A 144,179-nucleotide genomic window follows, 5' to 3' on the forward strand; every position below is an offset into this window, starting at 1 on the left:
CGCCAGGGGGCTCCTTGCCCTGTGGCGGGGTCCCGGACAAGAGGAAAAGGCCGGGGATTTATTTTGGTGGAAACTGGCTGACCCTGGAACAAGGAGGCAGTCATTGGGGCTCTGGGCTGGCGGGAGAGGGGGCTGTCCTGCTGGTGGCCCTGGACTCTCCGGCCCTACCCTAGTAGCCGGTGCTTGGATGAAGCAACATGATTCCTCATATGGAAGTAATGGTAAGGGTATAGGTTGTGTCCTGCTGGTACAACACCCCTCAAGAGTGATCTAGAGATGACGAATTGTAAATACATGGTAACCGGGGGGCGCATATGTACTGCGACTCCTTATGTGGAAGTAATGGTAAGGGGTTGGGTTGTGTCCTGCTGGTACAACACCACCCCTCAAGAATGGATATAGAGATGACGAATTGTAACTACATGGTAACCTGGGGGTGCATATGTATACTGCGACTCCTTATGTTCAGTAATGGGAGTATGTTATGGTTAATTAAACTGGTCAAAATGGAAGGTTTATCAACAAATAAAAATGGTGTTATTTGACAAGTAATAAAAGCTACGCAGTGAACACCAACCACTTGTAAAGTGTCTTTGTGGTGGGGTGGTGAACGAATGGCACGTGATATCCCCACTATGAGAGGCACCCCCCGCGAGTAGGGAAGGGGTGCCTTTAGTGGGATTTAGTGCCAGAGGGAACGGTTTCGTTTCCCTGGAAATGGGCAAGGGGAGGGTCGCAAAGGAATGCGAGGAATGAGGGAGGCGCATGGCGGTATCGCCCTGTAGGCGATAAAACTCCTGGCTCGAGGGTGTAGCCCTCTTTGTCCTCTCGCCTCTGGGGATTGCTGAAAGGCGCAGCGGGAGCAGTTGCCCACCCACCCATCCCTAAGTTTGAAGTAGAGTTGGCGGGGTCCCGGACAAGAGGAAAAGGCCGGGGATTTATTATGGCGGAAACTGGCTGACCCTGGAACAAGGAGGCAGTCATTGGGGCTCTGGGCTGGCGGGAGAGGGGGCTGTCCTGCTGGTGGCCCTGGACTCTCCGGCCCTACCCTAGTAGCCGGTGCCTGGATGAAGCAACATGATTCCTCATATGGAAGTAATGGTAAGGGTATAGGTTGTGTCCTGCTGGTACAACACCCCTCAAGAGTGATCTAGAGATGACGAATTGTAAATACATGGTAACCGGGGGGCGCATATGTACTGCGACTCCTTATGTGGAAGTAATGGTAAGGGGTTGGGTTGTGTCCTGCTGGTACAACACCACCCCTCAAGAATGGATATAGAGATGACGAATTGTAACTACATGGTAACCTGGGGGTGCATATGTATACTGCGACTCCTTATGTTCAGTAATGGGAGTATGTTATGGTTAATTAAACTGGTCAAAATGGAAGGTTTATCAACAAATAAAAATGGTGTTATTTGACAAGTAATAAAAGCTACGCAGTGATCACCAACCACTTGTAAAGTGTCTTTGTGGTGGGGTGGTGATCGAATGGCACGTGATATCCCCACTATGTTCTCCACCGGGCTGTATTGTACAGCCGGGTGGAAAACATGCCCTGCCTCCCATTCCCTGGCTGAGCAACGAACAACGGTGCTCAGACCTATCACAACGCTGTATTGCAGCGTTGTTATTGGTGAAAGGAATTGGGAGCCTGGGTGCTTCCTGGTTTGCCAACCTGAAGAGGATGAGAACAGAGGAAAGCGGCTGCCAGCAAGGTAAGTGTTTTTTTTGTTTACTTTGCCTTTTCCCCTTTTTTCTTCTATTTTTACCCCCCACTCCCTCCCCACCCCACGACTACTGCCCAGTAGCAGACGCAACTGTTGCAGTATGTTGGAGAGTTTGCTGCTTGTCAGGTATAGTGTCATTACGTTTGCACACAGTTGCCATAACAGGTGAGGGAAGAGTCAATAGTCAATAGGAGTGGAACAAGCAGATGGTGTACTAAAGGTATCCACAGAATATCTCTTATTCTGTTAGTCACATAAGATAGAGCAACAGGGGGACTATCAAGTCAAACCTAAAAAAGAATAGTGCAAATCATGAAAAGAAAATATACTGGACCCGATTCAGGCAAAAATATAAAAGTACAGGTGAACTTTCTTTTACATTCTTTTCAGTTCTCAAACATTCAAAAAAAACATTTGCAGTGGACTCCTATCCCTCCTGTGCGAGTATTTGCATAGTATAGATTTCTGCACAGGGAAAATAAAGATCACTTTACTAAAGCATTTTTTTAATCAACGGGGATTTTGTTTCCTGCACCCCACCACATGTGGGGGTGATTAATTCCCTTTCCTATCTTGGAAGCAGTGTTTTCAACCATTTCCAGGGTGGGCAAAGATCGTTTCGCAGTTTGTGAATGAACATACACCCGTACATGAGGCAATTTTTGAGCCAGTATAAAAGTCGCGGCCGGCATGACTCGCGCTGTGGGGGTCAGGGGGAGCAGCCAGTGTGGGGGTGGGGGTCCCGGTCCGCATCCTCTCCTCCACACAGGAAGCAGGCAGCCTCCCTCCCTTCCCTTAAGCCGACGCCGACTGCACAGGCATCTACGGGGAGGCCATTTGTTCCATGTAGGCTGCATGCAAGAGTGCTAGAACCCTTTCCAGACTTTCACACTTTCTCCAAGTGTTTTATGTTAGTTTTCTTTTCTGTGAGAACATGCCAAAGCACCATTGTTCACTCCTGAAACCTATAAGCAAATTCTGGACTTGACATGTGAGATGACACGCGGACATTGTGGCCAGTTACGACTTATGTTCTAAGTATAACATATCAGTAGGTGGGTGGGTGGACAGAACACACCAACATGCTGTTAGATAAAAGACAGTCTGCAGGTAAGTGGAATCAGCCTCGCTTTCAAAGGGATTATTAGTAGTATAGAGAGTGAGAATGTTGTTGGTAGTGGGTCAGAGGTCTCCACTGCTGGTCCAGGAGGGCGAGATCCATGGCAAACATTTGGGATATCTATAAAGGACAAATTTGCATGCAATTAACCAAAAGGGACATCATTTTAATACACTGTGTCTATCTGGAGAAACTGGTCTGGATTTGTCCAACCCAAACCTACGTTCCTCACCACTGCTTTTTATGGTTGGGTACAGGTGTTTAAAGGGCAGTCAGCCAGTGTAATTTTAAGGATCATGAAGGCCCCTGGGTAAAACATACCATAGGAGTCCCTGTCTGGAACAGATTTGCATGTATTGCCCATTTTCTGCTAATCGAAGCCCCATGAAGACAAATAATATTGAACATTACTTTATACTGAGATAGAGAGAACATTCACTTTCCTAGGGTGGCCTTTGGAAGGTGAGGGCCCTGGGCAAATACCCACTTAGCCCATGCCTTAAAATGTCTCTGCAGCCAGGTTGCATAGTCAGGCTCCTCCTTCCAGTATTTCTCAGACACGGAGTACTCAGTTCAAAATGTTAAATTTCAAGCTTTCATGTGTTACCTTCCCACGTATAAAAGCAGTTTTTCATAAAAACACAAAACACATAACTTAAACAGTTAAGAAATCTAGGGACTGATTTATTGTAAAGATCATCACAAAATAACTACTTTTGAACCGCACATGAATTCGTATAATGAAGAAGGGTAAATGACCCAAAAATATATGTTCTGTACACAGTTGCTGCTAAAGTTTAAAATTCTCATACTACAGCTTTGTTACATGGATATGTTAATGAATACCTCTATATAAAAAAGATTAGCATTTGGCTGGGCAAAAGTCATACTCTATAAATACTGCCCTTTCTTGGCCTGATATTGAATTGAGTAGAAAATCATATTTCTGGAGGCTGGGTTCAATTTGCAAAAGAATCCACTGGTGAAATCACTTCCATATACTATCCATTTGGTGGAGGACATGTGATTAAAGGAGCCACCAGGTGAATGACGTTACAATATGCCTCACAATCCAAACGGCAGCTTCCAACAAAGTAGCACTCTAGAATGCTTCTGGTTGGTGACTGTTAGTGATGCACGACTGGGTAAGTAGAACAGTTTTTTCTATTCACTCGCTAGCACCTTTAAGAACTATTTGAGGTTCTACCCATCGCTAATTCATGCCCCTTGTCTCCCATTGCAAATTTTCTAAATCCCTTCCAGATGTGTGCCATCTGATTCTGCGGTATCAAGCGCTCCGTCCATGAGTTTAGGCTTGGTTGTGTCCATGCCGGCTAGGAGAGTCATGAAATCCACCACTGTGTCAATGTTTTGGTCAGCAGAGGCAGTGTCCTTCAAGGTACACAATACCGTCAAGCGGCTAAAAGACTTGAGTTCTGAAATATTGGCACGGAGAAAAAGAAGGATGATATTCAGGTCGTTGACAGGACAGCCAAGCATTTGCTTACTGAGCAGGTCAAAGGCTGGTAGCATCTCATAGACCCACAAGAAGCGCTTGTCCCATGTACAGAGTCGAACCAAGTTGTAGATTATTACAGGCGCTAGCAGGACATAGACAACGCCGGTGGCTATGCTGATTATCTGGAATATGGACAGTGAAACTAGCTTGCAATTGATTAAGTCTGGCACCTCCGTTTCATCCTTAAGTAGTCCAGTTTTTATGAAGCAGGCAAATTCATCTTGGTAAAAAATGGTCATATGGAAGTGTCCCAGGTAGAGACAGGTAACAACAGTGAAAAGCAGCAAAGAAAGGTTCCTCACAAAATAGCAAGCCACGAGGTAATGGGTGCGCTGTTTACAGGTCAGGTATCTCTCCAGCAGAGGAAATTCAAAGTACCTTTCGCTGCGTGCCCTGAAAGAGAAAAATAAATGGTAGATGTATTAAGAATGCACACCAGCCGCTTTTTCAGAGGGGTAAACCACCAGAATATCACCTAGAAAAACATTGTGGTGCCAAAATATCCAGCACCGAAATATTACGAAGGTAAGTAAATATAGTTTTACTACTCTTAATTGTACATACACGTACTTCGATTAAATATTTAACTTCAATGTACTTCAAGGCAGTAGACATGCAACATTTAAAGGCGTTCTAGTTTAAGATATATTTACTATAATCATCCTCTAGTTTTGAGGTTTTGCACCACAGGTCCCTTGAACCATGGAAACTCTGTAACAGATTATCAAAAATAAAAACAGATAACAATGCCCTGAAATGTGGTAAAACGTGTGTTACTGGCTGTTCCACTTGCTATGCCTCACAGTGTAACCCTAAATCCACAGATCAACATTAAGCTGCATGTTTATTACTGAATCTGCATATTTTTTCAGAGAATTTAAAGCAGCACTTTAAAGATTCCTGCCAGGAGGAGTTTATTTGTATTTTTTTTTCAAAATCTACTATCTACTATCTACAAATGTGTAAATGTACAAAACAATATAAGCAAGCATGAATCATAACAGCGAACCATGCATTTAGGTCCAACTTAACCATTTAAGGTTTCTGGTGATAACTTGAAGTGCTTTAATCAAAATCAAATTAAAATAACCTTTATTCGATTTAAACAATTAAATCATAAAAGCACAATACATAAAAGTAGACATCATATCTTACACGTCCGTAAGCATGCTAAATCTGAAGATACAGCCATACTGGATAAAAATAAGCATCATAGATTAAAATTACATTGTTTTACTGCTTCTGATCACGCCCTTCATGTTTGTAGTTAAATGAGGAATAAATACTTCATAAAAAAGGCAGGACGCCATTGTCTCAGGCCTAACTTCTTTAATATTGGCAGAATCCATCTTTTCCGAAGTAAGATATAAAATTTGCAGAAATACTGGGAATGTATAGTTGACTGGGTCCATATGTCATCACATGGACAGGAGCATAAAAAACGAGACCAGTCATTCATATTTGGAAACAATATCAATCTATAAAAATTGCCTATGCGAAATCTAGTCAACAACATCCTGTCATAGCCTCCCTTAGCGATTGTTAAATATGGTCGCACCCCTGACTGTATTAATAGCAATTGGTTCGCTCTAACAGATGGTTTGATTATGTTAGTAGAGAGTCTAATAGTCTCCAGATGGTCTATACAAGCAAGCTTTAGGGATTTCCGGATTTCCTTGAAATTAAAGTAATGCAGGCTGGGTTGGAAAAGTATTCTAGGGTATCCTAGGTCGGCCATAGCGTTTTTTGTGTAATTAAGCCATGGAATACGAGTCACCCGTTGCAACTTGACAGTCATTTATTACATCGTGGTTAAAACCGGTAGTTGAGCCAGACCATATCTTATGCCATAGTAGGACCGGCTGAATTCTAATTAAATCTGGTATATACAGAAGTCTGAGTTCCGCATGACACATATATGTTGCTGTACTGTTGGGGACCGCTAATAGTTATCTCAAAAAACATTCTTGACTAACTGTAAAGATTGTACATCAGCGTAGCCCCAGATTCCGGCTCCATACATGGCTGTAGAGATACATTTGGCTTTATATATTTTTATCAAACCAATAATAGGTAGTTTTCCCAGTTTTCTGGCGAAATTCACCAATGCTGCCGTAGCTTTTGCAAATAGCAGTTCTCTTGATGTTATGGCGTTCGCCCAAGAGACCCTTTTTTTCGAAGACAATTCCCAAATATGAGACGCAATTGGTAAATTCGACCTTATTATTGTTGATAAAAATATCCTGGCATTTTACAATCTTATTACCACACTTTATAACATATGTTTTAGTAATATTTACATTTAGCGCTAGATTTTGATATAAAAGTTACAGAGCTAGAAACAACTCTCTTCAATCCTTTTTGTGTGCAAGATAATAAGACCGCCGAATCAAAGGAGAGAGTGAGGACTAGGTAAGCTAGTCCGAATCCCCAGGATTATATGTCAATATCAAAAAGGTCTAGCTATTTTAGGGGGAGAGGGGGAGACTCAATGAAGTACGCGTGCCAGCAAACCCATTGGTTTGTTCATGAAGCCCTCACCCACCAACCTAGTTGGTGGCATGCTTCATCATCGGGCCCACCACAGTGACACCGAATGTGTCCCGGGTGTACTTCATTGAGTCTCCCCCCCTCCCCCTAAAAAAGCTAGTCCAAGATAGTAAGACGGCATCGTCCGCGTATAATAATGCTGCAATATGACGATTGCCAATGCGGGGGGAATCCTGACATTCCCTAGACAGTACTGTGCCTAGACTATTTATATACAGTGTAAAAAGGAAAGCGGCTAGCACACACTAGCCTTACCCCCTTCCTGACAGGGAATTTGTAACTACGCTCACCTGTGTTTCCATATATGACACTGGCCTGTGCATCTTAATTTAATTGCCTTAGGAAATTGACAAGTTGGTTTTCCACACCCAGGGCCTCTATGATGTTCCAGAGTTTAATATGGCTAATGCAATTGAATGCCAAACTCAGATCGACATATGCTAGAAAAGGTTTCCGCTTTTCGCTTTCGTGCATTTGCCCCAAATTAGATTCAAATTTAGACCTTGTTCAATACTACCTAATACTTGACGGAATCCGTATTGCAGTTCTGTGATTACACCCAGATCCCCAGCCTATGTCTGCAATCTATTTAATACAATTCGCCCAGCCACTTTCACAAAAGAATCCAAATGTAAAATTGGTCTGTAGCATACCGGATGGTTACGATCACCCTTTTGGAAAATAGGTACGAGAATTGACTCAGACCATGTGGGAATAAAACCCTGCTTACAGCATATTTTTAAAACAGACATCAGTAGTGGACCCCAGAGGGAGGGAATGGATTGATATAAATCCACAGGGACTCTGTCAGGGCCAGGGGCTTTACCTCTCGCACTTGCTTTCATTTCAATATGACTTCATCCACAGTAAAATCGATGTCAATTTGGAGACAATTTCCTGGCTGAGCTCCTGGGTCATTACAAGAAGTATCTTTATCACTTTCACTATATAATTTTGAGCAACGAGTCACCATTGATCTTCACTAATACTTATCTCAATACTGGGTTGGTTATTGTGAGCCAGGAAAGTGGCATTTACAGCTTTCCAAAAGCCTGTGATATCCTTTAATTTAGAGGCTATTTGAATGGCTCACCATGCTTCTGATCTAATAGCCTCCTTACGCACTTTAAGTGCGGATCTATATGCCTTTCTGGCCATCTTGATTTCAGATTCATCTCTAGCTGGTTTCTTTAATGCATTTTTCAGTGCTGCATGGGCTTTGGAACAGTTGGTATCAAACCAGACCGTCTTCTTACTATATGGTTTGTTGTGTTCTACTAATAGATTCCTCTTTATCTCTAATGATATAGTCAAAAAGGAATTAAAAATGTTGTGGACTGTAGCAGTCTCATCAAGACAAATTGCGAAATCAAGTTCGCAGTGGGTTAGGAGAGTCATAGTTAGTGCCAGGTGGTCTGTTCTGGTCCACTTAATTGAATATCCATTACGTTTTTTCAGGGCGATGTCCTGCACTGGGTGTTCGGAATGTTTTTTTTTTATATTTAACACATTAGAAGGAAGATCTACAATGACACTAATAGGGAAATGGTCACTAAAGGCGACAGTGTGAGCTTTAAAATTATGTATTCTGCTTGCATATCTATTGGATACTAATATGTAGTCAATAATAGAATGCATCCCTCGTCCGCTAAAGGTACAGCTAAACGATATTGGGGCGAACGTAGTTCGTTAGCAAAACCCAAATCAGCGGAGCATTTAATAGTGTTTAATTGGTCCCCAAATGGAGAATGTAAGAAGTGGGTACCATCTGTCTCATCATCAGACATTAGACCACAAATACCTCTATCAGCATGAGGATACAATACAGAGTTAAAATCCCCTCACCAGATTACACAGATATCCGTATGTATCTCCATCTGCATAATGTTAATTTCCTTCTGTAGGTGTCTCCAAACCCCCTCTGCCTGATCTTTTGGAAAGTTGTTATAACAGTTCAGAAGAGGGGTACAGTGTGTGCTGTCGATATATAATTTCAGTACCTGGTAGAAAGTTTAAGTAGTAAGTAAGTTTGAGACCGCAAAATCTAATGTTATGCCATTCACCCTTTGAGAAACAAATACATAGACCTCCCTTCTTCCTCCCATGACTGGATGATGACGCTGGTGTGTGAAATGTTTTATAACCATTAAAATGTGCAGCATGTCTTCTACACAGGTTTCCTGAAAACATAATAAATCAAAAGTTTCTACAAAGTCTATGCATGCGGGGTTATAAAGTTTAGCGTGCAAGCCTGCCGCATTCCAAAATAATACTTCCCTGACCTTGATTGTTAGACTCAGTGCTAAGTTTACCAGTATCTGAACTAGTGTGGTGATCTTTAAGTGGCCTAGGTTTGTAGCAGGGAACGGGGATGTTTGTGTTGTTTATTATGTTTGTATCGGCAGGAGGGAGTTCCATCAAGACATGTAGGGTCAATTCAGATGTAATATTGTGCATCACCTCCCCCTATTTGGAAGTGTGCAATTACCCTGGATATCAAGTCAATCAATATCCTCTAGAGTGAACAATATATGTCAAATCTATTCTGCGTGGAAATACCAAATGTGTATATTGGGAAACCGTAAGGACCTCTCGGCCGGGGGTACATCTGCATCCGGCTTGAGCTGTAATACATTAATGTCCCTGGTCGAAATGCAATCATTGTCAAGTCTGGACCGAATCTCTTGCGTCAGTTGTGGCGTTCTGAATGTCAGAACTATGCAATCTCCAGGGAATGTTTTTTCCCTTCTCCCTTCCCACCCAACTCTTCTAGCCATCTTAAAGTCTCCAAGCCGAAAGAGAGCCTTGTTTCTCAATGCTTCTCATATTTCGGTCGCCTGTGGCGGTATATGAGGTATATGAGGGACATTGGCCAGGACTATAGTATAGGGAGTTACCGCGGGTCGCAGGTCCAACCTGGTGCCTTCCTTGTCTGGAAGAATTAAACTGGAAGAGCCAATAGACGGATTGGGCCCAGTATCAGAAAGGGCCTGGGTCCCTATTGAAATATGGCTGTGCCCATTCTTATTGCTTGCAAATAAATTCAGAGAATTTCGACCAGTGACAGTTTGGTTGTTCATATGAGGCTCTGGTAATCCTTGCTTAATATGCGGCACAATATGGTAAACCCTCTTTGGAGAATGGTCAGCATGGAGAAGCGGTGCTTCATTATCTTGTCCATCTGCCTTGTTCAGTGTATTAGTCATGGAGTTATTAGGGAGATCCCCTATGCATCTCTTCAAAGTGTCTTCAATGGCTATTACCCTTGTTATTAAATTCTTTAGGGCAACAACAAATGTTGTTTGCAGACTGTCTATTTTGAAACAAATTTTGTCATAATCCTCGGTATGGCTAATTTTGCATGTGGTAGAAGTTGATGACCCTTTTCCCCCCAGTATCAAGTTTAGATTTATTATTCGTTTTATTTCGCTTTTTAGCTACTGTATTGGGTCTAGTTATAAGTTATAAGGAACCTCTGGGTTCCTGGGGCGCTTAGATGGTGGTTGTGTCTCGCATTCCTGATCAGATACATATATGTGATCAGACGCGTCCTTAACGCACCCGTTCGTAATATTTGGGTTGTTTTGGTTAACTATAGTATCAGCGTGTGAGGTACTTAGAGGAATGCTCTGAGTTTAAAGGTCCTGTGAGTCCCTCTCCCGCCATGATACCTTGATTAAGCATTACTTCCACTGACTGGATTTGTTTTGCTATGGCTCCCCTTGTACCCATAAATACTTCATTAAGGAGTTCTGAGTACTTTCGGCCTTACTTTTACCCATTTTCGCCCGCACAAACAATTTGGCTTGACCTCCTGTAAAAAGAAGCACGTAGGTAATATTTCTGGCAAACAAATACTGTAAAGTTCCGGAAAGACCAAACATGTAATTAACAGTCAGTGGTAATGCGTGGCAGTACGTATTACGTTAGTTTTAATAATCTCAGGCTCAGACAGAAGGAAATGATGTACCCCAGATGCATCAAGCACCCACTCTGCGAATTCTAAATAGCGAAAAATACCAAATCACTATCTAGAATTCGCAGAATGGGATGCATCATCAAAATCGCTAATCAAGTGCGATTCTCAATCGCCCGCAATCGCTGTATGCGAATTTCCCAAAATCGATATTAAATCGCAGAATCGGCTGTTTCCCAACCCCAAATTGCGATTTCGCAAATACCGAAATCGCAAATAGCGATCTCGCCAATTGCGAGATCGCAAAAACGGGAAGTCGCATTTTGAGCACAATGATGACATCACAACCAGGAAGTAGGCAGCTCCATGACTCATTTGGAACACAGAGCTGGATAGAGGAGGAGGCACAGCACTGAGCTCCAGGAGACACACCCTGCAGTCCCAAGACAGGACACACATTGAAACCACAATGTCCCAGGATGCAGCAGGATCCAGTGAAACTGGCAGGAAGCGGAAAATCAAGTTCTCCGAACAAGAGCTGGAGTACTTGATCGAGGGATTCAGCAGGGACCATGACATGCTCTTCGGAAAGCTTTCCCGGAAGTTGCCCGAGGCTGCAAAAGGCGCATCTGGCTGCGCATCAGGGCAAAGGTCAACGCCGTAGGAGTGACACAGCGGGCAATTGATAACCTCAAGAAGAGGTGGTACGACCTCAGAGGCCATGCCAAGGAGCGCATTGCAGAGAGGCTGGGGGAGAGACAGGCCTCGGAAGGAGGAGAGTCCACAGTTCCCGCAAACACACCTCTGGAGGACTTGGTGGAAGACACCATCAACCCTGCAGCCTACGTGGGGGTCACTCAGCTGGACACCTCCCGTGCCACACACCAATCACAAGGTAAGAGCCATGCAACTGCGACCCCGTCCCCTAACAATGCCCATGCCCCCAGAGCAAGCCATATTGGTAACCCCAGTAATGCAGTCCCTGCCCATCCCAAATGCCCAATTGCATTGCGGGACCTGCAGTGTGACAATGTGCCCTGATAGCCACACACAGCCAGAACAGTCAAGTGAAACATACCCCTAAAGCTAGTCAGGGAATGCTAGCCTGCATGCATGTTGCTACATCCCAGGTGCCTGAATCATATCATTAATCACGCACTCATTCACATCACAGGTACTGCAGATGCTGAGAACTCAGATAGCGAGGCACTCCATATCGTGGAGACTCCAGATGAAATGGAGGGAGAGAGCCAAACAGCCCCAGCACCTGGACCGTCACATGCACCTGCACCTGCACCAGTACCTGGACAAGCACCTTCCCAAACGCACAGGGCCACCCCTGCAGCCATAGGAGGAGTTCAACCACCCCAGGCATCACGCATGGCAGTGGATGAGACCCCACCACCACCCAGGAGGCAGACACGCCGCACAGCCACTGTGCGGTTCCAGGCAAGCGGCCGGTTGAGGCAGCAGCGCTCTGAGGCCACACGGCCAGACATGGAGCAACAGGCCCAAAATCTAGGGCTAGAAATTGAAGCCCGGATGCTTGCTGTGCACCGCAAGCAGGCACAGCACATGGCAGCCATGCAGCTGCAGCTGTACAAAACTGCACGCAATATCAACCAACTGACTGAATTTGTGCAGGAGCTAATCGCTGCTGTGAAAGAGAACAACCAACTGATGGTGGCGCAGCAGGACATCACCCGCCGACGCCACCCCCAGCTGCTGACCCGGCTATCTGCCTATACCCGGTAGAACCACCTCATTGGGAACGCCACTTCTCAACTGTCGCGCAGGTCACTGGCCATGCAGCTAAAGATGGTACAATGCTGCCAAGATGTAGCAAGGGCCCTGGAGCAGGTTACCACCGCAGTTGAGAATCAACAGGTGTGCGACCATGGCCATGCAAGGGGGGGTGATGATGCCAGTGAGGGCACATCGAGCCTAAGCAGCCTGTCTGTGACGGTGCTACCAGAAAGGCGCCGCAGTTCCAGGCCCAGTGCTGCATCATGGCCGGACACTCCCAACGTGGAGTTGGAGAGGCGACAGGGTGCGTCCGGGAGGAGGCGCCAGTGACTGACTAAACATTACCGGCAGTGCCATGGTGATGTAACCACGCACGCCTGCTCTGGATACAAGAGCCTGTATGACTCAATACAGTTGTAATATTTGTTGATGATTCAAAGCACATCTAGAGCTTGTTGAACATAAAAATAAGAATTTATTTTGAACACAAATCTTCCTCATGTCATTAATTCATGTGGCATGCATGAGTGCAGTGTTGTGTGAGGGGTATGGGTGCACTAGAAATAGTTCAGTGTGATGTTGTTGCGGTGCCTGTGTCCTTCAGCAGGATTCTCCCCGCGTGCATGATGCACATGTGCAGGTGGCAGGTTGTCCCCCTCCGACTCACTACCAGACACCTCCACAGGTATCCACCGCTTGGTGGCAATATTGTGAAGTATGGCACACACGGCCACGATGCGGCAGCAGACCTCAGGCTGGTATTTGAGGGCCCGCCAGTCTTGTGGAGGATGCGGAATCGACTCTTTAACATGCCAACTGTCCGCTCAATGACATTTCTTGTGTGTATGTGCGCAGCATTGTAATGCTGTTCCTGTGGTGTAGCAGGGTTGAGGTATGGGGTGAGGAGGTATTCACGGAGGCCATAGGTGCTGTCACCTGAAGGATAGGAGCAGAGGGTCAGTGCATGTTATGCCCAGCTACATGGTCTTGACATACTGTATGTGGGCATGTGTACTTACCTAGGAGATGTCCTTCGCCAAAGTCACCCCTGGCCAAGCGGGTGTGTATGCCGCTGCGCCGGAAGATGAACGAATCATGCGTGCTCCCCGGGTATTGTGCCACAATGTCTGTGATGATGGTTTTCGCATTGCAGACCATCTGGATGTTGAGGGAGTGGTATGACTTGCGGTTCCGGTACATGTATTCGGTCTCAGCGGGTGGACAGATGTGAATGTGGGTGCAGTCAATGCAGCCAATTACATGGGGGAAATGGGCAGTGTGAAAGAAGTCTAGTTTAGTTTGCGTTAAGTCCTGTTGGGTTGTTGGGAAGGTGATGTAGTGGTAGATCCGGCTCAGCATGGCGTCCAGGAAACTCTGTAGCCAGCGTGACAGGGTACTCTGTGATATACCCCCTGCATATGCAACTATCCCCTGGAAGCTTTCGGAGGCCAGAAGGTGCAGGCAGCACAGGACCTGGACATGGGTGGGCACTGCATTGGTCCTTCGTGTTGGGTGCTGCATCAGGGGGTCAAGGTCTCTGATGAGCTTCTTTATCATTGACCCATTGAGCCTGTATTTTGAGTAGATCTCCTCTTCAGTCTGTCCCAGGAGTGTAATCTGCAGCCGGAAGATGCGCTCTTGGATCCTGCGTCGGTTCTGGGCTGCAGCCTGGAGCCTCAACCGCCTTGCCACGATGTAGAGACCTGGCATTGTGACTTTCCTCATGCTCCTACTGAGTCTCCTTAAGTGTGTTTGGTTTACCCTACACCTGTTTCTTGTTTGCATTTTTTTCTTCCCAATTGAACTTCATGGTTACCACCTGGTTTAGCTTCTCCTTAAATTGCGACTCGTTTTTTGCGAATTTGGGTGTTTTCGCAAATTGCGATGTATGATGAATTTGATTTGCGATTTGATTTGCGAATTCACAATATATTTAGCAGAAAATGTGGATAATCGCTGTTAAAGAATCGCAATGTGGGTTGACAAATGGTTTTGCGATTGTTTGTTTTGCGAATTCGCTATTTGCTGCTTTTGTGGTTGATGAATTGCGGGAGCGGAAATTGCAATCGCTGTTTCGCAGCTTTGCAATCGCTATTTCGCTTGACGAATCTATGCCGTAGTGTCTTCACAGTCCCCTTACAAATCGCTGATTTCAGCTCACTTTTTACGATCAACATGTGATCCGGACTGGAGATCGGATGAATTGGGTTTCGATTTAGACAGCAGACTGGATAGCATCCTGTGATATACAACAGGAGGTTTTGTAAACTAACCCTCGGTTGACCCCTGGAGCAGACCTCAAAGATGTGGCTCAGCCCAGCCTCGTCCGGTCTACAACTGGCCCAGGCAGGCCCCACTCGAGTCCCACAATGCAGGAAGCGTTAGCGTCTTTTAAAGCGCTCCTGCGCTCGTTCCCAGGTGATGCTGTTGCACTCGGGCCCTCCCTCATGGCCAGGTACCAGGGGGCAGCTCTAAAGTGCAAAATACTGCATTCCGAAAACAAGGGCAGTAGGTTAAGGTACGAAGCAGTCCAGATTTAAAGTTAAATGAAAGTGCTTTAATAAGATTGTGGGTACTGTAATAGATTGGGGTTCTCGTAATATTGCGGTTGTGAAGCATTTTGATCCTTAAGGATAGCCTTGCCATTAAAACCTCTACTTGATCACATAATAGACTAGATCTAGCCTCTTGGTGAAATTTAGAGGGCCCAATTCACAATGAAAGTAATAAATCAACACTCGTAGATTTACACCTACATGCCAGTTTAGATTTAATACATTTTAAAAGTCACAAACTTTCCCAGGAAAAGACATGAAAAACCGCACCAGGTGCAAGTATCCATGCATAGACAAGGAGGATCATGAGACACTACCAGCGGAACATCGTTTCATACTGTGTAGGTTTCTTTCCTTCGGAGAACGCCACAGAGGGCAAATGGGATTCCTCGGAAAACAATCTTTTTTATCTTGGTGAGGACACATTTTCTGACAGAGATCCTCATTTCCTACACCGCCGCCAAATCTGGGGTGATCCAAGCCCATTCCCACACTGACAGGAGAGTTATGCCAGCCGTTGACTGTAGTGAAAATTCAACCCTTTCCAGAGTGTATAGGGAAACAATAGTAATTTGTGAATACTGACAAGCATCCACGTTTGTGGGCATTCACAAACTAACAAGGCTAACTACGCGTAGGATCAACCACCTCATCACCGCTTAAGTGTGATTTAGTGATTTATGGGTGTGGGGAATCTGTACCAGTGGAAGACATCTCAGCACACTTAAATGGATTTACACCTGAGAGCAATGTATTTGTGAATTCAGGCAGCTGTAGAAATACTAAATTCAATTGTAAAGTTACATTGTTGACTGAATTTACCTTTGTCAGTAGGGCACTCGTATTCTAAATAATAAAAGCACAGCACTTGTAGTACCTTGTAATTAACTTGACATATACATATCTTAATCTTCTCCCCTTTCTGTTTACAATTTTTGAAGAATCCTGGTGTAAAAAATAAATTTTTCCAAAGTGTAATTTCAAAATATATAGTGGCTTAGCATATTGACATGAGATAGTGACTTATTATCACGCTTTAAGATTTCTGCATCCATGTGAAATTTCAAAACAGAATGCTCAGCCATATGTTCACTTATGCACTGGAGGTGACTGGGACCATTTACAAAGCAATAAATGTTTCCCGTCGTAAGATTAATTCAACTAAAGCATTACTCCAAGACCATGGGATATAGCTCTGTAAGACAATACATATTCTAAAAATAGAACCCAAACAAGCTTTTTTACTGTTATTTAAGAATTTGGTAAGAATCAATTCACCTCAGTTTAATAATATTTCAAACGAATATATTGGCTGCCGTTTGATTTGCTTTCATAAATTTGCAGGGCAGCAAAATCTATCACATTCAATCCAACTTCTACATTCTCCTACAACATCAAAACAAATTAATTGTGATATGAAATTCTTATATACTTACTTTTCAAACTCATCCCAGAATATCTGTGGGTCTGGGCATGACTGCTGAATTTTCATGATATGCTGTACCAATCTAATGGATCGATTGTAGGATTTGTCCAATTCGTCAATTATAAAGAGAAGATCTGAGTTTAACGATGGAGCAGCAATATATCTCCAAATCAATGTAGGCAAGTACATTGCTACTGCAAGCACGAGTAATGAGTATGGAAAAACCTGCACAAATTTAGAAAAATCTTTTAGGGTACAGCATGAAGATACTGATCGGACAATCAGTGAGTTTATTTTTTAGGTGCAACATAATCAAAATAATTCACAAATACATTTACAATATTTACAAGATCGATATCAGGTGGGGTTTGCAATGTATCTCGAATTGCTCTATATCGCTGGCACAAGAGGGCTCCAAACACCAACATTTAGAAAGTAAGATCACCTAGCTTCAAGTGGGAACATCAATGATATTTGAGCACTTATTGATTCTATTAGTTTAGTGGCCCAGGATTTCTTACAATTAGATAATGTGCAAGCAATGAAGTCTGTTACTTCAGTTAGTTTTATTAGAGTGTAATGACCAAGTAGAATTGAACGAAGAATCTTCCATTGGTGAACAATGCTGACTGTAACAAAGTTTCTTCTAAGTTTGGTGTTAAACCACAATACCATTATTTCCTGTCTATTCTATTAGATATCATAGATGTAGCTGAATCTGTTAACATCTAAATTAATAACAAGGACCAAACACATGCACAGTTCTACCATGGGCCTTTCCACCTCTGTATCCCCACTACCAAACCCTTAGATTACATGTCATACATTGATGGAGATGTTTCTGGACCTTTGCTAGTATATATATATATATATATATATATATATATATATATATATATATATATATATATATATATATATATATATATATATATATATATATATATATATATATATATATATATATATATATATTACTGAAAAAACCATAGGTTATAGACCATATATAGTTAGGAATTAGCATTTAAAAAACCTTATTTTACTCACACAAAACCATTGAAATTCCATATATAGTTAGTTGCACTAACTATATATCGCGCACCCGCAATCCACTGCTGATGATGTCACATATTACATCATTCATGACATGGTCAGTGACATCACTGATGACATCACTGATGACATCTCAAATGACATCACTGATGGCATCACTGATGACAACATCCAGTGACTGTATGTTTCTGTAAAGTTAAAATATGTCTTACATATTGAAGAATGAGTGGATGTATAAGTGTCTGGACGAAGGATTTAGTAGGTGCATGACTGAATGTATGAGTGAGTGATTAAATGTGTCTCACTGAGTGCATGGGTTAGTGACTAAACTGTCTTAATTTGTGCATCAATATGTATGTTGGTCTGTAAACTGCTGCATGTGTTGATCAGTAGCTATATGAGTAACTATATGGGTTATTGATTGATTGCCCAAGTATTTGTATGGGAGACTGAGTGTGTGTGTGGCTGGCTGGGAGGTGTGTGACTGTGCAGATCAATGTGTACTTGTATCAATGATTGTATAAGAGAGTAAGTATGTGTTAGTATATGTTTGAAAATGTAAGGTGCTCTGTGTTTAACTGTATAGATTAGAAAATGGAAGTGTGATTGATTCTTTACAGGACTGACTAGGTGTGTGAGTAACTCCATGGATGAGTGGCAGAGTGTGAGTGTCTGTATAGGTGTATGAGTGCATATGATAGTGTTGTAAAGATGAGTGATTGTATGTATGAATGATTGTATGGGTGAATGAGTGAATGTGTGTGTAGACGTAGGAATCAGTGAGTGCGTATGTAGTAACTAGTATTGGTGTATCAATGGTTTCAAAAATTATACTCTGTATTTAACACTGGGTGTAACAGAGGTTATATTAAAATGTGAGGAGATGCATTGTATTGTCACATGAATGATATCATCAGTGATGTGGTCATTGATGTCAAATGAGATGTCATCAGTGATGTCATTTGAGATGTCATCAGTGATGTCATCAGTGATGTCACTGACCATGTCATGAATGATGTAATATGTGACATCATCAGCAGTGGATTGCGGGTGCGCGATATATAGTTAGTGCAACTAACTATATATGGAATTTCAATGGTTTTGTGTGAGTAAAATAAGGTTTTTTAAATGCTAATTCCTAACTATATATGGTCTATAACCTATGGTTTTTTCAGTGAATTTTCAAGGTTTTGTAAATGCTAATTCCTAACTATATATAGTCTATAACCTATGGTTTTTTCAGTGAATTTCAATGGTTTTTGGAATCGAGCAAAATCAGTAGGACCCCTCATGAGAAATATGAAACTAGTGAGAGGAACCGAGCTCGACGCCATGATGTCTGCAAGACAGCTCGGCTCCGCCGCCCACCCCACCCAAAATAACGACAAACCCTATGCAAATATTTTAAATATATACAACACACCAGCAAAGTAACAGGGTAAAACGTTTTATTAAATAACTATTTACATGGCAGCCTGCTGCAACATCGATCCAAATGCATGACGCTGTTCCTGTCCCTCCTTGTGCAGCAGGTCCGCGGCTACGCCCATCCGGAAGACGAGGCCCCCGGCACGTATAGGGCGGGGCCTTGCTGGCAGCCATCGGCCGAAGAGGTCGTTGGGTGGATGGCCCGGAAGCACCACGGCCACGATGTTGTTGTTCTGGCCTTCCCATTCGTGCACCCTGAGGTGGCATCCAGCGAGCCACGGGTGGGGGGGGTGAATGCCTTGCTGATGACCCCCCCCTCTTATTGCCTGGTCCGACCATCACATATACCTGCGCCAGGAGACGGCGTGGGGTGCACTGGGAGGGAGAGGCGGCGCGAACGAGCCTCCCCCACCTCCCCAGGTGGAGGTTCCTCAGCTGCACCCCAGCGCTTCACTCGGCCAGCTGAGTTGCGCCCGCTCTTGCGGCACAGTGCCTCGCTCGGCCAGCTGAGTCTCACCCGCTCTTGCGGCACAGTGCCTCACTCGGCCGGTTGAGTTTCGCCTGCTCTTGCGGCTACAGCGTCTCACCCGCCATCCGGCTGAATTGCACCCACTCTTGCGGTACAGCGAAAGGCGGCTGCCACGGAGCTCACGAAATGGCGGTCGGCTCCACAGACTTGGGCCTGGCCTGCAAGGATGGCTCTGGGCAACCCTGGAACTCGGACGCTTGACTGCTAGGGCATGGGCCCCATTCCCGAAAGCGTCCCCTCAGCCTTGAAGATTCTACAAGAGTCACCGGGGCCCCCGACTCCCGCAGGCTTCCGGTGGGGAGCGACTGCCATGATTGCTCGCGGAATGGCCACGACGTAGCCACGGGATGGTGGTGCTCTCATGCTGACGCCAGCTTCAGTCTGAAATATCCAGAAACACTGTAGACTACCAATTCGATCAGTTCCGGTGGAGCCCCAACGTGACCCGGTAGGGAAGAACTTGCCCTCCCCTCTTTGACTGATGGTTCTTGTTGCCTGTCCCTTCTGTTGTCATTTAACGGAACTTTTTGGACTGCTGAAAGGGGTTCTGGTCCGACCGCTGGTTGGTGGAGACATTTTGACTATATTCTGGACCTGCCCGGCCTCGCCCAAAATGGCGCGGCTTCACACAAAGCTGACTTAAGTGTTGCTGCTGATGCTATGCAGACAAAAACTGGTTTTCAGTTTGTACATTCTTCAGGATTTTTCCATCCAAGGCTGGTTGAGAGTTTGTAGAACGATGGCTTCAGATTTTCAACATACTACTCTTCAACATTCTTCATAAATGTAAGAATGTGAGACTCACTAGGAGAATGGCCGTTTATCTTTCCTTTCAAAATGCTGCCAACAATATTTTCTGTATGGAAGACACCATCTTGTAGCATAAAGGGCTGCGTCAAGGGTGGTATTGCCCAGAATGTCTTGTTTTCAAGTGCTCGTAATGACGAAGCCAGGACTGTGGCAGAGCGTCCAAAATCTACAAAAAACACCACTGCCAACTCTTCAATTACTTCCATCACCCAGCACCGCATTTCCAAAGAAACAGCATAGCAAGCTTTCGTGGCCTTTAGAGTTTTCGGAAGCAGTTTCCCAAGACCATCACTGCAGCCATTGCAATCCAACAGGGGAACTTTTTCCAAGATCGGCATATTAACAGGGCTGCTGGTGTAATCGGGGCTCTTGCAGCCATTCAACTTAATTGAAGCTTTCACAATGACAGAACGCCCACTGAACTTCGTGCCATGACATTTACTTATAACATTCTGCTGGGTCTTCGCCGAACTGAAGTCTACAAATGCAAAGCATTTCATTCCGCTTTGACATTTCTTGACATGTAGTGGGTTGAAGTCTTTAAAGAGGTCCACAATTTGCTCCTCAGTCACATCACTTGAAAGATTCCCCAAGCCAGGCAGGTCCCACACCACTTGAAAGGACCTGCCTGGCCTCGACCAAAATGGCGCCAGTATGGGAGCGACTTGCAACTCCTTATGACGTTCTAGTTACTTAGCCTTGACGTTATGGGGGATGTATGCGGTCTTTGTGCACATGGCGGGCGGGGAAGGGTACTGACTGGGCATACGGACAACCCTATTGATGTCGGTTTTTCATTATTGATTATTGTATTATTAAAGCTTCGAAGTAATGTTACCCATGATACTCGCCCTTGGTGTGCGTATGGACGATTTTATTGTAACTGATCCTGTTATACTTTCCAAATAAAAAATCAACCTTCACTGATCCTGCAACCGTTTGTCATGTTTATTTTTTTCAATTAAATGGCTCGCTTGTTACATACTCCTATACCCCTGGCTTTTGACCCTTTCCTACGCGCGGTCTGTACTACCGCCCTCGGGCGATCTATGTAATGAACAGACTACATTTGCCGAGACACAAGGGAATGCATCTCAGAGAGATAAGTCAATTACGTGGTAGATAAAAACATTTTCGTGTTTATGCATGCTGATGTGCTTTGAACGCTGCCCCCCCCCTCTTTTCTTTTTCTGCAGGTTACATTGGAATTTCAGCTAAAGTATGGAGAAGACCTAAACTGCACCGTGTTCCACGCGAGGAAAAATAGGCTAGCTCTGTGAGACGGTACATTATATGTACGAGCTATCTCTGGGAGCGTGAAAGATTGTATGGTATGAATGTGCGCAAGGGCCCTGATTTGTACGGTATGAATGCGTATGTGTGGCGCACGACTGGGTCAATAAAAGAATGCTTTTTGTATGACTGAGGCGTTGATCGAACGGTTAATGGAATGAGAAAAATAAGCCCGAACATGGTATCCGCATGTGAAGGACGAAAAAGAATATAGCACTTTCCTTACTTAGGAACGACTCTCTCTGGAGCTAGTGAATGGGAGAGTAGCCTACACCAGAAACTTGAAGGGTTATTTCAGTACGACGAACCCGACCCCAACCGATATTCCAAATGTACACCCAAAATAATGCGCACCAGTAAGTCAATTTATGTGCTGACTAAATAAAAGAAGTTAGCTTGGCTCCGCCGCCCACCCCGCCCAAAATAACGACAAACCCTATGCAAATATTATAAATATATACAACACACCAGCAAAGTAACAGGGTAAAACGTTTTATTAAATAACTATTTACATGGCAGCCTGCTGCAACATCGATCCAAATGCATGACGCTGTTCCTGTCGAGGTAGCATAGGTGGCGGCCTAGGGATGGAGGGATACGCCTGCTGTCCCGCTCTCCGGAAGTGGCCACAACATTGTCACAGGATGGTAGTGCTCTCATGCTGATGCCAGTTTTTGTCCGAATTACTAAGAGACACTGTAGACTGCCAACTTGATCAGCTCCGGTGGGACCTCAGCGTGACCCGGTAGGGAAGATTTTGCCTCCCTCGCCTTTGAGTCATGGTTCATGCTGCCTGTTCTTTCTGTTGGCGCTAACAAACTTTTTGAACTGCCGAAAGGGATTCTGGTCCTGCCGCTACTTATTGGAGACATTGAACTATACTCTGGACCTGCTTGGCCTCGACCAAAATGGCGGCAGTATGGGAGCGACTTGCAACTCCTTATGACGTTCTAGTTACTTAGCCTTGACGTTATGGGGGGATGTATGCGGTCTTTGTGCACATGGCGGGCGGGGAAGGGTACTGACTGGGCATACGGACAACCCTATTGATGTCGATTTTTCATTATTGATTATTGTATTAATAAAGCTTCGAAGTAATGTTACCCATGAAACTCGCCCATGGTGTGCGTATGGACGATTTTATTGTAACTGATCCTGTTATACTTTCAATTATAAAATCAACCTTCACTGATCCTGCAACCGTTTGTCACGTTTAGTTTTTTCAATTAAATGGCTCGCTTGTTACATACTCCTATACCCCTGGCTTTTGACCCTTTCCTACGCGCGGTCTGTACTACCGCCCTCGGGCGATCTATGTAATGAACAGACTACCATTGCCGAAACACAAGGGAATGCATCTCAGAGAGATAAGTCAAGTACGTGGTAGATAAAAACATTTTCGTGTTTATGCACGCGGATGTGCTTTGAACGCTGCCCCCCCCCCCTCATCATTTAGATTACCACCGCCCATTGCACAAAAGCGTACCGGGCGCTCCCCACGCAAAAAAAAACAAATTTTTTTTGTTGCCCCGCAGGGCCCTTTTAAAGCCTCCACATCAAACCTAGGGGGTCAGGGAGGATCTACTATGCCCCCTTATGGTCATTTCCCCCTTTGTTTTGGCCTCCTCTTATCTCTCGATCCTACCGAGAGACAAGATGGCGGCCGCTCCGGACTGTTTAGAATGTTGACAGACACCGAAGAGCCAATCAGCTTCGCTTCGCGAAGTTCCGTTACGCGTCATGTACGCGAACCGGAGCGCTACCCGGAGCGCTGTTACAGATATATATATTTTTTTGAACGTTCATTTATCAAAATCCACTGGAGCACATATATTGAGACCTAGCAAAGGCACATCGGGCTAACAGTCCCTACAATTTTGCCAAGTTTCATTCAAATCCATTCAGCCGTTCGGGCTAAAAGTGAGGCCAACCGCCCTATGGAAATTAACATGGGAAAAACGCGTTTTGGGACCCCCCTTTTTTCTCAGCCCCCCCTTGATGACCCCCCCCAAATTTTCAGGGGCTGCTCAGAAACAAAATGTTCAATTTTCCTGAAAATTTCAGCCAATTCCGTCCACAAACGCCAAAGTTATTAGACATAGAATTTTCAAAAATCCCATAGAGAAAAAATCCTAACTATATATACCTACTGGCGACCGCCAGTAGGTAATATATATATATATATATATATATATATATATATATATATATATATATATATATATATATATATATATATATATATATATATATATATATATATATATATATATATATATATATATATATATATATATATATAATTTACAGAGTGTGAATCCTGCAGAAATCAAATATGTCAGTGCTGGAAATGACCCTCTCTGCAGAGTCACCCCCAAACAGGCATATTTAATTTACTTATATAAGTTCATAGTGAAGTGGTATATCACATACCCAGGGAACTGTTTTTTAATAGCCCAACCCCTAAATTTCCTATGCTTGAGAGCGGGTAAGCACCAGTGAGGGAGCGTTCCAATAAAATAAGGAGAAAAAGAAACCTCAATACGTAAAATTACGTTGCTAGCCTTGGCTGGCCTGCCACAAAGGATGTCAGAACAGGAAGCACTTTCATATTCAGAGGACCATATTCGGAGATCAATCGAAACTCCTTCACCTTTTACCTCAATCACTTTAAGTACAGAAAAATTAATAAGACTGAGAAAGAAACAGATACGAAACAAATTTCATTGATATTTTCTATTGGAGCATCTAAAAACAGGAACAATCCCTTTGAGACTAAAAGTCAAGAACACACCAATAATTTTTACCAAAGACCCTGTGTACAAAAAAGGTTTTAGTTACATTTGTACAAAATATAGTAGCGATTTGATTGTACACTCAATTGAAACCACATAAAAAATCTGTTAAAAGCTATTTGATGAGATTTTGGCTCTGGAACAAGCCATAAGAGACAGTCAGACAGTAGCAGAAGCCAAAACATTCCTGGAAACAATTGAGAAATAAATACATGCATTCAAGGACATTATTATAAATCTCAAAAATAATAAAATTGAAAAAGACAAAGAAAGCTCAAGTTCGAGACAGTATACTCATATTTAAGAGAATATTTTTATTCAAGACCAGAGTCATGAAGAGTATTACCAGACTATCAAGGGAGTTAAAAAACTAGACTCCTTACTATTTCATAAACGTCATCATCCCAATCTACCGGAGTATCGTACTCTGGAGCAGACCCCTCAAATCAAAACATACAAAGACAGGGTTCTTTTTTAGCCAGAGGCCAACAAAAAAACTGAGGATGATACAAAATACAACCATGGAAAATGCACACAAGATGCCAATGTTATAACAATTCAAAAAAACTTTAATAGTCAATTTATCATCTAAAGTTTAAACAAAAGAAAAATAATCTATTCTTGAATTGGGTCTTTCATTTGTGCCTTCCAAACATACAGAGCTGGCAGTGATGTTCATGGGATTATTTGAGGATAAATTCATTTATAACAACAATCCCTACAGTAATTGCATATCAAATTATATGCGATACATTGACGACGTGTTCCTTATTTGGACAGGAGGACACGATGAACTCAATGCATTCGTAGGTTGGCTTGACTCAAGGTCCAGTGACATCAAGTTCACGTGCACGGCCTCCAATAAATCTATAACATTTCTAGATGGCAAACTTAAGCCCCATGAAGGAGGCTTAAGCACCACCTTATTCCGTAAACCGACAGACAAGAATAAAGTCTTACACTTCACCAGCAACCACCCACGTTGCCTGAGACAGAACCTACCGTTCGGACAATTTCTTAGGATTCGCCGAAATTGTTCAGGAAAAGAGGAGTATTTTGAACACGCTGGCTATCTAAAAGATCGGCTCATAAAAAGAGGATACCCCAAAAAACTGCTAAAAAACTCTCTCAAAAGAGCTTGGTGGACACCACGAGAGACACTGCTGGAAAAGAAAATCAAACCAGATGTTTAAAGATTGGTGTGTGCCACCACCTTTTGCCCAGCAGCAAGCCAACACAAAAAATTAATTTAGTCGAACTGGCATTTACTGAAAGATCTTCATGAAGACTTTACAGCACCACCACTGTTTGCCTATAAAAAAGAAAAAAGCGTGGCAAACCACATTGTGAGGGCTGCCCTCCCAATCACAAAAGCCCCAACATTGAGGAGCTTGTTCGGATTACCTCCAACCAAAGGACATCACAAGTGCGGAACTTGTTCATGTTGTGATGAAACATTAGAAGAGTCATTGTTTACATTTAACAACATCCATTGGAAACACGAAACGTTCACCAATTGTAAGACCAAAAACGTGGTCTATGCGATCGTCTGCCCTTGTCCAATGGTATACATAGGGAAAACTACGCAGGAAGTGAGACACCGAATTACCCAGCATAAATCCAGAATTCGGAGAGGAGTTGAAAATGCCCCATTGGTCAACCACTGGACGAGTAAAAAGCATGAGCAAACCGACCTAAGATGGACAGTACTTTCCAAAATAGAGAATGACCCACGAGGAGGGGATTTAGACGCAACGTTATGCCAGCGAGAGGCTATGTTAATCATGAAATTTAACACGGCTTTGAGGGGACTCAATGAAATTTCTGAAATATATAAACCTAGCAGCTAGATTGTAAATATCAGCATTCATCCCTTTCAGACGTTTCCACATTTTAAGAAGGAAAATAGGTTGAAGCACAGCATTTTCACATATTGACAACGTTAGGAGCGGCCACTCTGAAACTCATTTCCCTCCCCACATTTCTAACTGCATCTATCTGAGAAAACTCCGCTGTTCCAGCTCCACGTTTTGCCTAAACCATAGTGCTGAATTCTACTCCATTAGCGGAACTCCAACTCCCAGAAACATCTTGGGGGAGTTGTCATCATACCAGGAAGTGACTGTCCAGACACTCACCACATTCGAGCGAGCGAAGGGGAATCACCCAGCCTTCTCGTTTTGGAGTGCAAAATCGGCAGAAAACGGTATGGCACGCCCTGTGAGCACCGACTCAGACAGGGCATAGATTACATGCGCATTTTTTACCGAAGCCTGACACGCAACTTTTGTTCTTTTCAAACAGCGGCGGAACCACTTCTAGGCGCTCGAGCCACCCCCAAATCATAAGAATGAACAGACTATAGATTTCCCGGTGACAGAGATGCCGCAACTCGAGTAGGTAAGCCCCACCACTTAGGTATTAGATATATGGTTGGTTGAAAGTGGGTGAATGAAACGAATAAATGCAGCGCTTTGTTGTTGTCTCACCCTTTCTCAGCTCCTGCGTGCACTTCCATTGGAGATACATACCTTACTGAAAATGACTCTGGATTTTTGAGCAAGGAACCAAGGTAGGACAAGGATGCCAGGGCCTAGCATAGGGGTCTAGTTTCGTAGTACAGGTCACCATTCTAAAGTTGTGTCTCTTTTTTATTGTTGCAGTGTCATTATTGGTCCTGAGGAGAACCCCCACACTTGGCGGGGTTTGAAACGCGTAGACCACATTGGCCTCGGGTCATGTAAAACTTTTTGTGTTAAACGACTGTTAGTGAATAGCAAGAGGCTTGAAAACTCTATTTGATTTGTTTTCTGCAAATATTCCAACATTGGAAAACGAAGAGGACTACTTCTCTGAGTGTACAACCCAAGTTCTTTTTGACACCAAGACCTATTATTGTTTGTTTGTTTGAGTGAATGATTTCTGTTGAATGACTGGCCAAGAATGTTTGAAGCGTGCAAGTGTTAAAATTTACAGTATTATTTGTCTTTGTATATATTGTGTATAAAATATTTTTGTATTTCCATGCACAAAAAATTGTGGTTAAAAAGTGGAGAAACCTAAAAAAGAATTATTAAAAGTCAAATGTTGCAATTCTTCAAGCAAGTTGATTATGTTATATTCATAACAACCTTTTCTTTACAGTTTGTCAGTTTCTAACTGAAGTTCTCAGCACTGGCGTTTATTTTGTTTAACTATGATTAAAATCTGAAGCACTGGAATTCCTCAGAAAAATAAGACTCAAGACCTACTTTGCTAACAAAGAAGATTGTCGCACCGAGGAGCCAACTGCCCTAAGTAAGAAGTCAACCTTCTGCCCACCCTCAGATACTGTGCCAAAAGAAATTATCGCATTCCAGCAAGTGGTATTTTCAGCTTTAAAACACCTTGAAAAAAATAAGTATCTTTGTAAAAATTACTTAACAAAAAACAAGTTAATGCCATTCAAGAACTACAAAATAACAGTACAGCAGTCATAAAACAAGCCGATAAAGGTGGAGTGGTAGTCCTATGGGACAAAGACCAATATCTAATGGAAGGAAGAAGTCAAATTTATATTCAGGATTTCTATTGTCTAACTCCAACTGATCCAACGGAAGAAATTCAAAATGAAATTTCTAAAATCTTGCAAGAAGGATTCGACAATGATTTTTGTAGGTCTAAGGAATTTCAGTTCTTAAAGAAATCAAACCCAAGGATCCCTCTTATTTACGTTTTGCCTAAAATTCATGGCGATGGAAATAATCCTCCAGGATGACTGATAGTCTCCTAATGTGATTCCATTCCGGAACCTATTTCCCAATATATGGATGTATTTTTAAAACCTTTCCTCATGGAAGTTCCATCTTACTTGAGAGAAACAATGCCTTTTATCAATAAAGTGTAAGGGCAACAATTCACCTCAAATAAGCTTTGGATAGCCACTTTTGATGTAATGTCATTGTATATGCAAATTCCTCAAGATAAAGCATTAGAGGAGATGGAATTATACCTGGAAACAAGATCCAATCTCATAGAGTATCAACACAATTCATTTTAAAAATGGCAGCCATAGACCTAAAAAAGAACTACTTAAAATTTGAAGATGAATTTTTCTTCTAATTTAAGTGGACTGCCATGGGTTGGTTGTTCTTTTGCGCTGGAAATGGTAGTACTGTTCATGGCACTATTTGAGGATAAATTTATTTTTAACAACAATCCTTACTCTATCTATATTACGAAATAACTCAGGTATATAGACATCATTTGGTGCCAATGGCTTGGTGATGAAGAAAGTTTGTCAGCCTTCCATGAGTGACTTAACAACAAAAGGCCCAACTGTAAAATTCAGTATGTCAAAAAGTTGAAGTCAATGTTACAGACAAAACGTATGTAACAACGTTCCACCGTAAACCAACTGGTAGGAACAATGCATTACACTACACAAGTTTTCACCCTTGAAACATGCAGGACAACTTGACCAATGGACAATATTTGAGAATCAGAAGAAAATACACCAACAAAGAAGATATTTGTGCAAAAGCAGCTATTCTATATTGAAAGACAAAGGTATCCACATAAACTCCTGGAACACTTATTTAAAAAGCTTGGTAAACACCAAGAGAGTGCCTTTTAGTCCAAATACTATAAAAAAAGTGTTTGAAAAATCGGTATGTGTGTATACATACTGTCCACAAACAAACAATTTAAAAAAGATAATTAGCAATAATTTACATTTGATAAAGAATTCTGAATGTGCACTTGAGTGTCCACTTTTTGCCATGAAAAAGAATGCGAGTCTAGGAAATCATCTTATAGGAGCGTGCAGCACCCAGAAAACAAGAAAAGGTGCTCTGAGAACTCAGTGGAATTTGAAACCTTTGGAAAGCCAACATAAATGTGGTAACTGCGTAGCCCACAGTCAAACAATTGAGAGGGAAGTGTTCCAAAAAGATCAAATCAAATTGAAGCATACCTGCTTTTCAAACTGCAGAACTGAAAATTTAGTGTACGCAATCATCTGACCATGCTTAAAAATGTACATTGGTAAAATGATTCAGGAAATAAGACAGCAAATAGTACAGCATAAGTCACGCATCAGAGCAAAAACAATGACAGCCCCTCTAGTTAACCATTTTATCTCAAAAGGCCATACCGAAAAAGACTTTCAATGGGCAGTATTAAGTGTACTGTTATCAAACCCAAGGGGGAACCTGGAAGCAAATCTTATGAAAAAGAAAGCTTATTTAATTTTGATATTCAATACAGTAACTAACGGTCTCAATGAAATTTCTTAACTACATAGATTTTGAGTGAAAGCTAGTTCATGGTGCATCTATCAAGGTGGGATACAACTATTTCATTAGTTCAAGAAATTTCAAAACACTGGAATAATTAGCAATAAAATGAATACAGAACACAATAAAGAAAATGTTTACTTTGGATGACCTTTCCATCAAAAACGAGTAACTGAGTGAATTAGAATTCATGATTCACCAATAAAGATTTTATCAGGCCAAGACATCTTAAGCAAAACCAATGCTGGGTGAAAAAACTGCATAAATGAAAAATATGTAATGTTAGAATCAAGCGCCAGTTTAATCAGTGTAATTATGAAAATAAATGTGAGGGAACCACACACTAGGTGCACAGACATACATCAAAGGCTTGGCCCGTATCAAGATACCAAAGCATCCCGCAATATATTGATTTGCAAAAATAAGAATAGGTACTGCATCAACCAGCATGCAAAGCGACACTGGAGGAGTGTTCTACTACTTAGGTCTGACAGTTCACATTTTACGTCAGCAATCAGAAACTCCGAAAGCCATGAGAGACGCTAAACCTGATTAAAAGAAGCAAGCAAATAACGTTTTTAACTTCATAACAATTTAGATAGTGTTTCAACAATGAGAAAAGAGTGATATAAAGGATTGGAGCTGCCAGTGCGTCTACACTGAAACTATAAATTCACCAATGAGACTAGCTACGAACATTCAACGGTACAGCCAGCCAAGATGAAAGCAATATAAAGTAGTGAACGCATCCTGCTTTTTTATCTAAATAATACGTTGGAAGATGCAATGTTAGCTTTTGAAATGTTTAGCAGCTGCAGTAATTAATAGCCTGACCAACACAGTTGGAAAAGTTAACCTCAGCGGGTCTAAAACATGGTATGTTGACTAAGAGTGCAGCATTCCCAATAATGTTGAAGAAATACGGGCTAAAAGCCCTTTCGAGGGTGCAGCTAAAGATGAAATTGATACAAATGGCCTTATTTAAGAAGGCCTTGCGCCGCCGGTGCGTCACTTTTTCCCATTTTAAAAGTGACGCACCGGCGGCGCAAGGCCTTCATAAATAAGGCCCAAAGTCTTTATCTAAATAACAAGTCAGAAGAAGCAATGTAAGTTTATCAATGTTGTTGAAGTGTTATGCAGCTGCCGTTAATGATGGCTTGAACGAGACAGACAGAGAGGGTCACTGTAGCGGGTTTAACACGTGGGCTGATCACTGCAAAAAAGACTCAGCTCCATGTAATTTTTATAAAAACGAAAATTTCTTAATCATCAAATATCCTAGTGTGCGACAGCCTCTCACAAAATGGATATGTAAATACATTGAACGCTTGGTTTATTTCTATATACTAGCAATTAAATCCTTCTTCTAGAAGGAAAATCAAGACAGAAGCAGTTAATAATTTTAAGAAGATTACTCAAGACAAGCCACAAACAAGGTGAACTAGAAGAAAAATGATGAGGTAAATTCAAAAGACAGAGGAAGTGACATTCAATAACTTTTTTGTAGAAAAACAAATAATAAAAAGGAATGTTGTTTGTTTCACAGAGGCTAAACCAGTCAGGGCACTGAGAAGAAACTGTAAACAAAGAAGGGGTTCGAAACGCGTCGATGAATAAACGTGGCGAGAGCACACTTGTTTAAAAAATCTTTCTGTGTGCAAAGTGGAAAACATGAGAGCCTACTTATATAGAGTGATTTCTTAACCCCCCAAGAGACATTGAAAGAAAGAGGTTCATTTTTGGAAGTCAAAACAACGATGGTTACCTATGCATAATGTATTTTTAACATATAATATAAGACTGGTATAAATAAGCAGGCTTGATATTTTGTGGTCATTTTGAGGTTTAAATATACAGTGTCTTAAGTTTTGTAAAGTAATTCATGAGTATTTAATGTTACATGTTTTCGATTTTTGAAATGTGGCCTAAAAATATGTTTAAATGTTTATCAAGCATCTAAATGACATGATAAATCTATGTAAATAAATGCATGTTCCAAGACAATTCATTTTCCTGACTTAGATGCTAAAAGTGCCAGTTTAAATAATTACAGTTTGGGTAAATTGTTCATTTGTATACCTTTAGAAAGTTGGCATTTTCCTGTCATTTGCAATTTGATGCCTGCAGCTTGTCCTAGATCACATGACTGGGTGTAGTTGGCAGTTGACCTTTGTGGATGCCCCCCAAACATTCACACAATAGAGGGATTGGGTGTACCTGAATGGGTAATTTGCTGGCTGGATGGGGGGCGCAGCTGGGTACAAATCCATTTGCAACTAAATAGGCTGTACTCTTCCTTTGTACAAAGGACTTGTCACCATCACATTGTCTCTGCAGCCAGCTTGGGGCCAAGGCTGTGGAATCAGGTAATTACAAGTGCTTCAAAAGAAACTGTTCTATAAACTTCTACTTCAAGGAAGGCACAAGGTGTAAAAAAGAGAACCCCAGCCCCACCCTGCAGTTCACTTTCTGGACCTGCTCGAATACTCTCAGAGGACTGCCTGCTGCTGTGGTCTGCTGTGTACTCCACAAGACTGCTTTGCTGCACCTCAGAGGACTGTTTTGCTGCCTGGAGCCTACTTTGAATCCTCAGAGACCAGTCCTGATGTTTTAGCCCTGCTTCATTACCTCAACCCAGCACTACCAGAGTGATTCCAAGAGGTAGTTTGCTGGCCTCCTGTACAGAGCTGCAGGGACATAAAAGACTCCCTTCATCTAGAACCCGCACTTAGACCCAGTCTGAGAGAGTCTTACCCCGCCCCCAAGTGGTGCCCGTCCAGTCCTGAACCCCTGATGATGGTGCTAAATCGTCAAAATCACAAACTTGTGTCTTTGAAACTTTTTTGCTAAAAACTGCTCTGAGAACAGAGGAAAGACCATGACTAACTTGCTCGTCGATCTGCCCAAGGTGCATTGCCAGGTGCCCTGACATGGTGGTAGCTCCTATAACATTCTCTCTGAAGCAGCAAATCCTCTTCAGCTTTGCCTCAGTGAAGCGGTATTCAGTCTCTTGGAACTCTCGTCAGCTGCAGCCTCCAGCTTAATCAACTGAAGATTTTTTACTTTCAAAAAGAGATTGAGGCGAAATGTAGAAATCTTCACCTTGGCCTCGTCCAGCAATTCGCCAACAACAACGCTCTCTGAACATTTTCTTAAAACCGTCTTCTAAGTCTGTAGGTAAGCGCTGACTGGGCCCAATCCATATCTTGTTTCCGACCTGTGCTCATTTGTGGCCGGATGTATTTCTGGACTTGACCCAGTCTCGTATGACTAGATGTCTGAGGTTGGTGCTTTGATCTTTTAGGGGCTAGTTCTTAATAAAAAACTTTAAAAAAATGAATAACTCCGGTTCTACTGAATATATTTTTGTCATTTTAGTGTCAAATAGCTTATTAAAATGTAATCGATTTTTCTAAATTGGTGTGGGATTTTTCTTGTGTTGTTTATTCACTTTATCACTGTTTGTGTGCCTCATAAATACTTTACCCCTTGCCTCTGAGATAAGCCTGACCAAGTTTTGTGCCAAGTTACCAGAGGGTTAGCCTCAGGTTAGTTTAGAGACTTTTGTGGTTCACCCTGACAGTGATTTTGGCTTCTGTTTGATCAGGTTTGGCACTGCAGTAAACCAACAACCCAATTTCTCACAGTGACATCATAAAAAATGTATCCCTTGCCTGGGACACCTGCACTACATGTTAACTGGTTGCCATAAAAACTCTCAAAACAAATGAACCAGCAAACGGTATGGGAGAGAATTTTTACCACCTATTGCTAATGATTCTCTCACCTTTGGATTCTAAAAGCAATGTATAGTTTTTCGGTTGGTAGCTCTCCTCAATATTCTCCAGTATATGAAATAGAGTCATGTCTTCTGTTTTGAGTCCTTCTCTATATAGAATGGTAAGTAAATCTTTGCCCCAATCGGCACAATAGAATTTCCCTCTTGTTCCCGATGACTTCTTCACATAGCCGTTGTCCTGGGATATCTGGGGTCCCCAGCATGGGCATGAGTAGTATGTAACTTAGTTTAACTGTATCCTAGCTATGTAGAAGCACAACTCAAGCCATCTTCTAACAATATGATCTTCCCAAAAGGGTTCTAAAATGAAGGTCATAATCATAGATATTTCCTACTTGCCAAAGTGCCATCTATTTTATAACAACTCCATACGGGCAACTCCTATCCCATCTCAGAGACCTGACTGCACTTCCAGTAGGAGGAGTGGGAAAAATGATAATTAATTAACAAACATAAAAGAACACAGATCTCTATCTTGTACAGCACCCTCCTTGTCAATACTGGGACTTCTCTCCTCTGAGGGAAAGGTTCAGCTGATATCTGATCTCACATTCTTTTCCATCTTCCTGTTATTGCTTCTAAATCCGGTCACCAACTCTACAATGTTCTTCAACCACTTCTGCCACTTATCATCTTTTCACACACTCCCTGAATTCTCTTGCAATCCCTAGTAAACATGTCACTATGCCCCTTTGCATCTGCTCCTCACCAACACCACTGCTTTGTCCGAGGCCTTTTTCTTGTCCCCTTCCTTCTAGATTCCCTTGAGTATTTATGCAGGAGAATTACACATTTCTATTTCTGATGCTGAAGCCTGCCTTGTTCTGTAGCATTCACCCATACATAGGCAGGTATATTAGGAAAATAGAAATCTTGGTTCAGTGTGTTGGTGATTAATGGGGGATGTCTAATGCTGTTCTATGAAGAAGGAGGAGGAACCACTGGTGAGTGAAGACAGTCAAGTTTGCAGCTAATGTGCCATCTGCCCATTCATTGCATCCAGCACCATTTCAGGGTAATACAATTTATTTGACACACTAAAATTAATATTAAGACAATTCTTAGCACTCTTCGAGGTGAAATTCCTCTTTTGGGATTTCTCAGAAGAGAATATCAATTTTCTTGGTGCCCAACTCTCCCTGTTGTGCTTTGTGGCATAGTCAACAGGTTTGTTCAATGTGCTTTTTGGAATTTTGATAAGCACAAGAAGATAATCTTAATCTGTAATTGGAATGTTTAATGGCTCAGTCACAAGTAAGAAGACAACTTACTGTGTCCGTCTAGAACCAAGGATGCGCTTGCAAAAGTCAGGAACATCACAGGAGGAGGTGATAAATTTCAGCTATCCAGGCCCACTATCAAACTTCATGTTCAGATACCAACAAATGAAAGTACAATAGTAGAGAATACCAAGGAACTCCAATCAGGTTTGTCCTCAGCAAACATTTTAATTTCTGACTCAAGGCCCAATCCACCACAGGAGTACACCACAGGACGATCGGGGAGGCACTTAGAGACTCACAGAGTATCAGGCAGAGTCCAAACTGCTGGGTACAGTGCAGGTCCAGCTGCCAATGGTCAGCTGGGGAGTTGCAGGAAAAGCCCTTTTGTAGCTTACTATGTCCTTATATGTTAAACAGGAGGTCAGCCTTAAGACCCTTGGAGTCCACTTCTTTGTCCTTAGTACAAGAGAGAGAGCAGGTCCAGTCCTCCAGGGTTCTTTTCAGGTTGCAGGTTATATCCTCTTTTGATCTTCCTCAGGTCCAGGAATGTTCTGGAGTGGGTGCCTGGAAATGCCACATTATTGCCTTGCACAGTTAGTGGGTAGGTATTATCCCTGTGAATGTCCTAATTAATGAGATAAAGAATCTTCGGTCTAACTCTATCCACTTTGGGTATTTTCAAAATGTGTTAAGTCCTCGGCCACACTAAACTTAGGCTGTGAATTCTGGGGTTTTGTGTGGGGAGTGTAGTTAGGTAATCCTTTTGTCCGTACACATTCATCACAAAAATCCGTGGTTAGGCAGTCCTTGTAACTCCAACAAACTACAGAAGTCTGGTAGAACAAATCTGTTTTTTCAGCAATTGAACAGTAGATGCACACAAATTGTGTTGCCATTCCTTTTTCCTCATTTGAAGAGTGCCCCAAATGTGAAACCCTCTATAATTGTCAAACAGTCTTTGACGCTGCAATGACTAAAAGAGGCCCACTGTGATAGAGGCCTGATTGGCTGGGGAACAAAAGATGGGCCTTGTCCAAGTGTCAACTAACGTTTGCTTGTGACAGGGGAGACCTCTTTGAACTGTGCCCCAAGTGCTATATGAAAAACTCAAGCAGACATTCAATCAGGTCTTGACACTCCAGCAGGATCTGACATAGTGATATCAACAAGGGGCTCTCTGTTATGGGGAAGGTCTTGCTGGGGGTGGCAAAAGAAGGACGCAGGCCCGAGTGTTAGCCACATCTGCTTGTGGCAGGCTAGGCTGCTTTGAAGCTAATTGAGTGCTTGTGTCCAGCCCACATGCCATCTTGCCAATGGCGCAATAACACCTCTCCACATCCAAGGCATTTTGTCCCTGTCCTGGGAGCACCTACTGAAATGCTAATTCCTGGATGTATAGCAAACGACAGAGAACAAAATACAAATTTAGTTTCCTGGGACATTAGGCAGGGCAAAGGTCACTTTCTAAAAGTTCCATTTCCAAAATAGTTATCGAAAATCCAACTTCACCTGTGAATTGGGCTTGTAACAAATATTTTAAAGGGTAAAAAAAATAAATATGTAGCTGTTTCCTAAATGGAGATAACATTTATACCACTTAATATTGCATCCCAGTGCATTCCTATGGAGCAGTCAGCCCTGCTACAGTGAAAATAGTTGTTAGGGCATTTTCAATGCAAGGACATGTTTAACATTAAAATTGTATGTGTCCTACTTTTAATTACCATATAGCCTAACATATGGGAAATATGGCCTACTTAGGGATAACTTAGTAATATTTAAAAGGAAGGTTAAGTCTGTCAAAACTGAGTTATTTTGACAGGTTTCATTTGCAGTTTAAAATGGCACTGCCAGGTTACAATGGTAGGCTTGGAGACATGCAATATAGTACCACTGCAAACGCTGGCATGAATGCAGCAGTCCAGGTGTGGCATTTAATTTACATGCTCTGGGTAGACTTGGTATCATATACTAGGGACTTATAGGCAAATGAAATAAACTTATTAGGTGTAAACCAATTTTTCCAGGTTGAAAGGATGAGCACAATCACTCTACCACTGGTTAGTAGGGGTACAGTGCACAGAGTTGTATATCCAGCAGAAACAGGATATAGCAAGAAGGTAAATGACCTGGAGTGATCCTCCTAAAAGGTCAAAACATTTTCTACTCAAATACACCACAATTCTGCATAAAGTCCTTTTTGGTGAGACTGTAGAGATGTACAGTTATCCATTGTCTTTCCTTACAAATTGAAGAAATGGAGCAATGCAGCGTACAGGTCCATTACATTTGGGTCTGTCCTACAGGCTTTTTTTTTCCATTCTGCCCCTTTTCCGGTGGGCGGCAGAGTAGGGAGCTCTTTTCAGAGCTTGATGGCTTGCCATTACACAGCTATTTAAAATCCCATGACTCAATACTATGTATATTCCATTGTCACATGACGTTTGGAACTGGCTTGAGCATTTTGCCAAAGCTGGTTTCAAGTCAAACCTTGCTTGCCATTATGAGCTGGGATGTAGAATTCACAAAATACATAACACCAAACTGCTGATACGAATTTGGGCTTCCAAATTCTTAAAGGCACATTATCTGCTCCCCAAAGCATTTAATCTTGCAGACCAGCAGCCATGAGATTGATGACAGATGTCCTTCAACAGGTTATACAGTGCAGGGTGGTCAGCCAATATCCTGCCTCACAACTGTTTTACACTGACAGGTGAATAGTTCACAGGGTAAACAATGTTTATAACGAAACGTTATCCCCGCGGAGAATCACAACGCGGTCATTATCACGATCACGTTGTGATTCCAAAAACCATTACTCCGCAAGTCGGAACAACGACTTGCAGAGGAGGGGGGGAGGTGTTGGATTTAAAATCCAACACCTGTCCTAGTGTCCGCATAGACTGGAGTTGGAATAGTAAATTATACTATTCCAACTTCCAGGGCCCCCCTCCGCAAGTCATTGTTACGACTTGCGGAGTAAAGGTATGCGGAATCACAACGCGGTCGTGATAACGACCGCGTTGTGATTCCCCGCGGAGAAAAAGGCTGCGGGATTAGATCATACATTCCATTCACAGTGTTGCTTAGCTTAGCTTTTCATAGTTTGAGTCACTTATGACCACTGACCCCTAAACTGCATACTAGAATTAGCAAGGCTATCAAGAGATAAGGGTGATAGCTGACAGTAGCCTAGGCAGAGGATATCCCAGAATATTAGGTAGGAATATCAGTGATTCCTAAGAAAGAAACAATGAAGCTGAGATTCATTCCATCCCTTACAAATACTTTGGGCCCCATTAGGATATCGGACTGATCGCCACCGCCCGCATGGCGGTGGCGATCCGCCCGACATCCATCCCCGCCCGCCCCCCATTTCCCCCGCCATATTATTATGGCGGGGGGGACCACGGCAGATGGAAAGACCGCCCGTCGCTTTTTCGCCCGGTCGACAAATCGACTGGGCAGAAAAGAGTTTAATATGGTGGCGGTGTCTGCTAGACACCACCATCCATATTATGATGGGAACGGACACATGCTTTCCGTGGCAGCGTTGCCGCCACGGAAAGGCATGCAGGAATCTCTTGCGGGTCCCCAGGGATTCTGGGGGGTGGGGGTTGCACATGGAGGGGTACCTATGGTACTCCCCTGCATGTCAACATACAATGTGGCAGGCACCGCGCTGTGCCTGTCACGTTGTGCATTGAAATGCATGACGTGCATTTTTAGCATTGCGACAGGCGGTGCTTTCTTCACTGCCCGCCGCAATGTTAAAAATGCGGGATTTGCCCATCAGTGTGGCGGGTGCATCCTAATGGCGTCCACGGGAGTCCCTTTTTACATCGGGATGGCGGGCAGACAAAGTCCACCCGCCATCCTAATGACCCCCATAGTGTGAGGACGCATTTGACAGGTAGGGAACAGAGCTATTTTTATTAGCACTGGATTCAGGTTAACCGGTAGTTTATGTCAGTCAAACATTTTGTTTTTAAGCTGCCCATTTGAATGTTCCTCGTCTGCTTCTTGTGTTTTGGGATATATTACTGTCTGACAATGCAAGAGAATTTCTTTAGGGACTTTGGTAGTATTGTACGTACATGTTTTCGGGCCTGTTATACTATCATTTAGGGATTTAGTGCACTCGATTGTATGAATTTCATGATGGGCACTCTAGTCCAGATACAACTGTTCAGTCAAGAGTGAGCATATCTGCATGTTAGATATCCAGTTCATGGTGGGTGTACAATACTCTTAGTACACATTTATTTTCCATTGGTTTAAATTCAACATTAATAGGTCACAATAAACATGCTTGAATATGACAGTGGGTTGTTGGATCTATTGCTATGATATTTTTGTTTTGCGTTTCTTCTATGGGAAACCTCCATTGTTTACACCAGATTCTTAATCTGATAACTCACTGTTATGACGTAGCACCAGTAGATAACAAAACCTATTACCCACTGTTGCTACATCGTAAAGTGCTTCCAGGCCTCGCTACCAGGCTCTCTGAGAGCCTTTCGGCACAGAGCTGCTTGTCTGCCAGAGAGGGAAGGAAGGCAGGGAAGGTGGTGGGGGTTGGTTAAGGATGGCAGGTAAGGTATGTTTTTTCCCATTTGGCTCCCCCATTACTCCTTTGCCCTACCGTAGCAATTGAAGGTACGTACAGATGATTGTTAAGCCATACTTAACATAAAATAGATGCATAAAAAGGTTATTATGGGGATGTTTTTCACTTCGTGGTTCTTAGTGACATCATAGATATATCATAGACAAATTGCTCTTGTTGCCTATTTGATGTCACTCAGAATCCCTCTGTGAAAAACCTCCCCATAATTCACTGTTACCCATCTATAAATCTATATATAATCTGAAGATCTTTGGACCAAACCAGACGGGCCCCTCAGCTTCTTATTCTTCCACGGTCGAGAACATAAGCCTCTTTGTGAATTGAGTTCCAGTAACAATTCAGATTTTTAGTGCAGGTCCACAGAGTGTGTACTGCTAATTTGGCTGCTATGACAACTACTACTGCTGTGACTGTTGCTATTAATAACAATAATTATTCATTCAATATGATGAAAAATGACAGCTAAATTAAATTATTCAAATTATAATCTATATTATTATTGCTGTTATTACTAACAGTAATCATCAAAATAACTATATGTGCTATCGGCAGTCCTCCTCTGGCCAAAGAAGGTACATCTGCTCTTTTTGGAAAAAATCTATGACAGACCTGGTATCATTGGCGTGAGTCTCCCTTCCATTTTTTACGGATTGCCTCCTCTGTTTTTGATCTGTTTTGCTGGTTTAAATGCTTTGGGCACTGCACCACTGCTATTCAGTGCCACAGTGCAAGTGCTCCCTATGTTAAATTGATGTATTGATTAGTGACTCCCTGATTGGGTTATTTGATCTACTTGTCAGACCCTAGTACAGTACACCCAGTGTGCCCAGGGCCTGTAAATCAAATACTGCTGGTGGGCTTGCAACACTGAATGTGCCACCCACAAAAGCAGCTTCTAAAATTGTGTCTCAGGCCTGCCACTGCAGAGCATGTGGGCAGTCTAGTACTACCATGTCGACTTGGTAAGTGCACCCACTTGCCAGTCCCTAAACCTTCCCTCTTCTCAAATCAGACACCCTAAGGTAGGCCCAAGGGCAGGGTGCATTGTAAGTATAAGGTAGGACATGTCCTGGTGTGTGTCTGGCATGTCCTAATAGTGAATTACAGCCCTTTTTGTTTTTCACTATTGCAAGGCTACCTGTTCCCATAGATCAGAATGGGAAGTTTGATTATAACATTTTAAAATCCTAACTGACCCAGGGAGCATGGGAGAAAATCGAATTTAGTATGCCTGAACTCAGAATGATAAAATACATCTTTTAGTAAAGTTGGTTTTACCATTCTGTATTTGAAAATACCACTTTTAGAAAGTAGGTATTTTCTTGCCTAACCATCCAGCCTGCCTCTGCTAGCTTGTGTAATGTGTGTCTGGTTTTGTGAGTGACAGGGGTTGGGGGATTCCAGGAGACAGGGTGGGTCAGCACAAGGGTGAATAGACCTATCTGCATGCAGATGGGTGGGAGGAGTAGCAATTGGGTCTGAATAGGGCTGTGCCTGCCTTCCACAATGCTGGCTCCTCCTCCTGTGGTGTTTCTGACGACCCTGGCCCACCCTGCCAAAGGAAAGCAGGAGTCATGTAAACAAGGTGCTCCAAGACTGCACTAAACTGGTTTGGACTGGGTACAGGGCCCTCTGCCTTCAGAGGACAAAGGATTTGCTAGTATAAGTATGGGAACCCAGACCCCACGACTTTGGATCACTTCTAGAACAAAAAGACGAACCTCTGCCTAGGAGAAGAACCAAGGAAGCTGTAGGAGTTGTACTGCCCCCATGCCAGTGTGCTGTGTTGCTGGGTTGCCCTACAGAATATTACTCCAAGGTCTTGATTTGAGCTTGCCTCCTGACCGAAGTCTCAGGGATACCAGACTTCACCCCTTCTGTTTGCCTGCCTCTGGAACTTGCTGTTCTAGTTGCTACAGAAGGAGTTCTGCAACACCGACGCCGACGAGTGACACGTCATCTGCATTGAAGCCGTGAGCGCTGCTCCAACTTGCAATGCCGGCCCGAAGCCTGCTGCTGTACCGCATCGACTCCGAAGCCGACACCATTGCGGAGTGGATCATCGATGTGGGTGGTCAAGAATCCATCAACATCGTACGGAACCATGGTTTTGGTGTCATCGTGACGTCACCTCCTCTCCGGTCAGGAACCAACACCTCCCCTGCCTGTGCAAGCATCCAGGACACTGACGCATCATCTCCCCCAAAGTAAGAACCCGACGCCGCAACGCACCCACGATGTCGCACTTCCCCGAAGCCAGGAGCTGTCTTTGTTTTCACGTTTCCCAGGAACTGTTCTCTATGGGTCTGTTTTGACTCCTGGCCCGGTGCTGCGCACCTCGCGGTCGGTGCCGTACTTTGGGATTTCTTTGACCTTGACGTCGCGATAACTCTCGTTGGGGTTATCTGTTGCTAGAGACTGCTTGTAAGTAATTAACCTATTTTTGAACTATTTCTACCATCTTGAAGATTTATTATTGATTACATTATTGTGGATTTTTGTTGTTTATGATCTTGTGATAAGTCTATATAAAGAATATTTATTTTTATAAAAACCTGTGTTGTGTCCCTCTGTAGTGTTTTCACTGTATTACTGTATGTGTTCACAAATGCTTAACACACTGCCTCTGAGATAAGCCTGTCTGCTCGTGCTAAGCTACCAAGGGGGTGAGCAGGGGTTATCCAGTAGTGTAATCCCCTTTCCCTGACTTAGAAGCACGGGTCCCTATTTGGTCAAAGGTGTATACCATTGCCAACTAGAGACCCCAGTTCTAACAATCTAGAGGACTTTTGAACTTACTTCTTGCACAGCCTGCCCTGGTACAGGGCATTTTTGCATTGGGGCAGCAGCTCTCAATCGCAAGTCTCCACTCTCTCAGTCACCAATTACTAGATCCAAAGGGCGATCCAAAGGGCGATCCATAGGGCGGTAAACACAAAACAATGCCACCATGCCAATCTCCACAGCAGGCACGAGCCTTGAAGGTCAGTGTGTGCAGAGCTGTCTGATCATCACCCAGGCTGGTTCATACTGTGAGAGCTGATCTCCTTCTGCATGCTTTTGATGCCACAGGAAAAGCTGAGGTCGAGGTGCTTTCAGTTTCACCCATGAACTAAGTTGTATCAGAAAATTAAACCCCATAAGAACAAGTTTTCTATTGATCCATCCCTTCATCCAGTTACCCTTCATCTGACCCTTGAGGAAAACATGCACAAAGCGTTTCCTACAAGATCTTGAGGTAACATATTACCATTACTAGTCTCTATTAAAAATTCTGATGGGATGCCATTTTATGCTATGCACAGAGACAAGGGCATTGATAAAAAGAAAAAAGACTATCTGTTCCATAGGAAGATCTTCAAGCTGAAGACTATTGTTCTGGCACTGAACAAATGTATGGCAGCCAGGGTACCCAACGCTGCACCACCTGAAGTGATCACTGTATCTACAATTCCCGTTTCCCACCTCAAATTGCCAGCTGGCCATTAACTATTTATCAAACAAGTTTTTTTTACATGAATTTGAGAGTCAGCAAATGCATTTATGTTCATTGACCATCAGTATTAGAAGTAACTCTTAGATCTTTGCTGTAGGTGTAGAATTTTCTTTATTGTGGTTTTCAAACAGCACAGCCAACACGTTTCACCTTACAAAGGCTTCATCAGGGCAATAAACGCAATCCACTGGTATTATCAAGGATCCTTAACATAGAGCACAAATAAACAAAGTCCAATGTTGCAGTAATTTTAACTTTAAATCTTCGCAGCAGTTAAGCACTCAAACTCCAGTGGGTACATTCCTCCACGTGACAGCATTAGTGTTGCATAGTCAAAGTGTTGCAATGAACCACAGTCCCATTGGTCCAAACCTTGGCCAAAACTCATTGACTTTGTCCAGAGTGCGTTTCCCAACTAACACAACCTGCAACAGTAGAAGTATGCGCCTTACTCTGCGGCTCCAGAAGTTATCTAATCATGCCATGTAAGGCACTAAACAGGGGTTGGGTCCTATCTCTTTCGGTGTCGTCAATCAGACTATTGTTCTGGCCCTAATGCCACTCTCACTCGAGAAGGATAGGAAAGCAACCTGGAACAGGATTGCTGTATTCTACTTAAAAAACAGAGACTGATCCCAGTTTCTCCAAACCAATTCTGATTACCACCATACTGTGAAACTGCCAAGAGTCACAATAGCTCCTCGACCACTATCTATTCGTTAGGAGTCCAGGGTGTGGAAGGATAAAGGCTCATCAATCTTTACAATGCCCATGGACACATGGATTGGAGCTAACATAAGGTGATGTATTCGAATTTCAAGCAACAGAAGTGCATAGGTTTTTGGTTTGCAAACAAAGCAGTTTGTAACCGAAGAGAGGTTTTAAGAAGCGAAGGCAGTTAAGAATAGTCTTTAAATATCAGCGTGCTCTGTTTGTACCTGGATGTGCTCTTGTTCATTTAAAAAATAAATTAAGAAGTAGAAGGAAGTTTGTGGTTCTCTGTGGACTTTCAAAAGTAAAAATCCCCTTAAGATATTGGTATATAACTTGATGGCTGTGCCGGTTGTTCCAGCTTAAAGCAAGCAAGCTTTGAACAAGCAATTCTGTAATTCAGAAAGGAGGTGAAGATTCAACTCTTCAGAGAACACAACATCTCAACACAATATAATTCACAGCCCACAAACACCCTGCTGCATAGACAACTATTCAGAATCGCAAATTAGTGCTTGGAGGTTTGTCCAAGCCTCTGTTGCTCTATACCTCTGTTTATGCGCCCCAAAGAGCTACATATGCAATGACTTGCATATAAACCAGTACTGAATTTTAGTACACCATTGTGACATCACTGATATTCATGATTTTCTGCAAAAAGATCTAATAATTGTCACCGAACTTCCATTGCCATAATTCTACTCTCATCGTTGACTTTTCTCTCTAGAAGCAGTTACTGGACTCCTTCCATCAATGCGTGGCAGGGCACACCGATCAGAAGTAATGGGATCAAGAAAATAAAACTGCATAATACTCCTGAACCTTCCAATATTGAATTACAAGTAAGCTTAAGTGCTCAGTTTGTTGGCAAGTTTGCAAACTGAAACTTGCATTGCAGTCTACTTCAGGGCCACTTACAATCACGAGGACGTAACACAGAACGGACATGGGGCTGGGGCACATGAACTCAGGCTAATTACATTTTACAAGCTCAATCAGTAGAACATCACTTTACTAACAAGAATTTGGATCATCCTATAAAGTGGCCCACAGCATGGACTTGTATGCTTGGGTCCATCGTTAGAGGAGTCAAAGTGCAAGTTTCCTAGAAAATAATTGGTGTCATTTACAACACATATATCAGCACAGAGTTATCATTAAGAGGAACTGAAAACAGAGCCCTGAAGAAGTCCATGAGGAAGGAACGAGTTGGCTAATTCTTTTAAAGAAATTAATAAAAAGAAGAAGAATATGAACAAAGAATTATCGTCTAAATATTTATTGAAGACTCTGAATCATATGTACTTTGTGTATCAAATGCTAAAAGAAGTATGCTGGACTTTCAAGAATATGAAGAATAAGGGTGCTTTGAGACTGGGCTCCGGTCCGCACATTTGCTGAGCCTCCCTTTAGCGAGCTCGTGCCTCAGTGATTCTGGTGCCTCGAGCTCACTCTTGGATGGGCACTAGCTCCGTCGCACCGCCATTCCCGCAGACTAAGTGGACCCTCGGAGTGAGGTTCTCCGAGGGTGCCAGTATTGTATTGTCCCCATTTGCGCGCCTCCGAAATTGAACATCGTAACAGCGCTTTAACACTGGCAGCGCTGCTGGGGCGAACACATCGATTTCGCCGTGATGAGCCTTTTTTGCCGAATCCCCGAGGCTGGAGATGTGGCCTCACTCTGCTCAGCCATCTCTCTCTTCCTCCCCTTTCTATGAGTCCTGCTCCTTCCTCATTGCCCTTCCTGACTTCCTCCTCACCGCCCCCTATCGCAACTCCGCCATTGCCTTCTAAATCTATCTCTTAAGATGATGGCTGAAGAAACCGGGTTGACGCTCCCCCACTGCTTTTCCCACTGCCATCCCGCCCAGCTTGCCTCCCGCAAGACAGCTAGGACTACTTGGAGGTTCCGGGCAGAGGTAAGAATCTACTACTTTGAACTTTGGAACTATGTCGCTCTTGCACCCCACCATTTTGTGACCATCTCTGAAGGTCAACCCTGTCCCGCTCCGCCATCTTGTGACCTGGTCCGTACCTCCGACCCCTCCGACCCCACCGGGACTACTTTTTGATTTTCGTTCCTCTCCACTGAACTACGCATCGCCTAAGAATATTACTGATACCTATGCTCTCCTCTCTCTTCTTATGTCATGTCATGTATGCTCCCCCCACTCTTCTTATGTCAAGTCCAATCCCCCTCCGATTATCCACATGTTTAATACTATGATGCATATTGGGCAAAACTGCATCTTTCTTTTGTGTACTCTGTTTAATTTGTTTCTTATCAATACCCTTGTTAGCACGCTGACTCCCCTGGGTCTTTCCAGCACCCACGCTGACCGTTCCTGTTGAGATTGCCTGTACCTTCCTTGACCTTAATATGGCGGCCAAACTTTCGCCCCGGGCCACAGCTTCCCTTTCCCTCCGCAATCATTTGTTTCTAATGCTTCTGCGATCTCCTTATTCTGCCTACGCTCTTTCACTCTTGTAACTTGCTTTTTACTGCTAAACCTCCCATTTTAGAACTTTAAGGTATCTGATTTTGATTTAGATACGTTCTATTTGGCAGATTACACCTATTATTTTCTTGGCTTTTTCCCACTTCCTCTACGTTAGCTGCCCTAGGATGGTAGGTGTCTGTACCAGCGTACCTACTCTCATTTCCCCCTTTCTGCTCAATAGGTCCTCCGCCCTACAGTCCGTCAATGGCCTCCATGAATGTGCCCCTTGCCAAAGCACTCCTCTCCCCTTGTTGGGCAGGGATCCAGCATTCCTGCCCTGGAGTCGCAGATTCCCCTCTGAGAGAGTCCACAGTGTTTAGGGATTCACACATAGCGGAATAGGCCTTAATCGGCCTCCCTTGAACGTGCCCCGTGCAAAGTACTCCTCTCCCCATTGTTGGGGAGGGATCCAGCATTTCTGACCTGGAGTCTCAGATTCCCCTCTGAGAGAGTCCACAGTGTTTAGGGATTCACACGTAGCAGAATAGGCTTTAATCGGCCTCCCTTGAATGTGCCCTTTTCCAAAGCACTCCCCTCCCCTTGTTGGGGAGGGATCTAGCATTCCTGCCCTGGAGTCTCAGATTCCCCTCCGAGAGAGTCCATAGTGTTTAGGGATTAACACATAGCGGAATAGGCCTTAATCGGCTTCCCTTGAATGTGTCCCTTGCCAAAGCACTCCTCTCTCCTTGTTGGGGAGGGATCCAGCATTCCTGCCCTTAGAGTCTCAGATTCCCCTCTGAGAAAGTCGACAGTGTTTATGGATTCCCACATAGTGGAGGTTTTAGAAACGTTCCCATTATTGCTGGGTACCCAGCACCTCACACCTTGATAGGCGCTCTCTGAAATCTATTGATGATCTCCTCTAGGCGGATACCTTAACCCTCTGATGTACTTCGCCGCCCGAGCTAATCTCTGGCCAATGACCTGTGGAGTTGCCCTATGCAGCCACTGAGGAGTTTGGCTCTGGTTCCCCCTTTTGGCCGTCACCTACCCATCCGATCATCAGACACTGTGTCTTTTCTTGTCGCTCCTTTGTGTTTCCTACCTCCTCCCTCTCCTCTTTCCGCCTTCACCCTTCTTCCTCCTTTTCTACTCTCTTCCTCTCTTCCCCGAACCTCCCTCCAGTGCCTGCTTTTCCTTCCCCTTACCTAGGCCATACCTTTGTAATTCTTGTTTCTCCAGTTACTATGTACCTGAAAATGTTGTAACTATGTAACTATGTTTTCGAATCAATGGTACCTCCTCATGTAAAGCACTCTGATGCCTCTGGGTTTAGCCAGCGCTATGTAAAACTTTTTCAAATAAATAAAAATAAATAAAGGGTGCTGAACTATCAAAATGTGTTTATGTTTGGAGTTTTCTCCACTGGAAGTTGTAAGGGGTCAAACTTCTAGTTCTGTGCACCATTCAAACTGTGTTAAACCTTGTCCACTGTAGTGGTAGGTGCGGTAGCATATTGCCTCAACTGCTTCTGTATCTTTTTGCCACTGGAACTATGTGGAGACCAAATTATGCAACAGGGTTGACTAAAGTATGTGGCAAGAAAAGGTAAACTTTGTGGCTTAATGCACCACATTTTGTGATAGATTTACTTTATTATTTTGTCATTTCATTTTTACTTATGGTAACACTATCTGGTCAAAGCTTTCACCTCATTACTGCTCATTTAACTACCAAATACAGCAATAAGCAACTGAAAAATGGCTAGTCAACTTTTGCGAACGGCCTTCCATTGCTGGTAAACACATCAACACGTTTTAATAACTTTTGATCCATTTGATTAAGAATATGAAGATAATGCAGCATAGGATTGATTATGCGAACAATTATGCAAATCCATCATCGTACGGAAAACATAGCAATCACAGAACCGCATCATTCTAGTGTTCCAAATATACTTTCGTTTTTATGTCAGTACTGAGAACTTTGTAATCCTCATTTATTTTTGTGTGTATGCCATGTCCTGCATGCACACTTCTTTGCAGCTTTACAATATAACAAGCAACTTTTCCAAAACAGTTTTGTGTACAACATGGTACTGTTGCATGCACTTTGTGGTAAAAACATTTTTTAATGGTAAAATGTTTATGTTTTGTTAGATACACTGATTCAAACTAAGAACCAAAAGGAAGAAAAATGATTTTGCTAAGTCCTGAAGAAGGTGGTATTATCGATTTGGTCCCACCGAAATGCGTTGACGCATAAAGCTTGTTAAATTTGAACTGGAACAAGAAGCAGAGAGGCCAGAATTTATTGTTCCTTGCCTTGTTCACAATACTTTCAAATGAACTTTGTAAAGGCATAGATTGTTTGCCTCATCCTTGATCCTTCCATGTAGCATTTGATTTTTGTCGGAATTATGAGTTTCTCTATGTAGAATTTATGTATTTTGATTATGCTTTTTGATTGCAAGAGGGCACTGTGTGATTCCAAAATGTTTTTATTATGCATTCAACTTGATGATTTGACACTGTGATTTTTAATCTAGAATTTTCATTAAATGTATATTTTTTTAACAAATAACTTTTCTGTATTCCTTATGGAGGTGTTCCAAGTATGAAAGGTAACATTGAGTGACAGCATAGATATTGAATGGAGTGATGTGAAGCCTTTTAGTCCAAAGGGAATTTTTGAACTTGTTTGTTAACTTTGGTGCTCTGTCTCTTTGGACTCTTTGAGCCCCTCTCTTTGTTTTTAAGACACTATGGGCCCCATTAGGATGTCGGGCGGATTGCCACCGCCATGCGGGCGGTGGCGATCCGCCCGACATCCTTCCCCACCCGCCACACATTTCCCCCCACCATTTTACTATGGCGGTGGGGACTGCAGCGGACGGAAAGACCGTCTGCCGCTTTTCCGCCCGGTCAAGGAGTTGACCCGGCGGAGAAGGGTTTCATATGGTGGCGGTGTCTGTTAGACACCGCCATCCATATTAGGGTGTATGCGGGGACATGCTTTTCCGTGGCGGCATGCGAGAATGTCTTGTGGGGGCCCGTTGCGGGCCCCCAGGGACTCCGGGGGGGAGTGGGGGCTGCACATTGGGGGTACCTATGGTACCCCCCAGCACTTCAATGTACAACAAGGCAGGCACCACGCGGTGCCTGTCACATTGTGCTTTGAAGTGCACAATGTGCATTTTTAGCATTGTGGCGGAAAGCACCGCCCGCCGCAATGTTAAAAATGCAGGATGCGCCCGCAGTGTGGTGGGCGCATCCTAATGGCCCCCATGGGACCGCCGCCCTTATGGCGGGCGGTCCCATTTAACGTCGGGATGGCGGGCGGCCTAATGGCCCCTTATGTGTGCTGCCACCTGAGGCACTAAACTACTGATTGTGCCTTCATTACAGCACTTAAAACGGTGGTGGCAGAATACTGTGTTTTGTAAATTTGTAGTGTGACTAGACATTTTCCTCTGTATTAGTGGTGTAGTATGTTTATCTAGGGACCTGTATCGATAGTCCTATTCCTGACCCTTGTCCGGTTATAAATCACTAATATCCATACAACGGCACAGAAACCCGTTTCATAAATTAGTCATAGCGCATGCTGTCACATTAAGCAAGCACTATCCTCCAGCCCCCTAGAAAGCACACTGAGTTCTTAAACAAATCCAAGCCTCGAGCAACCTGGGAAATCCCCGCCTGTAAAGCACTGCAAGAACGATCAGTTCTTAGTGACATCTTTATTGACGTCTTATGTCCATCCTTACGTCAAACCCAGCACCTCTCAGGTATAAATATACCAACGCTGCCCTAAGCAGACACACGGTGGTGATGAACCTGGAGCAGTGACTACTTGCCGGAGAGCCCAGCTGATGCGAGAGCCCACGGACGCTGCCCCTCCCCTTTTGACGCGCTGAGGAAGACGCTGTCTTTTCTCTTGCCGAGAAATCCAGCTTCCAGCGTTTCCAGCCCACCTTCGCGGGTGACTGGGATACCGAGTCCTGAGAAAGAGATACCAGCCCTCCAGCCTTCTAAATCCCAGGTACTGAACTGACTAAACCCTTGCAGAGAATTATTGAGTCAGATTCTTGGCAAAACAAACTTAACTTAAACTGCTACTTACTTACTCCCTCCCATGTATTAGGCTTAGGTCAGGTACACCGGGGTAGGCGTAGTTAGAAGCACCAGTTGAGTACGATTAGTCAATGTATATATGTATGTATATCTTTTATCCATTTTAAAGTATCATATGGCTAAGAAACCATATCAATGCTTTTACAGTATTATTTTATAATCCTGCTTTTACTATATGCATTCTACTTAACCCTAAGTATTGCAATTGTAGCGATTCATTTCTCTTGTATGAGAAAAGAGACTGATCAATAAATAACACCTTTTATTGAAAACGCCCGTCTCTTCTTTTCTCTACAATCTGGTGAAACTAAGTATGCACGTATTGACTGAGTAAAATAGCTGTCTTTTGTTTTCACACGACTCTAGAGATATACTCTTGATCAGGGAGAGCAAAGTTGTCATGTTCTATGGTTGTCAGAAACTAAATCCCTTCTTGTCTATCCAGGGAGGTTAAACTCCTCCTCGCCTATTCGAGAAAGTTTCTAGTGAACTCTGAGCTAGCTGGCACACAAAACGTAAGTCTAATATAGTCAGTAGAAGACCTAGTTAACCTCTGTCCTACGTCTATACTATTGAAGATATTATTCCAATGCGCAGAGCCTATTGAGAATATAGGAACTACACTACATGGCGCCGAACGGTTTGGTAAGGCGATAAATCTAACGCAAGGCATTAGAGTAACTCAGTCGTGCTTTTTCACACAGACCCTTTCTCCCGTAAATACTCCAAAGACGTCTGGAGTGGGTCAAAGGTTAAAATCCACCAAACTTAGTAGGAGGAGACTCCTATGTATGGTTTTTGGTTTATTCAACGTTGAAGGATACAGTGTTCCAAAATATTGTGCACCTAATCTTTGTTTCCGTGGAAACCTGATCTGCAACAAAAAACCTTCCTGTCAATAAAATGTCAGACAACGAAGGAGAAAGGGAGGCAGCTAGAATAGCAGCTCAACTCCTAGCGGATGACACAAGTCTCCTGCAGACTGACCCGGCCGCAATACTCATCCCGGTCAACATAAGAAAAACTATAACACTTAAACTTATAGAAAATGGACTAACACCAAGAGGTGGTACAGTCATGTTCGTAATTGAGGCACATGAATATCGGCAGACAGAGGTATTCTATTCATGGATAAACTTTCCAGCAGCAAACGCTGTCACAAAAGAATTCCACTATTATAAAATAGAGGAACCCCCGGATGCGTACACTCCTTTCGAGGAGGTGGAAATCCCATTAAAATACCAAGAGCATCTGCTCTGGTTTAAAGGCGCCCTAAAACATAATGATCACATCACCAGGCTCGGTCCACTAGGTAGACCAGGAGCAACGTGGCCGGTTCTAGCCAGCTACACACCACATCCAGACATTGAAAAAATGTCTATACCAGAACTTTTAACACAGCTTAAAATACTGATTAAAATACATAGACAACTAGTCCAATATGTAATGCGGACTTCAACAGTCCACCCAGCTATTAACATTCCACAGCTGACCCCTCATCAGGGAAACACAAATAAAATCACACCACAGAACATACAGTCCTGTCTAGGTAAAGTACCCGCAAAACGGGAACAAATTCCATTCTGGTTAGCACAAAAAATCACTCAAATAGAGGCGGTATTTCCGGATACTACCCCTGTTGAGAAACACAGAATTCTGACTATCTGTCTTCCAATGGGGATCGCACCACATGAGGAGGACTGTGACACTTGGGGCACAGTCTTTGCTTCCATTTACACAAAAACACATGGTGTTCCGTCCATGGCGGTAATACCAGATGTACTAAGACAGATTCAAAATGAATACGGTCCAGAACCTGCTTTAACTCTGGGTATGAAATTATTGAAAGACTTCAAGCAGGTCTCGGCTATATTACTAGCCAACATAAAAGGGGAAGCAGCATCTGTAGCGATCCGCCAGAAGTTGAAAGAAACAGATATAGCAGAACAGCCATTTGAACTTGCCAGAATCATACAAAAATCCTATGAAGAACTAGGAAGAGATAGTTTGGGTGGGAAACCAGTGAAACCCCAACTAACTGAAAATCCTGAAAAGGTATTTATTAAAAATAATCTAAACACTCCAAAAAAGAGCTGGGATGGAAATAAACAATCCACTCCCAAAGAAAAAAGATTCCAGTCCAGAGGAAGGTCTCCTCGACGGAGAGAAAGATCACCGGACCAAGGACACAAGTCTCCCCAGAGGGAGCCCTCTGAGAAAAAATACAACCTTAGAAATAGGGATAATTTGAAGAAACCTGATAGATATCAAGATATTGATACACGTCCCTCTCGATCTTTTCAGACTTCCTCGCAGAAATCGGAAAGAAGAGGACGGTCAGAACAAAGGGAAGAGCACTTCAAGTCCAAAGACAAGGAACCTGCTCATCAAAGTAAAAAGTTACAATTTCCAAAGAAGAAGGTAGCCAGTATTAAAGTAATCAAACATGCCGAGGATACTGAGGACACAGCTGAAAAACGGAGAGTGGGCTCAGACAATGCTAGACAGCGCAGCAGAAGTGAGCATAGCTCGCAAGATCCTGATGAATCATCTGGAGACAGTGGACACGAATGAATACATTCAGGTGGAAACTGCAGATACCAGAGTTAGCAAACCTCATAAAATATACGAAATAACATTACGTATAGAGGGAGATAAGACTAGGAAAATAAGGGGTCTATTTTGGGATAACCTCTCCAAAGGCTATGACATCCTTTTAGCTGAAAAAGACTGGCCACCGGAGTTTGTCAGGGAGTGCCCTCATGGCGAAGAAATGATTATGCCTGCCTTCTCAAATCACATTCCAATACATAAAAAATATACACTTGCAAGAAAATGGGCAGTAGCCCAAGCTCCTGCATTATATAAAAACCATGTAGGATGGGATGAGGACTCACCTCCTCACAAAATCCAGTTAAAATCTCAACCAACTGCACAGAGGCAGTACCCAATTAAGCAAGAAGCTAAAAAACAGGTCAGGGAGATCTTAGATCAACTTGAATACCAGGGGGTGATTGAAACTTGCACCTCACAAATGAACAATCCTTTGTTTCCTGTCTCCAAGCCAGACGATTCATATCATCTAGTTTTGGACTACAGACACCTAAACTCATGTTGCAAAACTTTTGCAGTACAAAACTCACACAGTGCAGCACTAATGAATAGCATAGTGTGCAAAAAATACAAAACAACATTTGACATTTCTAATGGATTCTTTTGTCAAAATATAGCACCTGAAAGCAGATATTTGACCGCGTTCTCAATAAATGGCTCGCAGCAAAATTTCTGTCGTTTGCCACAGGGGTTCAAGAACAGCCCAGGATTATTCTCAGCAAGAGTAACAGAGTTACTACAAATGTATGATGATGAGGCATTATCTTATGTCGATGACATCTATCTAACAGATGATGACTTGGATACTCACTTGAAAAGAGTGAACACCATAATACTTGGGTTCGCAGCAGAGGGTTACAAATTCAACTTCAAAAAGTCAAGAATTGCCCATCTAACTGTCCTGTTTTTAGGATATGAATTATCAAGTGAAGGCAAAAGCCTGGCAGACAATTTCCTAGAGAAATGCGCTGTAATCCAAGCACCAAGAATGCTGAAAAACTTACAATCAATTCTAGGTTTCCTGAATTTCGGAAGAACTTACATTATAAATTATGCATAGAGGGTTAAACCTCTCTATGACCTAATAAGACCAGATTTTAAAACAATCAATTGGACTCAAAAACACACAGAAATTTTGAGATCATTACAAACAGACATGTTAGCTAAAACAAAACTGCAAACACGCGATAACACACGCAACCTTGTGATTCGAGTCATCCCAGGAAGATGCGGATTCACATACCTAACCTCTAATGAGGGAGAAACGGTACTAGCATACAAATCACATTTGTACACAAAAGCTGAAATGAAATTTAGCCCAACGGAAAAAATTCTAACCGCGGTCCAGACTGCTGTAGCGAAAGAAAGAGCCCTAGCACAAGGTAAACGAATAATCATCGTTACACCAATACCAGCCCTAGAGGCCGTAACAAAGGCAAGCATTCCAAATGCTAAAGCACTACATCCGAGATGGATACAGTGGGTCAATTCTCTTGCTGCAAAAGACGTGGTATACAAATTTGATCCTAATTTAAAAACACAAGAATTTCTCCAATATAAATTTGAATGTCCTCTGCCGACCGAAATCCTGCCTCTAGAACACTACGGCTGTATAATATATATGGACGGATCAGCACAGCCCGCAGTTGGGGGTAAACAAGCTTACAGTGCTGCGTGCGCGATTGTTAAAGGTCGCTGGCACGGAGGAAAATTTAGACCACTTGTCACTAAAACGCAATCTCTAGGAGATTGTACAGCTCAGCGAGCAGAACTACTAGCAATTAAGATGGCGCTTGAGAATACCAATCGCAAATTCCCCACACTCATAGTGTGCGATTCATATTATTGCGTTCAGTCTTACAATGAATACTTGCAGATCTGGGTTCAGAACGGTTTTAAAGATGCAAAAGGTGGCACAATCAAGCATAAAACGCTTTGGGAACAAGTAGTTCTTTTACAAAAGGAACTACAAAAGACTCATGTGATTCATACACTGAGTCATCAGCGTGATGGCGTTCACGTTGCAGGGAATTCATTGGCTGATGAGGCAGCGAAGGCAGCTGTCCAAACGGCTTCCGTAGCCGCTATCACCCGGTCAAAAACAAAAATGGACAGCGAAATATTACAAGCTGTCAGCGCTACAGTAAAAGATGCGATAGAAACACTCCCGAAAGGCTTTCCAGTAAAGTACTCATACATAACTTATGCGAATAATGTTCCATTTGCTTAAATCCCTGGAGTGGGGGATAGAGCAATTCCAAACATGGAATATAGGTTAGGACTTATTATAGCATCACACGAAGGGCTCGCTTCTGCACATGCTGGTGTTTCAGCCACAGTATCGTTATTAAAACAGAGATACTGGTGGCCACACATGAGACGACAAACAAGGAACTATGTCCTAGAATGTGAAATATGCCAAAGAATGAAGGTATCAACCGTGAAACGACAAGCACAGACGCCCCTTCTAATCTCAGATAAACCATTAGCATGTGTTTACCTGGACCACTGCGGTCCCTTACAAAGGGACGGCAACTATAAATATATCATGGTCGCAGTGGATTCATGCACAAGATTCATTTGGATGTGGCCCCAGCGCTCGGCTGACGCCAGAACTGTTATAAAAGATTTGTGAGTCTTTATCGGCACATGCGCAATTGGCATGCTACATTCTGACCAGAGTCCTGCTTTTAGCTCTCGAGCTTATAGGGAGGCCATGACCAGCATGGGCATTGCATTGCGGTACTCTTGTCCCTTCCATCCTGAGGGAAACGGGATTGTGGAAAGAAAAAACCGTGACATAAAGCAATCTATAACGGCAAAGGTATTAGGTTCGGGGGCTAGGTGGGTCAAACATTTAATAAGTGTCCAACGTAGTCTTAACAATCTGCCAAGAAATTCTCTGAAAGGTCTCAGTCCGTATGAACTATTGTTCGGGACTAGAATGCTAATCCAGGACCTCGATAGTCAAACTTCAGTGGTGAAAGAAAAATGCTTTGATATCAAAGATCGTTTGGCTATTTTACAGGACTTACACGAAAAAAGAAAAGACCTGAGCAACATAAAGTTGAAACAACAGCCAACAACCACTGATGAGAAACCACCTTTCCCAGCAAGGCCTGTCTGGATTCCAAAAATCGGGGATCTGGTCAGAGAAAAAGGAATTTGGGCCTTCTTACAGAAAAGCAGTACCTGTCTTGGCTATCAACGGGACAAGATCAGTTGTATTACCGCCCCTTGCTGGTAAAAAGGAGAACCGAGTTGTATCCATCGACCTGGTTAAACCACAATCATGTGGCCGATAATAAGTAGTAGGCCAAGTGGACTCCCAAAAAGTAGCAGAACACCAAAGTTTGCTACAAACACAGAGGTTCAAACTGAGAGACTAATCACATTTGATAAACCTACAGTGAATCAACAAGGACTATGCAACAAATCCATGGAACTTAAGCCTCTTGAAACCCGAATTGCAATAATGCATCAAGAAACACCAATCTACAATGATGTAACCACAGACTATGCTAATGCAACACAGAAAATTCCAGGCGCAATTGAAACAATTGACAGAACTGCATCAGGCTACTTCATCAACTTTGATGATTTTTCTGAGGATCCGAGCGAACCTGAGGAACAGCCAACAACATCAAAGACTTTTAAAAACAAAGCAAAAGAACTCTTTCATCAACTACAAGAAACCTATCTGATTTCTCCATGGATTGAATTTTGGGTGGCACAAGGTGTTTTTGTCCTCATACTTTGGCTCATCATGGTACTATGCTTGGGACATTTCATTGAGGGAAAATATGTTACAATGGACACAGCAAGTCAGAATATCAACTTGGTCCTGAAACCACACGAGTCTTCACACATCGAGAAAAGAGAAACTTTCTTCAGTAAACTTCACAGCCATTCCTATACCCGGTGGGGTAGCATGGGACAAAACTGATTTTGACATATATGGTCCGGTCGAACTCTTGAAGTATCCTCATCAATTTAAGGTTTCATTAAGTGACTTTGTAAAACGGAGCACATTCTCTGATGATTGGGACTTTGAAAGTATTAATGATATGATGTCAGACCTAGTGATGTCAACTAAATTTACAGAACAGGATTATTTACAAGGTTCATCTAATTATGACCAGATGTACTGTTACAACCACTATGGTAACCATTATCTGCATAAATCTGCTCAACCTAGAAATGTTTTTAATTATAATCAATGGGAACATTGTGCAACTCCACTGAAAGGCAGTTCAAAAACATTTTATGATAAATGTTCATACTTCTCAGGGTTTAACACAAGTAATGCAGAAACATTTTATTTTAGAATGTTAAATAAGACAGGAATGAAAACCATGCTTACAAATACAAAATTAATCTATTCAGAAACATTTTTTGAAAAAATGAATACATTCGGTTTTGATTTTTGGAACAATAATATTGAAACAAAAACAATCTGGGGTACAAAAGATTGGCAGGTCCAAGGTATAGAATCATTATTTAGAGCCTGCATGATCCCGGAACAAATTATATTTTTGAATGACACAATTAAACAGACAACATGTCTAGGCCTAACCAAAATTAAAGATTTAAACAAACCGTCTATTCCAAAGCCAACACATGAAAGTAATAGCACTACAGATGTTGAGATAGACGTATCCCATATTTTAAACCAAAACAGAACACATCCTGATTGGAAGAAATGGTTGATCTGGCCCACAGACACAAATAACTGTCAAGATAGATTCCTGAACAAAATACAGGGGTTCAAATTGACCAGGCCAGACCCTAGATACTCCCAGAGACAACATCCAGGGATTGTAACAACATACAGTGTAGGAAAACTCTGCCTCGAATGGCTACAGACATCCACACTGGCAGAAATTAAGCAACACTTGACTTTACTTAAAGAAGGTGCTGACTTGCGTGATTTCATTATGGGACCACGCAAACAGCGTCAAAACCGTTTCATAGCGGCCTCTATATATGCAGCTTACAACGAAGCTTGGAAAGAAACTCAAATTGAGACAGCAGAGAAAATACGGGAAATTGACCGTGTTAATTTGGAAAAATCACTTTCTGTTGTGGACAATGGGTTAATGACTCTGTCTTCCAGAATATATTCACTGGACAGTATTGTATCATATGCAATCGATATAATAGAGCAAGACTTACTGATGTTGCAACACGGTCAGTCCCAATTGCGTTCTATTGTACAGCTTGGCTGGACGTTACAAAATCTGCGTTCAGGCTACGTGCCTTGGCGTTTAATCAACACAACGTCATTATTCACTATCTTTAACCTTACTGATACACAAATCAGCTTGGCACAGAAGGGTGCAGAGTATACAATTCTGAGTATTGAAAAACTTGAGAGATTACCATTGACAATGTCAGAACGACCTGTCATTGAATGGATAATACACGGGATCATAACTATTCCGATAACAACTTTCCAATTTCGATACTGCCAAAAATATATACAGGCAGGCCAGTATGAAAGGTTGGGTAAAGGATACATTAAGTCAACATGGAACCTACCTTATACACATACATGTTATAGTAAAAAAGGACAGAGTGTATTTCTTAGTGGTAATAATTGTGAAAAATCACTAAGTGGTATGCTTCTGTGTCAGGGTATAAGTTTACATGGGGCCTGTGAGGGGACTTCAAATAACCTTTCATGTCACCAGCTCGGCACACCTGCAACTCGAATAGAGCCATTCTTTAGACGGCTTTCTAACGGGAGCTACATTCTAATTGTGGATCACAGATGTTGTGGCTTGCTGCCAGGAAAACCTTATCTAGTAACTGTGAGTTCCATGGTCACTTGCTGGGAGCGAGTATTGTTTCCAAATGACACTCCAGACAGGGAGGGAAAAATTTGGCCAAGTTTGAAAATCTCTTCTATTCGAATTGATACTTTAAGCAGAATGAAGACTGTGCTTCTACAGACGCCAGTACACTTGACGTCATCAAAAGAAACGTATGATCTCCAAGTTGCAAGGACAACAGCAGAGATACATGCATTGTTATCAACAAATTGCCCCTACACTTCGCAGAAATGCTAAACGAAATCTTAAACATTTCTGATACGAATGGTATCGCGAGTGTATTTAAGACTGTTTTTTCGGGACTGTTAACACCATTCAAAGCAGTCCTGGGTATTTTTCCTAATTTTGTCCATTCTGTCTTTGGCGGACTTCCACTCCTGTTGGGACTCGTAGCAGACATCTTATTTTTGCTACTCCTGCTTCGTTATGGCAAAGCCATGTCACAGGCAAGACTCCAGCAACAATGGAAGAAACGATCCTAGCTATACGCTATCGGGACCGCATAACTAAAGTCCTTGGATTAGCCCGGGCTAAGAGATCTGAATATGACCTGGTTTCTTTCATTCAGACCCATATGGCAGACTTGTGTCTTACCTGTGTTAAGATGTATGCTATGCGGTGAAGAATGCGTGTTGGACACCTGTCTTACACTACAATCAGAAGTACAATTGGATACAGATACTTTGTTGGGTCCAGTAAAGGCTCATGCATCGTGTTGTCCCCAGCGGTTACCTATCCTGATGACGGCATTCGTGGAAACTTCACCACTGCGATTAAAGGGTAGTGAAGTACAAGATGAGAGCAGCATCAACCAGGTACGACCTTCTGTAAGCAATACTGATCGAAACATCATTGAAAGCGATCATGCGCACGACTGCATGGTAGCGACATTCTCCAACTTGGTGGAACTTTCACCTGAGGCAGTGGACTGTTTTTTTGAAAGTCTGTCTGAAATGATGTTTTCCCCAGAACAAAAGGAATAACTTTAAGCAAACGAGCACACAGCGTTCCCTGAACTCTGGATTTGGCCTTCAGCTTTGAAAAACAAAGCTACTGGGAATATTTGGATTTTTTTTCTATTTCCCTTGAAAACGAACACTATTTTTTCGATTCCAAAATATTGACCTTTTTTGGCACTTATCTTCTGCTTAAAGTAGAACTATTCTTAGAGAACAGAGCTTCTATTTTTAGGAACTCTAGAGACAATACATTACCTCAGCCTCTAGCATATTTACAAATGACTGTATTTATATGTGATGGAGTGGTCTCGCACTTTTTTTTCTGTATTAAGAGCCATTTCATGTGTTATTTTCGCAAGTCATTCATGCTGATATAAATGTGCATCTTTTCCTGAATGATTACACTGCTTGAATGCATACAGTATCTATACTAATTTTCGTGTATTTCACCTATGCCATTTTTCAAATGCAAAAAATGTATTTTGGGGTGGTTCGGTATACACATGCACTATTAGTTATCTTTACTATTGCTTAGGTTAGTAACTATGGACATGAATGCGTGGAGTGGGTGTAGTATGTTTATCTAGGGACCTGTATCGATACTCCGATTCCTGACCCTTGTCCGGTTATAAATCACTAATATCCATACAACGGCACAGAAACCCGTTTCATAAATTAGTCATAGCGCATGCTGTCACATTAAGCAAGCACTATCCTCCAGCCCCCTAGAAAGCACACCGAGTTCTTAAACAAATCCAAGCCTCGAGCAACCTGGGAAATCCCCGCCTGCTATGTTTTGATTTAGTCAGAGAACTCCTGTAAAGCACTGCAAGAACGATCAGTTCTTAGTGACATCTTTATTGACGTCTTATGTCCATCCTTACGTCAAACCCAGCACCTCTCAGGTATAAATATACCAACGCTGCCCTAAGCAGACACACGGTGGTGATGAACCTGGAGCGGTGACTACTGGCCGGAGAGCCCAGCTGATGCGAGAGCCCACGGACGCTGCCCCTCCCCTTTTGACGCGCTGAGGAAGACGCTGTCTTTTCTCTTGCCGAGAAATCCAGCTTCCAGCGTTTCCAGCCCACCTTCGCGGGTGACTGGGATACCGAGTCCTGAGAAAGAGATACCAGCCCTCCAGCCTTCTAAATCCCAGGTACTGAACTGACTAAACCCTTGCAGAGAATTATTGAGTCAGATTCTTGGCAAAACAAACTTAACTTAAACTGCTACTTACTTACTCCCTCCCATGTATTAGGCTTAGGTCAGGTACACCGGGGTAGGCGTAGTTAGAAGCACCAGTTGAGTACGATTAGTCAATGTATATATGTATGTATATCTTTTATCCATTTTAAAGTATCATATGGCTAAGAAACCATATCAATGCTTTTACAGTATTATTTTATAATCCTGCTTTTACTATATGCATTCTACTTAACCCTAAGTATTGCAATTGTAGCGATTCATTTCTCTTGTATGAGAAAAGAGACTGATCAATAAATAACACCTTTTATTGAAAACGCCCGTCTCTTCCTTTCTCTACAATCTGGTGAAACTAAGTATGCACGTATTGACTGAGTAAAATAGCTGTCTTTTGTTTTCACACGACTCTAGAGATATACTCTTGATCAGGGAGAGCAAAGTTGTCATGTTCTACGGTTGTCAGAAACTAAATCCCTTCTTGTCTATCCAGGGAGGTTAAACTCCTCCTCGCCTATTCGAGAAAGTTTCTAGTGAACTCTGAGCTAGCTGGCACACAAAACGTAAGTCTAATATAGTCAGTAGAAGACCTAGTTAACCTCTGTCCTACGTATATACTTTTGAAGATATTATTCCAATGCGCAGAGCCTATTGGGAATATAGGAACTACACTACAGTGGTTTAGTTACTCACCCCTTTCGCGTGAAGTACCGTTGTTATGTGAAACTTGCACTGACATCTGGTGTGCATGTCGAGTGTGTGTGCAAATCCAATGCATGAGTAGCACATGTGTGTTAAGAGTCTGAGTAGGGGGGCAGTGGGATCTATTCTGGATGCCCACGGTTTGGAATGCAACAAGATGGAAGATGAGGACAGCTTTCATTAGTGAGTGGAAAGGTTTTGTCTCCATTCCTGTGGCTGGACGTTAGAGACCTAGACACTGAAGTGTGGAGGGTGGAGACAGGGCTCGATTTACAATGTTCATGAAGTGTCTGTAAGCAAAAGACTTACACAAAAAACAAACTTTCCTTTTTCCTTTTGTTATAGATGGAAAAGATCAGTATCTTCAAACCCAATTGTCTACACAACATATGTTATCTTATAAACAAACTTTTACAAGGTCTAATCTAACCATCCCGATACTAAGGAGGAACTGATCAATGAATGGCTGGAAAACAACACGATGTGCTCTTTGAACATGATGCGCATCCTTATAAAACATGCCAAAATGGACATTGATGATATCACTACAAAAATAAAGGAGCTAGAGGAACTTCTCTCCAAAGAAACCAATCAAGAAGACATCACTAAAATGCGAAAAGAAATGAAAGCTAGACTGGATGCCTATGAAGTTGAAATAGAAGAACGTAAGGAACGCAAATTCAGGAGAGATGAATTAGATTATCTGCATGGCAGAATTTTTACGTTTGCACGACGTTACGACAATCTGAAAAGGAACTTCCCACCAAATCAGCCAATATCGAGTGGGAGTGAATCAGATGCGAGCATGACTGATGCAACTCGTGACCAGTCAAAAAACTTGAGTGTTTTAGAGGAAGTGAAATTGGTGAATTTGGAGAAAAACATCACCAGAAGAAGAGGAAGGGGAAGAGCGTCCTTCCCAAGCAGAGGGAGAGGAAGAGCCACACTAAACCAACCAAGTCCCTCACCAGTACCCGCAAAACCCGCAGGTCAAAACAACGAAAGAAGACAATATCCCCTCCGCAACAGGAAGTAACAAACTTGATTGTTAATCTTTTACAATACCAACCAACAGTTGAAGAACAAACTGTGCTGAATAAAGGCTTATCATTCTGCCCCGAGGCCCATTTTGATTATCCTCAGGTGAAAATTGATCTATACAAGTTTGTAAGAAAATTGAAACTAGCGAAAATGTATGCCAACAAAGCGATATCTAATAACATGAATAACACAACACAACAAGCAAGAGAGGAAGAATCTACAATGACCATTGAACAATTACCTGATTTGAGAGAGACATTTGAATTGATGTTCAATCCGATGGGTGAAACATTAACGGATTCACAAATGCTGGAACAAATGAACATTAAAACTAACCAAAGTAAAAATACTGGATTAAAGAAAAAGTCTCGATTCTATCCAGTCCTATCACCAGGGAATAAAATTGATCTGTTCTCAGATGCAATGACAGAGGAAATTGACAATCTCGTGAAGATTAAGGATAACAAAAGAGAAAATCTGTCTATCAAAGAACGTAAGGCAATCCAGAATCTGATGGACAATGAAAAAATAACGATTAAGCCCGCCGACAAGGGTGGGAATATCGTTATTATGGACACTAGTGATTACATCAAAGAGGCTGAGAGACAGCTTAATATTGAACATCATTACAGCACACTTCAATCTAATCCAATATCAAGAATGACGTCGGATTTAAAAGAACTACTACAGAGCTGTCATGCAAAAGGGCTAATAAATGATGAGGAAAAGAAATTCATGACAACTGAGCATCCAATTACCCCATGCATTTATTTTCTACCCAAGATCCATAAGACACTGATTAATCCACCAGGAAGACCGATTGTCTCCTCATGCAGCTCATTATATGAAAATGTCTCAAGGTATGTCGACACCTTTCTTGCACCAATTGCCCATAGTATGCCATCTTATTTAAAGGACACCGGAGACTTTCTTAGGACTCTAATGGATGTGACATGGGATCCGGGCTATCTTTTAGTGACAATCGACGTGGTGTCACTATATACATCGATAAGACACAGCGTAGGTTTGCAAGCTTGTAAATATTTTTTGCAATAACGAAGTATCAAAGAATTTGATCACACGTCAATGCTGCTAAGTATGATAGAACTATGTCTCACGAACAATGTGTTTCTTTTTAATAACGATCTGTACAAACAGGAATGCGGTACGGCCATGGGAATATCATTTTCCCCAAATTACGCCAATATCACGATGGGATGGTGGGAAAAGACAATTGCATGGAACGACACCAACCAGGAAGAATTAGATCGCATAATTCTGTGGGTCAGATATATTGACGACCTTTTTCTAATCTGGAATGGCACTGATGAACAATTTCAAAGATACTTTACCAGATTAAATGACAATGATGTTGGTCTACAATTCACCTGCTCAACAAACAAAAGAGAAATAGACTTTTTAGACACCAAGGTCTACATCTCCGATGGTAAACTTGAAACAACTCTGTTCCGTAAAAAAACTGCAACGAATAGTGTGCTACATGGCACCAGCTTCCATCCCAAGGCATTATTGAAGAGTATTCCGTATGGAGAGTTTGTACGTTTAAAAAGAAACTGTTCAAAACCAGAAGATGCAGAAAAGCATATACATGAAAGCAAAGTCAGATTCCAGTCAAGGGGATACAAAGACTATGTCCTGAAAACCTGCAAAAACAAAGTGGACAAGATCAGTAGAGCAGAGACTCTGATTGAAAAGCCAAAACCCCCACAAGACAAAGATCCCCCAAGATTTGTCACAACATACAGCAAGGAGAGCGGAATAATTGCCAAAAAAATGAAAAAATATTGGCATCTAATAACCAGTGATCCGGACATAGGCACAATGGCTGGCGAACATCCCTCCATCACGTATAGAAAAAACACATCACTGCAAAATCTATTGGTGAAAAGCTTTTTCCAAATTAAGCAGCAACCGAAATGGTGGACAGAACAGAATATAGGTTTCAAACCCTGCACCTCATGTAAAGCGTGCAAAATAGGAAAAAGAATGAAAACTGTGGTGGAACCGGATGGCAAAAGCATGCCTATCAAACAATATATCACATGTACATCAAAAAACGTGGTATATGTCATCGAATGCAGGTGCGGGATGAAGTATATAGGATGCACCACATGCATGCTCAAAAAGAGGATACTGGAACACATCCGTGCTGTGAAAAACTCCAATATGCTGTATGCTACAGCGAAGCATCTGAGCACTTGTCAAAATGGGGACTGGCGAGCAATGAGCTTCTATGGATTAAAAATGCTCACTAAGCTAGAGAGAGGAGGGGACACAATCCGTCTTCTTCGACAAATGGAATCACGTTTCATTGTGCGGTTCCGTACAAAACATCCCAAAGGCATGAACTTTGGAGAAGATCTCCACATACACCTGGAGTAAATATGAACTTATCCGGCCAGTAACTATGCAAATAGGGGTACTATACCCGAAACCGCATATATAATTTTTTTAAGTTAAAAAATACTTTGAAAAAATGTGCCCTAAGTGAAACGAATGTTGGACGCAATGTACTATACATTGACATAAGGAACACACCAGTCCTTTGTTTGTTGCAATTGTCTTTTTAATATATTTTTTCATGAACTATGTATCCCATAATGCCACCTCAAGGCTAATATGGGGCAGTATATAAATGGAAACTAAAAAGGGACTTGGTGGCCGTGAGAAAAGCCGTGAGGCTGAAACGCGTCGGTGGGGTGTTGTGAAGAGGAATAAAGCTTCTTAAAGTATCCGGTTGTGCCGCCCCTCATTGTGCTTATAATATATATACATATATATATAATGTTTATATTATTGTAAAGGTTAAATATTAAATAAAGCTAATAGTGAATATATTATTTGTATGTAAATATAGGAATATGTATACATTTTTATGTTTATGTGTTATATATATTTTAATTGAGTTTATTATATTTAGTTAAAATGTATATTACATTTTATTTATTTTGTTAAAAATAATATTAATATTTAATGTATTTACTATATATTATTTTATTCTATATATATTATGAAACCAATACTTTTTTACCTCAATATTTTTTATTTGATATTTTTGTACTTACCTGTTAAGGTATTAGAGTCGATATTTTTGCAGTCAATATATTTTTTTGATATGTAGAACATCGATCTTTGTTACATTGATATTCTATCAGTGAACCCCTAAATACATTCCTTTCCAGGGCTCATCCTCCTCAGACCACAGACAATAATCCTACCTATTTGTTTCATAAGGTGTTGATAAGCTCTGTTCCAGGTCTCTACTAAAGGTGTCAGCATAAGCCACATCCATGGCTAAATCCAATTCCTTTAAAATGAGTGTTTTGTCCAGTTGTATTTCTCTTCAGCTGTAATCCATGAAATAGGCTTTCTCTTGTCCAACACCAATAAGTGTACATGGAGAATGCCCAGCCTGTCTTCCCCCAAGCTTTTTACCCTCTGCCCAGTCACGGCTACTGCCACTAAGGAGTGGCCGGGTGGCCGGGAAGCAGAAGCATTGGACGCGGAATGGGGTGGGGGTTGAATTAAAATATTTTTTACAAAACTGTTCCTGCGTCCTCCTTGTGCTTCGTTGCTCCTCTGTTCTGCTGCTCCCAGCAGTCCCTGGGACAACAGACTCCCCATTCAATACAGATGCTGCTCTCATACTATGAGAGCAGTGTGGGGATTGGCCTGAGAAGGTTAGTTTTATGCTCCGCTCAGGTATAGGGAGGCTGTGCCTTTCTCCAACCCATCTGTACAATACAGCCGAGTTAGAGAAACCTAAGTGTGCATGTCTGTTTGGCCAGCCTAGGATGGCCAGCCAAACAGACATCCACACTTAGAAGTGCACAACACTCCTCCTCCCCCTCCCATGACCCGGCCCCGCCTCTCCTTACCCGCGTTGGCTCAAAGCCAGTGGCTGAAAAATAAAACAATAGTCAAAAATTGTTTTCTTTTTCAGTTGCTGGCTCTGTGTCAGTGGGGCAATGCTCCTCCGCCATTGCGGAGCAGCCAACGCTGCTTTCTCCTCTATTTTTGCTGATCTCCTTTTTGTGGTCTTAAGACTGCGCACTTTACCACTACTAACCAGTGCTAAAGTGCATGTGCTCACTCATTATAACATGGTAACATTGGCTTATACCCAATTGGCATCTTTAATTTACTTGTACACCCCCTGCAAAGTGGAACTACATATGCTCAGGGCCTGTAAATTAAATGCGGCTTGTGGGCCTGCAGCACTGATTATGACAGTCACTTAGCCCTTTAAACATGTCTCAGACCTTTCCATTGCATCCTGTGTATGCAGTTTTAAACTGCCATTTTGACCTGGCAAAAAAATCCTTTTTTCAAGACCCAAACCTTCTTTTTTATACATTTAAGTCACCCATAGGAAAGGCCCGGGACAGCCCAGGGTGCAGGGTCCAGTATATTAAAAAAGTTGAACATGTATTTTTAGGTTTTACGTGTCCTGGTAGTGAAAAACTCCTACATTTGTTTTCCACATTGCAAGGCCTACATCTTCCATTGGATAACATTGGAGTCACCTTATTACATTTAATAAGTTGTAATTTTGAAATGGGAGCAGGTAACCAGTTCATTCATAAAATCTTTATTTCGTTGATAATACCATAAAAGATACAAACACATACATTTTTGTCAGTGGTGTTCGAAATAAAAATTAAAGAACTATTCCTTGCATCGGTCCCAAAAGATCAAATAATTCATATTACAATATTTAAACACGATGGAAGATTGACAGAGGACAGAACTTAACTATTTACCATCTTAATCAGGGGTATTTGATATATAACTAAAGTGCAAGTGCATTTGTAACTGCCATTTAGCGATTTAATATAATCTACACCCCTTCTACTATAAACCAGTCTTTTAAGAGCCCTTTACTGCATTGTACTATAAAATCAAGATAATAAACACATTAAAAATGCATAAAAAACAGGTTTAGGAATAATAAAAAATAAAAAAATAAGAATATAGGAGACTCTCAATTCCTAGAACTCCCATTCATTTGGGCTGTGCCACTCAAGGATGCAGTCACAAACCTACGCCTGGTTGCCCAGAACTGGCCAAGGAATTTGGCGACTGAACATACATAGAGTCTTGTGTCTGATTTCAAGATACGAAGAGCTTCATTAGGACTGTAGGTTCCCAACTTTCTACATACTGGTGCCAGCCAAGTCCTTCTTGGTCTGGTGTACGCTGGACATGCAAAGAAAACACGGCCTATGGATTCATGCGCATATGAGCAAGCTGGGCAGCCCTTGGGCTGGATATTATCAGCCAACCAGGAATTAGTGTGAGCATTAATGGGTAGGCAGCCATATCAGTTTCCTGTCTACTGGCTCCTTAATGATGTCGGAAAAATGCTCAAGCAGTTTTCCAGATTTAATATCTAGAAAAGCATCAGTTAAGCTACCTTGGTGTGTTTTCAGGTAAATGTTCTGCTCAACCCATGACCAATATAATGACTTGAATTGGTCCTTAGAGTACGAGGGCGGGGAACCCACAAGCTCTTTTGGGAGACCAATAGCTGCCCGGGTATTATTAATGTATTTGAACCACCCAATTTTTTTATTTGTATCCAATGCTAAAACTTCGTTAAAAGCAGCGGCATAAAAGGGCCAGGTCGGGAGTGGAGACCAGCCTGTACCAAAAAAGCAAAGGCCGCAGTCTCATTTGGTCATTAATTGATCTAATACCCAAGTCCAATTTCAAAGGGAGGACGGGGGTACGTTGGGGAAGTGATACCAGACTCCTAAGGAACTTATTTTCCACTATCGCTAGCGAGCTGGCGTCCACTGATCCCCAGAGTTCTGCCCCTTAATGCACACTACTAACTGCCTTAGAGCTATATAGTTTTAGGGATGAGGCGACAGGCTTGGTAAATGAAAGACAAAGCTCCCGCCGCAAAGCCCCAGTTAGCTGTAAAAATTTCAGGGACACTTTGTCTAAGTGGTTCTTCCAAGAAATTTTGTCAGACAGTTTGATGCCCAAGTACTCAAAAGAGCTGACCCTCTCTAGCGGGACGTTGTCTAGAACCAGATTTCTTTTAAAAGACTTGCAGGGGTTCATCATCATCAATATAGTTTTCATAGTGTTAATGACCAAGCCCCTCAGTCGCAGAAGGCCTTAAATTGGTTCAGGAGCTTTCGAAGGCCCATAGGGGTCTTAGATACCAAAAGGGTATCATCGGCAAACAGTAGTGTAGCTATTTTCTGGTTTGCCAAGGAGGGAACATCAGCCTCAGTAGAGCACATGAGATCGGCAATTTGGTTTATGTAATGGGAAAATAGGGTGGGGGCCAAGATGCACCCTTGGTGTACCCCCCACAGGATCTTAATCGGGTCAGTGAGTTGCCCCTGTTTCCCCCACCTTACACGAGCAAAATTATTTTTGTGTAACCTAATCAGAGGTTCTAAAGTTTCCAGGGCATGCCCATATTCAAAAGAACCTGCCAGAGTAGATCCCGGGGGACTAGATCAAAAGCCATTTTGATATCTATAAAGGCAAGATATAGACTGCCTTTGCCCAGCACAACTACCTTCCAATATAGTAGGACAAGGTGGAATGCCTAATCGACAGTGCCGGTCTTCCACCAGAAGCCCGCCTGTAACGGAGAGAGAATATCATTCTCATCCATCCAAATCTAGATTTTGGTTAAGAGAGAGCATGAGAAGATCTTTTGGGCACAGTCTATCAGGCTTATTGGGCGGTAGTTGGCAGGCTTAGATCTGTCCCCTTTTTGGAAAATTGGTATCACCTCAGCCCCCTTCCAAGAATTCAGAATGCTTCCCCCTACAGCAATATCATTGGCCAATTTAAAAAAATAGGTTGGACAGTTGTCCCTATCGGCACGAAAAAGATCACCAGGGATGCCATCGGGCCAGGTGCTTTAGCAGGAATAATGGCATCTAAAGAACTTGTCTAAAGAACGTGTCTTCTCTTCCCTGGTGAATGTGATGATACTTCTTTGAACATCCAAATCCTGGGGCATTTGGAATCCATAGGGGGAGTTACCGAAGGAATATAACTCCCCAAACTGTTTATGCCATTCTATTGCAGGGATGTTGTTGGCCAGCGGAGGTGAGTGCACAGAGTTTGGTTTTGACAAAAGAGACCAAAATAGTCTAGTGTCCGGGTGTCCAATAGCCTCCCCTAAATCTTCCCATCTCCTTTCATCCCATTCTTTTTTCGCTTTGACTTGGGCCTGGTTATATTCCTTTATGTTTTTATGCATACTAATCAGGTCCCTGCTCTTGATCGCTATGGTCAGCCTCCCTCTCGCAGCCCTACACTCTTTGTTGAACCAAGAGTTATTTCCTATAATCCTTCCCTGCGGGGGCCAGGTCATATTAGTAGAGACAAGAAAGAAAGAAGCCAATCGATCAAAAAAATCCTTGTGGGGAGTACTACAACTACTCTGTATGGGTGAGTCCCTATTTAAGGTTTCTAATGTCCTTAAATGCTTGGCAAGAGTTTTGTTAATCTTATGTATCTTAGATTTGTCAGTCAAAACCGCAGGCCATTTAAGCCGGCGCTTGTCATTTGTAGGGATTAGCTCCCTTGTACTTAATGATAATATGTTAACTTCCCCAAGTTTCCCCCAGAGATGACTAACTGTTAAAAGTAGGAAGTTATGATCAGTATCGCAAGCTGGAGCTAAAGACATATACCTTACTAGGGGCCAAAGGGTCAGATCCACTAATATGTAGTCATGAAGGTCATCCCACCACCTCTATCTGAGCTGGTTCGGCCAATGGCCACTCTTACCATATGTTTTAGGGATATTGCATTCATTTGGAGAGCCGCTTGTGACCATTTTTTAATTGGAGATAGCTCCAGAGGGGGCACCATCCAGGCTTTGTCCTCCTCAGTCACATCAATAGACTCTACCCAATCCAATGGCTCGAATGTGACGTTGAAATCACCACTGATAATTAATGGGTGGCTAACATTCCTATTTCCCAATAGGTTATCCAGGATAGAAAGGGTGGACGAGGTGCCACCTCTAGTGCTCCAGGCATATACATTGTAGATGTCAACAGATTGGCCTTTACTGTCTGTAAGCCTAATCCCCAGAATATCTAGACAGTTAGAGGCCAGCTCCTTTACTTCACAGTTTATGCTAAGATTTACTAAAGTGAGCAGTCCCCCTGAGGCCCTGCTTTGTTTAGATGGTATTGCTGGCTTGAAAAAAGTCTTGAACCCTGGTATATACGTTGGTGTCTGCACCAAGTTTCCTGGAACAAGCATATTTCTTGCCGGGTAACAAGGTCCAGCCAGTGTGGGTAATCAAGCTTCCTGCTTATACCTGCCAGGTTCCAGGACAACATTTTCATCATATCCCCACTACCTTTTGAGAGCAGGGCCTGGGGGAAAGATGGTTCGTTCAAAATGGGCACATCTCCACCGTCAATCACTGTGACTAGTTCTTTGACCTCAGGACTTGCATTCAGGGCCAGTATAAAGACAGGGTCTTGGGCCACCTCTAGTGAGCAAGGCATGGACTCTTGGCCTATCTGGTAAACATCATAGTATAAGTCCAGGGAGTCAGTTGGAGTCATACAGTCTGCACTAGATATACTCCTCTGATTGTTGGATAGAGCTGTGGATCGTCAATCATTCAGCAAAAGTAATGAGGAAGGGGTTTCCACACATTCCTGGTTCAAGGTATTATGTTGCCTAGGTGTGGGATGAACCGTCAATCTTAACCTAATTTTTGTGGAAGTAGATAAGGAAGATTTGGCTTCAAGGGCAATTAAATCTTGCACAAGATGGTTTGTGACTAGGGTCAGCTCGATTGCATCAACTGGACTCTGATCCTGGATACACCTTTTGGCATATATAATATCCTCTCTAATTATTGATCTACACCCCCTAGTATGTTTCAGCCAATGTATTGCTTTATTTTTGAGGACTTCTCCATTCTCATATCTAAGGCAGGTGGAATCTATTTTAGGAACATTGATCATGAAAATTGGTATTACTGGTCTGGTGTTTGCCACATTATGCATTGCCTGTGGTGATATGTACTGTGAAGAAACGCTATTGTGAGCCTGGGTGGCTGGCCTTGTCAGTGGGCCTTTGTCTGCCCAGTCCAGTGGCAGACCCTCAAGTCTCCTACCATATACACCCGCTGGGCCATAATGGTCCAAGGTGGCCCTAATGGTTGCTCCTGTTCCGTGTGGCCGTTGGTTATCTATGTCTGGAGACAACGTATTTAGGTTACTTGAGTTAGCTTGTTTTCCAAAAGGTTTCGGGTCTCATTATTGAACTAGCCTGAGGAAATACAGCAGTTGGTGGGGGGCTACTGGTGACTGTGGACCTTTGCTCTTGTCTAATTTTCGACAACGTTTGGAAACTTGCATGGTTAGTGCCTCAATACTACATTTTAAGACTCCTATTTCCTTCAAAAGATCAAGATTTGATGGTAGGGTACCACTACTGCCTTCCCCTGCGCCCTGTGTAGTTTTTAAGCTTAGATCGTTACTCTCTAGCTGTGAATTATCCAAGTTTGCGTACATTTTGGCTATGGATGGATCATCACTGAGGGGGGCAAAACGATTATTCAAAGTAATTTATTCAAATAATCCAATTTCCTCGCAATAAGAGGTACTTGATGAGTTTTGTATACCTGAGGCAAGTTTATTAGTCTTTGCTACAACTGTGGGTAGTTTATAGTCTTCGCTACAACTGTGGGTAGTGTATTTTTCCTAACAGCTTGCTTAAATAATTTGGGAATATTCCCGTACCCACTATCAGTTAACCCACTTGAACTCTTGGAGGTAGAAGGTTTGGTCTGGGTAGTTTTAATCAGCGAGACGTTGGGGCTTGGAGCAGGTGAGGTCAGCAGAACTTCACAATCGGTAACAATATTTTCTATGCGGGCTAAAATTTCCTCTCCAGTCCCCCCTTCGCCATCTACACTCTCAGTCTCTTGTACTGTTACCTGGGATCGTTTTTTAGATCGTTTCTTGCTAGCGCCTCCCAGCCTAACTTCCATCTCTTTCCTTTTCCCCATTGTGACTGTTGCTAGTCAACAAGAATGATGCCAAAGTAGAGACAATACACAACAATAGCAGAGCACTACTACACCAGAAGGTGTTATAGAACGAGGTGTAAATCCAATTTAAAGTCCCAAACAGTCCACAGATAGTCCCGCCAGATATGAGCTAACAACAATGACAGTACCTTTTCCAAGTAAAAATGACCAGTGCCTCTGAGGCCGCAAAAATCAGGGGGGTGGCCCAGCCCAGCTGCCAACGGGCGATGACGGGCAAGGACAGGCCCCGCGGGTGAAGTAATGTGCTCCTCCCTCCAGGGAGAGGGCAGGATTTCAGGAACACGTAGTTTCCCCTCTGGTCCGGAGAAGAGAACAGCAGCAAGGTGACCAAGACCGCGGGAAATAGCGTGTAATATCCTTACTGTGGCGTTTCTCCCGAGGCTTGGAATTTAGGCAGAGTTTAATTTGTTATGACCCGGCACTTATAGGACCGCTGCGGGTATCTGGGAAGTGGTCTCGCTCACCGCACTGGCTTGTTATGTGTGTTGAATATGTGTGCCCTGTCCTGGAACACACTTATCTCTGAGCACCAGCAAGGCCCTGTGGGTGTTGGTCATGGTCAAGGTCGGGGACGCCTCCTGTGTTTCAGCGTTCGCACCGCAGAGGAATCCATTCACCGCAGAGATGCCCGTCGGCTGGTCCGTGAGGTCGTTCTGTCATGGCAGGGTGGCGTGCCTGTTTAGGAACCCTGCTCCGTTTGGCTCTTAGGTTATCACCGACTAACAGCGTCCCGTCGCCGGAGCCTGGGTCGTCACAGGAGAAGCACAGTCAGCGGGGTAATCAGTGGGTACGGGCGGGCGGGTGGCTGGTCCGTTTTCCCTTCGGCGTTTTTTCAGCATTTCTCCCGCTCCCGCGCAGCTCCTCTCTCTGCTGCTGCTGGTGCTGAAGCGGGAATCAAGGCCCAGGTGTTAGTGATTGAATCACGGGCTCCCTGAGTTGGGCGCTCTGGCGTGTCATTTGCTCCGCTGCTGGAGGGCTGAAGAGAAAGGGCGGCCAGCGTAGGACCCACAGAGAGTGGAAACAATCCCAGTTCATGTTTGGTATTTTTGGATTTGTAATAAAAAATCCTAACTTATGGTGAAGTCGTATTTAATATTGCAATTTTAAAAATGTCACTTTTAGAAAGTGGGTATTTTCCCACCTTAGCCATTTGGTTCCTGTGACCTGTCTCTGGGTCACATACTTGGTGTAGCTGAATGTTAGGCTTTGTGTGTTCCTCCTAGACAGCCACACACAATTGAGAGCTTAGGTGTTCCTGGATGAGCCTTCCCTGCAGGATGGGAGCATGGAGCAGAGTACAGCCCTACTTACACTTCAATAGGCTGTGTCCTGCCTCCGCACAAAGGGCTGCATACCTCCTGTAGTTAGTCTGGAGTCAGGATAGGGAAGGCGGAATGCCTGGGGGCTTCTAAGGGAGACCTCTAGAAGCTTCTCCCCACTTCAAAGGCACAACTGGGTATGAATACTGACCTCAGACACCAACTCTTCAGTATACTTCTGGACCTGTGGATACTCTGCCAGAAGGGAGGACTGCTGTTCTGCTGAATGGACTGCAACATTGTTGGTCTGCAGCTCTGAAGGACTGCTGCGCTGCTGTGCTGGCCTGCTGCCCTCTTGCCTGGGTGAGAAGGACGGAACCTGCATGTCTTGAACCCAGAAGCTCAGAGTGACTCCAAGGGATAGCTGGCTGACCTGATCTGAAGCCTGTGGGACACTTAGGATTCCAACAACCTCGCACCTGCACATGGAATCTGCCATATGTGAGTACACGCTGCCAGGTTTTGCCATCCCAGTCCTGGACCCTTGGGTGTGGCTTAAGATGCTTTGCCAGCCTCTGTGGATCAAATGGAACCGGCTAATCCCCTCTGTTGCGAGATGTAACCTCAAGCAGAACTGACGCATTGCTGCTGCTGTGTGGTTCAAAACCAAGGCAAAGACCTGCATCACCTGCGCAGCTTCTTCTGAACCACCCCTGTGTGACAGATAACTGGTGCATGACCTTGCATCCCTTGTCGACAGCAGCCTCCATGATGATCTCTGCATTAAAGCTCTGCAGATCCTCGGAACCGACACATCGCGTTGACTGAGCAATGCATTTCTCGACCCCAGACTTTGCATCTCAAGCCCTCATTGATGGGATCCTCAACAATGACGCAAGACTTCGCAATCGTACCTTGGAACCATTGCTTCAGCTACACAATGCATCTTCGACACAGATCCTAGAGCCACTCTGCAAACCAGTATTTAAGGTACTTTGTTCAGCGCGACTAACTAGGTACCTGTAGCCGACCCATGCTTCATTGCGGTCACACTGAACTTGAAAGTTTGTCCCGGTCTGGCACGACCACCAAATGTCCACAATTGGTGCTTTTTGGCATTGTTCTCACTAAAATCTACCAAATGATATAGCTCCAGTACTACTGATTGGATTTTTGTCGTTTTAGTCTTGTTTTATCTATTAAAATGTACTCTATTTTTCTAAATCTGTTGTGGGATCCTTTTGTGGTGTATTTTCACAGTGTAACTGTTTGAAATATTGCATAAATACTTTATTCATTGCTTCCCAGTTAAGACTAACTTCTCTGTGCCAAGCTACCCGAGGGTGGAGCTCCGGTTAATTTAGGCTTGCTTATGACTTAATCCTGAGAAAAACTGTTGCTGCTGCTTGGGAAGGATTTCACCCTCTTCAACCAGTTACCCAGTTTCTTAAAGAAAGATAATTAGAAGGTGTTGCACCATATATGATAAGATTCTACTGTGCCAATTCTTAGCCAATCGGACCACGTTTGCTCAATCAGTGTGTCCCCGATTCCTTAAGCTACTTAAGCACTAGAATCTTCTCTGATACCTTCTGTTTTGACTCTACAGGATCTCAAGCTGTTTGAATCCTGATGATCTTTGATAAACCTTTCAGGAGCTGTACCACAGGAGATTCCTCAGCCATACTCCATTGACCACAAAATCACAATGGATAAGAGCACTTTCAGCTAGCTTCCTTAACTTGACATGCAAACTATTTCATGGTCCTTATGTACTGTCCTATCATGGAACAGGCAGCAAACAAAATGGTGTCTGGCATCAGGCCTAGTTAATAAAAACCCTGTAAATCTGTGGCCACTCATCCATCTAGAAGTATATCAGCCCACCATGTTACTGCCTTACAGCCCCTTCCATGTTCTCCATTGAAGACCAGAGAAAAACAAGGTTTTCCAAGTGACAACAAGGAGTTATTTGGAGGTGGAAGGTACCCCTCTAACAAATTCTACTCTTCTATGCTACCCAAGGCAGTTGAGCATCATAGACTCAAGCACTAGATAGCACATCATCCAAGGACAACAAGAGGCATTGTTTTATTGACCAACTCGTTCTGCTAGCAAACTTAGCATTCTGGAAAAATCCCATATCCAAACCAGGTAGGCTTGTGACCAGACACAAAATATTCCAATTAGCAGCACAAAAGACCACTTACTTCTTTCTCCCAGAACAGTCAGCTGTAGATTCTGCTGCCACGGCCAAGAAGAGATGTACCAGCAGCCTAGCACAAAATGATGTGACCCCTGCAGAATGGGATGAAGGGCCTACGAGACATCCATATTTCACGTAAATTCATAAGCTATAGGCTGAATGAGGCCCCATGGGTCTGCAGATCCTGCATGACACCTCCAAGGTGCCCCACTTCTTCTTCTACAAGCCCAGAAGACAGTTATTTAAAAATCTGAATTGCTCAATCAACAGTCTAGTGATCTGGCAACAGATTATAGCAGTGTCTGTTATCTTCATGTACAACAGACATATTGGAGAAGATGTTCAGCTTCATGAAGCTTGATCTCCATGCTCTGCAGTAGGGCTACGTGTTTTTGGTGTTCTTGCGAGAAAAATCTGTAATGACATGCCCTTCAGCTACCTTTGGCTGTGGGAGAAATGTCTGCATAAGCCTTTCCATCCAAGGTGTCCTTGAGTTGAAATGGGTAGCTGACAACCCTGACCTTATTTGTATTATGTAATCTGCCTACCATTCCCTGTTAACTGAAAAATTGCTCTAAGGTCTCCAAGAGTCAGCTCTCGGCCCAGGTCTCTCTTGGCAGATTTAGTGCTTTTCATGAGCTGGTATTTCTAGCCTCAAAGGCCAAAAACAACAAGAGAGCCTCTTGGAGTTAAATGTATCCTGGCTACGATTCAAGGTGAGCTGCTACTCAGTGTCTAAGTTAGCCAGCCCGTAATGCATGGGAAAGATATACTGAGCCTTATTTATGAGAAGTGACACATCGCTTCATGAAAACAGCAAGGGCATCGTTTTCTCCACGAGGAAAACAAATGTTCCCAATGGAACACGTTTTCCTTAACGCATTTGGAAGGGGTTCTATTATTTTCCCACCCTGCAAAGGGATTTACTACTGCCATGGACAGGAGTACATTTCCAATTATTTTCAGGTTAAGTGCAGTATTATTGTGTTTTATTTAAAAGATTTACGAGACACTTTTAGTGAATACCTTGTGCTCATAACTCGATCGACGTTCCCTTGCCCATGAAACCACACGTTAATGGCTTTGTGATTCAGGTCGAATTTTAACTACAGTCTCACTATTTCCATCTTCACCTCTAGGAGTCACTTAGACTGCCCGAGAGATGGCCCTATGTCGGAACATGTGGGCTGACAATACTGGACACTTCGAGTGAGTCACTTTTTCTTTAAAACTGCCATATCACGCCTTTGCAACGTTTCTAACAATTGTAATGAAGCAATTTAAACTACTCAACAACAGAGACTGCAAAAGCAAATTGAGTTTTTTTTGGCTATCCGTTCAAGAAACAGAATATATTCTGGTTTTCGTCATCCCTTTACCCTGCCTTTATGTTTATATTTGAATTTGTTTGCTAGTAATTCGAATGACCTAATTGAATCAGTCTTTGACTTTCCAGCCTCGCAAATTCAGAAAGGTGTTGCAAATGTTTTTTAGCATGCGAATCTCGATTTTTTTTCTTAACCCTGCTCGTTTATTTTCTTCAGGGACACTGGATGGCGCCAAAGTTCCACATAAGTTTCTACCGTGTAACTGGCACTCAGATCCGTGCCAGGAAACCGTTCAAGTGCTCTTTGTAAATACATTTAGATCAGTCCAAAGTGATTATTTGTAACGAAAATTAGAAAACGCATCAATACCTAAAATATCCGTTGCTGGGGCCACGGGTGCTAGGCTACTTGCACCTTAACCAGGTGTGCATGCCCAAACTCTGTGCTTCCTGGGTTGGGTGTGGGTTGTGCGGCCGGTTCAGGAAGCTCGAGGGCCACACACGGTTCTAACGGGGCTGTGTTTTTTGTTTAACCATGACTTCTGTTTACATTATGATTTTCATTCATTTGTTGTGTGTTCTTTAAATGATATGCTTGAACGAATGTAGATACTACTGCCACGTAGACTGTTCCCTATCAGCCCTGCCCAGCATCCAGTCTTTCTGGTGGCAGAGTCCAGAGTCCAGGGGGCAGGAATGGAGGCCGCTCCCACCAGGCTCTGACCAACAGTATCCTAAAAGTAACTGCATCTATTAGAATTTCCAGGCTGCTGAATGTGAACAAACAGTAATTGGTTGAACTTGATAATAAAGCCCTCCTGAAACTAGGAAGATGTATAGTAGTGCATATGTTTACAAGACCACGTTTAAACAGGCTGTATCTTCTGTAATTGATTATTGGCTCTAACTCTCTCTCCCAAAGCCAGAAACCCAGACCTACCTTTTGATTCCAAAACGAGACTGGGCTCCTTTATTTCATTGACAGCCTCAGATTCAGTGCTTAATTTGAGCCGGTGGTTACCGGAGTGCAGCACCGGCACTTATTTGTCAACACCGGTGTGTGAGACGTCTGCCACAAGGTGGTGCTGTCTGGATAATTTACAGATGACCATAAGAGCAGTTAATTATTAATTCTACGTACAATAAAATGACTATTATCTGCCGCCCACGCCATTCTTTTAGGGTTGGGGGCCTGAAATAGTCAGAATTGTCACGCTTATCGGAGTGAGAGGGTTACTAGTTGTTACTATCTTTGGCAGCATAGCAGGGGCAATGTGTGGTGCAAGCGTCAGTGGCCTCCTGACGAGACCCCTGGCATTTTTTTTTTTTTTACAAATGAAGCACTGCACAGAGTTCCTATATTAGCTGATTAATACAAGAACATCGGTCCCCACCAGAACTCTATTTGTGATGAGCTGGACTATTGTAACTATTTACTAAAAGACCACTCCAGTTTTGCCCTTGCTCTCCACAACCAATGTATCAGCTTTGTCCAACGAATCCTATAGCTTCTCACTACATGGATGCTGGAAATAAAGAGATTTAGTTTAAAACACAAAGGTATTGCTTCCTTTGTCTACCTAACCTTAAACAACACCTTGGAACTTCAGAAGAAAATTATAGTTAGTAATGTGACAAACAGCAGAGGTGGGCATACTTTATCCAGTATAATATGCTGACCGAGCTTCTGAGTAATGCCATAATCATTTACCTGCCTGTCTCAGGTTTTCAACTTACCTTATGTATCCATAAAGATCTTTCTGCTGGATTGCCGCTGGCATCAAATTCATGGTGCAGCAGCGAATCCCAGCAATACTTGTCAACATAAACTGTCTGCTTGGCAGTAAAATTAGTGGGCGTGAAACAGCTGATTTGAGAACCTGCAAAACATACAATAATTCCAGGTTATTAAAACTCACTCAATTACACTGTAGATATTGAAATACAAAAGTATTATTAATACTACACAGGCAATTATATTATTGCTTATTGTGGTTTCTTTGTCCGATATTTTATGCTTATCTTTTGTTTGCAAATAGAACAACTGACTGACAGAATATTGAACAATGTAAAACATTCACACCAGTACAAATATCTGGGCCTAAATCCATCGTTTTTTTGCTCCCCATGCCATTCCAGTTTAAACCCAGCCAAATGCAAGTCAGTCTTAACCCTGCTCCCTATGGGAACAGTCCATCCCGAACAGCCAGGACAGGTCCTCCCTTGACCAGAAACAAGCATCTTGGGACCAGTTCCGGAGTTTCACCCCTCACCAGCTAGGCTAGCTTGATTCCAGTGGCATTGAGAACATGGTACCCACGTTTGGGCATACCTGTCTGACTTGGGGTGACAAATGCAAAAAGAACAACTGATGGACAGAATGCTTAACAATATCAAACATTCACCCTAGTACTGAGATCTGGGCCTAAGTACATCATTTTTATGCTCACCATGCCATTCCAGTTTAATCCCAGCCCTATACAAATCAGTTTTGACCCTGCCCCCATGAGAACAGTCCAGCCCGAACTGCTAGGCCTGGGCCAGAAACAAGCATCCTTGGACCGGTTCCGTGGTTTTGCCACTCATCAGCCAGGCTAGCTTGATTCCAGTGGCATGGAGAGTACAGGACCCACATCTTTCAAAACAACAACACAATGTTGCCCGAATTGTTAAATAATGGTCAAATAAGAAAAAACTCAGAGTAAGAAAAAGGCATGGATACTAGGACAACAGCGCATAAGAAGGAAGACTTACAAAATGGAAGGAGAAGAGCATGAATCAGCACTGCCAATTTTTTCTGATTCACAATGATCTCTCTTTTTCATGCTCTTGCATGGATTTAAGATTCTTGTACGCTTTGTTTCACATCTTAGCACAACATGATTCCTACTGCTGTAATATTCCAATAACAGTTTGCAATTGTGTTTCTAATATTTACATTTGAGAGACAATGCTGAAGAATTTGTATTCAAGTCTCGAAGGTTAAGATACTAGGTATCTATAGATATATTCTTGTGCCCACTCAAAATCTAAATATCCACGAAATACTAGACCATTATGAATATTAGCTGTCCTAGCCCCCACATCATTCAGTTTATAAAATACCACATTCACATGTAAGTAAACTGTTCAACAACGTCCAGCTTGACTTACAACACTTCCAGTTTGAGAACTCTGGATTGATCCTTGTGACACCACCACACCAGTAACACTACACAATGACCATGCCATATTCGTCCACAGACCATTCCATTGCAAAGGGTGGTTGGTTTATCTCTGTACCAACATGTCACTCAAGGCCTTGATTGCCCTGAACTTGTTAGTCAGCCCCTTCTGTCTTGAAATTAATCTGGGTATCCTTACATGCTTCAAACTGACACAGTATCGTCATATAGTGACTACCAAGTACTGATTTTTGGTGACAACAACCTCTGGGTAAACCAACTGAATACTTAAATGACTTTTGAATGTCTAAGCTTATTCCACTCCCATGAAGCTTGCTTCCACTCTTCAGACCCCATTCACACAATGGTCATTGACTAAATCCGGTCATTACCAGAGTCACCTTGTCAGACTTCTATACTCATCCCGTTCTCCCGCAATGACCCCACCTCCCCCTATTCTAAATACCTCTCTCCCTGTCCACCATCTCAAACCCAAGAAGAACAAGGAAGGCCTTCTGATTAACTGAAAGCGTGACTTCTTTATGACTTTTTGAGATCATAAGGCCAACAATACAGAATCTACAACCTTCACAACATCCTATCCATGCTTCTCGTAGAGCCCCATAATGATGTATCCGCCTTCTATGGTGCCATGTAAAGATCATGACATCCAGCCCTGACCTCACTAGGTACAGCCAACTCTGCTTCTACCTTAGAGCCCATGAAGGAAATGAAAGCTGCACTGAAACGCCAAATGCTTTTTCAGGGAAAGCACCTGACAACTGCAATCCACTCTCCACTCAATAATCTAAAGCTGTAGCACACGACCATACAAACTTTACTCAGCAAACCTGGTGCCAAATCTACTTTACCCCTCCCAGGACCACGGTGGCACACTCAATGAATGCAAATACCTTCAACATACCATGGGAAAGCTCAATGCAACCCACTGCTCTCACATCCATTCACTCTCATGACCCCCATGACCCGCTGAATTCTACCTCACCCAAATGACACAGCAATACACTAAAAACCATCTTATCTGATCCCCTTGAGTCTCCCAAGCTCTCAATGACAATACCCCAGCCACCCTCACTATAGAGGACATAGACCTCTTCACCGTCATTACCCCCTAAATTCTCACCAGCTCCCTCACCAGCTCATTTGAGCAGTGTACCCTTACTTCCCCAGTGGTCTTCACTATATTAGACATGAACCACATTATTGACACCCTACCATTATGCATATAAATTCCAGAAATTACGTTTTTTTGCCGTAACTCATCACTTTCTCAAAACATACCACAAATTCTACCAATGCTATTAGGTCTTTTTTTCAAAGTCTAGCATCAATACCACTCTGTTTAAAATATGGAATACCATCCCCACACAAATGGATCACAAGTCTACCAATTGTCATCTTCATTAACCTTACCACTACCTTCACTACTATTGCACCTCCGAAATGAACAGTTACTGTCACACAGAATCGGTACTGGTGGGTTCTATTCTTTCCTCATTGTACTTGAACAACAAGCAAAAATCATAACTTTTGTTGTTTAATCGACATGGCCAGTAGGGGCCCACACAAGGCTTGTGTATCCTAAATGTCCTTTCAACATTTATTTTGAAAGGAGAGAGCACAAGCGCTTTAGCACTGGTTAGCAGTTGAAAGGATAGAGCACAATCACTTTAGGACTGGTTAGCAGTTGAAAGGAGAGAGCACAATCACTTTAGGACTGGTTAGCAGTTGAAAGGAGAGAGGACAAGCACGTTTGCACTGGCTTGAAGTGGTATAGTGCAGCGTCCTAAAATCCAAAAAAACGAGCTCAGAAAACAGGAGAATAAAGGAACAAATTTGAGGGATGACACTGCAGAAAGGGCCAAGTCAAACACGGGTCTACAATGACACTAACCTCAGCACAATCACTTATGTCAACTGTCAATCAATCAATCAGGTGTTTTATAGCACTGCTAGTCACCCATGAGGGTCTCAATACTCTGGAGGGGGGGGGGGGCTGCTGATCCATCTGGGCGTGGAGGTTCAGTCGAAGAGCTAGGTCTTGAGATTCCTCCTGAATTGGGTCAGCGATGGGGATTGCCTGAGGTGGAGGGGCAGGCTGTTCCAGGTCTTTGCGGCGAGGTAGATGAAGGTTCTACCTCCAGTTCTGGGCTAGTGAATCCATGGGACGGTGGCCAGGGCAAGTTGGGTGATGCGAAGTTGTCAAGCGAGTACATGGAATGTGAGGCGATGAATCAGATATGGTGGTCCTGCGTCTTGGATAGCTTTGTAGGCATGTGTGAGGAGCTTGAAGGTGAGTCTCTTGTTGACTGGGAGCCTGTAGAGCTGTCAGAGATGTTGTGTGATGTGGCTGCTGCGGGGGATGTCTAGAACCAGTCTGGCTGCAGTGTTTTGAACTTTCTGTAGTTTCCTGAGCTGTTTGTAGAGTGCGTTGCCGTAGTCGAGTCTGCTGATTATGAGTGAGTGGGTGACTGTCTTTCTGGATTCTGTGGGGATCCATCTGAATGTCTTTGAAAGTAGGCAGAGCGTGTGGAAGCAGTATGAGGATACGATGTTGATCTGGTGGTTGATTGTGAGAGAGGAGTCCAGTATGATGTCGTGGGTTTGTGCGTGATCAGTGGGGGTGGGAGGGGTACCCAGTGTGGCAGGCCACCAGGAGTCTTCCCGTGTTGAGGGGGTTCCAGGATGACTACTTCTGTCTTGTCCGAGTTGACAAGCACAGATGGAAAAAGCAAAATGCCATGGATTGTTTATGTACAGGGAGGTCCCCCTTCCTGTACATAAACAATCTGTAAAGAAAAGTGCAATTTCGTGACATGCATGAAGCAGTACACATAAAAGTGACAGAATGGCATTTTAGGATTGTTTATGTGCAGGAAGGGACACCTTCATACACATAAACAATCATCCCCTGCACGCAGACACCCTTGCACTATGGTGCAAGGGTGCCTGCGTTGGCGCTAAGCTGATATACTTAGCGCCAGCGCAGCGGGAAACGCAAGGCTGCACCACATTCGTGTTTCTGAAGTGCTGGAGTGAGGCGTTAAGCCATGACAGCCAAAGCCTCACTCCACCACTTCCATGTACAAATACCCCTAAGTACCCTAAACTTATTACTGCAGAAATGCAGGCATATTGACAGAGTTTGCATGGTAGATAACTTCATCTGCAAGGGACTCGGGAGCTGTTGTTTTCGTTTGTAAATGGTATTTCTGCTCAGCCAGTTCAACATAAATCATTTGATACACAAAACCTCTTACTTAAACAACTTACAACACTTCTGCCTCCCTCTCTTCATAGGTTTGTCTGTCCTCTATCAGCCTCGGAAGGAAATATGTCTGGGCATTTAAAAAGAGATTTGTTTGGCAATCATGCTTGATGTAGGAAATATGTCTGGGCATTTAAAAAGAGATTTGTTTGGCAATCATGCTTGATGTAGAAACACACTTTGGGCATTGGTGTTTTCTGTATAAGAACACCCATTTATCATACTCCGATCATTTGAATATTTAATTAGTTCATTGTGTTTCCCTATAGCTCTCACACTGGCAGATTTCATAGTTATATCAGAACCACACACTATATCTTGGGCCAGATTCACATGAGTTGCAAAAAATAAATGAACCTTGTATTCGAGCATTTTTTTTAACCTGTGCGGTCATTTTTGCAAGTGAAAAAAAATTAACATTTCACTGACTGACCGAACCAAAAAAAAATTGGAACCTGCTGATCGTTACATCTGTTCTAGACTTCTAGGCACCTGCACAATATTTCCAGCACTACTAGGTTCTATCAAAACTCTTATGTTTCGTATGCATATACTCTTATAAATTCAAGGTGACGCCTCTGGATCACCGCTGTCTGCGCTTCCTGGACCAAACACAGGTCAATATTCAAAAACATTGCATAACGAAGCGCAGAATAACGTACCTGTCGACAGTTCCCGGGCAAAGGCGAGAGACACGAGGAGAAGCGGGAGACCCACCGAGACAAACTTGATGACGCGGTCCGTGTGCAGCTCCAGGCGGAAGCCCTTACTGCGCGAGGCCTTGCGGTCAGGCAGCAGGGCGTCGGAGAGCATGTACTCCGCTGCGGTGTTTGCAATCGACATCTCTTCGGCGGGGTTATCTCTTTCTACTACTAGAAAAAACCCCGAGAACTCGGAGGAAAAATTTAAATTATACTATCTTATTTTCCAAGTAGTAGGGTAAGATCCGTGGTGTGTGGAGGTATAAATAATAAAAAATATTTGGCATTACCTGCCCATTTAAAGCACTGGTTTTCTTGTTAAAAGAACAGAGCTGGGCACCCTCTTCCTTGAGCGCTCAGAGCCCTAAATGAACTCTCCAATACCGTGAGCATAAAGTCCCCTCAATCGAAAAGTAGATGTAATTGGAAACAGGCCTCCTTTCATGTCAGGGCGGTAAAAGTGAGGCCTGGGCCCTAAATTTAGATGTAATGCTAAATAGGCCGTTGTGGAGGCGATGTTGAACATGCAATTGAAAGCTGCACCACAGCTGGCGCGCGCACCATCAGAGCCACATGCCACACAATTACAAGAAGGTGGTCTGTGGTTTTACCCCAGCTTATAATAAGCTGCATATTTATAGCAGAGCTAATGCTGGGGTGGAAACCAGGGTTAGACGGCTCAGAAAATGACCGGGTAGCGATTTTTTTTTCGTGCAGCCCCAGTGGATGCTATTTGATAACATACTACTTACGACACGCTTTTATCAACCATACCCCAACCTGTGGCCCTCCCCACATGAAAGGCCTGTGCCATAGGGATGCTACCAGCGTGTGTGACTGGGAGGTTATCATTTTTGTTTTTTGGAAATTAAACTGATATAGTGAAAATATAAATGCAAACAAAAACGTAAAAATAAGCACCAGGAAAGACTTGGGGGCATATTTACAAGCCCCGTGCGCCACTTTTGCGCCGCCGTTGCGTCACTTTTGTGACGCAGCGGCGGCGCAAAAGATGCACCAAGGTGCGGGGTATTTACAACGTGATGCATCTGGGAGATGCGCCACGTTGTAAAGCTCTGCGCCAGAAGGAGGCGTTTCTGCGCAGGGGGGGGGCGTTCCGGCGCAGGAACGCCTCCTGAAAGTGGCTGAGTGAAATCTACAAGATTTCACTCAGTCACTTTGGTGCCCATGCTGCGTCAAAACCCTGCGCCTGCTTGAAGCAGGCGTAAGGATTGACGCAGCATTGGAATAATAGGGCCCCACGAGCATTGCTGAAGCTGCGTCGTGCTTGCGACGCAACTCCAGCAATGCGACACTTTTACGGCACAGATGCGTGACGCATCTGTGCCGTTTTTGCCCCATGGTGCGCCGCATTGTAAATGCAGCGCAACCATGTTGCCGTAGGCATGGCGCACAATAAGTTGCGCATCCCTGCTGATATGCAGGGATGCGCCACTTATTGTAAATATGCCCCAAAGTGTATACGTGACTTAGGGGCATATGCATCAAATACCGTTATTACGATTCTCAAATAGTGATTTTTAGAGAATCGCTATTTGAGAATCGCAAAACGGGATGTATTAAAAAAATACGCAAATATTTTGCGATTCCATGGCATTCCTTAATTGCGATTTGCAAATTGCGAATCACAATTAAGGAATACCTTCCCATTCATTGCTATGGGCCTAGAGACCCATGGGAATTAATGGGACGACATTCGCAATTTGCGAGTAGCCCTTATGTACTCGCAAACTGCGAATGCTTTTTCAAGGGTGCAAGGATGTCATAAGGACACACTGTTGCATCCCTGAAATGAGCATGTGTGCACATGTGGCGCACATACATGCTCTAAGGGCATGTATGCGCGCCACATGCCACTTTGAAAAAATGCCAAAAAGTGCATTTTTCAAAGAAATCGCAAATTATCACCAAATTGAAGTTGGTGGTAATTTGCGATTTCTTAAGGAGAAATCACACAACTTGGGTGCTTTCCACATTGCATTTAAGGAATCTTAATTTGCAATTCCTTAAATGCAATTGCAAAATAGAGAATCACAAATTTTGCAATTCTCTAATTTGCGATGCCCTTTTGGGATGATACATCCCAAGAGGCCTTTTCCCGTTCGCAAATGGGCCGATTCTGAGAATCGGGGAGATTGCGAACGGGAAAGGGGCTTGATACATATGCCCCTTTGGGATTACTTTTAGGAATGAGGAAAAAGGACATTTTAGTGCCACAGAAAAGTGAAGTGTAAGGAGGTCCAGTACCCGTGTCACAGATCATAACCAGAAAGGGAGGTGATGTCATATAGGACACCTTCCGTCAGTCCTGGCAAACAGCACTGTGTACTAAGGCAATTGCTGTACTGCTTTTTAGGGTCCCGCGTGCGAGTGTATGTGCTAGCGCAGTAATACTCAAAGTACAGCCCGGGGGTCGCTTGACCCTCCTGACCTTTCCATGCGGTCCCTTGGTGAGCAGCAGCACTAGCCTGCTGTTTACTTGACTCAACACTAACATTCAAAATGGAAGAACATAAGCGCCATGCACCACTTAACTTAAGAAACTCCTTCATTTTTTAAATACGTCTTACAACAAACCTGTAAAAATATGATAGTATCTTCAAAATTCAAAAAGGTGTATTTAATTAACATGCATAACCTTTCCACCTTAGTACATCCGGTGATATCACTGCATAACATCGTAGTTTATTAAATCAAACACAAAAGAAGGAAAAGGAGACAAAGCGGGAATAAACTATTGCCTAGGATCACACAATTTGGTCAAGTGGGGATCCCAGGTTTTCTGGGTTCACATTGTGCAATTCCTTTAAATGTACATTCTTCACATTCCCTACACAACCGTACAAACCCCATATCGCCCGATTGCTAACCTCCTGGCATCAGTGCGTCCATTTGTCACCCAACAGACCATATTTTGTGGGCCCTATGAAAATGTTTGTGAGTGTCCATGTACTAGCGCATGTATCTAGCTTGCGAGACACTTGTATACAGCAGAGACGTCTTAAGGCATGGACAAAGTGGGTGCTAGTGCAGGGCCCCAACCCTTTAGAGGGCCCCCCCTGATAGAACCAGCTCTGTTCTGCAGAGTCTCTTGCCCTGATGACCATGAGTAATTCTTCACCAAATTGTTTTAAATACTGTTTTCTTTTAATTGATTTATTTTCTATGTGGGTGATCTGTGGGAGTCTATTTTAGACAATTTGCATAGAATATTATGTTGATATTTCATGCAAAATCCATAAAAAGTTTCTTTTAGAGCAAAACAGCACCTGACATAGGAAAAAAGGGCAGTCAAACTCTACTTCGTCCCTCCCGTTGCCCAAACCTTGTTTACTATATTCTTCTAAGCAATTGCTTTCTGTCTACAGGCCTTTAAATCTAGTTCTTATCTTGTCACATTTGCTGTGCATTCAAAGACGGATGTCAAATGTCACGCTATGTCTTCCAGGGAGCCTGGTGTTTATTTTTCTTTCTCTGACTTTAAAGTGAGAGGATTTATGTGACAATCATGCTAGCTAATGTCCATTTCAATTGAAGATGTGTTGTCTGTAATGGCAGTATGCTACTATACCATGCATGCTCCTCGTTACACGGTTACACTCTACTGTACACCACTCCATGCCACTGCACTATACTCTGAACCACTCCACACCATGCCACTCACCTCCACACTGCATCACTGTACTCTTAACTGCACCACTCCACTCTACGCTTTCTAGTCTACACCACTCCACTCTATACCTCTCTAGTCTACACCACTCCACTCTACTCTATGCCGATTCCCTCTACCCCATACTACACTATTATGTCCAGAATGTCATTGCCAGAATGAAAAATAAAATGGAAAACATTTGATTTATTACCATTTCATTTTTTATGTTCCCCTTCACTTTCAGCAGAAGGGTGATGCTCCTTTGCTCTCATGAACGCACCGCTGCAGCACTGCACTCTCTGCCACTGTCCACTCTGCAACTGACTTCTCTACCACTCTACTCTGTGCCACTGTATTCTACTCTGCACCACTCCACGCCAATGCACTCTACGACACTACACTCTATGCCACTCTAATCTACAGTGCACCACCACTGCACTGTGACACTACACTCTACGCCACTTCCCTTTATGCCTCTCTACTCTACTCGCGCACCACTAAACTCAATGCCTGTCCACTATACCCCACCCTACTATGCACCACTGCACTCTTTGCCACTGCACTCTACACCACTCCAGTCTATGTCACTCCACTCTGCACCACTCCACGTCATTCCACTTCGCAACACTGCACTCTACGCCAGTGCACTCTACTCTGAAACAATCAACTCTACACGATGCACTCTGTCACTGCACTCTACGCCACTCTACTGCACGCTGTTCCACTCCATTCTATGCCAGTGCACTCAACGCCACTCTCCTCTATGCTGCGCCACTCTACTGAAAACCACTGTACTTTAAGTCACTCTACGCAACTGCACTCTACGTTGCACCACTCTATGCCTCTGCAGTCTATGCTATGCCTCTCTACTCTAAACCACTGCTCTCTATGCCAATGCACTCTACACCAATGTACTAAAAACCAGTGCATCCTATGCCACTGCACCTACAGCAGCTACTTTGCACCACTGCACTTTACGCCACTATACTCTACAACATCCTACTCTATGCCACTGCACTCTACGTCACTGCACTCTGCGCCACTCCATTCTACTCTGCAACACTGTACTCTTTGTCACTGCTCTCTACGTCACTCAACTTCACACCACTCTATGCCCCTGCACTCTACTCTGCACGACTCCACTCTAGACTGAACCCCTCCACTCAACTGCACTGTGCAGCACTCTGCTCTATATTATTGCACTCTGACACTGCTATCTACTCTGCACCGCTTTACTCTACGTCACTGCACACCAGGCCAGTGCACTCCACACAACTTTACTCAAAACCACTGCACTCTATGTCAATCTACTCTGCTCCACTGTACTTTACAACCCTTCACTCTAGGCCACTCTACACCACTCTATTATACTCTACTCTATGACATTCCACTCCACTGTACTCCACTCTGTGATGACGATTTTTGTATGCCTAAAGATACGAATCTGCCAAGAAGCATGTTTAAGTGGATCTTACCTATTGCGCACTCTTCGAAGTATATGACAATGCTTTTTTAAAATAATAGAGACAGATTTGGTAGGTAATTGTATTGATGTAAAACATGATCAGTGTATCGATAGCTTCGAATAGTAATTAGTGTTGTTTTTAATTGTAATGATTTTAAATAATTGTACAATAGGTATGTTTGTAGTGTAAAACACATTTTTTACAATTCCGGTGCTGTAGGATTGAATATACAAGTTGACATGCCTCTAACTATTAAGTAGGAGATCTGGTTTCCATCTCTCCAAAACCAAGAAGCATTGTCATTTATATATGCTACCAAAGACAAAGGCAACAGTTTTAGCATCTCTAATAATGACGCAGACATATTTGCTTGAAAACACTGCTTTATGTAGATAACATATATTTGGCACAAAGAAAACTATAGCAGCATTCATGAGAAACATAACTGAAAAACATATACGTAGATTTTTTGGACTAATTTGCAACATGTAGAGGCAATTAACGTGTATTAATATCACAATGCACTATTGTGTGCTGTTTGTCTGCTTTTATACTAAATACAACATATTAGCCCCAGGGGCGGATACTTAAATACTTCAATTTCTGCCTCAGTTGCTACCACATATTTTTTTACCAATGTTTAATCCCCTTTCAGCCTTTAGTTGATGGTTAGGGTCAGGCAAAACTAGGTACTTTCAATATGCACATGTGCTGGAACTCATGTGGTGGCTGTCACAGGATTTTTAGGTCTTGCCTGATTTCAGCCATGGCCCCCGCAGCCTACAGCACTGTAAGGCATTGCCCAGATGGCGCACTGCAGCCTTGCTGACTGAAAAAAGACTAGGAACATTCCGCATAAACAAGGATTTCCAAGGCTGTTTGTCAATCAGCAAGGTTGCACTGTGTACCACTTCACCACACTCATTTCTGAACTTGTCAGTGTGTGAGGTGGGAAAAAGCCTCCATGGTCCCACCCCATTGTGGCAGGAGCTGACAAAGGTTTGAGGTGCACATGAGGTTGGCTTCCCATGACGTGATCTGCAGCACCGATGCCTCCTAGTAAAAGCAAGCAGCAGACATGATCAGACCCGAGGACGTCTGGCATTTAGTGTCCCAGGCAAGTGTAGTCACTCAGTGATACGGAGGGAGGGGGGTCTAGAGCAGGCTTTAATAGGCTGTATGATAAAGATGCTAAGCTCCAGAAAAAAGAATTGACCTAAAAATGTAGCCCTACCAGGTCCATATTTCGTATCATCCACTCTGGAAACTCTAATCAAGAAACTGTGTCACTCAATTAAAAAGAAGTATGTGACAGGAAATGCCTGCCAGTACCGCCTTCAAAACACTTCAAGGGGAGGAAGGTGATTCACCTTCCGAACTCCAGCCTGGTTAGTTTGGGTGTGCTCTATCGCCCACCACACTCCTACCTCAGGCACCTATATCACCAATTTGCCTTGTGAAATTTCATGTGCTTTTTTTTCTGACTATACTCACAAAAGGTAACCGGATGATGTATCAGAACAACTCACCAGAAAGTCAAAGGGAGGGAGGGACAGACACACACACGTGTTAAGACGAGAACCCTCAGTCACCCTAGGGTGACATGCTTCATCATTGGGTTCCCTCTTACACACTGGGACCACAAGGTACCCAGAATGGGCTACAACTCTCCCATAGGAGAGCAGCACGAGGTGTTTGATATCCAATGGAGGGCAGTGGGCAAAAAAAATGAGTTAAATGTGAGTTAAAACTATCTTCTGGTGGGCAAGATTAATCTTTATTAGTGTCCCCAGTGGATAGGTTAACTTCATGGCTGCTGCTGACGGCCAACGGCCGTCGCATCCACTACCTTTGTAGTGCTGCGCACGTCCGTTGGCCGTCGTGGCCCCGCCCACTCAATAGAACGTTCCGCACTAGCACGGAACGTTCGGCGCAGTTAAGGGGTTAAAAGAAGCTCAGTGAAAATAGGGATATGGATATTCCCTAATAGGAACAGGTTGACATGTTTCTGCCTTAGTAGACCAGGAGGGTTCTTGGCATTCCTCAGGACCGTTCTCTATGTCACTCTGCTTAGTTAGTCTTAAAAATAGGTTACCATACTTTTACTGGTATAGAATTATTCTGTGGTACCAGCTTGTAGTCAGGTCCACATTCTGTCAAGATATAAGAACACACATCAAACCACAGTATGCATATAATAGGATCCCAATATTTACAAAACACGAGTGTCCATTAGCACTGCAAAAGTGTGTGAATGCAAACAATTTGATGTATATAGTCTCATCAATTCGGGACTATTAGTCAACATCCAACTTCAAAAGTCCTTTCGTAGCAGGTATCAGGACTCTAAAGGTATAAAATTCACAGTAACACATTGTCAGACAAAACAAAAGATTCCTAGTCATCTCTGCCTTTGAATCTGGATCACACTACACTCAAGATACGGGCAAAATGTTATGTTCCACGGTACAGTAAAATATGAACTACTGTCACATAGCATGACAGGGCATCGTTAATAATGTCACTTAGCCCATCAAGTACATATAGTACCGCACTTGGTGAGCCTGTTATCACCCTTGAAACAGGCTCATCACAGCACTAAAACAGAGATATTCCCTGTTCACTCTCTACCCACCGAGAGCACATTATTAAGTGTAGCGGGACCGAGGACATTCAACCGTGCAGAGAAATACATAATTCACAACAGTACCCATGTGTATCAATCGCGCTATCCAAACGGTGTAGACTGGCTGGGCGTGCTTATTTACACATCGTGCATATTTAAGCCTGATATTTCAGAAGCAGAGTTTCGCTCCTGTTATTTCTATCAAGGCAGTTCCATTCCACTCGCTGTATGTGTAGGCAAGCGTGTGTACACCCGTAGCTCTCCAAATGGAGCGGCAGAGTTTCGCTCTTGTAATATCTATTAGGCTTGTCCGCGCACAGTTACAAAATGGTACTTGCTCGTAATCCGGGACACACACCGATAGGTGCCTTACCTTGTGTCCTGTCTCCTGCAACATCAACTAAAGGCTGAAAGGGGATAACAGGTGCCCGGCACCTTCGATTTAAGCGGTGTTGCTGATTCACTTTCTGAACTCCAGCCTGGTTACTCCTACCTCAGCACCTATATCACCAACTTGCCCTGTGAAATTCATGTGCCTTTTCTTCTGTCGTCAGTAGGCAATGAAGGGTTTCTGATGCACCACCTTTTTGTTTATTTTTGACCTTCTCTTTCTTGAAGGGGCACTTTTGCATTTAGTTTTTCAAAATGTATTTAATTAAAAAAAATGTGCCTTCTGTCATACACGCTGTTGAATTACTAAGGTGTATGCTGTTTATTTTGGCAGCAGATCATTAGAAGTTTTGCATGTTTTGCTCAGTGAACTTTCATCCCTGGTGTTCCTTGCATTCCTTAAAGCCCTTCTGAATGCCTTAAACCTTTCTTTAGGCTGATTTATGGACAGAAACATGTCGGCACCACAGAGGTACGTGTGGGCCGTGACACTAAATAGCGTTCTCTGAAGATACTCTCATCAATCAATCAATCAATCAGAGTACTTGTAAAGCGCGCTACTCACCCGTGAGGGTCTCAAGGAGCTATGGGGAGGGGGGTGCCGCTACTGCTCGAAGAGCCAGGTCTTGAGGAGTCCTCTGAAGGCGAGTAGGTCTTGGGTCTGCCGTAGGTGGGCAGGGAGGGTGTTCCAGGTCTTGATGGCGAGGTAGGAGAAGGATCTACCGCCGGAGGTCGTTCGTTGGGTGCAGGGGACAGCGGCGAGGGCGAGGCTGGTGGAGCGGAGCTGGCGGGTGGGAGTGTAGAAGCTGAGTCTGCTGTTCAGGTAGGTTGGTCCAGTGTTGTGGAGTGCTTTGTGTGCGTGGGTGAGGAGCTTGAAAGTGTTCTTCTTGTTGACGGGGAGCCAGTGTAGGTCTCTCAGGTGCGGAGTGATGTGGCTGCGGCGGGGGACGTTGAGGATCAGTCTGGCGGAGGTGTTCTGGATGCGTTGTAGTCGTCGTAGGTGTTTGGCTGGGATTCCTGCGTAGAGTGCGTTGCAGTAGTCCAGTCTGCTGCTGACGAGGGCCTGTGTCGCCGTTCTTCTTGTTTCGGTCGGGATCCACTTGTAGACCTGTTTGGACATGGAGAGGGAGGAGTCGAGGATGAATCCTAGGTTGCGTGCATTGTCGGTGGGTCGGCCACCAGGAGTCGTCCCAGGCTGAGGGGGTGGGTCCGAGGATGAGGATCTCTGTCTTGTCCGAGTTCAGTTTCAGGCGGCTGCTTCTCATCCAGTCGGCGACAGCCTTCATTCCCTCGTGGAGGTTGGTTTTGGTGGTGTGTGGGTCCTTGGTGAGGGAGAGGATGAGCTGGGTGTCGTCGGCGTAGGAGATGATGTTGAGGTCGTGGTTGCGGGACACTTGTGCGAGGGGGGCCATGTAGACATTGAACAGCGTCGGGCTGAGGGATGAGCCCTGGGGAACGCCGCAGATGATGTTGGTGGCTTCAGATCGGACGGGTGGGAGGCGGACGCTCTGGGTTCTGCCGGAGAGGAAGGATGTGGTCCAGTCGAGGGCCTTCTCTTGGATTCCGGCTTCTTGGAGGCGTGTCTTTAGGGTGCGATGGCAGACCATGTCGAAGGCGGCTGACAGGTCCAGGAGGATGAGGGCCGATTTTTCACAGTTGTCTAGTTGGCGCCTGATGTCGTCTGTGGCGGCGATGAGGGCTTTCTCGGTGCTGTGGTTTCGTCTGAATCCGGACTGGGACGGGTCCAAGCTGTTGTTGTCTTCGAGGTGGCGGGCCAATTGTATGTTGGCTATTTTCTCGATGACCTTCGCCGGGAATGGGAGATGGGCCGGAAGTTCTTGAGGTCTTTGGGGTCTGCCTAGGGCTTCTTGAGGAGGGCGTTGATTTCGGCGTTCTTCCAGCGTTACGGTAATGCCGCTGTTTCAAAGGAGATGTTGATGATCTTCCGTAGTTGGGGTGCGATGGCTGAGTCTCCTTTGTTGAATACGTGGTGTGGGCACGGGTCTGATGGAGATCCTGAGTGGTTGGAGTTCATGACCTTGCGTGTCTCATCGTCGTTGACGTTGGACCAGGAGGTCAGGCGGTTGGTGCTGGTTGTGTTCGCAGGGGAGGTGGAGTCTGGTGTAGTCGAGGCGGTCGGGGTGTTGATGCTGTCGTGGAGGTTAGCGATCTTGCGGTGGAAGAAGGTGGCCAGTGAGTCGCACAGTTCTTGTGAGGGCGGGATGTCGTTGGCATTGGAGAGTTACTTTATGATGCTGAAGAGCTCTTTGCTGTCATGTGCGTTGTTATCCAGGCGTACTTTGAAGGAGGATCTCTTGGCTAGTCTGATGAGGTGGTGATGTCTGCGGGTGGCATCCTTGTGGGCTACGTGGCTGTCCGGTGTGTGTTCGTGGAGCCATTTCTTCTCCAGTTTCCGGCATGCACGCTTGGAGGTCTGGAGCTCGTTAGTGAACCAAGTGGCTCTCTTTGCTGGCGGGGTTGTTGGAGGGTTTCTTTAGCGGGGCAAGGGTGTTGGCGCAGTCGTCGATCCACTGTCTGAGGTTGCGGGCTGTGGCATCTGAGTTGAAGGGGTCGGTGGGTGGGTTCTGGGCGAGGGTGGTGATTAGCTGATCTTCGGTGACTTTGCTCCAGCAGCGGCGAGGCAGCTGTTGGGTGCGGTGGTGCGTGGTTTGTTTTTTGAAGGTGAAATGAATGCAGCGGTGGTCGGTCCAGTGGAGTTCGGTGGTGTGGTTGAAGGCGACGTGGGTGCTTGTGGAGAAGATGGGGTCCAGCGTGTGGCCGGCAGCGTGGGTGGGTGCAGTGACGAGTTGTCTGAGGCCGAGGTTGGTGAGGTTGGCGATCAGGGTGGCGGAGTTGGTGTCGTTGTTCTTGAGGTGGAAGTTTAGGTCCCCGAGGAGGATGTAGTACGTGGAGGCAAGTGCGTGAGTGCTAGCGAGGTCGGCGATGGAGTCGCTGAACTGAGCCCAGGGTCCGGGGGGTCTGTAGACGTGTGTTCCTCTGAGGGTGGTGTTAGGGTCGGTGTGGATCAGGAAGTGCAGGTGTTTGGCGGTGTTGAGGGTGTCGTCTGCATGGGTGGCGACCTTGAGGGTGGACTTGTGGACGATGGCTATTCCTCCTCCGATTCCATTGGCGCGATCCCTGCGGGTGATCTTGTAGCCGTCCGGGATGGCTATGGCGATGTCGGGAGCCGAGGAGTCGTTCCACCGGGTCTCGGTCAGGAAGGCCACGTCTGTGGCGGAGGTGTCGAGCAGATCCCAGAGCTCGACGGCGTGTTTGCGTGCTGAGCGGGTGTTGAGGAGTAAGCAGTGGAGGTGGTTGGGTCCAGTCCTTGGAGGTTTGGTGGCTCTGTTGCAGGTGAAGCTGCAGGTGCGGCAGGAGAAGGGTCAGTGGGTCCGTTTTGGGGCGGCCTGGAAGCAGGTGTGGTTTCGGCCGGCGTTGAGTGCGTGGAGGGTGCTGGCATCGTAGTGGAGTCTGGTTTCATTGCGTTCGCGGTGTCCAGGGGTTCTGGCGCTGGGCCCGGTCCAGGCACGGATGGGCGCAGACAGGCTTGCCTTAGGCGCGGCCGCACATCATCCGGCATATGTGGGGAGGTGGGAGGGAGGAGCAGCTGGGAGGCGGGAGCAGCGAGTGAGCAGGGTGCGGGGCACAAGAGGGAAAAAAGGGTGTTACAGAAGGCAAAAGGGCACAGAGGGGGGAAAAAGAACAAGTGGCACAGAGCACAATAACGGGGCACACAGGCAAAAGGGGCACAAAAGAGGGGAAAACAAGTGGCACAGAGCACAAAACGGGGCACACAGGCATAATGGGCACAAAAGGGGGAAAAACGAGTGGCACAGAGAACAAAAACGGGGCACCCAGGCAAAAGGGGCACTAAAGGGGGGGGAAACGGGTGGCACAGAGCACAAAAACGGGGCACACAGGCAAAAGGGGCATTAAGGGGGGCAACGAGTGGCTTAGAGCACAAAAACGAGGCACACAGGCAAAAGGGGCACAAGGGGGGAAAAAACGAGTGGTACAGAGCACAACATGTGCTCTGTGGGGTCACAGAGAGGGGGAGCAGTGGCACAGAAGCCAAGGACAATTACCAGCGAGGCGGCGGCGGCAGCAGGGGCACACAGTCAGAGCTGCGTGGAGGGGGAGCGAACTACCAGGAGGGCCAGGGGTCGCTCATAGTATTTTTTACTCATTTCAAGGATATCATATAATAAAGTGATTCTTGTGGTTTATCCCAAGATATTTTTAGTGAGGAAAACTGGATCCCAGATTAATGCGCAGATAAATAATTTCTAAGAACTCCCTCAAAAGTAGTCTAGTCCGCTCTGGTAGTACCATCTTACCAGGGTGGGATGATGTGGCCTATGATGAAGCATGTCACATTATGCGAGTGAGCCCACCTCATCCAATTCTTGGATTAGCCCAAATTTAAAGTAATTAGATAGCATAGGTAGACAGAGAAGCTCTCAGAGTAGGTACTAACAAAACATAATTTTACTTATTCAACCGATTACCGTGTCTCTGTGTGTTGTGTCTGTTTGCACTATGGCAGACAGGAACTGGCTTAAAAGTAGGTAAGTTTGGCCCTAGGAACTTTCACCCTTTTGGTTAGGAAGGGGCCAGAAGCCACACCTACCCACAATCTAGTGACAGTCATAAATGTGGCACCCAAGACACTATTTTCACAAAACTCTGGACTTGTGGAACAGCAGAGAAAAATGACTGAATCTGCTGTGCGAGACCTGTTTTCAACCTGAAAGGCTGTTGTGCTCCCACTTGTACCCTGTACCCGGGATGTTGAAGTGGACTCCAGAGTTCAGTTGGCTGACCTCCTGTGTGTGTACAAGCTGTAGAAGGCCTTTTTTCTGAAGTGTTCAGCTGACCAGTACCAACTGTATTTCACCTGGACCCTGCTGGTGGCAAGTACTAGAGCGAGTCTTGACCTCCTAAGTGCTGTTCCTGAGGTCCTGGGACCTTTGGGTGTGCTAACTGGCCTCCACCTACCAATCTTAAAAACCTGGTACTTGGAAAACTTTTAAATGTCAAGACCTTCAGAAGATTGGAATAAACCTGCCGAGTTGAGCAGCCAAAGGTGCGACCTCGCTGGACTGAATATATAGGTTTCCTCTGCTCTGAGTTTTTCCGCTGCAGCAAATCCAGTTCAGTAAGACCTCTAGCAAGAAGGTATCAGCCTCCTGGAGACCTTGTTGGACACAACCTGCAGCCTAGCCCTGAACTCTGAAAAAGAGTCTATGTCAAATAGTAAAAATCCTGCCTGGGCGAAGGCGCCCAAAAGTATGCGCCTTTGAGATGACATCCACGGGCATACATTTTAAATGCTTCCACTTGGAGCTTTTCTTTCCAAAGCAACATCCTCACCGGGATCTTGTCCAATGCCTACCCGATATTATGGAGCCTTCCTTGGGTGCAGCCTCCAGCCTTGCCCTGTTAAAGGATTCTGATTTTAAGAAAAAAGACTTGGTCCAAAGGTAAAACCTCTGACAAGGTCGAACCTGCGAATTTTGCAAATCAGCGGATTTTCCTGCGAAATCGTGGATTTTTTTGCGATTTGCACCATACTTAACTGGAGTACTTTCTACTGGCTAATCAGTAAGTGCTACCTCGTTGGGTAAATGTATTGTGCTTTTCCTACACTACAGCTGGGTAAAGGCCCAGAAGAGTGGCAAGTCACCACGTGTGTCTGTGACTTTGCCACCGTTCCCATAGGCGCTGAGGTCCCTCGAGTGAGCTGTCCATCACAGTGGGGGAAAGGGAGGGAAGAGGTTGCATAGCCTAGTGTGTGTGGGGCCGTGCTTCTGTGCGAGTTCACATGCCTCTTGTTTATAAAGGTTCAGAGTTCGATCAGAGCAGCAGATTAGGAGAAAGCAGTAAGTGCTACCTCGTTGGGTAAATCTATCCTGCTTTTCCTACACTACAGCTGCGTAAAGGCCCAGAAGTGTGGCAAGTCACCACGTGTGTCTGTGACTTTGCCACCGCGCCCATAGGTGCCGCGGTCCCTCGAGTGAGCTGTCCATCAGAGTGGGGGAACGGGTGGGAAGAGGTTGCATAGCCTAGTGTGTGTGGGGCCAGGCTTCTGTGCGAGTTCACATGCCTCTTGTTTATAAAGGGTCAGAGTTCGATCAGAGCAGCAGATTAGGAGAAAGCAGTAAGTGCTACCTCGTTGGGTAAATCTATCCTGCTTTTCCTACACTACAGCTGCGTAAAGGCCTAGAAGAGTGGCAAGTCACCATGTGTGTCTGTGACTTTGCCATCGCGCCCATAGGCGCCGAGGTCCCTCGAGTGAGCTTTCCATCACATTGGGGGAAAGGGCGGGAAGAGGTTGCAGAGCCTAGTGTGTGTGGTGCCGGGCTTCTGTGCGAGTTCACATGCCTCAAATTTATAAAGGGTCAGAGTCCGATCAGAGCAGCAGATTAGGAGAAAGCAGTAAGTGCTACCTCGTTGGGTAAATCTATCCTGCTTTTCCTACGCTACAGTTGCGTAAAGGCCCAGAAGAGTGGCAAGTCACCACGTGTGTCTGTGACTTTGCCACCGCGCCCATAGGCGCCGAGGTCCCTCAAGTGAGCTGTCCATCACAGTGGGGGAAAGGGAGGGAAGAGGTTGCATAGCCAGGTGTGTGTGGGGCCGGGCTTCTGTGCGAGTTCACTTGCCTCTTGTTTATAAAGGGTCAGAGACCGATCAGAGCAGCAAATGAGGAGAAAGCAGTAAGTGCTGGTCACTGGAAGTACAGGGGGATTGCGCTCGAGAAACTCATGGATGCCTTGACCCCCATCATGTATTACAGCTAATTGTAGACGGTAGATCTGGGGAGAAAGCACACCTGCCTAGCATCGACCGTGCTCACTAGATTCTTGGGCTGATTATAATGCGTTACTGTATTTGAGCTTCAGCTGAGGTTTAATTTTAGTGACAGGAGCCTCGTTGCCTAATTGTAACTATTCTCTGACCCTGCTTCGAGGGTCAGAGCAGGGTCAGAGAATAGTTGCAAGTAGGCAACGAGGCGCTGCTCAGGAAGCACTTACAGGGGTACAGAAGGTGCCCAAGTTGAAGTTAATTTCTTTGTAACCATTTTGTAAATGGTTACAAAGAAATTAGCTTCAACTTGGGCACCTGCTTTAACCATGTAAGTCTTCCTGAGCAAAATTCGTCCCGCTCGCGGATTCGCGGATTTTGCCGCGATTTTGCACGATTCGCGGATTGCGAAATTGCGGAAAATCTGGAAAATCCGCACAAATTTTACGCCCATGCTTAGTTCATATCGCTGATAAACACTTCAGAGCTGTCTGCCTGAAGCTACACCTTTGTCACGGTCTACAGTGGGTATTGACTACCATCAGCACTTTGTGCTTTCTGGTGCAATTTTTACGTGAATGTTAAAAAAAATCATATCTCCGGTTCCTCATATTCAATTTATGTAATTTTGATGTCATTTTGCTCATTAAATTATTCTCTGATTTTGTAAATTGGAGTGGGATTTTTATTGTGTTGTGCTTTTGACCATTTAACTGTTTTGGTACTTCAAATTGTTTTAAACATTTTCTTTAGGTTAAGCATGTCTGCTCTGTGCTATAGCTACTAGGGGTTAAGCTCAGATGGTCCCCAATCCACCCCAACTAATAAAATACTTGCTCATAGTTGTTCTTTAACACCTTCAATGCTATGGAGATTTTCCTCCTGTGCTGGATATTATTTATTCCCATTGTTCATGACAAGGTCAGCTCGTCATCAGCACACGACCAGTGTACTGCATGACGAGCTGAGCTCGTCATGAGCATGGAAGGTGTTAAGGTTCTTTGAAAGGTGGATAGATAGTGTTTGGTTCCAACATCAGACACAAATCAGGCCACCTCCAGTGAGTGGTGTCATTAAGGGAATGGGAGATGGGTGAGAGTGTGCAACAGAATGTGTTAAACCCAGTGTCTGTTTGCCACAGGGTCCATAAGCATGCCCACGTTCTGCTCAATGTGGCACTTAATCACTTCACCACTTCACCCCTGCTCTCCAAGTTCACTCCCTAAAAAATCAGCTGCCTCTCCAAAGTCTTCTTTTTTTGCAAAGCTGCACCTCCACCCTTGGAGCCACAAAGGCATCAGAACCAATAGCCCTCTGCACAATGTGGCAATTAGTAGTGATTACATTGATTTGTTAAGACTGCATTAGACTTTGCCACCAAGGCAATATGTGCTGCTTAAATTGCTCTAACCATATGTGGTAGGCCTCCCAAAGAATACAAATCTCCGTTCACATTCTACCAGACTGTGGGGCTGATTACTATGTCATTTGGACACTCTTCCGACCAAATCGGTTTCGGAATTGTTTTCATCCGACTCCGGTTCTGTGAGTCCGGCCAACAGATTACGATGCCTCCGAACATCGTTCGGTCAGACTCGCATTGACTTCAATAGGAGCCTGTCTTCCCAATGAAAACACAAGCTCCTATTGAAAAAAGGGGTGGTTAAGGAAAACCATGCTCCCCGTGACAGGCCCCCCATGGTGCCTGCCACAATGTACATAGTTTAACAGGGGAGGTCCCTGTGTACCCCCACGGACCCAACCCGGAGACCTCAGGGTGAAGTGGGCAGACCGAATCAGGATGGCTGCCCGAATTGGGCATCGTAATCACTCGTTCGTAAACCTTGTCCATAGAGCTGTACGAATTGGCTCATGACGACTCGGGCTGTCCGAATGCCGTTCGGAACCGATTCAGACAGCCCGAATAGTTTCCTTATATTGTAACCGGTCGTCCGGAAAGGTGTCCGATTCGATTGGAAACTTGGGGCCCCGATTTACAGAACTAACTTAAGACAAAACCTTAAACATACTACCATTTGGTATTCACAGAAGGCACTTACTCATTTTGGTATTCACAGAAGGCACTAACTTTAGGACTCCCAAATGCCTTCTGTGAATACCGAAAGTCTTAAAGTTAGGATTTTTCTCTGTTTAGGAGTAGTAAAGTTAGGGCTCCTAACTTTGGGACTCCTAAATGCCTTCTGTGAATACCGAAAGTCTTAAAGTTAGGATTTTTCTCAGTTTAGGAGTAGTAAAGTTAGGACTCCTAACCTTAGGACTGAGAAAAATCCTAACTTTAAGACTTTCGGTATTCATAGAAGGCATTTAGGAGTCCTAAAGTTAGGAGTCCTAACTTCTGTGAATACCGAAATGAGTAAGTGCCTTCTGTGAATACCAAAATGAGTAAGTGCCTTCTGTGAGTACCAAAATGGTAGTAAGTTTAGGAGTTTGTCTTAAGTTACTTCTGTGAATCGGGCTCATAGATTCACCGAATCCGAATTCCATTCAGAGCTTTTCTGGACGGCATCATAATTGACCCCTGTATTGGAATGATCCAGTGGACACATAAGGGAGTACTGCATTATTTTCACTATTGGTTTTATTGATGTGGGTTTCGTACTGTGAGGTAGAAGATCTGACTCCAGCTGATGACACCCATCAATAGCAGTTTGCCTATTTATTCAGATGTTTTTGATTATCTCCCGTTCTTTTCATGGGAGCAAGGTATGGAATGGCAAATGTTGCATGAATGTTTTGGAATATGTATGTGTTATAATTAGGGCTCCTGGTTTTATGGCATTTCTTTTTTTGTCATTTCCGTCTGTACTTATCCATATTTATTTTTTGTTAACTTTATCTGTATTTATCCATATTTATTATGGGTTTTGTGAAAAAAAGTAGAGCTGAAGCTGGTATATTTCCACATTTATTTAACCAATAAATATACAGTCATGCTTGAATGCTTACCAGATTTCAGTGATATGAACAACCGCAGAAGATAAATCAATTCACTTGTATGAAAATATGCACATTTCAGTATAAGTCTTGTGCATAGCTACTGCTATTTAAGCCTCTTTACTAAAATTCCTGTCTTGTTTCACCTCCTTGCCTATCAAACCACAGTTATTAGCCTGGCAGTCTTGGAAAAGTGTATTTAAATTCACTCAAAAAGCACACAATCTAAGTTTTTATCCACCGTTAAAAATAAATACATACAAGAAAATAAATGGTTTTCTGTCTGTATTCATCTGTTAAAATCAGTAAAAACGGAAAAGAGGGAGTCTTAGTTATAATGTAATAGGAAAATATGAGGAACATTTATTTATTCCAAATAAATCATATACTTGTTTTTGATTTGTGGATTTTTTGGGTCATCTTTTAGAAAATCTGAAAAACATTACATACATGGAATTTATTTATGAATAAACAATCTTTCTTAATGTAACATTTTAAAATTTAGTAAGAAACTGTAAAAAGTGAACAAACGGAGAAAAGACATACAACCCCAGTCTTTGGGTTTTTTATTCAACAAAATCAAATAAACAAAACAGGATGTAAACAAAAAAACAAACAAATAACATAATAAGTCAATCATGGGGAATGAAACTAATATTGAAGAGCCAAAATTGTTTAAAATCCAATGTCCAAAATTCACCTGGCATCAAAATGGTACATGTGTCCACAAAATAGTCCATAGAGTGAATGGTAGTCACACGCTGGAGGAAATTAGGTTTTGCGTCTTTGGCTGATGGTGGTCTTACCATCCTCTCCTGGTGGTCCTGAGAGGGACTAGTGAATCCACAGTTGCAGGGACTGAGGTGGGTGTAGGTTTTTCCTCTTGTGACAGGGCCTTTCTGTTGCTGGGAGAGATGTAGTTGGCCCAGATGTTGTTGGCCCACAGAAAGGGGAAGATGTTGCCGGAAAAGCCCTGCACATATGGGTAAAACAATTTTGCAGAACCCCAGTCAGGGAGCACACATTCGAGATTTTCCATCTGAACATTGTGCTCCCTCTACAACTGCTTCAATTCGTGAAGCTCTATAAGGACCTGATTCATCATGTCTTGGGATTGATTGAGGGATCCCAAGACATGGTCGATGGTGACCCGGGTGACAATACACCCAGTGGCCTAACCTTGCTGTCCCACAGATTCTATCCCACAACCCTTATCCCCACTATCATGTGCCCTTGACCCAGTGTGCCCCATCCCACTGAGACTTACTGTAGCTATCTGCCTCTGCAGACCAGATGGACCAGGCTGCTCCTCATAATCCAGACTTGCAGGAGTGGGTTCCTCACTGAAGGCTTGTTCCTGGTCTGGAGTGGCGGTATCGTCAGTAGCAGTGGCAGATGGTTGTCCACGTACTTTGGGTGTTGGACCTATTATAGATTAATAAAAAAAGAATAATCTGCATGATACATTAAATGAGTTTGCAGAAAAAAATGAAGCAACGTTAAATGAAAAAGTGATTTATGAATATGATGAATATACCTTGCAGTAGTATTATGATAAATGACAAAAACTGTTTGAATTACAGACTACTTCTAAAAAGCAGGTAAATGATTTCCTCAAATGGAAAAAATAGGAAGTATAAATAACATTTTACAAATATTCAACACAACACAGTAGAAACCAAATATACAAAATTAACCATTCCAAGGCCTAGCAGAGTGGAAATCTGTAAATTACACAATTTAGGGGCCGATTCCGATGTTGCTGGGAGAAGGCTCCGTCCAACTCAGATCCGGAGGGCTTTCTGACCGACTTGTGCTCCGGGGCTCCGAGCACCCGTGTACAATGCGAACAAGCGCTAACGGACACAGGTTGCTCGGAACCCCATTGAAGTCAATGGGAGCCTGTTGTACGACGCATGCATAGGCTACCATTGATGAAAAAGGCTCAAGGATGCCCCTTTAGTGGGGATGCTTCTGTGTCACCCGCACGTACATGCATGTGTAGGGGGGACCCATTACTGACTCGGAGGACTATGGGTGAAGGGGGATCCGGCGCAGACCCCCAAAGTCCGCTTCCTGGAGCGATTACATGTCGGAGGCACAGATTCGATCCGGCTGTCCGAATCGTGCATCGTACTGGCTTGGTCGGAAATCGCCTCAATTGCAGGGCAGGGTTTGCTTACGAACGAGACATACGGAGCGGTTGGGACCAGGAAACGATTCGGTCGGCGATTTTGTATTTCTCGCATCGTAGTTGCTCGCTCGTACAGCTGTATGAGTTGGTTGGAAAACACCCGTACGGCTCATACTTTTTCCAGCTGGATCGTGTTCGGAGCCCTTCTGAGTGAGATTGGAATCAGCCCCTTCAAAGAATAAATAGCATTAAGCATCATATAAACATTGTGAAGTACATTTATTATCAAAATAACTTACATTTAGCATAAAACATAACATATAATATCATTTTTGAAACAACATGCTTTGATTTGTGAAACAAATAACTTCAATTGAATACAATTACAAGAAAGTGACAAAATACAATATTAAACTAAAAATTACTTTTTTAACCATAGCATAAAATAGAGATTGATAAATACGTAACATTTTAACCTATGTGAAAATATGAAAAAAAAGAGAGAATGACAAAAAGAATACTGCAATATTATTTTCACAAAAAACACAAGGCATCATGGTAGTTGTAGTCTTTTCAATTAAACATCAACAACCCTTGCAAAATTGTAAGTTGAACATACCTAGTCAAATATATGCAGTGAAGATGAACAGATATTTGCAGTATAAAACACATATATGAAATATGTTTGTTAGACTTAGCACCATTGGCGTGGGTCTCCCTTCCATTTTTGCTGTTGCCTCGTGTTTTTCTGGTGTTAGATGCTTTGGACACGTTGTCACTGCTGTCCAGTGCCACAGTGCGAGTGCCACAGTGCGAGTGCTCCCTACTGTATGATGTATTGATTAGTGATTAGTGATTAGTGATTCCATGATTGGATATTTGGTTTACTTGTCAAACCCTAGTACAGTGTACTGAGTCAGCCCAGGGCGTGTAAGTCCAAATGCTGCTAGTGGGCTTGCAGCACTCGTTGTGCTACCCACAGAAGCGGCCTTGTAAAACGTGTCTAAGGTCTGCCATTGCAGAGCCTGCGTGCAGACTGGCACTGTCATGCTGACTGGGCAAGTTCATCCACTTGCCAGTCCCTGAACCTTCCCTTTTCTTCATATTAGTCACCCCTATGGTAGGCCCAAGGGCAGGGTGCATTGTAAGTATAAGGTAGGACAAGCCTTGATGTGTGTGGCATGTCCTAATAGTGAATTATAGCCATTTTCATTGTTCACTATTGCAAGGCTACCTGTTCTCCATAGGCTAGAATGGGCTGCTGGATTGTTACATGTTTATAATCCTAGCAGACTCAGAGAACATGGTAGAAATTCGAGTTTAGGATGCCTGGACTCAGAATAATAAAATACATCTTTAGTAAAGTTTATTTTAATATTCTGTGTTTGCAAATACCACTTTTAGAAAGTAGGTATTTGTTCGCCTAACCATTTGAGCCCACCTCTGCTAGGTTGTGTATTCCTTGTCTGAGTTTGTCTGAGTTTGTGTGTGACAGGACTGGGGAATTCCAGGAGACAGGCTGGGGCAGCCCGGTGGTGAATAGGGAGATCTGCAACTATATGGGAGGGAGGAGTTGCACCTGGGACCTGAATAAAACTGTGCCCACCCCCTACAGTGCTGGCTCCCCCCCCTGTGGTGCGTCTGATGTCTCTGCCCTGCACACTGAAAGAAGAGAAGGAAGACTGTTAACAAAGTGCTCCTGGACTGTACTTGCCTTCCACAATGCTAACTCTGATTCTGAGTCTGATGTGCCTGCCCTGTGCTGTGAAAGGGAAGGAGAAGTCTGGTAAACAGAGTGCTTCAGAACTGGCTTGAACTGGGCAAAGGCCCCTCTCCCCTCAGAGAACAAAGGATTTTGGGGTATAAGTATTGGGACCCTGATCCCATGAAATCAGATCACTTCTGGACTTACAGGACGAAACCTCTGCTGAGGAGGTTCCTACATGAAGAAACTGAGGAGAGACTATTACCAAGCTGAAGGGCTGCTTGGGGGATTGGCCTGCAGTGGTTGCCTGACTGCCAAAGGAAGGAGAAAGGACTTTGTGGACTTTACCTTTAATTTTCAACTTGTGCAAAGATCTCCTAGGGCTTGGAAGAGAGCCTGCCCCCTGACCGAAGTCCCAGGACCAGTGGACTTCACCAGCCTTTGTGAATTGCTGCTGGAAACAAGTGGCTACAGAGGCAGGGAGCTGTGATTGACTCTCACGACCGGCCCGGTGTCCTGTAGGCACCGCACCAAGCAACGTCCGCCTCGAATAACACAAGCTCTGCGCTCATCGGCTCCGTCCTGACGCCGCCAATGAGCCGTAGCCTGCACCGCGACTGGGAGGACACCACGACGTGCAGATCCTTGCTACACCAAATCGAACTGGTCTGACCGACGCGGTCACTGCTGCTGACTTCGAGTCCTGTGACCGCACCGGATCTGGGCACCGCCTCGCATGCTTTGCGACGCACCGCCCGACTCGCACCACTGTCCGGACTGATCGACGCCAGCTCCCGAACTCCGGCTCATTCGCTGCGCCGTAAAGCTGGAAGCACTGCAATGAGCAACGTCCGCCTCGAACAACGCAAGCTCTGAGCTCACCGACTCCGTCAATGAGCCATAGCCTGCACCGTGACTGGAAGGACCCTTTGACCTGCAACGCTTTCTTTTTCTACACCGCGACGAACCCCGGAACCGGCTCATACATCCGTGCCGGCGGCCTCAAGGAAAAGGTACTGTGACTGAGTCGGTCGACATTTCAGTGGGCCTAGACCGTCGCGGTCCGCTCGATTTGTTAGACTCTGTGTTCTTTTCAGCAATGCTGTAGCCGGACAAGGCTACAGACTCGCACAGAACCTTGAACTAAGCTTTTTAAACCTGAACTCTTGAAATTTGATAGTACTGTGGATTCTTTTTGTTGTTTATTGGCCTTGTGGCAACTCTATATAAAGTATAACTTATTTTTTATATAAAACCTGTGTGGTATCCATTTGTAGTGTTGTCACTGGGTTACTGTATGTGGTCACAACTGCTTAACTTACATAGCCTATGAAATAAGACTTGACTGCTCGTGCCAATCCGCCTCGAGGGTGAGCAGGGGTTATTTTAAGAGGGTAATTCCCTTGCCCTGACTAGAGGAGAGGGTCTCTGCTTGTCACAAGTACCTACCTGTGCCAACCAGAGACCCCCAATTCTAACAATGTTAATATGTGAAAAAACACTTACAAGCACCATAACATCATGTGAATTTAAATGGAGATTGACACCTGTAAACTTAAATAGAATTAAATGCATTCAAACAAACAAAGAAACAAGGGAAAAAAACCATGACGAAAAACACACACATTGACAACACATATTAGGAATTGGTAAAATGAGAGAAATAACAATATTGCTACAGTTTTTCAAAAACAATTAATAGAAAATATTTATATATGGGTATATAAGTTAAAATAAAGGTGTGCAACACATTAGCAAAAGCTTAATTAAAGGTAAAAACAGCTTTAAGGTATAGTGAAAATTTCAAAATCATAACTTACCAGTCTCCACTCCATCATGGATTCTTGTCAAGCCTTCGGGATGAGGAATCTGCAAGAACTTTATGTCCCGGGGAAAAATTTGTAAGGTGGGCGCCGGGGGAACCACCACCAGTCCTCTGGGCCCACAGATGACACTTGGTTACCAAGGAACGCACTCTCCTCTGCTGGTCATTCCACCTCTTCCTTATTTCTTCCTGTGTGTGCAGGTTGTTTGCGACAGCATTCACTCTGTCAACTACTCTGACACACATTTGCCATTTTTTACAAGCTGTAGTTGCATTTTGTACTTGGGCTCCAAACAAATATGGCTCTACTCTAATAATTTAATTCACCATGACTGACAATTCACCCTTAGTAAAACAGGGATTTCTCCTCCCTGCATACTGAAATAATAAACTTGAATGTAATAACCCACAAAATTATTAAAAAATAGAACATTAACAAGAAAAAGAGAAAGCAAAAAAATTATCTGACTTCACTGAACAAGTGCTTAGGGCCAAAGTTCTGCTGCAGTGGAATGGCAAAAGATCATGGTGTGAAATGGACTGTGTTTTATAGTGAGGTATGCAGGTGGAAGCAATCCACCAGAACACATAAGGTGTGTAATGCTAGCATCCGTTCAAAAGCCACAGGAATAGTAAAGTGTTGAAAGCATCCCATGACGGAATACCCCCATCAGCAATCCGCCACTAGAACAATGCCAGAACAACTGTGAAATCTAAATATGCTCTGGGCAATCCCACCATTCTGACGGCAGTCGAGTAATGTTTGCCAACAGAGGAGTCCACTGCATCGACAGTGGTGAACCATTTACACAACATAAAACAGTCTATCAACGCAGACGGCGGATCAGTCAGCCGACATCTAAATATGGTGGGCGGGAATCCGCCAGCTCAATGGAGTACTTGCAAACTCTTCCATGGAGGGACAACGGGAGTCCCGCCAAGATCTAAATCAGACCCTAAATCATAATATGAATATATTGGAGATGTCCCTTTCCATAGAAAAGACTCATAAAACTACAAGACACATCATAAGTAGAGGAATATGATGATTTGCAATACCCTCTGCTTTAGAGGCAGGCAATTGCATGCAAACATAACAGTCCCTAGCATCCACAGTGTCAACATATTCAAAAGCATTATGGATAAACATTCAATGTATAGTTTCCTCAGGATGTATCTACATGTAAGTCTTTCTCATCCATTGAAGGTAAACTACTGTCAGTTGGAAGTGGTAAACTCCTCTACTTTTCTACTCGGGGAGGGGTTGGAAAGCTCAACATTACAGGAAAAGCAATTAATACCAATGTCACAACAAATACTCCTGCACATAAGCATCTAATTCTACCAGTATTAGTACTAATCTCCATGATTTCTCTAAAGCCAGACCAGTTGGTAGAAGATAGCAAAACAGTCCTCTGGGTCGGTTTCCACCCATGTGAACAGCAAAACAAAGTTCAAGTGCCTTTTCAGCAAAATATGCACATAGGATCTTTGTGTGACTTCCTTAGCCATATTCCATGTTCTTCTAAATGACAAGCTTAGGCTCCTTCAGCAGACCCGGGCCTTGGTATTCTTCTTAGTAGTCCTTTCTAACAAATATGCTGTTCTAATTCACTAACGATCACATCCAGAATAAATTAACTCAGTCTGTTTAGTGGCAATGTGATTTCAAAGCTCAGTTTATCCACAAAGTTCAGTTCAAGGAGTCTCAGTTAAATACAAATTGTTAAAAAAAAATGTCCAAAACTCTCTCTCCCAGTCATTGAGAGCCAGGTATGTCTATTCAGGTGAGGCGTATCTTCGACAGGGTATTCTTTCTCTCTTTGATCTCATTACTACCCTTCTTTACCATTGTCACTGGGGCTATATCCTTCAGTATCTTCTGGGAATGTGTATGGCACACATGCGTCAGGCAATTTGTGGAACAATTCAGCCTTCACAAAAGGTCTCGTCCAAGCAGACTTACAGGATTTGAATCATACACCACACTTCTTTTCAAAGGACCCTAATTTGACAGGTGCTGCTTGTGAGACAGGGCTAGTCAATTGTTTATATGTAACTCCTACAACTTGGATCTGTTTTCCAGAGAGTGGAAAGTTAGGAAGCGCTGCTGGTCTCACAGTAGAGTGGGTAGCACCAGTATCGATCAAGAATGAACAGGGTGGCCATTCACCTTCCACAAATGCACTACTCTAGTCTACCTCTGAGGGTGCACCAAGTATGGAATTCTCCTCCCCTCTCGGGCACCGTCATTGTAACAGGTTTAAACTGTCTGAACTGTAATCCTCATCTGTTTGTTTCATAGTGTACTGCCCAGAAACACCCTGATTCACAAAAGGATTGGTGTTTACACTGGGAACCTGATTCGGGTTAAATCTGTAAACATTTGCATTTAGTTGTGGCATTGGGGCTTGTGGAACCTGCATTACCTGATATTGGGTCATGTTGAAAGGTTGTACTCTCCGCCTCTGTAATTGCTGTGTCTGAACCACATTATTACCTTGAGATTGTACAAATCCAGCATTCTGAACCTGATTCACATTCGCCATGTTACCAGCAGTGAGTCGACATTCCTTCTTCCAATGCCCCAACTTCCCGCAAACATGGCAAGTGTTCATGTTCTTTAAAGTAGATACATCAATTCCTGTACTCAGATCAGTCGGGACACCGCAACCTCTACCTTGGGGTTGAAATCAATTTCCACCTTGCATTACAGGAACTACCTGTTGATAAACTCCCTGCAGGTGGCCAGCGTTCTTAAAAAAAACCTGCTGATTCTGACCTCGCTATGCAGCTTTCATTTGTGCCACCATCAACTTTTCTTTCAATATCTTATGTTTCAATTCCAATTTACAATATTTTGGGTATCTCAATATTTTATCAATTGGCTTACTTGACCAACAAATAAAATGCTGATGAATCATCATGTCAATTTCAGATTTCAATCCATGAACAAACCTGAACACAAAATGTCCCATATCTTTAGTCTCAATAGTCTCAATCCCACTATACTGCTTAAATGACTGAAAAAGTCTCTCATAATAGGGATGTATGGATTCCTTGGACTCTTGAGTTGTTTAGTCAATCTCGATCCAATCAATGTCTTTAGGAGATATTTTCAAATTCAAAAATGTAATCACATGATAATTCTTTTGCCTTACCACTAGTGACTGAGCTTTTGATATGGAATGTCTCATAGGATCTTTCTGAGGCCACTCCACAGCAACTTTGCCTTTGACTCTCAACTCACCTTGGAAGTGTTGCGAGTCGCGTGTACTGTTTGGCTGCGCCAGCGCTCTGTGCAATTTTTTAAAATAACTCACTTCTTGACTTACTAGGAAGCTGTTTTTACTTGTGTCCTTGCTCGCCTCTTTGCCCTCGCCTCCTGCTCCGGCCCCGTTCCACCGCAGCTGGTGCTGTTTGTTGTGGAGGGCGGACCAGTGGAGAGTGACACGCCCCCAATTGAAACTGAACTCTACTTAAGACCCAGCCTAGGGACGCGTGGCTGAAGTGTTGCGAGTCGCGTGTACTGTTTGGCTGCGCCAGCGCTCTGTGCAATTTACTAACTTCTTTTTTTTTTTTTTTTTTTTTTTTTTAAAACCTTTATTTGAGCAAGCAGAAATGTACAAGGATGGGCCTACAACCACACGGGCCAGCCGCTAAAAAGGAGTAGACACATATCACATATGCCCGCAGAGGTAACCGTCAATCAACAATGCAATACTCCACATTATATACAGGACCAAAACAGGTTTTATGTATATGAAAGAACAAACATACAGAAAGGCGAGAGTGTATCACTGAAGGTCAGCCCAAGGGACGCAAGGGGGGACAGCAGCGGAGGTGCAGTAGTAATATCCTAAGCACTAAGGAGTATGGAGTGGGGGGGGGGGGAGGGGGGCAGAGGTCAGGCAGAAGAAGGGGGGAAGAGCCGGAGACACCAGCTCAGTCCCTATATGAAGATTCCGGGAACGCTAGCCTAAGGAGATAGGGTAATCTCGATAGTGTCCACAAGGGGAGGAATACAAATGTCGCCACGGTATTCGTTCCATTGACCCCACAACTTCACCCATGCCCTGGGTCTACCCCTGGCCACATAGACAGTTTTCTCACGGAACATGGACCAATCCATATTATCCTCCCATTGCGAGAGGGCAGGGGGCCTGGAGGCCCCCCAGAGTTGCGCAATATCTCGCTTCGCAATCATATAGCCCAGGGTGGCCCATCTAGTCTGTGCCACCGAATAGTCCGTGGGCTCCCAAACATTCAAAAGACAGCGACGAGGTTCCGGTCGCAAGGATATCCCTGTCACCACAGTCATCAGATCAAGCACGGCCACCCAATAAGCAGCCACCATCGGGCACTCCCAAAGAATATGCAGGAAAGTAGCACGCAAACCACATCCACGCTTACACAGTCCATCGGAGGAAAAGCCCATCACCATCAGTCGCGGTCCCGTCACGTACACCCGATGAAGGATCTTCAATTGGACCAGACGGAGTCGAGCCGGTATAGCCACCTCCTTCGGAGAGGAGAGGGCCGATTGCCAATCCTCATCATCAAGTTCCAACCCATCTCCCATCCACTGTTCCCGAAGTCGGGCCAATAAGTCAGTCCGATTGTTAATCAACTTTTTATAGATCAGGGAGATAGTGCTATCAGGAAGATGTTCGTCAAGGATACGGTCTTCAAGTGGGGAAGAGTCAGGCGGAATCTCACCAGGAGCAAACACCGAAACCAAAGCGTGCCTGATCTGTAAATAACGAAAGAATTCCCGACTACTCAGGCCGTAGTCAGCCTGGAGGGCCTGAAACGGGCGCACAGAACCCTTAGAATATACATCCCCCACTTTAGAGATCCCAATCAAGTCCCAACGGTCAAAACCCTTGGAAGACCAAAGACCGCCCAGACGTTCTGAAGCATAAAGCGGCGTCGCCAACGTCAAGCGATCCTCCCAGCCCAGGCTCACATTCGCAGCACGCCACACTGTCAAAGCAGTCAAAGTAGGTCCCACAAGATGGCGCCCAGCGGAGCGAGAATAGAGCACTCTATTAAAGTCACCTCCCGGAAGCTGAAGTTTATCCATCTCAAACGCCGGATTACGACCCGGAGAGAACATAGCGTGATTAATAGCGGACAGATGGGAAGCCCAGTAGTATCTCTTAATATCGGGGAGCGCCATGCCCCCATCGTACCACGGGATGGAAAGTTTCGCGAGAGCAATGCGCGGTCGCCCATCCCAAATAAGTTGCCTCTGAAGGCTCTCAATCTCCCGAAAATAGGTCTTGGGGATAGGATCATAATAATTCTGGAGAGCGTAGAGAAACCGCGGTAGTGACATCATCTTAAACAGGGCCGCCCGACCCAGTGGAGACAGGGGAAGTTTGCGCCAGCGGGCAACGTCCAAACGGAGCCTAAGCAACGGGGGAAGGAGATTACGATCAAAACGAAGGGACGGATCCAAGGTAACGAAAACCCCCAAGTATTTGAAACCATCCCGGACCACCCGAAGAGGAAGTCTACTCGGCAACGGAGGCAAGATACCAGATAAAACGTATACACAGGATTTAGACCAGTTGATGACGAGGCCTGAGTTAGCGCCAAAGGACGCAAGAACGTCAAATAAAACAGATAAAGACTTGCGAGGAGAAGTAAGATACAAGAGGATGTCGTCCGCATAAAGCAAAATTTACTAACTTCTTGACTTACTAGGAAGCTGTTTTTACTTGTGTCCTTGCTCGCCTCTTTGCCCTCGCCTCCCGCTCCGGCCCTGTTCCACCGCAGCTGGTGCTGTTTGTTGTGGAGGGCGGACCAGTGGAGAGTGACACGCCCCCAATTGAAACTGAACGCTACTTAAGACCCAGCCTAGGGACGCGCGGCTGAAGTTTTGCGAGTCGCGTGTACTGTTTGGCTGCGCCAGCGTTCTGTGCAATTTTTTTAAATAACTCACTTCTTGACTTACTAGGAAGCTGTTTTTACTTGTGTCCTTGCTCGCCTCTCGCTCCGACCCCATTCCACCGCAGCTGGTGCTGTTTGTTGTGGAGGGTGGACCAGTGGAGAGTGACACGCCCCCAATTGAAACTGAAGGCTACTTAAGACCCAGCCTAGGGACTCGTGGCTGAAGTGTTGCGAGTCGCATGTACTGTTTGGCTGCGCCAGCGCTCTGTGCAATTTTTTTTAAATAACTCACTTCTTGACTTACTAGGAAGCTGTTTTTGCTTGTGTCCTTGCTCGCCTCTTTGCCCTCGCCTCCCGCTCCGGCCCCGTTCCACCACAGCTGGTGCTGTTTGTTGTGGAGGGCGGACCAGTGGAGAGTGACAGGCCCCCAATTGAAACTGAACGCTACTTAAGACCCAGCCTAGGGACGCGCGGCTGAAGTGTTGCGAGTCGCGTGTACTGTTTGGCTGCGCCAGCGCTCTGTGCAATTTTTTAAAATAACTCACTTCTTGACTTACTAGGAAGCTGTTTTTGCTTGTGTCCTTGCTCGCCTGTTTGCCCTCGCCTCCCGCTCCGGCCCCGTTCCACCGCAGCTGGTGCTGTTTGTTGTGGACGGCGGATGAGTGGAGAGTGACACGCTCCCTCTGCCATGCCTCCTTTGACCACACCCTCCTTAGTATCATGGGAATACAAAAACAGGCACTTACCCAGAATGCGCAGTGGACGTGCGAGAGCGGGCGCGCCGGCGGCGTGCCGAAGGCGCGATAAAAGCAAGCCCGTCTGCGTCCGTCCGCAACCGACCGGGACCAGGGGCCAGTCACTATGCCCATCGTACCTCCTATCCCTCCTGCGAGCTCAAAAATTACAGGGCATCTGGTCCATCAGGCCCAATATCAGGGCCGCTTTAAAAATAGAAGGAATTCTGCACCTTAATCACATACTCCCCGACCTCCACTCCCCGTGAAGCACTCCCATGGGACTGCCGGCATCTACCGCCCCCTGCTCCCAGGCTATAAGCCCTATGGCCATCGTTTATTTAAACACTCGCTCGATGGTAAAGCACCAGCTTGATATCTTTCAAATGCTGGATTTAGACAAACCCGACATTTTACTTCTGTCAGAAACATGGCTTACCGCCGATTCCAACCCCGATATTCTGGCAGCAATACCTATGGGCTTCTACATACTCCATGCTAATAGGATATCGGGTAAGCCCGGAGGTGGAGTGGCAGCCATCATTCAACACAAACATAAATTTACCTCCCTCCAGACCAACGTTTTACCCCACGTCGACAGTCTTATTTTAAAATTCGACTCCCCCAAGTCCTCTTTCATCTGTGCTCTCTTTTATCGCCCCCCGGACCACATGCCTCTGTTTCCTCAACTTTTTGGCAAACTTATTTCACAATTAGTCATCAATCACGCCAGGATTGTTATCCTTGGCGACTTTAACTACTGGCCTGCTGACACACACGAGAGCCTCGCTTCGGTTGAGTTCACCGACTGTCTACAGGGCATGAATTTTTTCCAACACGTGCACAAGCCCACCCATGCTAAAGGGCATACCTTAGACCAAGTCTGGACCTCTAACCTAGAAATGACTCCACCTCTAGTCTCTCCCTGTACATGGTCTGATCACCATCGTATCTCCTTTAACATAACTGATACTCCCTTTACCATGTCACCCCCTATTAGCAATCTTTTGGCTAGGAATTGGAAACGAGCTAACTTAGACGAATTCCATGGTATCCTAACTGCTACCCTCCCCCAAGAAGAAGAACTGGCCCCCATCTCCCTTCAAGCCTCTAATCTCGACAGCTGGCTAGAAGCAGCCAGCAACAAGGTAGCCCCCTTGAGAAACATCTCACTCAAACGCCCCCATGATGCCCAACGCTGGTTCTCTGACGCCCTAAAAAAAGAAAAATTAGTACTTAGGCAGGCAGAACGCCGTTGGCGCAGAGCCTATGCTCCGGAGGAGAGAGCAGCATATGTCGCCTTACAAAAAAGTTATAAAGTTTCCATTGTTAAGGCTAAATCGGCCTATTTCTCCCAAAAAATCACGAACTCTTCTATGAAGGCCAAGGATATCTTCTCGATTGTCAACGAGCTTGCCCAACCTGATAGGGTCACCCAAAAATCTATACCCTCACAAATACTATGCGACTCTCTAAATTCGTTCTTCATAGACAAAATTACCTCTATCAAAAATATTATCCCTACCCCCACTTACCCCTCCACCCTTCCTGCTATTTGTAAAATCCCTTCCACACTCGACCTCATCCCTCTGATCTCCAGAGAAGAATTTCTGACACTCCTAAACAGAGTGGGATCCGGCTCCCCCAATGACCGATGCCCCCCATATCCTGAAAGAGGCTTTTACCACCTGCCCAGACCCGCCGCTGTCGCTTAAGACAGGCGTTGTTCCAGACATCTTTAAATGCGCCACAGTTGTTCCGATACTAAAAAAGCCCAATGCAGATTCCGCGGTGCTAAGCAATTTTCGGCCCATTTCTTTGCTTCCCTACCTCAGTAAAATCCTGGAGGCCCATGTCAAGAAATGCCTCAGCTCATTCATTGAGCATACTCAATTCCTTGATCCCCAGCAAGCGGGCTTCAGGCCTACTCACTCCACTGAATCTGTCAACTTGGCAGTGATGGACGAACTCAGGAATGGAGCTGACGATAACATCTCTCAGGCCCTGGTGCTCCTGGATCTCTCGGCGGTGTTTGACATGGGCAATCATGAACTCATGATCGACTGTGTCAGCAACGCCGGTATCCAGGGCATGGCCCTAAAATGGGTCATCTCCTTCCTTGACGGGCGCTCCCAGGCAGTGCACCTAAATAACTTCTCGGCAAACAATACCAGCCCAACCTGCGGGGTTCCCCAGGGCTCCGCCCTCTCACCCCTCCTTTTTAACTTATATATGCAACCTCTGACCGTGTCTTTACGTAACAGCTCTGTCACAATTTTCAATTATGCTAACGACCTCCAGCTGGTTTTTAACAATGACTCCTCTGACACTTCTATCACTGACTTTCAAACCACCATGACCTTTATCAGTGAATGGATGTACCACAGTCAACTCAAACTCAACCCCGATAAAACCGAGCTGGTTTTAGTTGGAGGTTCCATCAACCCCTGGAATCCCATCTTCTGGCCGTCTTCATTAGGCTCCGCTCCTAACCCAGTAAACTCTGTAAAGAGCCTTGGAGTAATCATCTGTAGCGACCTATCGCTTAAGCCCCAAATCAATGCAGTAGTTTCCTCCTGCTTTTTCCACCTCCGCAGAATCCGCAAAATCTGCAGATTCCTTACCAAGGATGCTCTCATCCTTGTCATCATGGCCCTTGTCACCTCCTGCATCGACTACGCGAACGCCCTGTATGTCGGTATCCCGGCATACCAACTCCATCGCCTGCAACTCGTACAAAATCAGGCAGCTAGGCTCATCTTTCGCCAACCCAGACACCAACACGTTAGTCCCCTCATGAAGAGCTTGCATTGGCTACCTGTAGCCAAATGCTGTCTCTTCAAACTTGGCTGTACCATCTTTAAAGCTCTCACCGACCAATCCCCTGCCTTAATCTCTTCCCGGATTCAACGCTACACTCCGTCACGCGAGCTCCGTTCCTACCATCTTCGCTTGCTCACCATTCCCACCTTCAGACGGAAAAAGCATGGAGGTCTGAGATTTTCCTCCTTAGCCCCCCGTTTCTGGAACTACCTCCCTAACGAGCTCCGACTGGCCACATGCTACAATAAATTCATAACTTTCCTGAAAACTCTTTTATTCTCTCAAGCATATCAATAAGTACCCTACGTCTCAGCTCTTCTTCTCTCAGCGCCATGAAACCGCCTGGTGTAAGCGCGCTTAAGAAATATTTTTAACATAACATAACATAACACCTGGAACCACAATTTCAAAAAAGATATTCAAATCTATCCATAGAACATTTGATATCTTTACAAGCCGTCAACATGTCTATATCATTCCAATGGAGTTTCTCTCAATTTCGGAAAATCATTTGTGAATGACCCAAGATCACTCCTACTCCAAAGTATGTGGACATATCCTCCAACAGACACGTATCTCACTGGAAGCATGTGTATATCCTCATCCTGTTCCCTCTGGAGGTAGCTTTAGCCCTACTTTCCTGGGTTCCTTTTTCTTTAGTCATCTAACTTCCCATATATCTAGCTCGCTCCACTTTCAGGTGTAGGCAATTAATTCCTTAAGCTGTAATTTCATTCCTGACGGTCTCATGGTAGCAAGATTCCAGTTAGTTAAATCTCAAACAGTAAATTCTCTGTAAGGCTTTGGAACTCCAAGTTAATTTTGTATTTGTGAGCCAACTCAGACAAACGTTCATGAACATGCCCAACACGTCTAGTAATGTCTTACACATGAAAAATAGCTCATCATCGTGATAGGTGTTTAATTGGGACATGTCAAGGTTTCCAAGTATCATTTTCTCTAATTCTAGTTTCAATTTGGCTCCATCTACCTTTATCTCCCTCACTGGGGGTTGAGTATTTCTTCCACTTGGTTTGGGAATCCAACTACCAGTTGGGGTGTCTGTACCTTTGAATCAATCATCGAGTTCTCAGGCAGTAAGACCACCATGTTCTACTGGGGTAATAAAAATTATCTCTCCTTCAAAAGATCAATGATTTGCATTAGGTGGTGAGTTCAAAAGTGACATGTTAGAACTTGGCAACCCATAGGTATTATAGTATTGGAGCTACTATAATGAACATTTGGAAGCACATTTGTGTTGGCTATGAAAAAAGGTGGCAATCTTTGGGACACCCTTTCCAGTTGGGTCAAACCCTTTCTGATTTAAGGTAGGGTCTGCACTTGCAGCACATGGGGTATTCCCTTGTGTCAGAACCAAAGGAAGTTGAAGAATTGGTCCAAATGTTGAGCCTACAGGATTACTAGCCAAAGTACTCATTCCAATGGGAACAGCCAAAGTATGTGTAGTATTTCAGGCCAATCCAGTTTTATATAGAGAAACTACAGGACCGATTGTAACAGGAACAGTCAGTGCGGATCTGGGGCATATAGGATAGGTGAATTTGAAGGGACTATCATCCATGAACTCTCTCCCATTGAATTAGAACCTGCATCTACTGGTGCCATACGCACATCAAAATTCCCACCAGCATGTGCATTACTCGCTCCTCCAGCTCGTTAATGCAGGGTACAGTCCAGCTCCCTCAATCATGTCAGTTCTCCATGTTTTCTGTTCTAAATCTCAATTAGCATCCGCACAAGTGCGTATGGCTTTCTTGACCCTTCCTTGAAATTTCTCTCTCTGCCTAAGGTGAGCTGTATGTTCCCAGTCATTAAATGCTTCATATTGTGTAGGTCTAGGAGGTGGTTTCATGTTATGCGGTGTCCTCCTTAAATGTTCAATGATTCTCAAATTGATCATGCCATGACGGGGAAACGTCGAAGGACCATCCTTCACAGTAATCTTATGCCGTTGTTCAAGCCAAATACACTTATGGAGACCCATCTTTCTTGCCGTATAAGGACCTGATGTATCTTAGGGTAATGCCTCTTCCCCCTTTCTCACAGGTACAGTCACATCTTCCCTCATTAGACTTTGTGAAGTTTTAAGGAATTACATTTTCGATCAAAAATATGCAAAATTCACAAATGACTTCTCGTTCTTCACCCACAATTCTCTGTTTGGCAATCACAACAAATACCAGTATGGCTCTACACCAACTGACCAAAATCAATGCAGCACTCTGTGACATCAATCTCACTCCTTTCAGCAGCTCACCCTTCCTTACAACTCTTCATGAATGAACTCTCAATAATTTCCACACCAAATAAATGCAAAGCAATTTCAACAACGTACTTTGTCTGCTCCTCTGATGAAATTAAAGATATTTATACACACATGAAACAGTCCGGAATTACACATTCTGAACTACCCTGACAACTTCAATTGAAACCTCGACCAGAGGGGGCTCACTTGGATTGATACAGTTCCTCCCTGTGCACTGAGATTCACTATACAAACCACACCTCACAATCACACAAAGATTAAGTTACTATCCAAATAGTGCTGTTGATGACATCTCACAACTAGCACCACAACACAGCCGACAACTACACCAGAGTGTCTTCTACACTGATAACTTATCTATCTCTCTGTCCCGGGATATTAGGCCAGGTCGGATCCGATAACAACTTCAGCTTCTCTGCATGAAGCGCCACATTGATATAACAACTTAAAATATCTCTTCAGAACACCACACAATCATTGCAGAGCACCGCAAGCTAAGAATAAGCAATTGCAATGCGCAACCCTATTAATACACCTCTGTTGCTACAAATCATTCTCGAATGGTTGGAACTTCATCAATACTTTGAGTAAACCATGGCATTTAGGGGTTTGGACTGGGTCTGGGAAATTTATGAATGGGATACCCTACCTCCCTCACTTCAGTGACGAACCATACGAAGAGCTACCAGTTGATCAAGCGATCGGCCAAATCTCTAATCATTTGTTATCCAATAGACCTTTTTTGCGGACTGGGAGGTAAAGGGAGTTAGTATTTAATCAATCAATTTTAATTTACAGTGCAGCCAATTTGGCTGCACAATAATGACTAGGAATCAGTGACTATAGTTAAGAAGATGTATTACACATTTTTAGTCAAGTTAAGGTAAATGAATGTCAATGCCAATCTGTAAAGATACAGAATAACAACTGGATAAGTCAACCTCCTAATGAACTGCAGGTGTACCAGGATAAGGCACACAAGAAGTTCCGTCACAGCAATACAGAACATTAATAACAGGTTTTGATGCTCGGAGAAGAGTTTCTGATCCTCTCTCCTATACATGAGTATAGATAACAATCATCCAATATAATGTCCAAACTAAAGAGGATGGTTAAGTTTAAAAGAATCCCAAAAAGTAAAAAAAAGAATAATATAGGAAGGTGACAGTATTTAGAAGCTTGGTCAAGAGTCTTCTAGGGACAGAGAAAGGAATGTTAGCTGAACCCATACTCAGCAAAGAGTCCAAAAGCGAAGCATTAGAGGTCTGCACTTCTCAAAGTCCAAAAGAATAGTGGCCACCAATGACCTGTGAGAACGCCATTTATTAGCACACTAATCCTCTGAGTAACATCCCTTATTCATGCCATCAGGGGCTCCATTGTCCTTCCCTTCTCACGTAATGAGCTACAACATTTATCCAATATCCCAGCCCAAAGCTGGGAATGATATTGTCCTTGGACTCTCTCCCATTGAATTAGAACCTGCATCTACTGGTGCCATACGCACATCAAAATTCCCACCAGCATGTGCATTACTCGCTCCTCCAGCTTGGGTCACAAATTTGTTTATAAATTCTTCACTTGAATCAGTAGCACTATCCTCAGCTGCATTATCCATGTCATCTGTCTCTTTCTTCTTTTTCTTATCCTTTCATTTACCTTTCCCTTCTTTCATGCTCGTTAATGCAGGGTACAGTCCAGCTCCCTCAATCATGTCAGTTCTCCATGTTTTCTGTTCTAAATCCCATTTAGCATCGCACAAGTGCGTCTGGCTTTCTTGACCCTTCCTTGAAATTTCTCTCTCTGCCTAAGGTGAGCTGTATGTTCCCAGGCCTTAAATGCTTCATATTGTGTAGTTCTAGGAGGTGGTTTCATGTTATGCGGTGTCCTCCTTAAATGTTCAATGATTCTCAAATTGATTGTGCCATGACGGGGAAACGTCGAAGGACCATCCTTCACAGTAATCTTATGCCATTGTTCAAGCCTAACACACTTATGGAGACCCATGTTCTTGCCGTATAAGGACCTGATGTATCTTAGGGTAATGCCTCTTCCCCCTTTCTCACAGGTACAGTCACATTTTCCCTCATTAGACTTTGTGAAGTTTTAAGGAATTACATTTTCGATCAAAAATATGCAAAATTCACAAACCACTTCTCGTTCTTCACCCACAATCCTCTGTTTGGCAATCACAACAAATACCAGTGCGGCTCTACACCAACTGACCAATATCAATGCAGCACTCTGTGACATCAATCTCACTCCTTGCAGCAGCTCACCCTTCCTTACAACTCTTCATGAATGCACTCTCAATAATTTCCACACCAAATAAATGCAAAGCAATTTCAACAACGTAGTTTGTCTGCTCCTCTGATGAAATTAAAGATATTTATACACACATGAAACAGTCCGGAATTACACATTCTGAACTACCCTGACAACTTCAAATGAAACCTCGACCAGAGGGGGCTCACTTGGATTGATACAGTTCCTCCCTGTGCACTGAGATTCACTATAGAAACCACAACTCACAATCACGCAAAGATTAAGTTACTATCCCAATAGTGCTGTTTATGACATCTCACAACTAGCACCACAACACAGCAGACAACTACACCAGAGTGTCTTCTACACTGATAACCTATTTATCTCTCTGTCCCGGGATCTTAGGCCAGGTGGGATCCGATAACAACTTCAACTTCTCTGCATTGAGCGCCACATTGATATAACAACTTATAATATCTCTTCAGAACACCACACAATCATTGCAGAGCACCGCAAGCTAAGAATAAGCAATGCACAACCCTATTAATACACCTCTGTTGCTACAAATCATTCCCGAATGGTTGGAACTTCATCAATACTTTGAGTAAACCATGGCATTTAGGGGTTTGGACTGGGTCTGGGAAATTTATGAATGGGATACCCTACCTCCCTCACTTCAGTGACGAACCATCCGAAGAGCTACCAGTTGATCAAGCGCTCGGCCAAATCTCTAATCATTCGTTATCCAATAGACCTTTTTTGCGGACTGGGAGGTAAAGGGAGTTAGTATTTAATCAATCAATTTTAATTTACAGTGCAGCCCATTTGGCTGCACACTAATGACTAGGAATCAGTGACTATAGTTAAGAAGATGTATTACAAATTTTTAGTCAAGTTAAGGTAAATGAATGTAAATGCCAATCTGTAAAGATACAGAATAACAACTGGATAACTCAACCTCCTAATGAACTGCAGGTGTACCAGGATAAGGCACACAAGAAGTTCCGTCACAGCAATACAGAACATTAATAACAGGTTTTGATGCTCAGAGAAGAGTTTCTGATCCTCTCTCCTATACATGAGTATAGATAACAATCATCCAATATAATGTCCAAACTAAAGAGGATGGTTAAGTTTAAAAGAATCCCAAAAAGTAACAAAAAGAATAATATAGGAAGGTGACAGTATTTAGAAGCTTAGTCAAGAGTCTTCTAGGGGCAGAGAAAGGAATGTTAGCTGAACCTATACTCAGCAACCTAAACTCAGGTTAGGCTGCCTGTAAATTTTTAAAAATTATTTTACCTCTGTTGCGCCTCATTTATCTTTGTGTTGGTAACTTTTTTAATAAATAACCTAGCTGCCCCGTGCTGGATTCGAACCCTGCTCCCCGCGCAGAGCGACTAAGGCTCTGACGCGGTCTGAGACAGGGCCGGCAGACATTTTGGGGAGGAATTGAGGTGAGCGGACTAGTTGTTGGGCTACCTCCTGTTCCCCTCCACCCTATAAATGGAGGCCGATCTCCGACCGCGCAGCGGGCGCGCCGGTGGCGCGCCGAAGGTGCGCCAAAGGTAAGCCCGTCTGGGCCCGTCCGGGCCAGAACGGGTCTAGGGGCTAGTCCCCTAACATCTATCGGACCGGAGAGACCTATAAAAAGGTAAGACAGGGATCCACTGCTGCAAGTAAGAAAGGAGCATAGTCCCACCTGTAATTTGTTATCCACCTACCTAAATGACCATAAACCATGCACCGGGTGTGACTTTGAATTAATTTCTGATAGTGTAGCCTCTGATGTAGGTTCTTTCTCATTGGCACTAATTAATTGTAGATCACTACATAAGCATGCGTTGGAAATCTCCATGCTCTTGGAGGAACGAGACCTAGAGGTTCTCTTCCTTACGGAGACATGGACCAATGACACCTCGGGTCTGGATATAGTACGAGCCCTGCCTCCTAATTATGCAATTGCGAGACAGGACGGCATAGATGGGCGGGGGGGAGGGATCGCCATAGTCTATAAAAAATCAATGGTTTGTAGGTATGAGAAGGTTTCCATAGAAGGATCGGAAAGTATGTCATTCTCAATTACACTGTCTCCAACGTGTACATGCACCGGGCTCCTCGTCTATAGGCCCCCTGGGGCACTTGGGCAATTTTGTGAAGATCTCGCGAGTTGGGCTATTAATCTCTCTTGCAATGCCCCCAACTTTACTATGCTTGGAAACTTCAACATACACCTAGATGAAGTAGATACCCCTGCATGCCAAAGCTTGATGACAGCACTAGAGGTGATCCAATTTAAACAAATTATTCAAGGCCCCACACACATAGCGGGTCACACTTTGGATCATTGTTACACCAATATGAGTACATTGAAGTTTGAAAACTCTATGATGGTTCCTTGGTCGGATCATGCCCACCTGTCCCTCTCCCTTACACATCACGAGCAGCCAGTCCAGGCCAACTTTTCTAAAAAAATGAGTAGAGTTTGGTCTAAATTGCCTGTGGACAAATGGATAGCTGACCTTAGGAAAACTAAGCCCGAGCCCAGTAATGACCCCATAGAGGCGAATGCCCGCTTCAATCAGTGGCTGGAGGTGTCTTTAGAAATGGTCTTATCTAAAATTGAACTTTCTCATCGTAAGGGGTCGAATAAAAAAGCTTGGTACACCCCAGAGCTGAGAGTCCTTAAACAGATATGTAAGTGCAAGGAGAGAAGGTGGAGGAAAGACTACTGTGAAGACAGTAAAAGTTTCTATAGGTTAGCTTTACGCAATTATAAACGGGCTATTAAAGTTACTCAGTCCAATTATTATCAGGAGAAAATTTCTTCCGCTGCCAGCTCCTCCAGGGAAATATTTAACATTTTTAAGTCTCTAGTCACCCCACCTCCCCCCCCACCCCCTCCAATGATCCAGCTCTGGCCTACCCGCGCTGCAGGGAGTTGGCAAACTTTTTTGCTGCAAAGGTAGATAATATCTACGCATCTTTTCAGGTGACTCATGTAGGCCCTCTCTCTCCCCCGGCCCAAGACCTGCTTGTGCTTAAGGAATTTCCTCCGCTAGACTGCGCAAAGGTCCAAGTGCTTCTGGGGAACTTGAAATCAGGCTCACCAATTGATGTAGCTCCACCAACCATTCTTAATCTGGTCTCGGACACAGTGGCTCCGGTGATACAGGATGTGATTAATACCTCCTTGGCAGCTGGAGTAGTTCCACCTATGTGGAAACAGGCAAGAGTAAGGGCATTATTAAAAAAACACCCAACCTCAACCCTGATGATTATGCCAACTACCGTCCTATCTCCTTGTTGCCGTCTATGAGTAAGATTGCCGAAAAACACGTCAACTCCCTTTTATCCACTTTCCTCGAAGCTAACAATCTACTACATCCCACTCAGACTGGGCTTAGGTGCAAACAGGGCACTGAAACTGCCCTCATTGCAGTAGTTGAGGAAACAAGGAAGATCTTAGATGAAGGGAAGTGTGCGGCCATACTACTATTAGACCTCAGTGCGGCCTTTGATACTGTTAATCATACGATTCTTACTCAGAGACTGAGTAACGCAGGTATCACTGAGACCGCACTGAGGTGGCTTCAGTCCTTCCTGTCCAACCGGACCTTTTCTGTGTTTGAGGCCGATGATGCATCTACACCAATACATCTACAATGCGGTGTGCCCCAGGGTTCATCCCTCAGCCCTACTCTATTTAATATCTATATGAGACCATTGGCTGAGGTGGTGCTACCCTGGGGAGTGCAATTGGTGACCTATGCTGATGATACTCAGCTTATCATCACCCTGTCCGGACAGGAGTCATCTCAGAACAACTTATCCTCCTGTCTTAGCAGAGTCCATGAGTGGATGAATGAGTCCTTTTTGAAACTAAATGGAGCTAAAACAGAGGTCATGATGCTGGGACATAAACCACCTACCTCTGAGGATGAATGGTGGCTGGACTCTTTGGGGCAGCCCCCTCACCCCAAAGAGCAAATTAAAAGCTTAGGAGTTTGGCTGGACCCAGCTCTTAACTTCCAGGTTCAAGCTCGGAAGGTAGCAGGGACTGGATATGCCCTAATGAGATCACTTAGGAAAATTATAGGGCTACTCCCGTTTGAGGCCAGGAGGATTTTAGTACAATCATTGATTTTATCGCGCCTGGATTATTCCAATGCAGTCTATCTAGGGGCCCCTAAGGGGACACTTAAGAATTTACAGACCATCCAAAATTGTGCAGCCTGAATGTTACTGGACATCCCACGAAGAACCTCCGCCAAATCAGCGCTGAGGCAACTTCACTGGTTACCTGTACAACAACGGATTGAATTCAAGGCAATGACTATTGTACATAAAGCCCTCTCTAATTCTGGACCTGACCTCCTTCTACCCCTGTTCCGCCCCTATCAAACATGTAGGACCCTAAGATCCAGGAATAAGAACTTACTGGTAATCCCTAGGACTAGGAGAATCCGTACTGGGGGCAGGCGTTTTTCCTTACAGGCTGCAAAACTTTGGAACAATCTTCCGGAGGCTATTCGTTTGGAGGAGAACCACGTCAGGTTCAGAAAAATATTGACAACCTTTCTGTTCTGCTAACTCAGCTGAGATGAATGGACCACTTAAGCGCTGGGATGCCTCAGGGTAACCATGCGCTATATAAATGCGTAATCATTCAATCATTCATTCAAAGAGTCCAAAAGCGAAGCATTAGAGGTCTGCACTTCTCAAAGTCCAAAAGAATAGTGGCTAACAATGACCTGTGAGAACGCCATTTATTACCACACTAATCTTCTGAGTAACATCCCTTATTCATGCCATCAGGGGCTCCATTGTCCTTCCCTTCTCACGTAATGAGCTACAACATTTATCAAATATCCCAGGCCAAAGCTGGGAATGATATTGTCCTTGGACTCTCTCCCATTGAATTAGAACCTGCATCTACTGGTGCCATACGCACATCAAAATTCCCACCAGCATGTGCATTACTCGCTCCTCCAGCTTGGGTCACATTGTATGGGGGTGGGTGGTATAACAATAATTTGTTTATAAATTCTTCACTTGAATCAGTAACACTATCCTCAGCTGCATTCTCCAAGTCATCTGTCTCTTTCTTCTTTTTCTTATCCTTTCATTTACCTTTCCCTTCTTTCATGCTCGTTAATGAAGGGTACAGTCCAGCTCCCTCAATCATGTCAGTTCTTCATGTTTTCCGTTCTAAATCCCATTTAGCATCCACACAAGTGCGTATGGCTTTCTTGACCCTTCCTTGAAATTTCTCTCTCTGCCTAAGGTGTACTGTATGTTCCCAGGCATTAAATGCTTCATATTGTGTAGGTCTAGGAGGTGGTTTCATGTTATGCGGTGTCCTCCTTAAATGTTCAATGATTCTCAAATTGATCGTGCCATGACGGGGAAACGTCGAAGGACCATCCTTCACAGTAATCTTATGCCATTGTTCAAGCCAAATACTCTTATGGAGACCCATGTTTCTTGCCGTATAAGGATCTGATGTATCTTAGGGTAATGCATCTTCCCCCTTTCTCACAGGTACAGTCACATCTTCCCTCATTAGACTTTGTGAAGTTTTAAGGAATTACATTTTCGATCAAAAAGATGCAAAATTCACAAATGACTTCTCGTTCTTCACCCACAATTCTCTGTTTGGCAATCATAACAAATACCAGTGCGGCTCTACACCAACTGACCAATATCAATGCAGCACTCTGTGACATCAATCTCACTCCTTGCAGCAGCTCACCCTTCCTTACAACTCTTCATGAATGCACTCTCAATAATTTCCACACCAAATAAATGCAAAGCAATTTCAACAACGTAGTTTGTTTGCTCCTCTGATGAAATTAAAGATATTTATACACACATGAAACAGTCCGGAATTACACATTCTGAACTACCCTGACAACTTCAAATGAAACCTCGACCAGAGGGGGCTCACTTGGATTGATACAGTTCCTCCCTGTGCACGGAGATTCACTATAGAAACCACACCTCACAATCACGCAAAGATTAATTTACTATCCCAATAGTGCTGTTGATGACATCTCACAACTAGCACCACAACACAGCCGACAACTACACCAGAGTGTCTTCTACACTGATAACTTATCTATCTCTCTGTCCCGGGATCTTAGGCCATGTCGGATCCGATAACAACTTCAACTTCTCTGCATTGAGCGCCACATTGATATAACAACTTAAAATATCTCTTCAGAACACCACACAATCATTGCAGAGCACCGCAAGCTAAGAATAAGCAATTGCAATGCGCAACCCTATTAATACACCTCTGCTGCTACAAATCATTCCCGAATGGTTGGAACTTCATCAATACTTTGAGTAAACCATGGCATTTAGGGGTTTGGACTGGGTCTGGGCAATTTATGAATGGGATACCCTACCTCCCACACTTCAGTGACGAACCATCCGAAGAGCTACCAGTTGATCAAGCGCTCGGCCAAATCTCTAATCATTCGTTATCCAATAGACCTTTTTTGCGGACTGGGAGGTAAAGGGAGTTAGTATTTAATCAATCAATTTTAATTTACAGTGCAGCCCATTTGGCTGCACAATAAGGACTAGGAATCAGTGACTATAGTTAAGAAGATGTATTACAAATTTTTAGTCAAGTTAAGGTAAATGAATGTAAATGCCAATCTGTAAAGATACAGAATAAAAACTGGATAACTCAACCTCCTAATGAACTGCAGGTGTACCAGGATAAGGCACACAAGAAGTTCCGTCACAGCAATAGAGAACATTAATAACAGGTTTTGATGCTCGGAGAAGAGTTTCTGATCCTCTCTCCTATACATGAGTATAGATAACAATCATCCAATATAATGTCCAAACTAAAGAGGATGGTTAAGTTTAAAAGAATCCCAAAAAGTAAAAAAAAGAATAATATAGGAAGGTGCCAGTATTTAGAAGCTCGGTCAAGAGTGTTCTAGGGACAGAGAAAGGAATGTTAGCTGAACCCATACTCAGCAAAGAGTCCAAAAGCGAAGCATTAGAGGTCTGCACTTCTCAAAGTCCAAATCAATAGTGGCCACCAATGACCTGTGAAAACGTCATATGTTACCACACTAATCTTCTGAGTAACATCCCTTGTTCATGTCATCAGGTGCTCCATTGTCCTTCCCTTCTCACGTAATGAGCTACAACATTGATCAAATATCCCAGGCCAAACCTGGGAATGATATTGTCCTTGGATACCTGTGACTCCTCTCAACATTAATACATTAAAAGTTTCAGTTGATACTCTGACTCTCCATGTTCCTTGTCAAGGGCATTTTCTCAGTCTCTCTCTCTCTCTCTATCACTAGCATAGTGTTGAATCTATTCTCAAACTAACATGCAAGGAAAAGACATGCAAACAGAAAATAGAAAACAATGTTTTATGCAGATTTTATGCAGATTACACATTCAACCACAAATGAATGGAAAATGTCACTACTTTAGATTCATTTTAAACGTTGCATACAGATAAAATAACGTGAGTACATGTGTATAAATGTGACTAAGAACTACCTTATGAATTTAAGTATGACACATTAATGCACACATTGTATACATCCTTTTTGTTACTAAAGTGAATGCATTCTAATTGTATGAGGACGGTTTTAATAAATCACCTAAACAATAAATGTAATTTAATTAAGTTAAGGCACACAGTGTATATATGAGTCTCTAATCCTACAGTGAATGCACTTAAATAGTAATGTCAAGCGCAACACTATTCATAAATGTCATCCGGGAACACAGAGTCCATGTGCTAAGTGCACACATCTATTGTGGATTTGTGACGTGTAAGGGTGGAGCCAAAATTACTCTGCTCCAGTGGCATGGCCCCTTTGCCCTTATGGATGGGCCACAGATGGACAGACACTTTCTGCTGTATCTATGGAATGGTACTCACAGGCTGGACCAGTGTGTAAACACACTCTGAAAGATGTGCTTTGCGGGTCACAAGTTTGAATTGAGACAAGCCTTCCCTCTTTCCAGAGGCAGCAAATCGAGTATCCTTAAACTTAGAAACGTGTTTATAGTTGTTATTACAGCACTCATTGTTGGAAATGCTGCTGCTGTCAAAAGCTCTGCTGCTTGCAGCTTGATAACACAAATTGTGTCTTTGGTGTTCCACCAGCAAAGAAGGTCTGCAGCTTTTACTGGCCAATGAAACCTGAGGACCGTAGAGGTAAACTTCACGAGGAGGGAAAGCTGCTGCTATTTCAATGCATTGATACAATGCTACAATTAAGTCGCTAATCAAAATTCTGTTTATTTTGTGGCCTGTTCAATTATTGTTAAATTAATATCACCATAATAATATTACTAGTGCATTCATTTCCGTTTTACCTAGTGCCTGCATTGTTTGATTTGAGTCAATTGGGCCACATGCAAGTATTCAATAATGTAAATCAATATACTAGCCTAATCAAATTATTGTTATTATTGACAATATTACACGATTGATGTACATTTAAGTCGCTTTATAAAATGCTTCTTTCGATTTTATTATGTATATAAAACGTATTAAATAAGTAAATAAATAAAAGGGTAAATATGTATTTATTTAGACACTATATATCAGTATAAATCAGTATATTGTTAAATTAAGTGCTATCCCCATCAAAATATTAATTTATAAGGGTGACTTGGTTGTATACTGTAGCTTATCGGAGCTAAATATGTATCTATTTTTGCTTAATAATAATTACATCACTGTTAAATTAAAATTATGTGTAACTAACTTTTCAATCAATCCTTCATATATATTTTAACACATTTAAAAGGCGTTTTAATCGACTCAAACAGAAAAGATATATCCCTGGTGTATGTACTACTTAGGACTATAAATTACGAAAGTTACATTCAGTCACTGTATTCTCAATAAAGCATTAATGTGAATGTGTTGCTATTATTTTTGAAGGCAGTCTCTCATTGCTTTAATCGATTCTATGCGCAAACTATTTATCGATTAGTTTACCGCGCATTTAATAAACATGACAAAAGACATGACTGTTAGTATAGTTAAACCTTACACGTGTTGTTAGTACTCTTCAAAGTTGCTTTAATCAAGTCTATTGCTTCGTGGATGAGCATGACCATTCGCTGAAGATCAAAACAAATAAGAAAAAAAAACTAGAAGCCTGATTTGCAAAGCCCTCACGTTGCCCTTGCATTACTCAAGGTGACGAAAGGTAACCTATGGGCTTAAGTGAGATTTGCTAAAAGATGCACAGCCACCTTGTGCGGCTCTGCATAGCTTAGTAAATCCAGAGTAATGCAAGGCAGCGCAAACTGCTGCCCTGGGTTACTCTGAGTTGGCGAGGTGCTCCATGAGTGGAGTAGACTTGTAAACCTGGGAATGCGCCAAAAACGCACGCCTTCCCAATAGAGGCATAATAGAAATATCTTTATTTCTCCTAGTTATTTCCTTTTTCTATGTGTCCTGCGTTGGGAGGGAGGGGTGGGGGGGGAGCAGACCACAAACAGATTTTGTGTGTTAAACGCCGCTTTATTGGAACAGGTGCACATAACAATAAAAACTCCTCGGCCAATGCCTTACAAAACTATACCGCACTGAATAAACATTTACCTAACCCCGCCCCCTTCCCCCGCCCCTAACATTTTTTGAAACCCGCCCCCACCCGAGCATTACAGTATTACAAAATTACCAACACTATAATTCAATGCATAAACATATAAGCCTATAAATCTAAAACATCTGTTACACCAAAACTCCCCTGCCTGCCCCTTCACCACGTACGATCACCCAACCTCCGTAAGTACCCCAATAATCAACCTGCCTAAACAATCCCTGTCGAGGACCCCAGCTTTAAACTAAATAACAAAAACTCTGCCAACCCTGGCAAACTTCCACTAAACCCCGCCACCCAGAAAGACGGGGGGAGGAGACTACCCCCCCTTTCTTCCCCCCCAAAAAACAAATCCTTTATGCTTCACTCGAACGCTCCTGTACCTTCAGACACCTAGATAGAACTTCTCTGCCTCCAACAAATACGCTCCAGACCCATCCTGGATAAGTAGACCCCATCGCCACTGAAAAACTACATTGACTCAAACCGAATGTTCCTATAACACACTACCCCGAAGCCTAAACTCCTAAAAAATCTAGGAACCTCCAGGTTAACCTTCCTACGCGCCCTAACAATGGCCCTTGGATTCCAAGCTCCCCTCCAAACCTACGCGGACAGCTCCGTCCAGAAAAACATGGCAACCAGACCCAGTTCCCGCCGAAGAGCCAAGACCCCTTTTCACAGCCCTTAACAGAAAAACACCTAAACTCCACAAACGTCATATTTTCTCAAATGGATTAAAAGGAAAACCTGGTCTGGCCCCCACCAACCACTTCATCCAAGCAAGCACCAACTCCTACCACAACATCCTTACCTACCCTTTAAAATTTTTTTTTTAAAAGCGCACATTGCAACCCAACATTCCCTGAAATAACACTGGCAGCTTGAACTGGAACCCATTTAACGAAAGAGTGCCCCACTATCAAAATGTTCAATTCCGGGGAGCGAAGGCCCGCCACTAAACCTGAAATGAGAAAAACAATATGAGAATCATGAACAGGAGGATGACGCAAGCTCCTCTTCTGCAGTACTCCGCACATAGCGTTGGTAACAGTTGGAAAACCAGCGCCCCAGCCGCATACTGTCCCTTCTGAACCAGCCCCGATTGCAAGCCTCTGTTGCTGCCCTGCTTCCAAAAGAATGTGTCCCAAACGGAGACCCATTAAAACCAATGTGCCTCAATGCTTACGCAGCACCATGCGTATTTTCTAGACCATGACACGGCCCCCATCCGCATGTCGAAGAATCCTTACTCCAACAGCAACTCCAGACCTGAACTGCTAACGTCGGGCCCAATGTAAAGGGCACATCGAAACCGGGGAGCTGCTTCCAGCCATACACCCTCACCACCCACTACCTCTCGGACTGATATAGCGCTAGCCAGCCACATATGAACCATGTCTAAGAAAAAAAAACTCCTGCCAGGAGATGCCTAGGTGTAACCCAGAACCTAAGAGCTCATATACCCTAAAGGCCCTAAAAGACAACAACCCTGTTCATAAAACAAACAAACTTAAAAAACCATCCCTGCAAAATCCAGGCAACGCATCTAAACTGTATAACATCCTCTGATCACCTCCCAGACTCCTCCCACTGACAAGCACCAGATGCCATAAATTCTCTCCAGGCCACAGCAAGCACTGCGCAAGTAGAAGCTGACAATGAACCTACCACCAGCTGTATGACCCTGCGTTGCCTACATACCACAGATGTCCCGGCATTGCGGTCAGCACCCTATCCACCTCCTTGGCCAGTCCACAGAATCTCCCCTACTGTGAATGAGACAAAGCAGCTGCAATTTCCCTGTCCACATCTCCCGCAAAAGGTCCTCCCAGCCCTGACTACCTTGCAGGCAAAATTGATATAGCCCGACAAAACCTCGATGTCCTTCGGTGTTACTTAATGTTTGCCCACATTTCTTCCAACAACACCAACATTTTCAGTTTCTTATCAACCAGCCACCGTACCTGCATTCCTACTGAGTCAATGTCCATGCCTAAGAATGACATGGTCGTACATGGCCCCATTGTTCTTCTGGTGCCAAGGGCCAACCCTAGCTCCCCCAAGAGCTCATGGAAAATGTCCACGGCTACCTGGCACTCCGTGGAGCCCGGGGAACCTACAAAAGAAGACGTCTAAGTAGTGTGTTACCAGCCTATGACCAGTGTGCTGTGTAAAAAACCCCTGTAAAAAAGGTGTTGAAACACTCAAACAAAGCACAAAACATTGAACAACCCATTGGTAATGCCCTATCCACATACCACCGTCTTTCAAACTGGAATCCAACAGATGAACGGGAAGCAAGCGAAATGGAGATTTTATGTCGCCTTTCGCCGTATCTGCAGTTGCGCCCACGGTCACAACCAATGACATAGTAAATTAAACTGGGGAATATGCCACTGAGAATGCCGCCTCATCAATGAAATTATTTACTGACAATCCCTCAAGCCACGATAGGTGTTGTCTTAGTCTGTACTGACCCAATTCTTCTTTGGGAACCCCCCCCGATCAAAGAAACAATCAAATATTCCACTGGGCAGTCATCAAAAGGACCTGCCATCCCTCCTTCACGGACTTCTTTGTCCAACTTTTCTTGCACCCCTGCCGTATGTCCAAATGCTGACTTCAAATTTTGCGCCCACCGCCTCTGCTGAGGCCCCTTGTAATCCAAATGAAACCGCTCTTCATAACTCTCCAACAGCACCTGTTCTGCTTCCAAACCCTCATAAACCCCAGACCCTGACGCCAAAGCTGGTAGTCTGACTGGTGTAGGAGCTTTTGAGCCCATGCCCCGAGATCCCTTTCCTCCCCTACCACCCGGGGATTGTTGTGGTGGCCCAGATGTGCAAGCACCTGTCTGTTGCCCCAGCTGGTTTTCTTGCGACCTGCCTCCCCAACACCTAACCAAGGGGTGTCGCCTTCCGCACTGAGAGCACTCGGGTATGAACTTACAATACTCCCTAGTGCCTCTACCTTCATTAAACTCCCCTCACGCTCCTGATCCTCACTGTGTAGCTATTGTCCTATTACACAAAACAGGGAGAGGAGGGTCAAAGGGAAGAAGACCCACTACAAGTTCATTTCCCCAACTCTATAATATGAAAAACACACAAGAACTTGTGAGGTCTATCAGCCAAATATATTGGCCCAACTGGCATGTGGTACACTACGTCAGTAGGTGCTACAGTCACCTTAAGGAGAATTCCTAACCAGAAAGAAGAGAGCATGAGTCACATGTGTAAGGAATGCACATTCAAAAATCTATAATCAAAAACTGGTCAGCAAGATCCAGAACAGCTTATTATGGATAACCATCAAACAAACCAAGTGATCCGTCATATCATCTGGCCGTCCATACTGTGACCAGGCCGGTCCTTAGATCATCAAGACCCAATGCCTTACAGTGATGCTGGATCAGGTCCACAGTACGCTATGAACCACCAATAGTTGGCCAGTTAATGATGGTTAGAAGTGGTGAAAACACAGTGCAAAATGACAAAAAAAGTGGTGAGTCTAAAATAGGGTGATATGTCTAAACAACTCTTTAATGAAAACAAGGCACATCCCCTAATTAAAAGAACAGGAACAGTCGAATCGGCAGTATGGAAAGAATGACTGTCGCATAAGGGCCAACATGTTTCTGCCTAACGGGCAAAACGTCCCTTGGCTTTCATCAGGGCCGCTGTTCTTAAATGTTGCTACTGTAACAAATCTGTGAGAAATAAATGTGTATATCAAGTGTATATTACACCAAACTAATCAGTGAAGAGAAAAAAAAGGAAATAATGTAATAATAGGCCTAGGAACAATACAACCTGTGCCTACAGTTTAGTACTCATCCTCCTTGTCACTTGGATACTCAGCGTGATCTAAGGAAGATATACATCTGTTACTCATATTGGTACATACACAGACACATGTGCTCACAATATCTCAAGCATAAATCTGAAAATATTTGTGATTTATTGCTCACCCAGAATAACAGGGGACTGGACCTCACCTCACCTGGACCTTGCTCAGGTATACGAGGCCCGCGCTGTGGAACAAAAAGGAGTACAAACAGGGGACAGCATCAAAACTCCACTCTTCGTGTGGAATCTAATGGTGCTTATCTCTCTTCCCGGATATATGTATCCCATTATACCACTACTTTATTCAGTGTAAAAAGAGCGACCCCAACGACCTGGTCGCCACCCCTTAGACTGACATGACAGGTAAGCCTGCCTAATAATTCAAAAGCACACACTATGTTCAAGGACAACCATGTTATATCACTAATACTTGGTGAAACAGTACTGTTCAATTAGTGCCCCTATTCAAAGTCAGTTAGAACAAGCCTGATCACAACTGGCAGTAAGTAGACTCAGAACCACCTCACATAAGGCTATCAAACAGACGAATAACCATGGAAGCATACTGTCTCACCTGTCCATCGGTGCCACCAAAGTCTCCTGAGGCTTGGGGGAGGCATTGGTGCGGCGTAAAGTAAGGGTATAAATACACTGATACATGGGGGGACTACTTTTCTTTCGTCCTGCCCTCATCTGTGTAAGCTCATATAAGGATTGTTTAATGAAGCTCAGTGGGGCCCTATTTGAAGTTGTAATGCCCTCAATACATGCTCCCTGCGATATTCGATCGCTGAAATGAATCTACTGGCAGCGCCGTGGCAACTCAGATACTCGAAAAAACGAGCGACCAGATCCTTCTGCCGGAACTACAACATGACGTCATCGCGGCCATGCTTGTAGTTCCGACGGCACTCGCCTCGAGTATAACATCAATGTTGCTGTGAACCAAACGTTTTCTCATTGGTATTATAACTAGAGGATAGTGGGTAGTTATATGCTGCAAACTACAATATTACTGAATGATCCCTATTAGTATTAACGATGTACCGCCAGAACTACAGAATGACCAAAAAGCGGCCATCTTTGTAGTTTAAACAGAACATTATGATTCATGTGTCATACTTAATACCCAGTAGATGGCACTCGCCTCGCGTAAAACATCGATGTTGCTATGAACCAAACATTTTCTCATTGATATTATAAGTAGAGGATAATGGGTAGTTATATGCTGCAAACTACAATATTACTGAATGATCCATATTAGTATAAACGATGTACCGCTAGAACTACAGGATGACCAAAAGTCGGCCATCTTTGTAGTTTAAACAGAACACTATGATTCATGTGTCATACTTAATACCCAGTAGATGGCACAGAAAATGTGTAGACTACTGTGCAAAATTTATAAATTCACTCAAAATTGTGTGTAATGTCAAAAATGACTTGATTTGGTGAAGTTTGCAAGATTCTCTCATAGTGGGGGTTAATGTTTGAAAATTTACAATAGTAATATCTCATGCTCCAGAAACAACAAGTGATGGTAGATATGAAGTTAGAATTGAATACCTACTACACTCGCAAGCCCCTCAAGGAATCCTGTCAGGGTAAAGTAGTCAAACAATGATATTTACGTTGGAGTAACTCAACAGGTGACTAAAGAGCATTCCAAGGTATCTGGTCATTCAATCCAACTATGTCAGAGGAAAGCTTAAAGATCCATTTTTGCTCCCTCAAAAACAGAAATCTGGAAACATTACTGACATGGGACGGTATAAACGGTTTCTCAAGAACCGTCGATGCAAAATCAGATTCCCCATGATGTTTCTCAAGGAAATGTCTGGTTAGGTGCGTCAAAGACTTTTTACAACGAATCGAGCTCTTATGCTCGAGCATACGTACTCGCACCTTGCGGGTATTCATACCCACATATTGACAAGAGCATGGGCAGGTCAACAGATAGATGAGATTCTCACTATTACAATTCGTAAAGTGAGTTTGTAGCCAAGGCCTGCCAGTGCCTATGTTTATTTCAGTGGAATGTTTAGTTTGGGGGCAAACCAAGCAACTACCGCACGGATGGTGCCCAACCACAGGTGGTAAATCCCAAAGAGTACCCAGCAATCTTTTCGGTGTCTCCTTGGGACGTGTATGTACTAGGCGATCCCGGATGCTGTTCGATCTCTTAAAGGCAAAAAGAGGTGGTGCAATTTTTTCATTACCATGATTAAGGATGCGCCAATGTTTCCGGATGATTTTCTGTAAGCTGTTACTCCTTGTGTTGAAGGTACTCACAAGCGCTAGTCTGTCGGTGGGAGTTTTTGGAACAGGTAATTCAAGGAGTGCCTCGCGATTGTTGTTATAAGCGCGCTTAAGGGAACGCTTAATCAACTGTCGCGGGCAGTGTCGCTCCATTAATTGGGTAGACAATTTTTTGGCATGGATCTTAAAGTCTTCTACCCTTGAACAATTCCTCCGAACTCGGAGAAACTGCCCGTAGGGTAAATGATCCCGTAGGGATTTAGGGTGATGACTCTCGTATAAAAGTAACAAGTTTCTCGCCATTGGCTTCCTGTACAGTTCATTGTGCAGGCCTGTAGGTGTCACAAAAATAGAGAGATCCAAAAAGGACAACTTCTCCTTGTGGGCCTCATATGTGAACTTCAAAAATGGATTGCGGCTGTTCAGCCAAGGATGGAAATCACTCACAGATTCAGGGCTCCCTTGCCACACTACCAGCACGTCATCGATATAGCGTTTCCACCATTTAATCGATGATCGAAACGGGTTGGTAGGTGTGAGTATGTGCTGTTGCTCGAATTGATGCACATATAAGTTCGCAAGGCTCGGCGCAAAAACACTGCCCATGCTCGCTCCAGAGGTCTGTAGGTATATTTGGTCCTCGAAACGGAAAAAGTTATCTTTCAAGGCCAGTGTCGCTAGAGCCATAATGAAAGCTATCGGTGTGATAGTTTCACAAATGTTATCCCCCAGGATGGATGTTACAACTTCAAGAGTTTCATCCTGGGGGATCGAAGTATATAGTGACTCAACGTCAAACGTCAAAGGAGACCAATAGGTCTCTCTCCGGGTCGAAAATCAATCTCTGGAAGTACCCTCAGTACATCCTTAGTATCTTGGAGGTAAGTCGGCATCTTCTGCACAATTGGCCTCACAAACGTGGACAAGGGTTCTAAAAGCTGAACCCAACCAGAAATAATGGGTCTCCCAGGGGGGGTCTCAGAGGTTTATGAAATAAGGCATTACAGGAAATTCAGTTATCAAGAAGGACCCCTCCTTGGGGGTGATCCAACCCTCCGCTAAAGCTTCCTCTACCAAAATTTGTATCTGTCTCATGAGATCTTCAGTAGGGTCTTCCTGTAGGGGCAAATATGCATGCCTATCTTCCAATTGTCTTAGGGATTCCGATCGATAATCAGAAGTGTTTAAGATAAAGATCGAACCGCCTTTGTCAGCAGGCTTTATTGTTATGAGCTGGTCGTCCGACAAGCTTTTCAAGGCCTTCTGTTCTAGTGCTGACAAGTTCTTGAAGGACTTATCTTGTGTCTTCCATAGTCTCGAAACTTCGTCATTAACGGCTTGCTCGAAAGCCAGGACTTGTGGGGGAACAGTATGTGCAGGTGGTAAAAACTTAGATTTCAATTTGAGCCCTGTGTTCACTTCGTGTGCAGCTTCTAGATCATCAGATTTATTTTTGAAAAAATAATGAAGTTTCAATTTCCTGTAAAATTGATTCAATTCGCATTGAAGCGTGAAAGAGTCTCCTATGTTGGTCAGTACAAAGCCTAACCCTTTGTTGAGTACTGAATCTTCAAGTGGAGTTAACATCTTAGTGGAGAGATTCACTACGAGGTTAGATTTGACGATGTCCCTGCTTTGTGCAGATTTTTGGCGGTCTGGCTCCAGGTCCCTGCATGGGGGCCGGTTTGGTCTTCCCACTGGACCCCTGGTTGTTGTGAGGTCCGACGCCTGCCCCTGGACCTGCGTGTGCCAAACCCTAAAAAAGGTTGTGTATTAAAGGCATTGGGAAACCCTTGGAAATGTCCTGGTGGTGGTGGATAACCATGTGGTTGTTGGGGTGGATAGCCCCATGGTGTGGGTGGACACCATTGTTGGAAATTGCTCGGTGGTTGATTCCCATATGAGAATCCTCTATTCCCTCAGCCACGGCCCCTTTGTTGGAATTCTGGTGGGTAGGTGTTATCTGAATCGCTGCTATCTGAGCTGGAGCCTGAGTAGTTTGACCCAAACCATTACTCCTGAATGTCCGGGGAGTGTAATTATCACTTGTATAGTGGTATACTCGCTCATGTTTAAACTTCGACAAATCCTTTTTGAACTTGTCAAGTTTGGTCTGTAAGATGATATCCTTGAATTCTGTAATGTTCTTATTGGATTCATCGTGTTGTCTTTTGAATAATGTCGGTGTAATGGTTGCTTTAATTGAGGCTTCAAGAATCTGAATCTCTACTAAAATAGTATCAGCTATCCTCTTAGCTGTGCTGATAATTAAAATGAGCCAGTCTCTGGTGCATCTCCAAGCTATCAACGACCAACCTTTAAGAAAAGGCTTTGTCCTGTAAGAACAGGGTTGGTGCATTTGCAACGATCAAACCAGGAGGTGCACAACTGGCCCTCAAATATTCAGCCATAGCTATCCCGTGAACTATGGTACGGGAGTGTGTTTTTTTTAAAACTAGGACTTTAGTCCAGTCATCACTTGAAACACTAGTTGTTGTTGGTGTCGTTTCTAACATACTGGGCATGCTGTCCAGTATGGACTGATACATAGAGTCATCATACGCTAAGCCACTTATTTCTGCCATGATGTAGATCAAAAAGTGCCACTAAAAGAACAGAACAAAACAAATGTGTGCTAAAGAATGGATGCAACCAACTGCTGACTGACACCGCTCAGAGTCACTGAATCTTTATCTAAAGTTCGGAGATACCGTAACTAGAAAGACTAACCCACAAGTGGTAGGCAAATATTAAAAAAGACCCACAGCCAAACAGCTGCTCTAATACTATTACACAAAACAGGGAGAGGAGGGTCAAAGGGAAGAAGAGATTAAAGACCCACTACAAGTTCATTTCCCCATCTCTATAATATGAAAAACACACAAGAACTTGTGAGGTCTATCAGCCAAATATATTGGCCCAACTGGCATGTGGTACACTATGTCAGTAGGTGCTACAGTCAACTTAAGGAGAATTCCTAACCAGAAAGAAGAGAGCACGAGTCACATGTGTAAGGAATTCACATTCAAAAATCTATAATCAAAAACTGGTCAGCAAGATCCAGAACAGCTTATTATGGATAACCATCAAACAAACCAAGTGATCCGTCATATCATCTGGCCGTCCATACTACGCTATGAACCACCAATTGTTGGCCAGTTAATGATGGTTAGAAGTGGTGAAAACACAGTGCAACATGACAAAAAATGTGGTGAGCCTAAAATAGGGTGATATGTCTAAACAACTCTTTAATGAAAACAAAGCACATCCCCTAATTAAAAGAACAGGAACAGTGCAATCGACAGTATGGAAAGAATGACTGTCGCATAAGGGCCAACATGTTTCTGCCTAACAGGCAAAACGTCCCTTGGCTTTCATCAGGGCCGCTGTTCTTAAATGTTGCTACTGTAACAAATCTGTGAGAAATAAATGTGTATATCAAGTGTATATTACACCAAACTAATCAGTGAAGAGAAAGAAAAGGAAATAATGTAATAATAGGCGTAGGAACAATACAACCTGTGCCTACAGTTTAGTACTCATCCTCCTTGTCACTTGGATACTCAGCGTGATCTAAGGAAGATATACATCTGTTACTCATATTGGTACATACACAGACACATGTGCTCACAATATCTCAAGCATAAATCTGAAAATATTTGTGATTTATTGCTCACCCAGAATGACAGGGGACTGGACCTCACCTCACCTGGACCGTGCTCAGGTATACAAGGCCCCGCGCTGTGGGACAAAAAGGAGTACAAACAGGGGACATTTTCTGTGCCATCTGCTGGGTATTAAGTATGACACATGAATCATAGTGTTCTGTTTAAACTACAAAGATGGCCGACTTTTGGTCATTCTGTAGTTCTAGCGGTACATAGTTTATACTAATATGGATCATTCAGTAATATTGTAGTTTGCAGCATATAACTACTCATTATCCTCTAGTTATAATATCAATGAGAAAATGTTTGGTTCACAGCAACATCGATGTTTTACGCGAAGCATGTTGTAGTTCCGGCGGAAGGATCTGGTCGCTCGTTTTTTCGAGTATCTGAGTTGCCATGGCGCTGCCAGTAGATTCATTACAGCGATCGAATATCACAGGGAGCATGTATTGAGGGCATTACAACTTCAAATAGGGCCCCACTGAGCTTCATTAAACAATCCTTATATGAGCTTACACAGATGAAGGCAGGACGAAAGAAAAGTAGTCCCCCCATGTATCAGTGTATTTATATCCTTACTTTCCGCCGCACCAATGCCTCCCCCAAGCCTCAGAAGACATTGGTGGCACCGACGGACAGGTGAGACAGTATGCTTCCATGGTTATTCGTGTGTTTGATAGCCTTATGTGAGGTGGTTCTGAGTTTACTTACTGCCAGTTGTGATCAGGCTTGTTCTAACTGACTTTAAATAGGGGCACTAATTGAACAGTACTTTTTCACCAAGTATTAGTGATATAACATGGTTGTCCTTGAACATAGTGTGTGCTTTTGAATTATTAGGCAGGCTTACCTGTTATGCCAGTCTAAGGGGTGGCGACCAGGTCGTTGGGGTCGCTCTTTTTACACTGAATAAAGTAGTGGTATGATGGGATACATATAGCAGGGAAGAGAGATAAGCACCATTAGATTCCGCAGGAAGAGTGGAGTTTTGATGCTGTCCCCTGTTTGTACTACTTTTTGTTCCACAGCGCGGGGCCTCGTATACCTGAGCACGGTCCAGGTGAGGTGAGGTCCAGTCCCCTGTCATTCTGGGTGAGAAATAAATCACAAATATTTTCAGATTTATGCATGAGATATTGTGAGCACATGTGCCTGTGAATGTACCAATATGAGTAACAGATGTATATCTTCCTTAGATCACGCTGAGTACCCAAGTGACAAGGAGGATGAGTACTAAACTGTAGGCACAGGTTGTATTGTTCCTACGCCTATTATTACATTATTTCCTTTTCCTTCTCTTCACTGATTAGTTTGGTGTAATATACACTAGATATACACATTTATTTCTCACAGATTTGTTACAGTAGCAACATTTAAGAACAGCAGCCCTGATGAAAGTCAAGGGACGTTTTGCCCATTAGGCCGAAACATGTTGGCCCTTATGCGACAGTCATTCTTTCCATACTGTCGATTGCACTGTTCCTGTTCTTTTAATTAGGGGATGTGCCTTGTTTTCATTAAAGAGTTGTTTAGACATATCACCCTATTTTAGACTCACCACATTTTGTGTCATGTTGCACTGTGTTTTCACCACTTCTAACCATCATTAACTGGCCAACAATTGGTGGTTCATAGCGTCCTGTGGCCCTGATCCAGCATCACTGTAAGGCATTGGGTCTTGATGATCTAAGGACCGGCCTGGTCACAGTATGGACTGCCAGATGATATGACGGATCACTTGGTTTGTTTGATGGTTATCCATAATAAGCTGTTCTGAATCTTGCTGACCAGTTTTTGATTATAGATTTTTGAATGTGCATTCCTTACACATGTGACTCATGCTCTCTTCTTTCTGGTTAGGAATTCTCCTTAAGGTGACTGTAGCACCTACTGACATAGTGTACCACATGCCAGTTGGGCCAATATATTTGGCTGATAGACCTCACAAGTTCTTGTGTGTTTTTCATATTATAGAGTTGCGGAAATGAACTTGTAGTGGGTCTTTAATCTCTTCTTCCCTTTGACCCTCCTCTCCCTGTTTTGTGTAATAGTATTAGAGCAGCTGTTTGGCTGTGGGTCTTTTTTAATATTTGACTACCACTTGTGGGTTAGTCTTTCTAGTTACGGTATCTCCGAACTTTAGATAAAGATTCAGTGGCTCTGAGCGGTCTCAGTCAGCATTTGGTTGCTTCCATTCTGTAGCACACATTTGTTTTGTTCTGTTCTTTTAGTGGCACTTTTTGATCTACATCATGGCAGAAATAAGTGGCTTAGCGTATGATGACTCTATGTATCAGTCCATACTGGACAGCATGCCCAGTATGTTAGAAACGACACCAACAACAACTAGTGTTTCAAGTGATGACTGGACTAAAGTCCTAGTTTTAAAAAAAACACACTCCTTTACCATAGTTCACGGGATAGCTATGGCTGAATATTTGAGGGCCAGTTCTGCACGTCCTGGTTTGATCGTTGCAAATGCACCACGCCTGTTCTTACAGGACAAAGCCTTTCGTAAAGATTGGTCGTTGATAGCTTGGAGATGCACCAGAGACTGGCTCATTTTAATTATCAGCACAGCTAAGAGGATAGCTGATACTATTTTAGTAGAGATTCAGATTCTTGA

At 43.8% G+C, this 144,179-nt stretch overlaps 1 protein-coding gene across 1 annotated transcript; it reads right to left on the minus strand.

Moving 5' to 3' along the window:
* Positions 1–4,085: 4,085 nt before the first annotated feature.
* Positions 4,086–84,904, minus strand: PANX3 (pannexin 3). The gene is made up of 4 exons (XM_078683874.1): positions 84,532–84,904; positions 79,154–79,296; positions 16,576–16,790; positions 4,086–4,765 (listed from the first exon to the last, which is right to left on the minus strand). Exons 1-4 carry the CDS (start codon positions 84,710–84,712, stop codon positions 4,102–4,104), a joined length of 1,203 nt encoding a protein of 400 aa, XP_078540000.1. The 5' UTR covers positions 84,713–84,904; the 3' UTR covers positions 4,086–4,101.
* Between the last annotated feature and the right edge of the window lie 59,275 nt (positions 84,905–144,179).

This window comes from Lissotriton helveticus, chromosome 3_1 (genome assembly GCF_964261635.1).
Source record: "Lissotriton helveticus chromosome 3_1, aLisHel1.1, whole genome shotgun sequence".
Taxonomy (NCBI): Eukaryota; Metazoa; Chordata; class Amphibia; order Caudata; family Salamandridae; genus Lissotriton; species Lissotriton helveticus.

Excerpts from the sequence above, each read along its gene's own strand:
- PANX3 (XM_078683874.1), bottom strand. The coding sequence starts at position 84,712 with ATGTCGATTGCAAACACCGCAGCGGAGTACATGCTCTCCGACGCCCTG. Across the intron at positions 79,297-84,531 it reads TGCCCGGGAACTGTCGACAG|GTTCTCAAATCAGCTGTTTC; the intron begins GTACGTTATTCT and ends TATGTTTTGCAG. Across the intron at positions 16,791-79,153 it reads GATCTTTATGGATACATAAG|GTTTTTCCATACTCATTACT; the intron begins GTAAGTTGAAAA and ends AAATTTGTGCAG.